Source organism: Prunus avium, chromosome 7, assembly GCF_965620075.1.
Source record: "Prunus avium chromosome 7, drPruAviu1.hap1.1, whole genome shotgun sequence".
NCBI classification, from domain to species: domain Eukaryota; kingdom Viridiplantae; phylum Streptophyta; class Magnoliopsida; order Rosales; family Rosaceae; genus Prunus; species Prunus avium.
In genome coordinates, this window is record NC_142290.1 from 28,119,258 (window position 1) to 28,234,438 (window position 115,181).

The 115,181-nt window shown below is 36.7% G+C and overlaps 10 protein-coding genes, 1 long non-coding RNA gene and 1 pseudogene across 18 annotated transcripts; 8 read left to right on the forward strand and 4 right to left on the reverse strand.

Moving 5' to 3' along the window:
* The first annotated feature begins 22,834 nt into the window (after positions 1-22,834).
* On the forward strand, positions 22,835-27,263 carry LOC110771298 (structural maintenance of chromosomes flexible hinge domain protein). 2 transcript variants are annotated; one of them, XM_021975578.2, is made up of 5 exons: positions 23,385-23,523; positions 23,649-24,205; positions 24,476-24,631; positions 24,769-25,452; positions 25,876-27,263. In XM_021975578.2, exons 2-5 carry the CDS (start codon positions 24,173-24,175, stop codon positions 26,995-26,997), a joined length of 1,995 nt encoding a protein of 664 aa, XP_021831270.1. In that variant the 5' UTR covers positions 23,385-23,523; positions 23,649-24,172; the 3' UTR covers positions 26,998-27,263. The 2 variants fall into 2 exon arrangements, with proteins under 2 accessions (XP_021831269.1, XP_021831270.1); XM_021975577.2 differs by lacking the exon at positions 23,649-24,205 and having other exon boundaries at positions 22,835-23,523.
* A 3,323-nt stretch (positions 27,264-30,586) lies between these two features.
* On the reverse strand, positions 30,587-31,768 carry LOC110771301 (Glutaredoxin family protein). Its single transcript, XM_021975582.2, has one exon. It carries the CDS (start codon positions 31,602-31,604, stop codon positions 30,762-30,764), a length of 843 nt encoding a protein of 280 aa, XP_021831274.1. The 5' UTR covers positions 31,605-31,768; the 3' UTR covers positions 30,587-30,761.
* Positions 31,769-33,255: 1,487 nt separating this feature from the next.
* On the reverse strand, positions 33,256-35,771 carry LOC110771299 (phosphatidylglycerol/phosphatidylinositol transfer protein). The gene is made up of 4 exons (XM_021975579.2): positions 35,545-35,771; positions 35,034-35,135; positions 34,718-34,878; positions 33,256-33,570 (listed from the first exon to the last, which is right to left on the reverse strand). Exons 1-4 carry the CDS (start codon positions 35,630-35,632, stop codon positions 33,454-33,456), a joined length of 468 nt encoding a protein of 155 aa, XP_021831271.1. The 5' UTR covers positions 35,633-35,771; the 3' UTR covers positions 33,256-33,453.
* A 1,195-nt stretch (positions 35,772-36,966) lies between these two features.
* On the forward strand, positions 36,967-38,823 carry LOC110771293 (ribosomal protein L6 family protein). 7 transcript variants are annotated; one of them, XM_088255936.1, is made up of 3 exons: positions 36,967-37,191; positions 37,268-37,374; positions 38,005-38,823. In XM_088255936.1, exon 3 carries the CDS (start codon positions 38,019-38,021, stop codon positions 38,325-38,327), a length of 309 nt encoding a protein of 102 aa, XP_088112062.1. In that variant the 5' UTR covers positions 36,967-37,191; positions 37,268-37,374; positions 38,005-38,018; the 3' UTR covers positions 38,328-38,823. The 7 variants fall into 7 exon arrangements, with proteins under 7 accessions (XP_088112062.1, XP_088112063.1, XP_088112061.1 ...); XM_088255937.1 differs by having other exon boundaries at positions 38,008-38,823; XM_088255935.1 differs by having other exon boundaries at positions 36,969-37,191; positions 37,979-38,823.
* Positions 38,824-40,877: 2,054 nt separating this feature from the next.
* Positions 40,878-43,305, forward strand: LOC110771300 (uncharacterized). The gene is made up of 2 exons (XM_021975581.2): positions 40,878-41,160; positions 41,247-43,305. Exon 2 carries the CDS (start codon positions 41,261-41,263, stop codon positions 43,082-43,084), a length of 1,824 nt encoding a protein of 607 aa, XP_021831273.1. The 5' UTR covers positions 40,878-41,160; positions 41,247-41,260; the 3' UTR covers positions 43,085-43,305.
* Positions 43,306-50,844: 7,539 nt separating this feature from the next.
* On the forward strand, positions 50,845-54,461 carry LOC110771303 (NAC domain-containing protein 82-like). Its single transcript, XM_088244842.1, is given in 6 exon segments — positions 50,845-50,989; positions 51,599-52,060; positions 52,187-52,461; positions 52,722-53,129; positions 53,999-54,208; positions 54,210-54,461. Coding segments are annotated over 5 exon segments (1,125 nt in total). The 5' UTR covers positions 50,845-50,989; positions 51,599-51,903; the 3' UTR covers positions 54,285-54,461.
* Positions 54,462-57,887: 3,426 nt separating this feature from the next.
* Positions 57,888-59,057, reverse strand: LOC110771295 (RING/U-box superfamily protein). Its single transcript, XM_021975574.2, has one exon. The coding sequence runs from the start codon at positions 58,658-58,660 to the stop codon at positions 58,157-58,159; it is 504 nt and encodes a 167-aa protein (XP_021831266.1). The 5' UTR covers positions 58,661-59,057; the 3' UTR covers positions 57,888-58,156.
* A 1,339-nt stretch (positions 59,058-60,396) lies between these two features.
* LOC110771302 (uncharacterized) lies at positions 60,397-61,797 on the forward strand. Its single transcript, XM_021975583.2, has 3 exons — positions 60,397-60,814; positions 61,098-61,202; positions 61,324-61,797. The coding sequence occupies exons 1-3, from the start codon at positions 60,494-60,496 to the stop codon at positions 61,633-61,635; spliced, it is 738 nt and encodes a 245-aa protein (XP_021831275.1). The 5' UTR covers positions 60,397-60,493; the 3' UTR covers positions 61,636-61,797.
* A 9,932-nt stretch (positions 61,798-71,729) lies between these two features.
* Positions 71,730-72,491, forward strand: LOC110771297 (agamous-like MADS-box protein AGL80; annotated as a pseudogene).
* Positions 72,492-74,610: 2,119 nt separating this feature from the next.
* Positions 74,611-75,360, forward strand: LOC110771296 (agamous-like MADS-box protein AGL80). The gene has a single exon (XM_021975575.2). The coding sequence runs from the start codon at positions 74,680-74,682 to the stop codon at positions 75,358-75,360; it is 681 nt and encodes a 226-aa protein (XP_021831267.1). The 5' UTR covers positions 74,611-74,679.
* Positions 75,361-86,939: 11,579 nt separating this feature from the next.
* Positions 86,940-88,665, reverse strand: LOC148293280 (uncharacterized). Its single transcript, XR_015837200.1, has 2 exons — positions 87,926-88,665; positions 86,940-87,401 (listed from the first exon to the last, which is right to left on the reverse strand). It is a non-coding gene; the product is annotated as an uncharacterized LOC148293280 (long non-coding RNA).
* An 8,014-nt stretch (positions 88,666-96,679) lies between these two features.
* On the forward strand, positions 96,680-97,747 carry LOC110774200 (uncharacterized). The gene has a single exon (XM_021978742.1). The coding sequence runs from the start codon at positions 96,680-96,682 to the stop codon at positions 97,745-97,747; it is 1,068 nt and encodes a 355-aa protein (XP_021834434.1).
* The last annotated feature ends 17,434 nt before the right edge of the window (positions 97,748-115,181 follow it).

A 115,181-nucleotide genomic window follows, 5' to 3' on the forward strand; every position in this document is an offset into this window, starting at 1 on the left:
CAGCAGCTATCTTTAGAATAAGCCTTCAAGGTACAATTGTTCCCATTCACCCTCTTCCTCTTCTACTATCACCCCGTGCTCTTCCTCTTCCATAATCACCCTATGTTCTTCCCCTTTCACCGTCACCCCATGCTCTTCTTTCTCTTCCATGATTGTTCGCCTTCCTACCCTTCCTCTTCCATCACCTCATAGGACCGCCTTATGGTCGAATCTCCAAATCTGTCTTGATAGTGTTTGGGCTTTGTATCTAATTGCTTTGCCTCTACCTCCTTTAAGCATGGGTACATCTGTGTCGCATTCACCTCCACCTCTTGATGACAGTCTGAGCCTGGTTCCGTCGGAGTTGTCTCCATCTGCTCCGTCTCCACCTTCACCTACTGATGATAGTTTGAGCCTAAGTCCGTCGGAAAATCCTTCACCTCCTCTGCCTCCACCTCCACCCTAGTCGAAAACCGAGTTAATTGGATAGAATTTGATGTTATAATGCATCGTTTGGTTCACAACCCTTTTTTCCCCTTTCTTACTTTTCGATTCTCATCTCCTCACCCACCCAGATTGAAACTCTCTCTCTCTCTCTCTCTTGAAGCTAGATGTCGAAGCGAGCCTTTGTGAGTCTGGCACTACTGCCTAAACCAACACCCTCAATGCCCCTGTTGCCACTCCTCAGATACTAAGTTCTCACACTATAACAATAAGAGTGTCGAACAACAACGGTACACATGCAAATCTTGCAACTGTAACTAGATAGTCGACGACAGAGTTCGCAACATCTCAGTCCACGGCAACTATCTCTAGAAGAAGCTCCCAAGGTGCGATTGTTCTTCTTCCCGCTCTTCCTCTTCCACCATCACCCTGTGTTCTTCCCCTTCCATCGTCACTGCGTCCTATTCTTAGTCTTCCACAGTTGTTCACCTTTCTGCTCTTCCTCTTCCACAACCTCCTAGAAACACCTTATGGTCGAACCTCCATTTCTGTCTCGATTGGTGTTTGGGCTTTGCCTCTACCTCCTATGAGTTTAGATATGTATGTGTGACCTTCACCTCCACCTCCTGAAGACAGTCTAAGCTCGGTTTCTTTGGTGTCGCTTTCACCTCCACCTCCTAATGACAGTCTAAACATGGTTCTGTCGGAGTCGCCTTCACTTGCTCCACCTCCACTTTCACCTACTGATGACAGTCTGAGACTAGGTCGGTCGGAGAATCATTCACCTCCTCTGCCTCCACCTCTACCCTGGTCAAACGATCATGTGAATGAGATAGAATATGACATTATAAGGCCCCGTTTGGTTCACGACCATTATTTCCCCTTTCTTACTTTTTGATTCACATCTCCTCACCCACTCATACTGAAACTCTCTCTCAAGAAGCCATATGCCAAAGTGAGCCTTTGTAGGTCTAGCACCACTACCCAAACCAACACCCCTAAGAGCAAGTCCAGCAACACAGGCTGGACTCGGGCTAGAGGATTTTAGGACCAAAAAGCGATTCCAGCAGCTCAGGCTAGCCCAGGCTGAAGGTGGGGCCAACGAAGACGGGCTAGCCCGAGGGTAGGTCGAGCCCGAGATCCAAAACGAGGGGGCTGACGTCAGCCCTGCGCTGCGCCAACGGCTCTGGGACACGTGGCGTCGTCTGAGCGCTCCGATCGTGATTCTCTCCTCTAATCCAACGGTAGCCAATATTTTTGCAATAAAAATGTGAAAAAAATCTAAATTTTTTATATAAAAAAAACTGGAATTTTTTTTATAAATACCTACCAATACTCTTCACTTTCAACACCAAATCCTCATAGATTTTCTTCTACTTATACTATTATTCACTTTTTACTCAACATTTTATTCACTTTCAAGTTTTATTTTTCTTTATCATCCTTATGGCTTCTTCTATTGATGGTGTTGGGGCATGGAGCACCATGGAAGATATTTTGTTATGTGAGTGTTGGGTTCAAATTTCTCATTGTCCCGTCTCGGGCAATGAGATGAAATTCTGTCATATGTGGAAAAAAAATTCATTCCAAATTTTAGAGGGTGAAAATCTTATCTGAAATTTGAAATTCATATGAATTTTATCTGAAATTTGAATTTCGAAATTTATCTGAAATTTGAAACCGAAAATTTTATCCGGTTATGAGATATGAATAGTATTGACACGTTGGAACCCAAAAATCTTATCCGAAAATATTGTCCAAATTAATTATTTAGGTAAAAAAAATTGTGAAAAAAACAAAAAAATGAATAGTGTTTGCCCTTTGCTATGGCAACTACTGGAAACCAACATTGCTTTTTGCAATGGCAGCCACTATTCACATGAATAGTAACTGCCATTGTTAGATAAAAAATGTAATATAGTGATTAAAAAATTCACCCAACATAATCTCACTCTTATTTACAAATAAGAGTTTTATTATGAATTGAGTATGACCCATTCAAGATAAAAAAATATCTTAATTATAATCTCTTTGAAAAGAAAACACCCTTTGATTCCAATGTGAATAATGAATGAAATAAATAATGACATTTGATTTGACGTTATGGCTGCATCCAGGGAACCCTAGACTGCCTACATACCCCCTGTTGTGAATCAAGCCTTTTGTAGTTCTCTGAAGAATTTGATTGAACTTTCAAGGAATGAATGACTCCTTGAAAGAATTTGCGGTGTGAGAAATATTTTGTGGAGTTTGAATGAATGTGATTGAACCAGGGATTCAATTTGATTTTGTAGTTGGAAAAGTATTTGGGGCGAATTTGATTAAAGTAAGCTAGAGATTCTATTTGGACTTGCAGTTGTATTTGGATTGAATTTCCAAATTGCCTACGTATCCTTGGCGGAATCAAACCGGACGTAGTGCAGAAGAATTTGATTGAACTTTCAAGGAATGAATGACCCCTTGAAAGAGTTTGTGGTTGAGAGATTTAAATTTGATCTCATTGAAATTTGTACAGGTAGATGACCCATGAGAAAATTTGGAATGGTTTTGTACCATATTTGTTTATTGTCAATGTCCAAAGAAAATTAACAGGCATTTTAATGAGCCTATTAATTTGCTCACATATGGTTTTGAGGATTTAAAAAAATTAATCCATTAACCACATAATTTATTTGGACACCCATCAAATATTTTGGACTTTTGAGAATTAATGGGTAATTTGTTTTGTTAACCCATTAATTTGTTTCTGGGCCTTGAAGTATCATTCACCTGCTCCGCCTCCACCTCCACGTTGGTCGAACAACCCAATGGATTTGATGAAATTTGATAATTTGTTCCATTATTTTGGGCTTCCGCCACCAACATGAATACGAAAGAGGCTCTTTTTTCATATGTAATTATCAGTTTCCTTTTTTCGGTTATGGGTATACTATGAGGAAAAGAAAGCAACGCTTCTAGTTATAATGACTTTCGCAATTTGCTTACCCGTCTCTCTGAAATTTATCATGGTATCAAAGTAGCGATTTTGGAATTGTTGACTCTAATTTCAAACTCTAGACGTAGTAATGGGGGAGGATGATTTCTTCGTCTTCCATTGAGGTAGCACTATCAACCCTGCTTCTCATTTCAACCGAACTTCGTAGAACGAGTTGCACAGATGGCTCAATTCTTGGAAATATAGAACCATACTCTAAACCCAAACCCAACCCTTATTTTTTGTTTACCCCACGGTAATCCCATCCCAGTTGTAGCTTGGGACAACACATCTTGCATACTCGCAGAAGATGTCAAAGCATTTACATGCTTCTTCTTCCCTCATCTGCACACCCTCATTCGAACCACTCAACCTTCAAAAAGCTTTTTCTTTCCCAAGCCTAACCCTGTGTTTCATTTTTTTCACTAATCGGAGGTGTAATTTGGCTTTCTTTTTCTCCTTCTCTAAGGTTTCCTCATAACACTTTAGACGTATTTGTTGTCGTTTGATTTCCACCATCAACACCTTGTACCTATGTTGTCCGATACCAGCAACATCTTCAATATCACATGAAAAATTTATGCATTTGGCAACTCCTTCAACAACATTTTCACCTTTATTCTTCCTCTGTGACAACGCCTCTGCATTTTTTTTGTGGTGGAGTTTTTATAAGTATGGGGGAAGACATCGTAAGTTTAAGGTTATTTGGATTAAATGGTTGCAATGGGAAGTAATGTAATAAACTTTGGTATTTATTCAACAGAAGTCTTTTCATTTTACCCCAACAAAATGAAACATATGACTTGGTCTTGTTGAAATGTAACTTTAGTTATCTTTATAACTATAATATTTGATTTTCTTTATTAGTGATGATTTGCATAATTAGTATTATGAATGGACTTGACTCCGCCTCCACTTGCCACAAGAAGACCAATAATTAGACGCCTACACTTTCATCCAGCTGTGTGAAGCGTTGTTTCAGTCATATCGATTGGGAAACGCCACAATATGATGACGCTTGGGAAACGCCACAATAATAAGTCTATACCCACTGCCTTCTTGGTCCAAAAAGACTCCTAAACCATTAAGGCCTTTTTGGTATCCTATCCAAATAGAGAACTCAAAAACTGTGATTTTTCTTTAAAACAAGGAGTTCTCTAATCCATTTTTTAAGATTCAAAAAATTGTTTGGTATGCAACTTGAAAATTGTTTTTGAATCTTTAAAACTTGAAAACTTGTTTGGTTGAATTCTTGAAAACATTTTTTTTTCTGCATTTTTTATAATTAAGATATTTTGATAGACTTTATCAAAATTATATGAAAACATACTATTTTAACATCCATATTTTAATACCATACATATATGATCGACAAGCTCAATTAGTCTTCAAGTCTTAAATAATACATATTAAATTCAAACATTCTAGACTAAATAAATTTTAGGACTAATGATTCTAAATATAATCCATCCACATTGCTCCGGCTATGTGATCTCTAGCATCACTCATTTCATTAGCATTGTCCTCATGCAAATGGATGTGTTCTTGATTCACTTTAGAGCTTTCTTCATCTACCACTCCGAAGCATCTTTTAATAACGTTACATAGTGATGAATGCCTATAGTTGAATAATTACATTGCCCCCCTTGGATGTTTGCCTCTCCCACTATAATCACTCAAGTGAATCATCCAAATGAAATGATGAATCACTTTCAGAACTTGAATGACTGTTGTCAACTTCATTTGAGTCCATCCTCTATAACTACAACAAATATAATAAGAAATAAGAGAAACATGGTAAACAAATATAAATTTAATCAAAGTTGTGATGAGAATTTTCAATCTTAGGCAGCATGACTTAATATGTGCATGATTGAAGTATCCCTTTGAACCAAAAACAAAGAAGAAAAGACGTCCTCTTGGTTTTTGTAATCTATTTTCAACTAGAGTATGTACTGTTTCCTACTTCTCTCTCAGTCACTTCATTGTCTTTTTTTTGTAATAAGAAACATAATTTCATTAAGAAGAGAATAGAACAATATAAAGGACAAGTTGTCCACTGGTCTAGCTATACTAGGTAAACAACCCAACAAAGATACATGGCACCAGACGAACAAAACTTGTAGTTGATAGCAGAATTCCAATAATACAATATAGCTTGAAAGGAACAATCCTTAAATTCTGAAGATACCAACGGCCAAAGGGAATCCCAAAAACGAAGCCTATCTCATAAAAGATCCACCTTCACATCTCTTGCTCCCCTCCAAAAGTTATATTCCTCTCCACCCACACCACCCAAAAGATTGTCATGACAGCACATCTCCCAAACACCATGCCAAGTATAAGAGCATAAGAAGTAAAAATCCTACTTTAGCACAAAGACCACAAACCCTTGATGCCCTTACAACTTCTATTTTTTCTTATGATTATTATTTTGTACCTTGTTTTTAACAATAACACCTCAAACTCAGAACTTCCTCAACAGAATGATTTGAATCATACTCAAAACAGAAATTAGTTGTTCAGTGTATTTTGGTCTTCTCATTTTTTTTAAAAGGCTTATACATCTAGCCGCATCCCTTGTTGCAAACAAGAATTATCAAATTCCAGCAATGTACTCAGAATCACAGGATATAAACCCCAATTCTTAAAGCTCCATCAACTCAAGTTCAGAGTTGCAAGAAGTACTCAACCACAATTGAAAATTAGTCCTACATATTGAAAGCTGAACTAAGCACTTAGGTTGGTACATATTGGAGAGAGATGGCTCCACATTACTCTTAACCAAATTTTCAACCACAAAACCTATGTTACCCCTAGATTTTGACACTAACTCCCACTTCACCAACTGCACTTATTTCCCTCTCCTTGGCCTTGCCATAAAAATTCTCATATGAGCTTCTCAACCTTTCATCTATTGGGACTACTTATCCTAATTAATCACAAATTCACAATAATAGATCTATGCCAGTCATAAAATTTGAGTTTCTGGAACAATAAGGTCACAAAACAGGAACAGGGGAATCAAAAGAAACCCTTTATCAAATTTAAACAAAAAATCATATTAACAATGAACAAAACACAGTTATCCAAAAAAATATCAAAAACCAAAAGACAAAATGAATAGAAAAAGCAAACTAACCTTTCATATTGGAAAAATCCCCAATTTCTAAGGTTTGAACTGATGAGAGAGAGGAGGAGAGAGGTAGAGAGTGAGAGGGGCGAAGAGAGAGATGGAGAGAGAGGGAGCAAGTGAGCTTCAAGCTTGAGCGAGGAACCACCAGCAGCAAGGGAGAAAAAAAATTCAAGAAAAACGCATTTATTTTGTTTTCAATAATAGGGGCCTTTTTGAGTTTGTTTTGGGTTTGGGTTTTTAAAAATGGGCCTACCAAACGAGTTTCTGAGCATTTTGACTTAAAATTTATTTTTGAGTTTATAAAATTGGACTCAAATCAAATACCAAACATGCCCTTAATTATTTCTCCAGAAAATATATGATCATGGTTGGGAAACGCCACAATATATAAGTCTACACTTCTACACCGTTAATTATTTCTCCACAAACCATTTTCTTACCCTCTTTTCCAACAATCCAGATGGACATCCCACTGTTGCTATGGTTTAAGGTGATGCTTTTGGTTGCAAGGCACTCATCTGAAGATCTGTAGAGCATGGCTGGGTCATAAAAAATCTGAAGCAATTTTAAAATCGAACTGGGCATGTAGTTTTTATTTGATTATATTTTTCACGATCATGACAAAATTTTGGTGGTTAGCGGGCAATCATCCCATAATTGAATTGAAGAGGACTTGCTAGTTGAGACTATATCGCATATGACTTCAATCAAAATTGGGAGAAACTCTATAACTAATTTTTTAGATAAATAATATCTGTCAAAGTTGGTTAAAACCTCATTAGCGAGTTCAATTGTCACGTCCTCATTTTTCCTGTAACCACCTAGTCCTTTATTTTTTATTTTTAGAACTAAAAAATGTGCAAAACGTAGAAGTATCAATCTCATAAGAATGGTTTAGATGATAATTAATCTGATACTCCATTATACTTTATGAATACAAGATTTTAAGTGAGTTGGGGGTTATAAATCAAGTTAGATGGCTCCAACTACCCTCTTTAGTCCCAAGTTGTCGAGATATATGTCGCCGGCAAAGACAAGTTGGGATACCTCACTAGCGAACTCCCACCACCTCTTCATACCAACCCAACTTTCAACCGCTAGCACACAGAGTAAGCAGTTGTGAAAATATAGCTAATCAATTCTTTGGAGCCTAGATTGGTTAGAAAATTTATTAGATTTCCAACAACAAAATCAATATGGGATGCGATTGCCACGACCTACTTTGATGGCATTGACACCTCTCAAGTGTTTGACCTTAAATGGCAAACTCAGCAGATGCGACAAGCTAGTGGCTCAATTGAAACCTACTATAATGATCTCCAAGGCTTATGGAGAGAAATCATCTTTCGTCTAACGAATATTATGGAGTATGAATATGATATCAAAAGGTACAACAACCTTATCCAGGAAGATTGTGTTAATATCTTCTTGGATGAGTTGGATGATCGACTTGACAAGACATGAAGTGATGTCCTTCGGATGACTCAATTTCCCACAATGGAGTAGGCATATGCCTATGTTCGACATGAAGATCTTCGACAAGCTGTGATGATGGGCACTCATGTGCCAACTGCAGTTGGTTTGGCGGCAAAGAGTACAAATCGACTGGCTAATCACCCCTCAACCACCAGACAACCTAGCCAGACACCGAATACTCATGATGTTGTTGTCCTTCTTCAAATCCAGTCCTATGCCTCGGTTACTAGCTCGCCAGCAAGCAAGACTACTTCACCTCCTAGACCGAAGGCTTCGATAGATAGTAACGGGTACACTTATTGTGGACACTCAAAGCACACTAGGGAAACTTGTTTTAAGTTACATGGTTACCTAGATTGGTGGAAGGGACTCAAAGCTCGAAAAGTTGCCAATGGATCCGGTCGTGTTGCTCTTGTTACCACAAACCCTCCATGTTTGGTTCCTCAGGTAGTGTCCACCAATACACTTGCACATGCTGATAAACCTCATACTCTAAGTGACTCAGGTAATTACGATTATATATTTCTTACTTCTTATATGAGTGAATCCACTAAATGGATTATTGATTCAGGCGCAACCGACCATATGACGTTTGATCCGAATGATTTTATGAGTACCACTTCCCCAAGACGAACAAATATTGCTAATGCAAATAACGTGACTTATCCTCTGACAGGGGCGGGCACTGTTGCCCTTTAACTGTCTCTCTCACTTTTGAATACCTTGCTTGTTCTGTCTTTGTTCAATAAGTTAATGTATGTTGGCCACACTACTAAGCAATTGAATTGTTGTGCACTAATTTATCATACTTTTTGTTTTCTTAGGATATTCTCATCAAGGAAATCATTAGACGTGGTATTAAAAGAAGGGAGTTTTACTATGTAGATGACTTTAGTATGGGATGGGCAAACAATGTGGAGCATCCCTCTGATGACAAGCATCGATAGATTTTTTTTGTGGCACAAACGTTTAGGGCATCTATCTTTTGGTTACATGAGACATTTGTTCTCCTATTTATTTTCTGATTTTAGTGATTCAGACTTTATGTGTGACACTTGCATCTTAGCCAAGAGTCACTAAGTTTCTTATCCTTTGAGTATCAATAAAAGTAATGTTCATTTTACTTTAATTCACTATGATGTTTGGGGTTTGTTGAGGCCCAAAAAATTCATAGTTGGGCCTGAATAAATTTCCGGCCCAATGCAGCGCCTTATTAAGAAAAGGCACGGGTTGGAACACATGAAAGCCCGTCACACGCAACCCACAGTCCACGTGTCATGCCAAGTAAATAATTTGTTATGCTAAGATAAGGTAATAAAATAAACTAGCTTTACAAGCCCACGCTAATTAAGCACCGTGTCCCTCTTTAAGGACGATAAAATTGAAGCATGCCAAGCGGAAAATTAGCGTGGGCTTGTATGACATGGTTCTCCATGATGAAGACTAAAAGTGACGTGTTTACTATGTTTAAGTTGTTCCACAAACATATTGAAACCCAATTCTCTGCTAAAATCCAGATCATTCGCTCTAACAATGGAAGCGAATGAGTCAACCTCGACTTTTAGACTTACTTCCAGACACATGGAATTATTCATGAGACGACTTGTCCTGAAACACCGCAATAGAATGGCATTGCCGAACAAAAAAATTGACATCTAATTGAAATAGCCCGGGCATTTTTTATTAGGGCTCGTGTTCCTCGCCACCATTGGGATAATGTCATCATCACATCCATGTATTTGCTCAACCGTATGTCATCTTGTGTCTTGGGGTTTCATACTACGGTACAGGTGTCTGCCCAACACAGGCCCATGCCCTCTATCTTGATGCTTACACCACGAGTCTTTGGATGTGTGGCTTATGTTCATCTTCAATAAAACCAACGAAGCAAACTTGATCTATGTGTACTTCAATGTGTGCTTATGGTGTATGCCACCCATCAGAAAGGTTATTGGTGTTATCATCCTCTTACTCGTCACACCTATCTCACTTTGGACGTCACCTTTTTGGAGTCCAAGATGTTCTTTCATGCCCAGGTATCCAATTCTCCACTTCAGGGGGAGTTACAGAGTGAAATGCAAAATTGGAACAACCTGGAAGAATGAGGAATTCATCTCTGCACAGAAGCGATCAATTGTCCTACCCTTGAGAATCGATCCCTGCGAAGCCTAGAACACGATGTTCCTTTTGGCCAAAAATGTTATATATGGAGATTGTGCAACTCAAACTGACCTGGAAAGGAAAAAAAAACCATTGTCAATTTTGTCTTCTGGCACATATGGAAAGAAAGGTGCACAGATATGATTGATCACTGTCAACCATCCTCAATGGATACTATACAAAGAGCTTCCGTTTCTGCTTTTGAGTTTATGGATTCCTTGACAGCGCACAACACTTGAAGTACCCATATGCCCCATAGTGAGGCCCATGCTCAGACTTGGTCTCCCCGTTGGTACCTTTTTGTAAAACTTAATGTGGACATGGCATGGGACACATACTCAAAAAAAGTTCGTATTGGTATTGTTATGAGAGATTACCATAGCACTTTATTGCATGAAAATCCCTCTACACGGAGGCGAAAGTCGACTTTGATGGCTGAATGTTTGGCATGTTATGATGGCTGCAAATTTGCCCTCGATAAGGGTGATTGGATGGTGGCCTTTGAATCTGAATGTTTAGGCGTTGTGAGAAGTATTAATGGTGATATTTCTAGAAGGCCCTGGGAAATTTACCTTGTGATGTGCAACATAAGGGACCTACTTGCGAATTTCCAGGCTCGTTCTTTGTCTTGGATTCGCCAAACTGCCAATCAAGCAGCTGATCACTTGGCGACTCTCGCTAAATCAAGATGTGCACGGAAGTTTGGGCTGCATAGCCCCCATCCTCCCTCACATTCATTTTGGACAAGGATGGTCTTACATGGCCCTCTAAGAAATAGTTAAGTTTTGTAGGGTGAAAGGTCGCTTGGCGTGTCTGTTAGGCTGAGAATGATGCGTCTTCCTCTCCCCTCCCAGGCCTTGAATCTGTTGTAGGAAGGTGTATTCAATTAAGATTTTAATGGATTATTTTGAAGCTTAAAAGTACAGCAGTATTCAATTAGGATTTTTAAGTAAACAATAAAAGTCTGGTGGTATTCAATTAGGATTTTTAAATAATCAATACAAGTCCGTGGTATTTAATTAGGACTTTTAAAAGATAAGAAAAAGTACTGTGGTATTCAAAAACTTACTGATTTTAATGTATTTCATTAAATGGTGTATTGTGTGAGACTTTTGAGTGTGTGATATATATACCAAATCACATAACAAATCACACCCTCCTATGCATGATTCGCATATATGCTCTTGTACTTTTTCTTCCCCATTATTTTTTCATGCCTTTTACTGTATATAAAAAAAATCATATAATTACAAATCCGGTTGAAATCCATTACATTAAAATCATGTAATTACAATATGTTAAAATCTTAATTGAATACACCCCCCTTAGTTTACTTTCGTTGTCCCTATATGGTTGGACTTCCTTGTATTTGTATTGCTATTGGGTGTGGCTTTTGTAGCCTTTTCCCATTTGAATGAAATTCCAGTTTCTGACCAAAAAAAGCTTTTACAAATGAGACTAAACAAAAATAACCACTGATAATCTCACATTTAATCAAAGAAACAACCAAAATATGGTCAAATTCCATTTTATCTCCGTAGATTCCTTCATTCCAATCCAACTAAGGAAAACCCCTAAAAATTCCCCAAAACTCAGCTCCAAAGATTTTTCCACACCCCAAATTTATAAATAAATAAATAAAATCCCTTTATCCATACATCATTTAGAGTCCCTTATGAGACCTCTATAACTACTACCAGTGGCGGACCTATTAAGTCGCAGCTACACATTCCCTCACCGGAAAATCCATAAGAGGTGTTGTATATTGCACCTCTGCTCAGCCTTGGAGTTGCAGCATAGTGTTCGAGGAAATGCCTAAGAGAACTTTGTGTTTATGGGCTCTACGCGCAGCATACGCTTCTTTATATATATATATATATATAAGCCTGGCCAAAACGACGTCGTTTTGGACCATGCTTTTTAAAACACGCATTGTCTTCTTTTTTATTATTATTATATATATTAAATCTTGGCCAAAACGATGTCGTTTCGGATAAGCTTTAAAAAATTAATAAATAAATAAAAAATCAGGAAACCTACTAACATTTCGTGGGCCTTTTAATCGGGCATCCATAATTCCTTAATTATATGGGATTGGGAGTTCTCTTTATTTAATTGGGCTTTAATAAGACTTACACAATTCCTTATTTAAGTGGGATTGTGAATTCTCTTTATAAATGACCAATTTAACTTCACCCAATTTTATCAAAGTGTGTTTACATCACAAGAATCCTGCATTTTTTTTTTCCTTCTTGAGTGTGCCAATCCAAAGTAGGTTTGATGCATATTTTTTTCTTCTTGAGCAAATGCCATTTTTTTTTTCTTTTTTTTTTCTTATTTATCTCGTCGACAAAAATTGTAGGTTAATTGTAATGTTATTTTTTTCAATTAATTATGAATAACATTAGTATTATTTAAATTATAAGGATTTTTAGTTATCTATCTTCTTCTTTTTTTGAGCTTTTAGCTTTTAAAAATTGCATCTGTGCTGAAAAATTCATGAGTCCGCCAATGACTACTACTATTATAGAGCAATAGCTCTTAAGCAAATTTGTATGTACATTATGTTGGGAAAAAAACTTGCGCCTCACTTTTTTCTTGATTAGTGGTTAGAAGAACTCATAAGAATGATCAAATGAGCCCTTAATGAATACAATTGAGTAATGATAGTTTTAATAACTAAATAAATGAAATTATAATGTGGGTGAAGAGATTGGTACATAAATTGATCATTTATGAGTTTATCAATTGAATTTCACTTGCGATGAATTTATAGCTCAAGTGATTAATAATATTTGTCTGTACACCTAAGGTCTTAGAATTGACTTCCCTCTCCTCCAATATTGCTCGTATAAAAAAGAAAAAATGAATATCCCTTGCTTCTTAATCTTTGTTTTTTTATGAATTTTCACTTAAGGGAGCCCAAAGACATACATTAAATGGGCTCTTGGAACCAGCTGTGCCCCTGCCTTAAGCCCAACTTCTGTTTCCAAATCTATGGGCCCAAAAAGCATTACCAACCAAGATGCCATCTTCATGGGTTCATATGTTCTGATGCTTATGAGTGGATTAGGCTCATAGGATCTCTAATAAATTAGGTCCTGATGAAGTATGCAAGCAATCACCTCTCAAAAACTCATTATCTTCTGATGCTTATGAAATTCCTCTGTTCAAACACCTCTTAAATATTTTTCACAACAATTATAATATCTGGGCTGCTATAAACTTAGGGTGTTTTTTCTTTATAAGAATCCGATTGATACTGCTTTGTAAGAACGATTTATGCTCAATTGCAACCTCAAACATTTTTAACTATTTGACCAAAAAATAAATAAACATTTTTAACTATGCTTTTCCAAACGTGTGCTGAAACTATCTTGGTTATCTGCAATCACTTTTAGTCATTCAAAAAACTAAAATCAAACATGTTCAAATGTCATATAATTAACGTTACTTTTATCACATTTAAGAACCACATCTTTTATCTATACAAGACTCATCTACGTGAGTCCTCCATCGCATCTCTACGAAACATGTGATCACTAATAATGCGACACACAGATCTTTTATTGCCCCCTATGAGATAGGAGTAGAAAGCTTGGCATCGCCATAATTCTTGTCTTGTCCATTCAAGAATCCAACAATGACCAACGCATTTGTGCTTGTACTTTGTCTGTGTCCATGTGTATAACAGGAAAAGGGGAAAATGTGCTTGCCAATAAGCCATGGCTACTTTAACTTTGTCGACAGTGGAGGGAAGGCTCTCAATTTTGGTGAGGCAAATGGTGCCATTTGGTTTATTAGTAGGTTGACAAGAAAGTAGAACAATATGTATTTCTGTCCTCCAATGCCCAAGGCAGGCACCATTTCTTCATTAGTCCTCCTGGGATTCCTTCGGGACAGTATTGCACATACAAGTGAGGTGAGAAACCTAAGTGGAAAACGTGGCCCTCAAAGCTCTCAAGACCTCTTTCACCCCACCACTAATGGCCTGTAATCATTCTTCATGGCTTACAATTTGAAGGTCAAATATCCCAACCCATCATCTCTGCTCCATCCAAAGTTAGGCTCGTGTTTCTCTTTTCTCTTTTCTCTTTTTCTTTTTTATACCTAAGAAGTCAAATCCTTAAATGATTATACGGAGCTAACTATATTATAACACGTGGACGATCAAATGAGGTTAACTATATTATATATATCTCTCTACGTATGTTAACTGAGTTGATAATGTTTTTACCATCATTAAAAATGATGAGCAAAATTGTTTTCGAAGCTTGTAATTTTTTTTAATAGGGTTTTGGCTTCGTTTGCATAAAGTTTAAATTTTTACTATCATGTTTGTAATATTATCAGCCCTACTTTGTCTGAGAAAGTTGAGTTATAAAGTTTGTTGTTCCCTTTATAATTGAACTAGACAAAGTATGAACAGTCTTATAAGTTTGCTCCTAAACGGGTGGAAAAGTCAGATAATTAATAATTTATTGGAGGTTAACGGCCAAATGAGAAGGTGATTAAATTAAGACTGTACCAGCTGCCTTGGATCCTAATCAACAATAATTAGTTTCATGTGGGATTAGGTATATGTTTATCTTTGACCATAATTGTCCAGATGGGGTGCCCACAACAATAACCCTCACATACAAATAAAGTGTATAAAATAATGGTTGAACCTTGAAATTATTTAGTTGTCACTGATATATATATCAATCATTTTGATCTAAATATTTTCACATTCCCTATAAAATATATATATAAGAATACCTAGGATTTCTAGAAGAAGATGTCATTAGTTTGACAATAAATAAAAAGGAATATCGAAAATTCGAGTGGCTGTACTAATGATGTATACAATATTTGAATTCTCGATGTAGATGCTACATAGTCAGTTCTCGTCCTTCGGAGAGTACAAATGTAATAGAGCATCCGTCGACAAAAGAAGCACCCTAAGATGATCAACCAAAATAATCATTCTATACGTATAAATTATAGAAAATTATGTAATAGTATAAGGGGGTATATAGGATACTCCCATAACCCATATTTTCGATTTATATGCAAAGAAAAAAATTCACTATCTCAATTAGGGCCTTTTTTTTTTTTTAATAACAAAATGACATTCTAACTACTCCATATACAAAAATAGAAGTCAAATAAGAATGCAATAGGACGGACACACTATTTTAACCAACTAACCTAATTCATACATAGCATTTTGCCAGTTTTCTACGGGCAGACATAAAATATTCATCTTGATTTTTTTTATTATTTACTTTTGTGGGTTTTCAATTGGTGTCCAGCATTGTATGCATCACTTGCTTTTGTTTCGAGGCTGCCCTTCAATTTTGTCTTCTTTATGTGGTCCGTGGGTTTTCGGGGTTTCACATCATGTTTTTATCTTAATTTGGTATTTGATTTTGGAAAAAGACATATGGTTCTGAGCTGCTTCTATCATAATCTCAGACACGGATTCCGTGACAATTAAAATTTTCTTTTTCAAAATTTTACAACCATATATAAAGTTTTTTCGTAGATAAAAACAAGCATTATGACTAGAAGTCCAGAGGCCTAGAACCAAGAAAGTTGTGGGAACTGTTGCGGTTTGTCCATACGTAATTGTGCAGTATAGATAGACAGCTGCTACTTTTTATTCTTTTTTCTTTTTATACAATGCTATATTTTAAATTAATCTAGTCTACAGTGACGGGAACTCGAACTCAGGTAGAGACAGATGCATTGCTCTCCCGACTAAACTAAATCATATTTTCAAATTTGTTTAGGCAGATTTTCCTACCAAACACAAGAGAAGCTTCACCTAGAACAAAATTGCATTGGTGTTCTAGCAAAAAACACTCATTCCTATAGCATTGAATTTCAAAAATCCAATTCTGACAAACAAACACTCTAACAGTAACACCCAACGGTACAAAATGTATATATTGAATATAAAAAAGGGCTTAATATTATCCAATTTAATATCATGGAATGGTAGCTGGCTAGGTTTGCTGTGACCTAAATATTTTTAGGACATCCCATATTTTATAAGAAATTTCGGTCTTACCACCACTTTTTGACTAAAAAAAAGTTGCAAAATATTCCACAGATTAGCTAACCCTTATTTATTTTATGTTCTTGGTGAATACACAGATTTGGCTATTTAATTGTTGAATGGAAGAACAAGACAAAGGGAACAATATGAAAGTGAATATGTGATGACAAAATACTTTTAAAAAAAATCCCAAATAAGATAGGCAAATAATCACTGCTATGGAGAATCACTTCTTTATGGGAGGTGCTTCTCCCCAAAATCACTTAAAATCATTTAAAGTGATTATATGGAGAAGCAAGTAGGAGATGTTTCTCCTCATAAGTGATTATGGTCCTTCCGGAATCACTCCCAAACGAACCCTTAAGAATCAATCAACAAAAAAATTCCAATACTGTTGAGGTTTGAAGAGATTGTGCCGTGGAGATTCTGAGTCATAGCCAGGTCTGCTTTTTTGGTGTGAGATGTTTTCCGTTTAAAGAATTGGTTGATTAGCTTTCACACCATTTAAATTTACACAAACGACGAGCTGCAAAGATTGGGGGTTGGTGCAATTGCAAATAAGGACGTTTGGCACCTTGGTCTACAAAACAAAATGCGCACACTTCATACCTGTAAGACTAAGGACTTTTGCAAGTTGCCCCTTCCAATGGTTACGTTATGATATTTTTTTTCTTCTTCTTTTGTATATTGTTCATATTGGTCGTTGCATCATTATCTTCTCATTTTGTGTTATTTAGATATGTTATGGTAACAAAATCCTTGGTGTCAATAAATATATATTTATTATATGGAGGTAACAATATAGATTTATTATTTGGGACGCCAACAATATAGAAATTTCAATATTTTCCTAATAATTACAGACGTTTAATACAAATTTAACATGAAATGCATAAGGAGTTTAGCAGCATGATCCGTCACTTCAGCCCGAAATGTGGCTCCGCCCCTGCTCCTTGCTCCCGGCCATCCAATAACCTAAAAAATTATTCAAAATAGATTGTAGTTTAACATCTTCCAATAACCTAGTCGCTTCACACCAAAAAAAAAAAAAAAAAAAAAAAGTCATCTTTCTTTGTCTCTATTTTGTTAAAGTTCTAACACATTTTCGACCAAAACAAAAAGTTAAAGAAGATTAAAATAATAGGTGAAATGTCGAGTCCTCGCGAAAATGGCCGCTTTCTCCTACAGTGCAAAGGTAGAGCAATCACTCTCCGGGCCAATAAGGGCCGTTCTTGTTTTACATGTGGCATCCTTCCATTCGTGAACAGGCTCTTCTTTTTCGTGTGTGATTGTGATTGGTGGCTCTCTCTGTAGGCCCACCATGCTCCTTTCTTTGATTGGTGGCTACTTATTCCACATGTCGCTTTCTGGCTTTCTGGGGCTCTTTTGTTGAAACAATTCTCTGTGCTTGTCTTATCATTAGGCTGTTGAACGTGTGTTAAAGAAAAAATAATTGCAATTATCTGTTCATTTGTTGCAAATTAATTTACTACAGAAACAATAAAAAGATTGGTTAATTTGGTCTCGAATCTCAGCCAATGAGCTTTCGAAATCAGATATATCCCAATCGGTGAGAGAATCACAAATAGCTTCGATTTTCAAAGGTCACGTACTCATATAATATGCACTTTTTTTTTCATTAAAATTTGCAAAGTCCTATTTCATAATAAAATAAATTATATCATCAATAGTATCTAGATGCATGAAATCGTTGAGCCTCAATGGTTTACTATGATTCAATCCAAGGCTAACCTTCTAGAATTGGTGGAAATTTTTATTGCTTAAAATTGGGTTTTCCTTGCCCACTGATATATTTCTTTTTCTAAGAAGGGTGTATTCAATTAAGATTTTAAAAGAGTTCAATGGAGTTATAAAGTTTATAGAGTTCAATATATTTCAATTGATTTTTATCAACTCTACATAGAGTTTGATTGAATTCCTAAATTGATTTCAATGGTGTTTGTTAGAGTTTTATCATAGATTTTAAAAGAGTTAATTAGAGTTCTAAATTTTTTTTTAGCACTTGAGCTATTGCTTCTATTGCCATCAACAATATCTTTATTGTTTCATAATAATGTTTCTCTAATTCTTCGTTGTCCATTTAGCACTGCGTCTACTTCTTCCATCTCCATTAATGATAAAAAAAAATCTGAATTGCACATATGATATTATAAACAACTAATATAAAGAAGAAAAAGGCAGAACAAAAAAAAAAGGGATGCTTGTAGATCGATAAAGAAGGCTATAGCATATATATATATATATGATGTAAAAAACAAATAAAAAATAACAGCAACGAAAATAAAAAATAAAACAAGAAGAAGGAAAAGTAGGAAAAATAATTGGGATGCTATTGTACATCGCTATATGATGTATAGCAACATCAACTATTCAAAGAGAAGAGATTGAAACTTTTTATTTGTAACATCAACAAAAACTATTGGGAAAAAGGAGAAACAAACGTTCAAAGACTATCGATATTGAAGGTATATGATATATGAGATGTACAATAACAGCAACTATTGGGAAGATGAGAGACCATACATATATGAAAGCGTAGTAGAAAAAGAGGAGATTTTTTTACTCCCACTTGACAAGCACACACATTCAAAGACTAGAAAGCGTGGAGCACTTTCAAAGTTTCTAGGGTTGACATAAGATTTGTTAGGGCCTTTTGTATTTATACTTACCACTTTAAATTCTAACGAAATCGGGCAACTCATTAATTCCTTTAAAATAAATGACTTTTTGAATACACCTAAACTTGGTTTGACTTCTAAAAAGTCATAATTGAATACACCTAGATTTCGATGTATTTTTTTAAAGTCAATTGAAAATTGAATTGAACACACCCAAACTTTTACAAACTCTTTTAAAATCTTAATTGAATATATCTAGATTTTTAAACTCTTTTAAACTCTTATTGAATACACGTTTCCTACTGTTTTAGACTATAATTTTGTCTTTTTGGGATGGTCCGATTGTAGGGGTGTGTAAGATTCAATTCAATTCAATCCAATTTTAATTGATTTTGATGATTTGGTGGATTGTATTGGATCCTTAATTTCCAAAACCGACATGATTGGATTGGATGGCGGATTTGCTTGTGAGGATTCAATCAAATCCAATCCAAGCCAATTTAGTTAGTTTCATGCTTTTTTGCTCATTAGGTAATTTTCATTAAGAAAGTTATAAACATTTAAAGTAATTTGATGGAGTTATGTTTAATATATTATAAAATAAAAATAATTTTCTCCCAACATTTCATTTATATTTTACAATTAGGTCTATTAAAATGTATGATTATATTAAACTTGACGATAAATGTTTCATATATTTCATTATTATCATTTTCCATTATGAAAACCAATCATCCAATCTAATCCACCCAATATTAATTGGATTGAATTAGATTGGATTTAAATCTCTAATGTGATCGGATTGGATTGGAAAAATCATAATCCAATATATATTGGAATCAAATGAGGATTGGTGAAATTGGATGTACACCCCTACCTGATTGCATGAAAAACAGCCATGGTTAAGTAAAACCTAGCAGCTAATTTGAAGAGAAAACATTATAGTATAATTGAAGACCTAAAAAAAAATTAAATTACATATTTGAAGGGTTAAAATAATGATAATTAAGCTCTGGCTAAATTCATAAATAATGACATGATGAAAGGAACACGAAACAGAGAGCATCAAAAGTCAGAATCCAGAAGCATGTGTGGTCAGTTGGTGTTTACTTTGCATTCTCATTGTTAAAGATATTTCAAGAGGCCACAAGTCTTACTTGATTTCATCAGCATTTTCTGAAGGACAAATATAAAGTTGGTGCATGTAGAGATTATAGGGTTGTGTTGCAATTCAACAACCTTTTTGTTTGTTTATAGTTTAATCTTTCTTTCTTAGTCATCTGAATTCTGAACCATGTTTTTTAAAATTATTTTGAGTGGTTAAATTAGTTAGTTGAGATCGTGTCATTATGCATTGATAATGTTTTTTTTTTGTTTTTTTATTTTATAGTCGTAGAAGCGATATTCTAAACTAGAAGAAATAGGGATTTCTCACACACATACGAAGTCCTTAATTAAAGAAACGTACAAACAACTCCCTCGTTTACTCGAGATAAACTTTAGATACGTACATCGGGGTCATCGAAACTTATGTTATGTTGAAGAATAACTGGTACACGAATTGAACGAAATTCTCTTTTACAAAAGTGTTTATTTTTTCTTAGATAGAAACTTTTCTCTTCATCTTAGCCATATGAAATGAGTATCCTTATACTTGTAGATTAATATTATTCAATTCTTGTGGTTGGCACCGAACTTATGCTGAGTGCTTAAATTGACCATCTACTGAAAAAGTTTAAAAACCTTTCATGTGAAGCTTAAATTTTGAATTGAGATCCAGCTTATAATGGTGGAGCCAATTTGTTACGTGTAACTACTTTTGGAGCCCACTTATTTTAATCTATGGTATAACTTGATCAATCATGATAGTCATCATCTCTAGCTAACATGAGGCAATGATTCCTTTCAACTTGCAATCAACAACCAAAATCAAATCCCAAGTCCAAAGGTTTTCTTTGTTTTTGTTTTAATACAAGTGATAGTTTCTCATACACACACAGCAACGATGTTATGAGGGTTCAAACATGAGGCCACTGGTCTGCTAGACCTGGTTGGCTTTATCTAAACCTTCAATATGAATTTTAAAATACAAAATTCATTTATTCATATATCCGAGGTCCTAAGTTCGATTTTCCCTCTTTCAACATCACTTGTACTATTACACCTAATATATGAACCCAAATTATAAAAAAACCTTATATGAAATGAATTTTAGAAACACACCCAAAGCCCATTTACAACATAACAAAAAGACTTTTAACTTTTAAATTACAAAACTGCTATTAATTTCTTAAAAAACTCCAACCCCAAAACCTCATAAAAAAACCTAAAACACTCAATAGGGCATCAAAGTAATTTAATAATCAAAATTAAATTCAATAGGTCAACTGTCATTTTTTGGGTTTGTTTATAGAAATTAAATGGTGTAGAGTTTTATCTATATTTTTAGTGCTAAGAATGGGTATATAACTAAATATCTCTATAAAAAAAAAGCACCAAACCGATTTCGGTTCACATGAAAAAAACCTACCTGTATCTCTAGGGATTCTTTCTGGCTTCAAAGGTCTTCGATCCCTACCCAACCCATGAAGCAAAAAATGCACATGCAATCGAGTGTGCATGTGACTCGTGATGCACATGGAGTCAAAAAGCTCCAACACCAATGAATTAAAACTCCTTCACTTGCTCTATAAGAAACAGTCAACAATATTGGGTTGGATTTAAAAAAAAAAAGAAAAAAAGAAAAAAGAAAAAAAAAAGGGGGTGGATTAATTTAGACGTTGACTAATCTACACATTGCTCACTAACCAAGCATGACATCATAAGCACATCAATTATCACCAGCAAAGAAATATTGAGCATGCCACCACCTAAAGTGATGTTCTTATAAGCACATGTTGGGTTCATGATTGTGGCAAAATCAAAATTGAGTGCTTTACTTTGCCTAAATAGATACTTGGGAATTGTTGTAATTAGTTTGAAGAATCAAATCTTTCTAGGGGAGAGGTTTTGATGTTAGAAAGAAGAATTGTTTTCCGATTCTCATTTTGCAGCATTTGGAAAAAGAATCTAGTGGACTTTGCATGTTGGATATAGAGTTCCAAATCCTCAAGCAAGAAACTCCTAAGTTTTTGGGTGTCAAATGGTTGCCTTTTCAACTTTGTTATGCTCCTAAAATCTAAAAAGAGTGATACAAACTAAGAAATGCTTGGATATATATGTTGGGTCAAGTCTTACATAGACATAGAGATGATAGATAGATCATAGAGCCACTCAAGGTTAAACCACTTGAAAAATGTAGATGTTATGGCTGGCAAAACTTTTGGATTGGATTGGAGTGTCTTATACTACACTCTAATTAGGATTTTAATTTGAATCATCTTTAATTAGACTTTTAATATGAATCATTGATCAAGTAATCAATGAAAAATACGACATTCAACATGAATGAAGATAAAACATTCCCTACTTACGTGACACTTGATATGCACACTTGATATCATTGTATTGGAAACACAATCATAATATAGATCAAAATTGATAATGTCACATTATAATTCAGACACCAATTAAGAATAAGTTGAATTAACATAAGTTAACATTTCGGGAAGGATAAGAACATCCTTAAGAAGAAAAGTGTTACCAAGTCAACTTAGAGACAAAGAGCATGCTAATGCTGCACAACATAAAAAGCTAACAACACTCAAACAACCCAAATGGCATTAACAAAGCAACCACAAAAAGACAGTAGATTTGGAAAGAAATTTCAGTGCAAGATTGAGCCCCAAGTCAAACTACGTCTTTTATACGGCATTATATGAAATACTTGTATTGGTACAGTGTATAGAGCTATATACCCTACAATATAGTATAAACTATTAACCGTAGGTGGATAATTTAACCCAAGTAAACAAAAACAAACCCCAACCCAACCCAACCCAACCCAACCCAACGTTTTCTTCTACACTACCATACAAACAAACACAAATTCCTCAATTCAACCCTTCCCTATACGCTCTCTCTCTAAAACCCACACACACTCTCTCTCTCTCTCTCTCTCTCTAAGAATTTCCACCCAAAATAACGGCATATTCTCTTCTCTTTCTCCCCATCTCTCTCTTTTGCTCCCGACTTTTCTTGGAAAATCCTTCAAACCAAACCCAAAAAACCCCTTCAAAATTATCAATTTTCCCGGGAACCAAACAGCACTTAGAGAAATTTTTGATTCAGATTAAGGGTTGTTTCACTTAATTTTTTTTTGAATTTTTTTCTTTTGTGGGTGTCTGGGGACTGATTCCAAAGAATGGTGGTGAAGATGATGAGGTGGCGTCCATGGCCTCCTCTGACCACGAAGAAGTACAAAGTGAGGCTTGTGGTGCGGAGGCTGGAGGGCTGGGATCTGGTGCGGGAGGCTGCAGGTGGAGCCGAGCCACTGGAGAAAGAGGACAAGTGGACGGCGGAGATTATGTGGAAGGGATCGAAGGTCAAGGTCGGGGCCTTGAGTTCTCTAAGGCGTGCCGTCGTCAAGAGGAACTTTACCAGAGAGGTTGAGGCTTCTTCCGAAAACGGCGTCATTCAGTGGGACGAGGAGTTTCACAGCGTTTGCTCTTTCTCGGCTTACAAGGACAATGTGTTTCACCCTTGGGAGATCGTCTTCACTGTCTTCAATGTAAGTTCCAACTTAGGTTCTCATATTTCTCCTTCGATCTCTTTTAGGTCCCAATCATGTGATAATGTTCTAAATAGTATGCAAAATTTAGTGGGTTCTTTACTCTTCTTCCTTCTTTCTTTCAGGAATTGATAATGAAATTTGGTATAAAGTTTTGATGGGATATGGAGGAATTTTGCTGTTTCTGTTCCTTTTTGGTTAAATTTCATATCCTTATGTGTGTTGTTTAAAATAATAATAATTATATGTTATTTAGAGAATTTATTCTGAAAATAGCTTGAAAGTAGAGACCTAATTTTTGAACTTAAAATTAGATACTTACTGTATGTGCCTGCAACTCCTAATTTCCCTTTCAAAGCTGTTGTTGTCATTTGACTTCGTCTCCAGAGGATTTCTTTTAAATTTCTTTAAAATAAAATCTTCTCCCTGTATAATCAAGGGTTGGGTTGGATTTAGTGGAGTATTATTTTTTTTTTTATGCGTTTAACAGGGTCAAATTTTGGCTGTTGGACTTTTTTGGAGGGTCATTGACTGGGGGCCTTTTCACACTGAGACTTAGAGACAGAGTTAACAATAGATTGGAGCGGTGTTGTTGAAAATCATATATTGATCGTCAAGGGGGTTTTTCAGCCCATAAGCTTTACAATCTATGAATAGTTGCTTTAATTACCCATTCCTCAAGGTCTTCGAATCACTGAAAGTTATTATCTGTCTTTGAATTCAACACCTCTATACTCAGAATTGCTTATTTTGTTATGGGTTTTATGCGATTTGGTGCTTGAAAGTAGATGTGTTTTGCAATACATATTTCCTTAGCATGAATGAAATATATGGAATTAGAGTGGTGTTCAAATTTCCGTTTCAATATCATTTAATATTTTCTCATAGTTCTTTTCGTTTTTTTTAAACTCTATACCATTTTCTAGAGAACTGAGGTGCAATTCTAATACAGGGTTTGAATCAAGGGCCCAAAAACAAGGCTCCTGTTGTTGGATCAGCATCAGTGAACCTTGCTGAATTTGTTTTGGAAGCTGAACAGAAGGAGCTTCAGTTAAACATCCCCCTCACATCATCTGGTGCTGCTGCTGAGCCATGCCCCTCACTTTGTGTACGTTCCTCCCCATTATTTTCAAGTTATTCTTCCATGTGTGCTATCCTTTCTTGGTAGAAATTAGCTTGATCCTGCTGTTTCTTAATTTGCTGAAGTTTTAGAATTTCTGATCTCAAGTTCTGATAAACTTTCAGATATCACTCAGCTTATTGGAACTGAGAACTGCTCAAGAAATCACAGAGCCTGTGCAAAGATCACTTGTGCCTGTTCCATCACCGCCTCAGTCAGCAGAGACTATCTCGACAGAAAAAGATGAGCTTTCTGCTCTTAAAGCTGGGCTTAGAAAAGTAAAGATTTTTACCGAGTATGTGTCTGCTAGAAAAGCAAAAAAGCCCTGTCGTGAGGAGGATGGCAGTGAGGGTAGGTGCTCTGCCAGGAGTGAGGATGGTGAGTATAACTATCCTTTTGACTCTGATTCACTTGATGATTTTGAGGAAGGTGAATCAGAAGAGGTCAAAGAGGATTCCACTGTTAGGAAGTCATTCAGTTATGGCACACTGGCTCATGCAAATTATGCTGGAGGATCAATTTACTCCAATATGAGAATCAATGGTGAAGGTGAGGATTGGGTTTACTACAGCAATCGTAAATCAGATGTGGGGTGCTCGCAGGCTGAGGATTCAACTGCATCAGTCTCTGAGCCGTCTGCAAGTTCAAAGCGAGGCTTACTATCATGGAGGAAGAGAAAGCTGAGCTTCATTCGCTCTCCTAAAGCCAAAGGAGAACCGTTGTTAAAGAAGGCCTATGGTGAAGAAGGTGGTGATGACATTGATTTTGATCGTCGGCAGCTTAGCTCCGATGAATCCCTATCTCTCGGGGTAAGAATTCATTACTAATTGTTCACTTTACCATGGTTTAAAAGATAAGATAGGTTGCATTGCCAAATTTTGACCATAACTGGTGGAAGCTTGCTTCCGAAATTTGTTTATCGACTCAGGTTTTGGTTTTTAATTTGAATCCTGGGTTATTGAAACTTCTGTCTTAAAAACCCTTGTGAAATTCTTGTGCCTAGATCTTAATTTGTCCTGGATATCAGAATTAATTAATGAAGTAGTTGAACTTAGACAGAACTTGGTCTTTCCTACCAACCTTGAATCTAAAGTTTTTGAACCTAACTAAAGTACGAGACATATGTTGCTTGGATGATTTTCATGATCTTATAAGCTTGTTTCCTTCCTAAATTTCTTTATAAATAAAGATTCTCAAGTCCTTATTACAAATAATGTCAAATTTTTTCACAGTGGAACAAGACGGAGGAGGATTCATCTGCTAATCGGTCGTCAGTGTCTGAATTTGGAGATGATAATTTTGCCATAGGTAGTTGGGAGAACAAGGAAGTGACAAACCGTGATGGACACATGAAGCTTCAAACTGAGATCTTTTTTGCTTCTATCGATCAGCGGAGTGAGCGAGCAGCAGGCGAGAGTGCATGCACAGCTCTTGTGGCAGTAATTGCCGATTGGTTTCAGAATAACCGAGAGCTCATGCCCATAAAGTCCCAGTTTGATAGTCTGATTCGAGAAGGCTCATTAGAATGGAGGAATCTTTGTGAAAATGAGACCTATAGGGAGCGATTTCCTGACAAGCACTTTGATCTTGAAACAGTCCTTCAAGCCAAAATACGTCCTCTTTCTGTAGTTTCGGGGAAATCCTTTATTGGGTTTTTCCATCCCGAGGTAGTGGAAGAGGGACGATTTGACTTTTTACATGGTGCAATGTCCTTTGATAACATTTGGGATGAGATTAGCCGTGCTGGATCAGAATGTGCTAGCAATGGTGAACCTCAAGTTTATATTGTCAGCTGGAATGACCATTTCTTCATCCTCAAGGTGGAAGCAGAAGCTTATTACATCATTGATACACTAGGGGAGAGGCTCTATGAGGGATGCAACCAGGCATATATCTTAAAGTTTGACCGCAGCACGATAATTTACAAAATGCAAAATATTGCAGAATCATCTGATGACAAAACATCCAGTGATCAGCCAATTGTGGCAGGAGCAGGTGAATCCAAGAACCAGCAGGCCCAGCAAGCTGAGCAAGTCAATGAAAAGGAGGAAGGATCTACAGTAGAGGCAGAGATAACCAAGCTGGAGGAGCAGAAGGAGGAAGAGGAGGTTGTGTGTCGAGGGAAGGAGTCATGCAAAGAATATATAAAGAGCTTTTTGGCTGCAATTCCAATAAGGGAATTGCAGGCAGATATCAAGAAAGGGCTAATGGCATCCACACCTCTTCATCACCGGTTACAGATTGAATTCCACTACACCCAGTTCTTAAAACTGTTGCCTACTACTCCGGTAGCAGAAGTGACGGCAAATGCTTCACAAAGTCCCGAACTTTCCACAACAGAGGTTGCTGCATAAGAGAACGTAAATTGTAGGAAGTGTGATTACTCTAACTGTATTGTTTTTTCCTTTGTTTTTTCCTGAGTGTTATTAATGGGAGCAGGGATTTAACCAATAGGAAAGTTGTCTTAAGCTTTTTGAGTGGCATGGGAGAGGTAAAGCTTGTATCCCTTTCTAATTTAGGCTGGAAATGAAAGTGTATGATTTAGGCTGGAAATGAAAGTGTATGATTTTAGGCTGGAAATGAAAGTGTGTTTCCACGGTTGGAGCTTTGTGTTTGTTAACCTAATTTTGTGGCATAGTCCTTAACTATGACCGTTAATTACATGACCCTGTACTTTCTCTTTCATCTGACTCAGCTCTGACTTCTTAACCAATGTCATCAAACTCTTTTTAACACATCTCAAAATTCCCTTTCTATGGCTTTTAACTTTTGCAGACTGGTGTAGTGAAAATCCAACTATTCTGTTCTGCAGCTACTTTGTGATTCCAATTTCCCATATTATTTCTGATAGCTTTATATCTACCTCTCACATTTGACAGATGGATTCCGGTTTTGTTAAAATATATTACATATAAAATTGATTTCAGATATTCCTTCTTCTCTTTTCGGTAAATCAGACATTCTATTCCCAAATTGGTGTATCACATTAGCTGTAAAGATGCATGGGGAAACTTTTTCCTGAGAGAAAAAGAAAAGAAACAAAAAGATGGATTATGCCTTTCAAGTTTGGTCTACGAGGACATGAAAAGATTCTTCAAAACATGCACGCTGTCTTGAAGGAAAAGTTGAAGCCTGGAAGTTTTCCACACCACTAGGGCACTACCTAAAAAACATAAACATTTAACTCTGCATGTGGCATGTGGTGTTTGTTGTGAGGGTTTTCTTTAGAATTTTAGCTCCTGTAGTGCACGTTCAGAATATACCAACCTCTAGGCTGTAGGTACAAGTTTCTGTCATGGTTTGGCTGAAATGCCATCTTATTTATTTTCTTTTTATCAACAGAAAGGGAATCCCAACATATGTTATCTAAATCTAACAACCGGACATAACTAGGAATAATAATAGTAAACTCATGTTTGAATATGTGATTCAAATTGACGGTGTGATAAAATTAAGGATTAGATAGCATACCTTAAGAACATTATTCTTTTTAAAAGGTTAAATGATTTTCTTCTATAACCAGTAGATCTGATTTTACAATTTTCTTTTCTTTGTGGCCCTAATTGATTTTCATAATCCTTATCTGGCCTAATCTCAAAATTGACTACCATAACGACCTTCACTATTTATTTCCAACTTCTTTTCAGGCACGATGTTCCTTTGCATATTTTTATCATTGTTAAATTTATTTATTTCGGTAATTACCTTATTATGGTAGTGATGGTTTAGGTTGAGTATTTTTTTTTTCATCTCATCAAATGGAATTTTTTTTTGCATAATGTAATGGAGGGTTACATCAATTCAAGCGGCTTTTGAGGGACTCAACAAAGCAAACAAATAGACCAAGACATTTGGCTTGTCAATGTAATTGTATTTGCAACACAAATCCAATCCAACAAAGCTTGAATGCAACAACTGAGAAAAAGTTAAAGAGCCATCAACATTATGGATAGGGTTGAATCATTTTTAAAATTTTCAATTCATTAAAGCAATTCTAGTCCGTACAGAAAAGCGAAAAAATAGGAGAAAAAAAAGAAGGATCTGCACATTAAAGTAGTAGATGTACAAAGCTTTTGATTTGTTTTTATCTAACCCAAAAAAAAAAAAATTAAATAAAAGAAAAAGAAAGCTTTCAGTTTACTTCCAGTCACTGTCTTGAGCCAGCCTTAAAAGTTAAAACGACTTGACGTTGCAGCCTCTAAATATTGTGATGGATTTATGGGCTTCTAAGTGATTGGTGTCAAAGGATTGGGCTCGGCTTGTTAAGATTTTACAAGAATTCTATAGTAAGGGTCTTATATATGGCCCTTACATGATGCCCAATCTTTTAATCGTTAAATCAAGCGTGATTCAAGAGATAGGACCTCACTTAAGGTCTATATATAAGGCCCTCACTATAGAATGACCCCTGCTTTATTAATTGGGTAGCTTCCAAGCCAACGGGTCTAGCCCAATGGAAATGACCTTGACTTGCAGGTCTCTCATGTTTGAACTTCTATGGCACTTTGACAGTGTGTGCGTGAAAAACCCCCTCCCCTAATATTGCTTGTATCAAAAAATTGGGTAGCTTCCGAACTTTCAAGTTTCAACAATCCGAAGCTAAACCATTTTCCAATCTACTAACTGGCACTTAGTTATCTCCACTTGATTAGAGCAGGTGTTTGGTTTTTGATTCAATGCATACGAATTTGGTACCGTATTTGATGTGAGTTCAATACTTACTTAAGGCAGAGTAGGTATCTAGTTTGATTCAATGCATACGAGTTCGGTACTGTATTTGATGCGAGTTTGATACGTACTTGCGGCTGAACCCATTATGAGGGGATTATCTCATTGTAAATACAACTTTGTAAACATAAATCATTTCCTATCTTCACCATGTCTTAACTATGCCCTAGCCCATGAAAGCATTGCCAAGAGTGTTATGTGGTAGACATTCGTTCAAACAACAGTTCACATAATCAATGATCCATATTTGATACCATAGTTTAACATCACTTATATATATCTATATATATATATATATATATATATATATATATATATATATTCTTTTTGTGGGTACGAATAGATGAATTCATAGAAGCTAATGGTAGCAAAGAGAGCAAATCCCAACCAAGAAAGTAAAGACAACATAATTACACCTAACAACAACCTACTTGAACAGCAAAACAAAGGGAAGGAAACGAAACAAGGGCCCAAAGCAACCAAGAGCAGCACCCCTTGTAACAAGACCAGCAACCAAAAGAAACCATGTCATCATCAGACAAGGGAATCTCCACTCAGCAGCCACAACAAGGTTAGAAGAAATAAACTTGAAAGCTACAGAGCAAAGCCTACTTCTCATCGGTGGAGATGATACACCGAAGAGAACATTCAAATATGCGATACTAGACTGTTTGACAAGAGAACATTTCGCTTAATTAGAATATCAAGCCAGTACAAATACTAGCCAACTAACACAGGTTATTTGTAATCTAACAGTAAACTTCATAATCTTGAGTCCCAAGATGCAGTGGTAGGCTGGACTTGCTCTTATATTTTCTCTTCTTGCCCATCAAAATACAAAAGAAATTAAAACAAGGGAAAGATGCCTTGGCACTTTTAACATAAAGTTGTTGGCGTGAATGCTTCATTATCATGAGCCCCACACCATCCTTTAGTACCTAAACTTTTCCATATCAATGAGTGACTTTTATCTAAATTTTAGGAAGAGCCATGTGCATGGTCTTCGATTGCCCATCATTTCAAAACTTTCATCTGACCACAAGAAGTTTCATTAATCTACTTGCAACCTGAGGAGAAAATTAGCATAAACAAAGTCCTCTCACTTGGCCAAAAACCTCAAGAACTCATTCCACTTGCAGTTCTTTCGGCTTTGAAATCGAAATAAAAACAGAACAGTCAGGATTATAAACATAACAATTTAACATGGTTGTGGGACCGCAACAATACTACTAAGTACTCTACTATATATGTCAGAGATTCTTACAGCTGAAATTCTACAACATCAGATTGTTAGTTCTTCATATTTCAGACAAGCTAATGCATCACAAATACTAAGCATTTTACAATCCGAAACGTTATAACATCGAAACAGGAAAGCTAGTTAAGTTTTTCAGCAGCAGATGGAGCACTTAACCAAACCATTTTCATTGCACTCGGGACATCTAATGTGCAGCTCATCATTCTCATCAAGATCACCGTCTTTGAAGACTCTGCGGCTGCCATTGCAGTTGAAGCACACCACAAAACGCATGTTGGCACAGCCGGTGCATGGGGAGTTAGACAGGTCTATTGGGATTCCTTTTAGGAGCTTCTTCAGCTTCCCTTGCTCATGAAGTCCTATTACTTCATCAACTCCTCCAATGTATCTTCCCTTGATGAAAAGCCTTGGAGGGATCACTCTACCACCAAATGTCCTCCACAACTCTTCCCTGAATCCCATGTGCATCGAAACGTCCCTCTCATGCACCGATACTTTGAAGCTTTCCAGCAAAAACCGGATAGCCTTGCATGCCTCAAATGTTTTTCTGATACCTGTCAAGCTTGTTGAGTAGAGAATGACAGAATTGCCTCCTCCTGGCGGACACTTCTCCTCAAAATCTAATAAAGATGGGTTTTCCTCTTCATCATCCTTTGCTTCATGAAAAATTTCATGCTCCATATCGATGCAAGACAAGACCATATCCCCCGAGCTATCATTGGAAGGCACTGTCTCTTTGGACTTCATGGAGGGTGGTATAACAATATTCTCCTTGTGGCCAACATTGAAATCCAATTCCATATCTTCATCTTTGAGCTCTTCTTCATCTTCGTGAACTCGCAGAGACAGTGTTTGATGGTTGTGATTGAAGAACTTTTCTGTGGGGTTCAGCTGAAAGAGCAGGCCATTTGTGAAAGTGCCAATTGTTGGGATGGACTTCAATTTCTTGAGAAATTTTCCTCTCACTCCTTTCATCTCTTTGCTTTGTTTAGTTCATGGAAGGGCATGTGATCACATTCAGATAAAGAGTGGGGGAGAAAGGAAGAGTGTATTTGAGTGAAAATGACTGGTCAGGAGATTGGAGGTCCAAAGGAGGATGACATTTTCTCTTTTGGCTTCCAGTGGCTCTCCAAAGTGAAAACTGAGAAAAGTTGGGTATTGGACGCTTTTTAGTGTTTAGGTGGGGGCTGTTTCTTAGAGCTAATTGACCCATCACCAAATACCATTCATGATTTAAGTGGTATGATTGTAATTAACTCCATCTCATAATTACAAGATCAAATGACTGAAATGTCCCCTTATGACCACTGAAATGCGGTGGTCATGCTTTATTTTTTTTTTTTTGGATACGTGCGATATCAGGAAATGAGAAATTGAACCTAAGACCTCAGGTGTATGAGTAAATGTTTCTAACCACTTGAGCCATAAATCCCTTACAATGTGGTTACGCTTTTCATATGTTAGAGGGACGAGTTAATTCCGGGGAGACAATGAGGTGTGATACAATCTCAAGTGAGCAAAAAGCAGAGCTTTTTCTTTTTTCCTCTTTCTATCAGCTGGGCTTTGGAACCCTCGATAACAACTAAAGCGACTGAAACTTTTTGTACCCGCAATCACCACCCAGCCATCACGGCCATCATGTTGCAAGATGAAGTCAAAACACAAAAGCTTCTACACTCGGCTCAAAACCCTCCAAAAATTGTGTTGTTATAGCAGCAAGCAGCAAGAATATCCTCAACCACAAGGTAGTTTGCTTGCATAAAGCATGCGTTAATTGTGGGTGCATCAAATCTTGGGCACTATGTCTTTCTATGCCGATTTTGTATGGGTAAGTTATAGCGTGGTGGTTCTATCATTTGATATCGGACAGGTAGTTGTTGGGGATGGGGTCTCTTGGGTTGGGATGCTACCTATATAAAGCATAATCCATAGAGTCCACGCGGTTGGCAATGATGGGCCACCGTGACTGGCGGCTTGCAATCCAGTTCTTTTTTCGGGATTGAAAGAAGAGTGAAGATCCGAACTTGAGACCTGAGACATCTATTAATGTTTGGCGGGAAAAAAATACCACCAACGGGATCATTGATTCATGGTCATCAACTATATTTCATGTAGTGTATGGAACAGTTTCTTCTACCCACAAATTATATATATATACTAAAACTGAATCCACCAAATCACCGTTCCTAAACTGTTCCTCAGGAATAGTGAAATGACGGTTTTTCCCTTCACTAAACCTTTTCTTCCGGTCCCTTTTTGCCCCTTCCCCTTGGGATCTCTTCCGCTGCCAGTGTTTCGTTCGCTCAGAGAAGGCCTCCATTTCCAATCAATTTCGAACCAGCCCAACCAGCTGGTTGAGGGGCAGCGATGGAAGTGCAGTCTATAAGGGGCAGCGATGGAGGTGTAGTCTATAATCAATTCATGAATGGAAGCACAAATTTCTGTTTGAAGTAAGGCTTAGGCACTCTGGCGCTACACTTGAATCGGTGTGAGCCAGCACTATGGGCTAAAGATTGCACGTGCCTTGCACCTGCTTGTTATATGATTTACCAATTTTATTGTTCTTTACGGTTTTTCCTGGCCGAGCCAAAAATTTCTCGTCATCCTAGGATCACACTTTATAGCATGAAATATAACAATATCTCATATTTAAATTCCTGTTCAATAACTTCCAATAGTCTCAACGAGTAGATGGAATGACAATAATTTACACATCACAACGTACCAGCAAATTTGAAGTATAAGTATGGACCTGGATAATTCTTCTTACATGCTATATAATGTAGTTTCGATAGATATACCAAAAGACCAACATTTGATGCACTTAACTATCAGCCACGGATGAATCAGATGATGCAAACCCGATGTCAAAATCAAAGGCAATGCATGTCAGTTCATGTTTGTTTCCGTCGTACAACCTCATTTTGAGAGAGTATGAACCCTGCATGTCCCAAACTTGGTCAGAATAGAAGACGTAGCAGAAGAACACGAATATAAACATCACAAAAGAAAACTGCTGATAAGAGGGAGGACATAATGACAGTGGCAATTATAATGGGGATAGGGTAATTCCAAAAGCAATTTGAGATCGAATAGGAAACTAATCAAACACAACACAGCAGCAATTTGAATAATGATGCTGAATGACGTTAATCCAAATGCAGATTATTAGAGTATTCAAAAGTTGAAGTTTTACCACGAGCTAAACAAGAGGGATGATCCTAGTAATTTTTTAATCATATGAATGTCTAATATATGGAGCTTGAGATTCAATAGAATTCAAATCTCAAATTTCATATGCAACATTCTATTAACAGATCTACGATAAGTAAGCGAAACCTGAAAAAAAAACTTTGGTTGAAAGAGAAACCTGAATTTAATATGTCCAAATACAGACTGAAAATAGCAAATAGCAGCAAAAGGCAAAGCACTTGGTTTCAGAAAAAGCATACTTCTTAGACAATTTAAGAAGATGACTATTACATGCTACTAATTACAGACTAACTGCAAGCAATGAGTTCACCTACAGCTCATAGAATTGGTGCAAGGAAATTTTGTTTGTTGAAGAATATACCAATAAGTCTTTTAGCTTGGCTATAAAGAAGTAGGTGCAATGCTGGACATGCAGAGAAAGAGGGGAAAAGATATTGTAATGCTAGAAGCCTAGAAGAAGAACAAGATTTTTTATCACAGCAGTGATGATCAATAACCTTGCTTGGTTTTATTTCCTCTTCGCACTACACAGAATACGCACGAAGAAGAAGATTGGAAAACAGCAACACTTTTCAAACACGCATTCAATAAAGTGATCCATTGTGCACCATGGTTATGGACAGTGAAATTGCACTAAAGTGATTACTTAGAATAATGCATTCGGCTGTCTTCATTCACTTTCTAATGTGGCTATCTAATAGTTAATATAAACTATTACATTGTATTCACAAAATGTGGGCGGGATCACCTTAAATTTGTATTGGATTATTTGGAAACTAAAAATTAAACTCAGTGCCTTATTCAAGTTTGTAGAGACAACTCACTAGAAACACTGAAAAACTTAAACCATACAAGTTTATTAGGGAAGGACTTACAGGTGGAGTATATCCAGGCAAATCTTGCGAGTGAGCAATCACGAAATCACCAGTTGACACAGGGCAAGATGTTTCTGAGCAAAGGTCATGAGTCTCACTGTGGATGTGCCAACCAAAGTATGAAACCTCAATCACCAATTTCCCTCCAGAGATTGATTCACCTGTTAGCAGAACATATAGAACTCCAGTCAAAACTAAACTCCCCAAGCTCTTCGAATGATATTGGATTATCCGAGTGGTTTTTGTGTTTATCTAAAATTACATGAAAAAAAAAAAAGAGTCACTCAAAAAGTTAAATGTTGGACTGAAGTAGAACCTGTAGTTGCAGAAATGCTGAAGCTGGCAGGCTTGCCTCTTGCCACAGGGTAAGGAATTATCTCGACTGCCTTGACCTTGACATCATAGTCAGCCTTCTTATCTGAACACATTCCAAAAACCCGCTTAAGTTTCATTGAACCAAAAGCAGTGCAACAAGCAACAAAGAAACCATTTGTTTGAATACATGCATACATCCGATACCAAAATTTCCTAAAGAGAAACAACATTCAGATATTTTTTTTCTTGTCTTGGAAAATAAATACTTCGAAAATTGCAAAATTCAACTGACTACGCAATATCAAAGATTTCTTCATGTTGTGTTTGTGTCAAAATAAACAGAGCCCAAATCGCATTTGACTTCAAACAATCAGTTGAAATAAGGTAAAAAGTGGAAAAGTAATGATTTTCTCGGAAATCAAACAGATAATTAAAAGCTTAATCTGCAAGCAAAGTATCATACTTTAATAAATTTTATGAAAGGAAAAGAGCCAAGGATTAGAGAGACGAACCGCAGTAGTTAACATCTTTGGCTTGGGTGAGAGGTAGAACGAGACATAGAGATACAAGGAGGGAAGCGATGAGCTTGAACTGAGCCATATCTTCACGGATTGCTTTCCTCGATTCAAATATAAACAATATTATCCGAAAAAAACCTGTGAGAAATTTAGGGTTTATAAAAACCAGAAGACAGAGAGGCAAAGAGAGAAAGACAGGTTTTTTGTTCTGTGAGAGAAAGGAAGGAAGGTAGATGAGAAGAAGAAGTCTGAAGATGAGCGACGACTTATCGGTTGGAGACAGAGGAACGGTAGGTGGAACGAAGTAAAGACTTTTCTTATTTATGGGTTTCTCCGCTGGCACCGACTTATTTAAAAATTTCCATAATTTACTTTACTAATTTACTATTGACGTAAGTAAACAATAAAACAAAACAAATTTACCTTTATATAATGAGGCCCGGCCCTGGGATGTTTGTGGATAGTGTGTGCCAGTCCCATTGTAGTACATGGCCTTCAAAATCGTAAGAGCGGCCCAATATAAAATAGTTTCATTCAAAGTTTATTTTGGAGTGATTTTGAACAGGCAACAATCACTTCTATGAATAATCACCTAATATGCTCTTTTGTGATTGCTTCTCTAGAAATTACTTATGCTCATAAACACTTCTAGCAAAAGCCTTTTTTTAGTAAGCACTTGGAAGTGCTTCCAGAACCCACAACCCTTCTTACCTCAACGTACCTTTGCACATAAAGCAAATCACCTCCAGGATTCGAATATGTCCACGACGTTCGAATTGTAGCCACACCAATAATTCGACGCCTCTTTCTCCATTCTAGGATTCGAACTTTCTTCTTGATCTTCTTCTTCGTAACGTTATGTGAAATTTTTTTGAATCGAATTGATGTTGGGTTAAAGGGGGCAACAACTTGGAGGCCTTGGAACGCATTCCAAAGATGAGCTAGTTTTCTCTTTTCAGAAATGCCCTTCACGCGAACTAGTTGGATTAAGCAGTCAACATATGTGGTGGGCTTCGCAGTTGCCACATCATCATTAAACGTCTGACTAGATGATCAATCCAACAAACGGTGTGAATTGGTTAGATTCTTAAACATTGGGTATCAAATTGATAAAATTGAAACCTCAAGACCCATTTCGATATTGCACCTAAACTTCGAGGAACTAAAATGTCACTTGTCTGATTATAAGATATGTAATTATCCATCGGTTCAGCAACTAAAATTGTTTCTAAAAAAATTAAAACTTAATTAAGCAAATAAATAGTGTACATAATTTACCCAAATCACGGTAAATTTAAACATCATAGCTGGTATTGACTATGAAACTATGATCTAGAAAATAATAAAAGTTTGTTCTTTGTTTTGGTATTTGACAATGTGCAATTTCAAGTCTTCAATCTTGCTGGCGAACTGTTAACAATGTAAAGATTTGAAAGTAACTGCTTATCAATTGGTCATTAGGCGAGCTGAAAGTATTGGGCTTTGAAATTAGGAAATGTAATTTTAAGGCCTTATTCGTTTTGAGACTTCCAATGAAATCTCTTTGGTCTCAAGCCGCCGCTTCCTCCATCTTCTGAACCCAAGCTAAACCCTAGTCTTCCGACGACGACGACAACGACAGCGGTGATCTATCTTAAAGTGGTAGGCCCCAGTCGCTTACTCTCACACTCAAACATGTATATGTAGGAATTTTAATGCTCACCAAGATTCATTTCAGATTTTGGTTTTCACCTTTCAATTTATTTTCACGCCACTATCGTTCTCTCCTCTCGCTACGCCTCCTCCCTCCTCACTCTCTCTCTCTCTCTCTCTGGTTTCCCATCGGTATGAAAACTTGTGAAATTTCTGTAGTTTTGATGTTATTTCTTTGTTTTTGACCGTTTTAATGCGTTGATGTTTCCGATTTTGGGGTTTTGGACTGTTTGAATTTGATTCATGTCATTCATCTTTCTGTTTTTTCATCTGGGTTTTTTTTCTGGGTATGTTTGATAGTCCTGTTTTATTGAAAATTCAATGGATGAAGGAAATTATTATGGAAATGAAAAAACCCTCTGACACACACGCAGTAATTTGGACTGTGTTGTGTTGTGAGACTGCTGCTGCCATCTTTCCCGCAACTTAGCCTTATGATAAAAACATATCCATTTCTCTCGTATTGTGAGCTTGGTATTCTCATGTTGATGTATGGTTATATGAAGTATGGTTTTGTTTCAAGTTGTTTCTCATTGCATTGGTGGTTGTAGTATTGTTTCCTTTATTCCTAAGTGTAGGCTACACATATCGAATAGTGTGGATGTAAAATGTTTATGAGTTATTTTTATTTTTATTTTTTTCATAACCTATATATAGTTGCTTTGGAGCAGAGGTTATGATAAATAGGCCTGAATTTGTGTGAGATCCATAAAATTGTTAATTCTTCTGTTTCCAGAATGCTTATTGGGTGGGTGTTTTCAGCAGCATTTACTTAAATGGAAGCCAAATTTTTTCGCTTTCTTAAGATTGTGGGTGTGGGCTACAAAGCCAGGGCTGAAGCTGAAGGACGCCTGTTGTTTCTGAAATTGGGTTACAGTCATGAGGTTGAGTTGACCGTTCCTCCTGCTGTTCGTGTTTTCTGCTTCAAGAACAATGTCGTTTGCTGCACTGGAATTGATAAAGATAGGGTGCACCAGTTTGCTGCTTCCGTGCGTAGTTGTAAGCCACCTGAAGTTTACAAAGGCAAGGGTATAATGTACGTTGATGAAGTTATAAAGAAGAAGCAAGGAAAGAAGTCTAAGTGATTGGATGTCTCAAAGCGTATCCATGGCTGGAAGTTGGTAATCTTTCTTTTTGCGTTCTGGTTGTAATCAGAAAATAACAGTAGTCTGGGGTTTTCTTTCAAACTATTGTCTTTTTAATATAGGTTTCTTAGTTGATCCCTTATCCTCATTTAGGTTTCGTAGTCTGTACTTTTGGGGCTTTCCTGAATGGACCATGGAGTTCAGGTTTCTCCTACTTCGAAACCATAGTGGAGATGAAGTTAACCTCAGAACACATTGAATTTTAGATGCTAAACTGAAGGATTAACTGATGATTATTCTTGGACAGGACTAGCCTATGATTTAAGAATCATGGCTTAAAAATTGCATGTCTATGCTGTAATTGTCGCTCAACTGGTAAGGAATGAAGTGGGTGAAGGTCTAAATTTTCTTATTTCTACTGAGGGGCAATAATAATTGTTGTAAGGTGTACATGTACACGTTCTGAAAATATTGAAGTTACAATTTCTGTTATAAATTTGCATCACATCTCTGATCATTTGTCGAACAGTGACTCATTGACTAAATATGAGTCCGTTGTGTACAAAGACACACCACATGTCCTTATTTAAATGGAAATTTGCTTGAAACTCTGGTGGTTCCATGTAGGTAGAATCAATACTTGGATAATTGTTTGAGTACTATTTTGTATATTTGGAAGTTGATGAATATAGACTTCGTATGAATCAAAAATATTTGAAAATTTGTTTTGGCCATTTTCGGTCCTATTATGTTTATTTGGGGTTTTATATCCTCATTTGTTCCTGGGAATTGGGTGATTTGCTTCTAAGATCGAAAACGATGTCGTTTTGGATTTTGGAGATGTGAGATGAAGATGGTTGATTAATTTTAATGGTATATGGAAGATGGTTTCACTCTCTCTCTTTCTTTTTTTCTTACTTGGAGTAGCTTGATGGTGCTAGAGGGAAGAAAGCTATTTCATGGTTATCATTTTTTCAACTGGAAAATAATTGGGACTACAGGAACTTTTTCCTTTTGATAAGAATCTATGTGGTTAATTATTCATTTCTTTTGTTATGTAAGTTGACTGATTCTTTTGTTGATTCTGCTGGTGTGGATATATCGGATGGTGATGCTTGATTTCCTTTTGATAGTTTGTATCTGGTTTTCAAACAAAATGGGTGATTTTGGATTCTGGGTATTTTGGTCTTTAAGTTTTCATTGAAAATGGTAATGGTGTTTCATGTGTTTTGGTTTTGGGTGATAGTCTGGTAGAGTTTGTATACTATGGTGAAAATTGAAGAATCTGAACAATAATTAGGTACGGGTTTGGCTCCGTTAACTAAAAAAAAGTTTAATCCACTAACATATCTAAGCAGTGACTGAGATTAGAATTTTTTTAACTAATTCTTAATACAAATCCTTATTTGGGAAGGTTCCATGAAGTATTTTGTATTACTTTTTGATGCTTGAGCATTTTGTTTGTGTTCAAATTCGAAGGATGACATCCAATTTATAAAACAATAAAAATTAAAGATTCAATGAATAAAAGTTCAGATTTTTTTTTAACTTCCCTGTTTGTGATCAATGAGCTATACACATGAGATGTTGTTTCTTATTTCATTACCCTTTTGAACCCCATTGTTTCTCATTGCCTAACCCTTTTCGTCCCCAATTTTTCTCAAGGGAAATTCTTGGTTCCGCACATGTAAGGACGCATTCCACTTTACAAGCAACTGACAATTTGACATGCGCACATAAGCTTTTATTGACGCGTCAATTGTGTATGTGTTAGATTGTGATTGTGATTTAAGGGTGAATCACTTTTACCAGTAAGCATTAAGGCTTCAGTTATAAACCCTTATAAGGAAATCCTTTTTTTGAGCAAGCTGGTTTTGATTTTGAACTTGGATTTTTTTTTTTCTTTTCAAAAATTGGATAAATTCAAGAAAATTAATAGCTAAAATTTCTTAACTCATTTAAATCACATGACCAGGGGTTTTGGGCAGAGGAGATCGAAGGCACAACTATGTTCAATTGGCCTTGCATAAGATCAAACCCAAACTGAACACTACATAGGATCCTGATTACATTGGACGAAAGCTAAACTGGTTCGATAAGTTCGACTATGCAAAAGCTTTAGGCTCTCTTTAAGGTTCTGCTTTCTAAAGCTTGTGCAAGACTATGACATGTCCTCCAAGAAAATAGGTTTCTCTTTTGATTTTCCATTGGACTAAATCTCAAGCAAGGTAAGATGCAAAATAAATAGACTTAACAGAGTAAACAGACAGAACCAAAGAAAACATCCCTTGTTAAATACACATATTCTTTTAAAAAAAAATATATACCTTTATCTTTTTTAAAGAAAAAGAAAAGGATAAACTCCTACTTGTGGTTGAGTTCAAGAATCTTTGTTGTCATAAGCAGCAATCAAAGCGACTTCTTTAAACTCCAATATTCTTTCTCTTTTGGGCTAGCGTGTGTGTGAGCTTCTTTGTAGAAGAACGACTTGAACAAAATTATTATAAAAATTCAAAATCCCATTACCTATAAAAGCAAGAAAGCATCAGGGATATTTTATTGAGAGAGTGAGCTTCCTTCCTTTCTGTCTGTCTCTCTTTCTTGTTGCTATAACAGCTACTTCTACATTTCTCTCTCTTCACATCCATTGATTTGCTTATCCGTGCAGAATTCTCAGTTCATCATTTCCTCTTTTCTTTTTTTTAAATTTATATTTTATACGAACAATACTGTGGAGGGTGGATTCTAACACATGATCTCGGTGACAAGGATAACTGCTGTTAACCACTTGAGCTACAAGTCTTTTGCAATTCCCAGTTCATCCTTAATTTAGGTAACGTACGGAAAACTCTACACGTACATATTTCATTTGTTTTTAATTTTGTGATTGGTTAATGAACGACCTGACCAATTTATTAGAGATAGAAAGTGAGATGGCTGAGCAGCAAATTCAACATTTCAGTCACAAGCATCCATTGATATTCAAGAAGGAGCAGAACGACAGTCGCTTGGTTTTTTGCTCAGCGTGCGAGGACCCAGTGCTTGGCTCAAGCTACACTTGCAACCAATGCAGCCCTGCCTTCATTCTCCATAAATCTTGTGCAGATGAACTAACTCCTGAGATACACAACCCGATCCACCCCAAACACCCACTTAGTCTCCTCCCACCCAAAGATGACAACTTCTGTAATGACTGTGACCAACCGTGCAGGGGCTTCATCTATGATTGTCTTGAATGTGATTTCGGAATAGACCTCAGATGCGCTTCAAAGTGGAAAAACTACTGTCATGACCACAAATTCACCGTCCTGAAGAACCGTACTATTAAATTCAATTGTGATGTCTGTGGCAAAGATGGCACCGTCGACTTATACCTCTGTGGCATCTGCCAGCTCATGGTGCATAAGGAATGCTCTTGGCTACCACGCCATATCCAAATAGGAGACCACAATCACAGACTCAAGCTCACCTGGCGCTTTGAAGCCATTTACTCCAAAAAGCAAAGTTTCTGCTCCCTTTGCTCTAGACCCATGGACCAAAGCCGCGCTGTTTATTATTGTCATGAATGTGGCATATATGTTGCCCACAATACATGCGCCATAAAAAATGCTCAAATCACTGACGCCACCAAGGAAACCACTCCCGACGACGACCCCCAACATAAGAACAACCAAACAAAATCAGAACCAGCTGCGCAGATCAGCCATTTTAGTCATCAACATCGCTTAACCCTCATCACTGATCATCATGAGGTAGATAAAGATAATGATCACCTTGATGATAGAATAAATACTTGTAATGGTTGCATGCGGCCCATCACTACTACAGATGCCTTTTATAGCTGTGCAGGACAAGAAGAGTCGTCATGTCATTTCTTTCTCCACTTAATTTGTGCCCAATTCGATCCAAAGAGGCATTTTTCACTTCACAGGCACGAGCTCACACTCCTTCCGAGGGCTCCTTCTATTGATGGCGTGTTTAGGTGTTACATTTGCAATACTTTTAGCCAAGGCTTCGGATACTACTGTGATAATAAGGACTGTGACGTCTACTTTATCAAGGAGGAAGGCTTCTACCTTGACCTTCACTGCAGTATTCTTTGGGAATATAATAAGTCTCTTAAACATGAGGCACATCCTCATCATGACCTCCACTTCAACATAAAACAGGGTAGAATTTATAATAAATGCAAGGGTTGTGGTGCTTCTTCTGAATGCATTGGTTGGTTCAGTTGTAATGTTTTTGCATGCAACTTCAACCTTTGTATTCCATGTATTAAATTACCTCCCACAGCCCGGCACAGATACGACGATCACCGTCTCAAGCTCACCTATAGTGTTACAGACATGCTAGCTGAACATTATTGTGATATATGCGAAGGACCACGAAATCCGAAACATTGGTTCTACTCCTGCTCAGATTGCGACTTTCATTGCCATCCTCATTGCATTCTAGGGAGGTATCCGCAAGTCAAGTTAGGGGGAGCTTATAAGCACGACACTCACCCACACCCTGTTACTCTTGTTGATAAGGAAAGGAGTGTCATTCCTTCTGATAAAAGGGAGCACATTCTTGATTGTCAAGAATGTGGGGAACCATGTGAAGGGTTGGTCTGGGAATGTTCCGAGTGTAATGCCAATATCCACCGAAAAGGTTACTGTATATCCACTAAAGAAGACAAAAGTGTCTCTCAGAGAGAGATGGCTGAGCAGCAAATTCTATATGACGAGCATTTATTGATGTTCAAGGAAGAGTAGAGGAAGGATGGTCCCTTGGTTTTTTGCTTAGCGTGTGAGGACCCAGTGCTTGGCCCAAGCTACACTTGCAAACAATGTCTATTTGAATCTATTTTATGTTTGTTTGGTGTGTACACTATCTCGGCCATCTCTCTGTCTTAAGTTTGACTCAGGTAAGAAGTACATGCATGTAACTAATGGTGGTCTCACATGAACGATTCTACACACTTGCAACACAAAAACCTCTGATCTCGTTTCTCATAATAATTATGGAAAATTGGTAAAAGAGGTATTGAGGACATTTTCGCTAACTCTTTAATAAAAGGGAGAAGGTGAATTTGACCCAAAAAAAAAGAAAAAAAAGGAACGCATGGGAGCTGCAAAAATGTCCTCTACGACCAAAAATCAAACGAAACGACTAAGTTTCTTGGAAACCGGTAGAGCTGGCAAACGGGTCGTTTTAGCGGGTTCCGGGTCGTTAACGGGTCAACCCGTTTTCTTAACGGGTTGACACGAACACGACCCGTTAAGTTAACGGGTGACAAATACTAGACCCAAACACGACCCGTTACAATTCGCGAATATCCGACACGACCCGTTAACCCGTTAAGAATAAACGAGAAAAAAAAAAAAAAAAAAAAAAAATCAAAGCACAGCTTCTCTACCCAGCTAGCCAACACCTTCTCTGTCCTTTTTCCCCCAAACCCCAACCCTAACCTTTCTTCCCTCTTTCCCTTTATATTTCAATCTTCTCACCCCAAAATAGTATATATCTCTCTCACAAATATATTAAAACCCAACAACAACAGAAACTGAGGAAAAAAGAAAATTCAATCTGTGGAACTCGACCCAGATACCTCCTCCTTATTCCCTGGCTGACTCTGGTGGCTGGGCTCGTTGGTGGACTCTAGTGGTTGGGCTGACGGAGTCTGTTGAGTGGAGAGAAGCAGAGAAGAAGAGAAGAAGAAAAAAAGGAGAGGAAGAGCTGGAGGAGTCTGTTGAGTGGAGAGAAGAAGAGAAGAAAAAAAGGAGAGGAAGAAGAAAAGGAAAAAAAGGAAAGAAGAAAAGGACACGGAAAGAGAAAGCTAAAGCGGAAAAGGTGAACAACTCACCCAAAAAAAAGAGGAAAAGGTGAAGAAGAAAAGAAAAGAAATTTTGCAAAATTACAAAATTAACCTCCCTAACGGGTGTAACGGGTTCACCCGTTTTTGACCCAACACGACCCGTTAGCTTAACGGGTGGCTAACGGGTTCACCCGTTTTCAACCCGACCCATTAAGCTCAACCCAAATACTGATAATTTCGTGCGAATTCGTGTCGTGTTAACGGGTCGTGTGCAATATTGCCAGGTCTAGAAACCGGTGTGGTGTTTGCCAAAGAGGTTCCATTGCCCAAGTTAGACTTTGAGAAATACAGGAATTCAAGTTATGTGGCTTCAACTCATGTAACTCAAATAGTTGAAGGCTTTTTGGATATATCATATATGTGTCTTGTCTTATTATAAACTGTCAATTATTATGAATATATAATCTATTTATGGTAAATTTCGAAATAACTAATGTTAGAAAAGAAATACATGCTAACAGGTTTCGCAAGTTAACTTCGAATGTCATTTGAGGCTATTAATTGGATTCAAACGACTCTAATGTTTTGTTAGGTGAAGTTAATGTCTCTAGTTTGATTCTACATGATTTCAAGTTAATTGGACTGATAAAGAAATTGTGATAATTTTTCAAGTGAACCTCGTTGATGGAAACATGTTTGGCAGATTTGTAGTTGATTTTGCGGACTATATTAATTATACTAGAAAAAAAATGTTAAACATGGATATCTTCTTGTATGCACAATCTTGATCACCACCTCTTCGCCTCAAGCCATCAGCATATCAACTAATGAATTCCAAGTCACTGGTGAATGCCAAAAGTATGGTTAGCAACTAGACAAAGACTAAACAAAAGCTTTGGGCTGCGACATGTCTCCTAAAATTTCAGTTATATATTGCATAAGAATATAGGGTCATTTACTCAAATGGTCCTCAAATTTATACTCGATTTACATTTTGGTCCTTAAACTAAATTATTCGTTCAAATGGTCCATCAACTCTATATTATTCGGTCCCTTGGTCCTACCGTTACATTCTATCAATATGAGGGCAAATTGATCATTTCGTACGTTATAAATAAAGGCTTATTATCACAAAACGTCCCTAAGGGTTACAAAACTATCAGATTGCATCCTTAATGTTTTTTTGTGTCATTTGTGGTCCTCAAGGTTAATATGTGTGATCACAAATGGTCTATGCCCTTAGGTTTCGTCAAAAACTGCGTTAGTTTGTTGACGTGGCATATATATATATATCACAAAACATCCTTGAGATTCACACATTTATCACAAATGGTCCCTGTGAAATTTTTTAATTTTTTAATTTAAAATTCATAAAATTTTGGTTTTCTTTTTTATATTATTTAAAAATATATATTGTATTTTAAATACATATGACACTATATTTTTGAAGATGTGGGCTCCACATATATGCCACATCAACAAACTAATGAAGTTTTTTTAAAATAATTTAAAAATGAAAAAAACCATTTATAGAAGGATTTTAACCTTGAGGACCATTTATGAACCCTAAACCCTTGGTTTTTTCATTTTTAAATTGTATGAATTTTAAATTATTTTTTAAAAACTCCATTAGTTTGTTGATGTGGCATATATGTGGAGCCCACATCTACAATAATATAGTGTCATGTGTATTTAAAATACAATATATATTTTAAAATAATTTAAAATTCATAAGATTTAAAAAAGAAAACCAAAATTTTATGAATTTTGAATTTAAAAAATTAAAAATATTTGCAGGGACCATTTGTTATAGGTGGGTGAACCTTAGGGATGTTTTGTGATATATATATATATATATATATATATATATATGTCACGTCAGCAAACTAATGGAGTTTTTGATGGAACCTAACGGCAGGGACCATTTGTGATCACACATACTAATCTTGAGGACCACGAATGACACAAAAAAACATTAAGGATGCAATATGATAGTTTCGTAAACCTTAGGGACATTTTGTGATATTAAGCCATAAATAAATAAAAAGCTCTCTCTCTCTCTCTCTCTCCCTCCCACCACCCTCAAGCTCGAATCCCCAAACCCATCCCACAACCAGCCTCCACCCCAGGCCCCATGAACCCAAAACTCCAGCTCCTCCCCACCCTCCACCCAAGCCAGCAACTGCAGAAAAAGAGAAAAAAAAAAAAAAAAAACTTCCATAGACCCCCCCTCCCAACGAACCCAGGACCTCAACTCAACAACCACCCATACCCTCTCCCCCTCCCCCTCGATTTCCCTTCGTTGTTGAGAGACAACCACCCACCACCTTCCTCCCTACCCAACAACCACCGTTCATCCACCAAAAAATATTCTCAAGATACCCAAAAATACAGCCACACCCAACCCACCCTCCCAGATTCCACCATAACAGAATCCCCACCCCACAAACCCCTCCCCCCTCTTCCCCCATTCTGTTTTCACCCACAAACCCTAAACTCATCATTGCAACCAACCTACAGATGCAAACAATGTTCGAAATTTTTTTTCTTTGTTTTCCAATTTGTTCGTTTTTGAATTTGGAGAGAGAGAGAGAGAGAGAGAGAGAGAGAGAGAGAGAGGGAGGGAGGGGGGGAAACAGAAGGGGGAGGGGTCTGTGAGGGAATGGGGGAGAAGAAATCGAAGGGAGGGGGCTCTGGGTTTGGGTCACATGATTTTTTTTCTTTTTTTTTTTCAATTGTTTTTCTAATTTTGTATTTATTTTAACCCTATTTTTATTTGTTAATAATGAAAAGACATATTTATCCTAAAATTTGGTTAAATCTAACATAAAATTAGACGGTGGGACCAATGGACCGAATAATATAGAGTTGATGGACCATTGAACGAATAATTTAGTTTAGGGACCAAAATGTAAATCGGGTACAAATTTGAGGATCATTTGAGTAAATAACCCTAGGAATATATTACTAAAAGAAATTGATGTCAAATCCCACAAACTCAACTCTGTATAACTGAGGTGTGTATCATCTCTAGCAAGGCTCGGATATAAGTTCCCGACATCCTCTGAGGCGTCGCTCATTTGCGCCATAGATTTTGGTGGCTATGAATGAAGAAAAAAAAAAAAAAAACCCATGAATTCTAAAACGGATTGGACGAAGAAACACAATCACAGAAAAGAAGGCTGTCAAAAGCGAAACTCATTATTTCACCCTGTATTCTGATCTGCAAGCTATATGGCACACAATGTGGCGCTTTTAACGTGTGCTATCATATGCCATTCAATTATACTAGCTGCAAACACTACACATACAAAAGCAAAAGGAAATGATACAACAGTGCTAAACTTTAGTATTTAACATGTTTGTAATCCAAGACACTGGTTTTGACTAGACTCCTACCCGAAGGGCATTTCATTGTTTGTCCTTCTAAGCACTTCAATAGCCACAATGTATACCCTTCTCGTGGGATAATAGCAGTGTTTCCGGTTGCACTAAACCGTCTAAAGGGTTCTTCACAATAACCACTGCATGGTATTTCAAAAGTTTGGTCGAAGTGACAAAATGCTTGTAAGTTCTTGATGTGATAGTCCAATCCAAGTAAGGAATAAGTTTGTTTCGTATAGATTGGAGGCACACTTATGTTCAATTTGGCTTGTGTAACATCAAACCAAAACTGCACATAACATAGGATCCTAAATACACTCGACACAACTGAACATAACATAAGATCCTGAATACACTCGACAAAAGTGAAATTGCTCAGATGCCAATTTGTTACCTAAGCTTCAGCTTTATTTGGATTACCAAAACAGGTGCACACATGATATCGTGTTTAGATCCCCTCTGCATGTGCAGAGTATTTGATCAACATCATCATTATTTCCAAGTGAATGTAGAGACCAATTTCATTCTGGCACCTAACCCAATCTATTCCTCATCAAATAGGAACCAAAAAGGGGATGCATATAGATTTCTGTTTTGAAAATGTTTGTTTTCTATATTTGTCAGAACATCAGGAGAATGACTATGAATCACGCTTCCCTATATATTTTAATCATTCAGCCATGTAAATGAAATCCATGACTCTAGCACTGGAAACTTTGAACTCACCTGGTTTTCCCTTGTTGAGTATTTGAGTCTCTCCTCAATTATCATCTGCTAGAACAGCCAACACCAAACACGTCTGTTCACATGTTCATAAGAAGTAATTAGTCTCTGATCTAATCCATTTGCTGTTAGAGAATTCAAGATTATACCATGGAAACCAACTACAAGGGCCATATCTTTAGCTCACATGTTCAAGTAATGCGCAACAAAATCCAGTGAACACTTGTAATCCATTGTGAAAGCCATTATCTCTATTCAAGACTTCAGGTCTATGGGTCTATTTCCAGGTATAAAAGCCTTCAGTTTCATTTTGTGAGCTGCCTGAATCGAAGCACCAGTGTACTCTGCTGGTGGAATTTGGATAATTTGAAAGCATATATACTCCTCCCTCCCCAAATCTATTTTCCTTTTCAGATTAGAGAAATGAAGAATGAAAAATGAAGGCAACCTCATCTAAGTTCAAGTAAAATGAAGGTTGTCAGAGAAATTTTTTGTAGGGCTAACGAAAATGTCTGTTGCTAGTAACAGAAGCAAATAGCATGGCACAAGCGAATATTTCAAAACCTCACAATCAAAATCATCCGTTCGCAAAGAAAGAAGTCAGAATTTATAGAAATCTAAAACATATAATGAAGGCAATTTAAGGAATGATAGGTGAACCAACGCAGCCTTTCTCCATGCTTCTGATTTATCCATTGATGGCAAAGAAGGTGTGCAACTATCACAACAGCAAAACTGAACTCATTTGCACTGAACACCAGCTTCAGCAGCTCAGTGAGCTATATATATATGAGATGTTGTTTCTTATGCCATTACCCTTTTCAATCTCATTGTTTCTCATCGCGTAACCCTTTTCGTCCCTAATTTTTCTCAAGGAAAAATCTTGGTTCCATACATGCAAGGACTCATTCCACTTTACAGACAACTAGGGGCGGCCCTGGGATGGTGCAAGTGGCGCCACTGCACAGGGCCCCTGATTTTTGAGGCCTCCGAATTTTTTTTATACTTTATATTATATAAATTAATATTATAAAAACTGTATATATACTAAAACGTGCAGCACATTGACACAAAAGTGTATTTGGTGGACTTTATTTCTAACGCATATCCCTTGGTACAAGGCCCAAGTTAAAAAAAATAAAGGGGAAAGATTTCATGCTTTCTTCTTTCTATTATTTTTTTGGTCAAATCCTTGTCATGACAAATTTTTAACTGACAATCTGACATGTGAACATAAAGCTTTTATTGACGAGATTATGATTGTGATTTAAAGGTGAATGACTTTTACCATTAAGCATTAAGGCTTCGGTTATAAGAGTATCTATAATCATGCTCTCTATTTTTTAGTTAAAATTTAGCTAAAAACACACAAAAGTTATTTTAGGAGCTCTCAATAAAATTTCAGCTTCAATTGTACTCTCTAGTTTAGGAAGTCGTAAATGCTAGAATTATATTTTAATTCAACATAAATGGTCCATCTATATAAAAAAATAATATAAAAAGGGCAATATTGATTAAAGGTTTAAAAATATTCATTAAATAAGGTAGCATTAAATTATAGGGAGCCACTAAGAGTTCATTCTCTCTCCTCAAATTTAGGAACTCCTTGAGGTCTCCCTATTTTAGGAGCTTGATAGGGAGCATGGTTGGAGGTGGGTTTTCTTACTTCCTCCCTAAATTTTACCTAAGGAGGTGATTTAGGGAGTCCATTGTGGATGCTCTAAAACCTTACAAGATTTTTTAAATATTTTTTTGAGCAAGCTGGTTTTGATTTTGAACTTGGAATTTTTGTTTCCTTTTCAAAAACTGGATAAATTCCAGAAAATTAATAGCTAATTGGTTGATTTCATAAAATTTCTCAACTCATTTAAATCACATGACTAGGGGTTTTGGGCAGAGGCCTACACATAGCCTATTTACAGCTGGGCCAGGCTCATATAAATTAATGAAGGAAACATTTTTGGGCACAAAATAAATAAAGAAAATATGGCTATGTTTGAAGAGATTTTCTATTTAAACTCCGTACTTCTCTTTGTTCATCTCAATACTTAAATCATTAAGTTGTAAGTTTTATTATTGTGTAAAAAGACAAAAAAGGTCATCCAACTTAATAATTAACCCTAGTACATCTATACACATATCCCACATACCCCACCACTCTTCATATCAAGTTTTAGAAAAATACAAACTTCTCTACATCCTATTGTTAGATTACTCTTCTCTTTTAAAGACATAGAAAATTGACGAGCCTACCTCTTTAAATATGCGTGGAAGTTGATGGAAAGGCTTGTTGATTATCAACTCAACAATACTCAAGTGTTGGAATTCCAGTTACAGTTCTTGAAAAGAGGTAAATTTGTTCTCTTTCTCTAGAAAGTATTAAATTTCGGGTTTAGAGTTCTATTTGTTTGTGTTTTTTTGCTGGGAATAAAGAGAATTGTGGGGTTTAAATAGAAAATCTCTTTTAATTCTTATTTTTTCAATTTGGGGTGTATTTAAGGGTAGTTTGGGAAGATAGTGGTATTTTTTTTAGAAATTGTGAAAATTTAAATTAAAAGATGGGGTGAACTAAGAGAAGTGTGGGGTTTAAATAGAAAATCAATCTTCCGTGATTTAAATACCCCTAAACCACTGAAGAACCAGAGTCGTCACCTGTAGATTATTCACTCCGCGCTTCGAGTCTTCCTCTCATACACGCCATCCTCGGTCGCCATTTCTCCCATTCAACCCATCATCCCATTTCTCCCATCTTCAGGTATAACTCTCTCTCTTGATGGTACGTTTCAGTTGCTCCCAGTCTTTTTTTTTTTGAAAAAAAAAATTATTTAGACATTTGATTGTTTTTCCTGGTTTCGTTTTTTATTTTAGAATCAAAGCGCTCTCTCTGTACTAGCTGTTACGTCGTACGTGTCTTAGTTTGTATTCAAGTTAGGGTTTTGCCCTCAGTTCAAGTTTCGTTATTTTCTTTGGCGGGCTAGCGTTCTGTGGGTTTTCAATGTGGTTTTCAGTTTTGTATTTTTCGGGTTCTATATGATTGTTTTTATGGGTTTTTTAGATGATTCTGATGACTTTATGATCTGGGTTTGACTTTAAAACAAAAAATATTTAATTTTAATTTTTAGAAATGGGCATCATTCATATATAATTTGTATGCAGGGATATTTAAAAAGTGATTACCAATTAGGGTTTTGAGGTTTCGCATATCAATTTTGATGGGGTTGGTTTGTCTTGAAAGCTTTTATATACGAAAAAAGTTGTTCTGATATGCTTTCTCTCCTGTGCTGTGTTGTTTAGTTTTCTGTTATTTTTCCTTCAGTTTTCTGCTGCTCATTCTGAGCGTGTGTCTAATAATGTTGGAGAACAGGGTCTTCATTGCACATCCAAATGTCTTTTGATCTCAACAACAAACATTCATCAATTATTGGACAATTTTATTTTATGAACCGAGGGAGGCTGTGGTGTTCGCGCAGAATCTTGTTCCGGCACTGGACTTGACCTAGTTATTTTTTGGGAGGGGCGTTGTTTATAATTTTGTTCTTTTTGTAACCTCTGCTTTACTTGCTGTTTACTTTTAAGAGACATTATTTTCTTCGCGTAGTGTGAGGAATTTCTACATTGGGGATTTAAGGCTATTGTTAGATAGTTGAGACTTTACATTTGGATTTTGTGATGAGGAAAGCACCGTTGCCTCCTGGTTTCCGGTTTTCTCCAACTGATGTAGAACTTGTACAATATTATTTGAAGAGGAAGGTAATGGGGAAAAGGCTGCATTTTAACTTCATTGCAGAGGTCGACATTCACAAGTATGCTCCTTGGGATCTTCCAGGTATTTGTCATTCTAATTTCTCTTCTTCGTTTTCATCACTGTCATTGACCTTTTCATTCTAATTAACCTTGGCTTTCCTTCTTTGTCTCATGTAGTTTTTGATTGTGTTGTGCTTTTTATTTTCAGAAAAATCTTGTTGGCAAGGTGATCTAAAATGGTACTTCTTTTGTCCGACATCAAGGAAGTATTCAACTGGGGCTAGAGTGAAACGTGCCAACGAATGCGGTTACTGGAAGGCCACGGGAAAGGATAGATCTGTTCTTTACAATGGTGAAGTTTCCGGGTGGATAAAAACATTGATCTTTCATACAGGTCGAGCTCCAAAAGGAGAAAGAACAGATTGGGTTATGCATGAGTATAGGCTTGAAGCTAAGAACCTGGCTGATAGTGATGTGCCCCAGGTAAATGACACTCTTCCTCTCACTATTTTGTATTCTTCTTTGGTTTTAATAAAATCAGTCCGACACTCTGAAACGATTTAGTATTGTACTCTCCTTTTGTAAAGCTTGTTATTCTTTAATGTTTCATATGATTAGAATTTTTTCATGCTGCTGAATTGGACTGATAATGTTAGTTTTCCTTACTTCATACAAATTGTTAGTAGCTTTTCATGGCTAGTGGGTTTATGCTGATTAAGTTTTTTAGCTTTTTGATGTTGCAGGACTCGTATGTGATCTGTATGATTTTCCAAAAAGATGGGCCAGGGCCGAGAAATGGTGCAGAATATGGTGCACCCTTTAAAGAGGAAGAATGGACTGATGATGAGGCTGAAATTTGTTCAGAAGCAGTCCCACATGCAAACATGCCTGAGCCAAACCTTGTGGTGCCGAGCAACTTTAATAGTTCCATCATCACTAGCACACACTCCCCGGAGGGTATACACATAGGTCCTTCATCTGAATCGTGCATATCAGATGCTTTACCACCTTCTTGCAATGTTCTCCAATTGGTTTCCAGTAATCATGTTACAATGGAGAAGCCTCATGTTTCCAATGATGATATCCTGTCAATGTTGAATTGCTTTACTGAAGGAAGCACTTCCTTAATGAAAGAAAATGACAAAAATGAGGTGTGTAATTTCTTCCTTCTCTTTTTACTATGTAGTATATATCATTCCTGATCATAGCAAAGGGGAAATGCATATAATCTAATTTATCATTTTCTTAGTGGTGGAATCGAGATAGATTTATGTTGTGACACTTTGCTCATGCCATAGCTTTCCAATGCATATGTGCTAATGCGTCACAATAGAGTTGGGTTAAATTTCGGTGAACATAAGTAATTTGTATTTTACTTTTGTCATTCATGTCATCCAGGTTGTTGAAAGAGACAAATTAGCCTTGGTTTTTTTTTTTTTCCTGATGAGGGTCTCTCTCTCTCTCTTTTGATCTCCTTCATCAACCTAATTGGTTCCTTATTCTTATTTCATACTGCTTTCACAGATGTTTGGTGCTTCTCTTACTGTTATTTTTTGTTTTTACTTTTCAATTGATGGAGGGTAAATTTTCCTACTCTTTATTCATGAAGAAATGATATGTTAGTATCCTCTGCTGATGAGGAGATCTCTCTCCCTGTTTTTTCATTAAGTAATGATCTTTTGCTGCCTAGATTTGCTATAATGATATTCTGTGGAAGCTGGGACTATGGACTCAGTGTTAATAATTATAGTGCAAATGTTATTTCTTGAAGCTAGAGTTTTAAACTAGATGGCGTAACTTGAGAAGTTGATGGTATTGAACTTTAATTTTGAAAATTTCATTTTATGCTGGATCCTTTTGGATGTTCTTATATGCACCTATAAGAACATTAGTACACATAAATTATGGAAGTAATAGAAATATATTACTTCCGTAAGTACCTTAGTACACATAAATTATCTTGCAAATGTTCTTTAAACTTCTAAGGTATGCTAATGTAAAATTTCTTCACCGTTTGCAGGAGCTTGGTAATGCCATTCCTTCTGGAAATGCTAGTGCTACACCTCATGTCAATAGTGATGATATTTATGAAGATTTAGGAGACTTGGGCAAGCTGGCTACAGTGAGTGAAGATGGTTATAATTTCTCCGCTGTGCATAATTCAATATGTGCTCCGGCTCAAATGCTGCTAGGTGACAATGGGCAATTCTTGGAGCTGGATGATCTTGGTAGATCCGTTGAATTGCCATGATTCCAACTATACCCAGCCTCTGTTCAGTCAGCCTTATACTCAGCCTCTGTTCTGAAATTATTATTGCTGGCTTTCAGAAGCTCACCTTACCAGACACATAACGTTGACATAATTGTTGCACATTCTTTTTCATTGTTTGAAACGGAACAGTTTAAAAATTGTGGTACCATATTGTATTACAATGTATTTGTCATTTTATGTCTATAATCTTTTACGAGGGTTTACGCTTAAACTAGGCTTGAGTTGTGTACTTGCGCAGTGATTTGTTTTTTGGGGTCGATATCGTTTGAGGTTGTGACTTGGCTTATGTCCACTGCATTTTTTTCTTTGTAATTTGGATGCATAGTAAGGAAAAACAGGAAAATAAGGTCAGGGTTAATTACAAGTAAACCTACAGCTACGAGGTTACAATCTCAATGGCAAAGCCAAAGCTGATGTCCAATCTCTCCCTCCGATGCTCACTGCGTTGGGCCAAAACTGATGCTCAAACGTAAATTTTCCATCGATGAGTGATTCTTCATAGAAGTGATTATTGACTTATCTAAAATCACTCCCAAGTGGTTTTAAAGTAATTTTATAGAGAAGAGGCTCTCCAAAAACGCGATTATTAAACACGAGCCTCCAGGTATCGTGGACTTGGACCACGATTCCACGATCCTGGACAATCATTCGCTCAACATTGGGCCCAGAACTCGATCTTGGACCTTGAGTCCCTAACGTTATCACTTACCCTAGGCTAGAAACTCGAGCGGACCCAACCTTGAGATTCAGATTCCAAGAGCGTTGAGTCCAAACCCAAATAATAGACTGATATTTCATTACTCGTTGATTTATTTTTGTTCTCCTTTTTCAGCCATTAGTTCCAGGAAAACATATTTTTCCAAAACAAAAATACAAAAAGCGAAAAATAAACAGAAGTGGAAATTTCATTTTTGTGTTTTGGGCTTTGCCCTGTACTTCGAACAATCGCAGGCAGTCGAAAGCGACGCTACTCTTGTCAGGGAGGGACCACAGAGCCTACGCTGGGCTCTCACAGTGGCCTCAGTAAGCTTGTCCAGGTAACCCCATATAGAGTAACTTGTACCTGGTATTGGTAGGCATGTTTTGTATTTGCAGGCATGCTTTATTGTTTTCTTGCTTCTAACTCGTTTAACCTGTTTGTGGGTATTGATGCTTATTTTCTTGGTTGGTTCCAAATATTGTCACTTCCAAGATCAGTGTTTTATTGCAATTTCGATCGCTTTCCGTAGCTATGAATTTTACAGTAAATAAATTGGTACCCAAAGAAAAAAAAAAGTAGTTGCATGCTCAATATATTTAGTGATTCATGGCTTCATAGTTCATGCTTGGATTTCTAAGGTTGAATTAAACATTTGAGCTAGAAACCCTTTTCGTGTAGTTGGTTGGCAGTGTTATACGATTTGCAAATTCAGATTTTTGTTGTTGTTGGGGTAGTAGAGGGTATGTTTTCGGTTTCCTTTCAGAAGAAAAAGATCCATGAGTCTGAAATTTGTAGATGGTAGCTGTGGTGGAACTTGGGATCTACTTTCAACTTTCAAATTGAGATTTGGAATGGTTAATGGCTAATTGTCCTAGCCACTAGTCAGTAGACAGTGAACATGAATGCGACATTATATTAGAATAGGAAGCAATGTTTCCAGTTGACCAGGGAACACAAAGGCACCCACACCATACAAAAATAAATCATGCATGATGGTGATGGAAGGTCTCTTACACTACAACATTGACAGACACGACAATACTATGTTGCTATCAATGTGCCAAAATTGGAATCCAAAGCACATGTATTCAGAAAAGGAAAGACGAGATTGTTCATGTGGATGATATGCATGATAATTGCACCTACAAATTTAATCATTAATCGGCAAAGGTAGCTGGTAAATGGAGCCCATGGACACAGACAAGTAGTCTCTAGGCATTTTCCTTTACTGAACCATGTGAATTGGATTCTAAGTTGTGCATTGATATAGGCCTAGATGCCCTTTACCTGCGGACTTTGAGTTTGAGGAGGTTTCAGATGTGCTCAAGATACATTCACCTATCTGGTTGCATAAGAAATGGAAACACAAGTAGGACGTGTAAATTATTCAGAGAGACAGAGAGGTAGGTAAAGTTTTGATATTCGTGAAATGATCAGCTAGAATAAACAATGAGGACACCGTATATGCGATTCTGCATGTGTTGAGGCCCATTTTTAGTTATTTGAAGAACTGGTAATGTCGTGGGTTATCATAACACTAGAATACGCCCTTCTTGTTCTTTGATGAAGTGGAATGGAGTTTATGTGGTAAGGGGTGGGAGCAAAGCCAGAATGGTGCATTCATACAGCATCTGCTGTGGTGCTATTATAAATGAATTAAGTTGGCAGAATCCGCTAGAATTTATTTATGGTAGGTATCTGTATTTGTAGTGCTTTATTATTATTATTTCAGAAGGAGGTGGGGGAGGTGTTTCAGATTTATTGCCCATGTATCAAGTTAAACCCTTGTTGAGGGAGGACCTAAACATTGCTATTGTTAGATAGATTTTTTAAAATTTTCTGCACTTATAAGGAATCAATGTAATATGATTTTCTTCTGCAAAATTAAGGGGTACTTCCAATTAATAGTTCAAAAAAATTTATGTGTAAATTGTTGGACTAATACAATTCCTCTTTTATTTCGCTTATAATTTGAATTACTCTCTTTTCTTGTTTGGTAAGTACATCACATGTAGAGGAACGCTTCTTTGATATTACTTCAGTTCGTTTTTCACGATCTGTTTTCCATCTTGTCTTATTGGTGCTTGAGAGGCTATTTGGAAGAGAGAGATGGGGGTGAAGGTGAGGGATTGTGGCAAGCTCTTCAATTTTTTGTAGAACTTATTAGAAGCTCTAAAGAAATATGGAGGAGCAAAAGGCATGTAATAAAGAGAACTTCTGCACCTTAAAGTGGCCGACGATGGTCTTGTTTCAATGAAGCTCTGGAGGTTGGTTTTCAGGATGGACAGAGAAATCAGGTATTCCCATTTCCATAAACAAGAGAAGGAAAGGAAATTGATGGGTTTCTTTATGTGGGATTTAATAATATAGGAATTTGTCTGTCCACTTAAATAGGTTTTGCAACAAGAGCATGCCTCTTTCATATTTTTCTGAATAGAGTTGCTTTAAGGCTCACCAGAAAGGTCTTTGCATCTTGGAGGATAAGGTTCTGTTGTCAGAAGGAATGTCACTGGCCCCATCAATTTCAGTAGTTGTACTATTAAAGGCTTTAACAAGGGTGACCTGCATTAGTAAATGACTTACCTAGTAGTTTCTTTTATGATATTCATTCAGGCTGGTAAGATTTAGGTACAGATGTGCTTAGATATTAAATTGAGTCATATTTGTACTTACTGGACCTTCCTAATCAGGTTTAATCCGCAAATGTTGAAATCTGTGGATGATTAAATAATAAACTGCCTTGTGTTCATCGATATTTCATCCCAAGTGGATTGCAGGATTCTTCAGTGGAGGTTTTTTTTTTATGTTTTATTTTTTATTTTTTAAAGCTTCTTTAAATTGTCATTGCCCCTTTGATTCATCTTCTTATATGTCTAGCCTAATAGTAATTGACACCTACTACTAGCTTAACCCTCTGCAATGTGTACCTTGCAGGCTTGCACATGTTTTAGAATTTTGTAGCAGTTTCTGTTCCTGCCACAGGAAACCATGCTTTTAAATAATGTATAAATCCCAAAATTATTATGAATTCTTACAACCAGATCTCAAGCTACATAAAAGAAAGAATTGAAGAAAGTTTCACTATGGAAGAGCTCCATCAACATTTGGGAGAACTTCGATGATATATGCTAATGACTTTTCTGTATACAAATAATGCAAAAACCCCCCAAAATCAAATCCATGCTCCCTCCACTCTATCCATTCCATCAGTCTCGCCTGCTTGCCAATGGAACCACCTCTGCCAGAGGAGTCGACAGAGGTGTTGGGATTGGAGATGTTCTGCAGACGGGACAGGTAGGATGCAGCCGCAGCCATGGATCAACACACTTGAGGTGGAAGAGGTGTTTACAATCCGGCAGTAGCCGGAGTGTATCGGTGCCCTTGTAATCAGCAAGACATATGGAGCAGCAGGAGGCAGTGGAGTCTGTCTTTTGGAGCTTGGCCTCGGAGTAAAGCATCTTCGGGTAGCTCTCAATGGTGCTGTCATCAAGTCCTATATCAACAACAAAGTTTTGCAGGTCAGGTGGATCAAGGGTGTTGTTCCTGTGTGTCGGCGGGGCAGGCGGCTGCTGAGTTCTGGTGCAGAAGTAGGAAGCAAGGGTGATGGTTGTGATGAGCAGGAGGATGCCAACTGACACACCAATGCCATAACCAAAGCCACCAATGTTGCTGGAACCAAGGAAGCCACCAGAGTCACTTGTGTTGTTCATGATCTCTCACCTCCTTGAGAAAGAAAAGCCAAGCAGGTGGGATTGTGATGGAAGAAGAAGTTGCATATGATAGAAGTCGTTTTGGTTTGGTCAGCCATGGCTCAATGACAAAAGGATTGGTTATTTGGGGAATTCAAGTTTTGTGAAGTCAACTGCTGGATGAGGTGGAGAGAGAGAGTATTGGTGGAGTTTTAATTAAGGGAAGATGCAGTTGGTCCTAAGTAAAGAGAGAGAGAGAGAGAGAAAGAGAGAGAGAGAGAGAGAGAGATAAACATGTGATTACATTATGGTTTTTCTGTACGTTTGGTTATGTGTTATGTGCCTGCAAGTTTTTGAAGGTCAACGTTTCTAGTTTTACTTTTTGTCTCTTATGGGAAACGTCTTTCTTTCAAGTAAGCATCTGTATTTCCTATATAATTAATTAAGTAATTTTTCAATTAATTATATCTCTTATCTCTATCAACTCACAACAAATCATCATCTGTATACATGATGTATTTAATTTTCTATCTGTATAGGCGTGTAACGCACGTTCCATGCATTGCAAGGTTAGTTGGTGTTTACTGCTAATATATTTTACGGCTGTTTTTATGTGGCCACAACAAGTTGATCATAAACAGCTATGTAGCCTCTATAGGTAACGCATTTTCTTCTGTCTCTGCCAAGATATGAATTGGAAGTTAGCACTTGTTTACTTGTTTTTATTGGTATGTGCCTTATCATTTAACAAAAACAAATTATTTGGGCTCATCATGCGTTGTGGTTGGCCCTCTTCAATGGATGCAACTGTTTGTTTTTTTTTAAATTTCATTTTTGGTACAAGATGCAATTGGTTCTTTATATATATGGGTGGTAGCCAAAAGCAGTGATTTCGAATCATTCCCCTACTTTTTTTTGGGTGCTTTTATTTGTACCTACTATGAATTATGAAATTGGATGTGGGTTCATTGAAAGGCAGGCCGAAGCTACCATATTAGTTTCACGAAAGATACTTAGAAGGAAAATTACAAAACCAAATACAAGTATGTGATATACGTGGGTTAGTACCTGTCGAAATAGGGAAATCCGAAAAATTACCCAAACTATGTCAAACCCGTCGAGAAAAAGAACAATCAATAAACAACTATAAGCATCTAAAGGAAGCAACCCATGAAGTTCTATAAACAACATTAAAAAGAAATGTACCGAGTCAAATGAGCTATAACTTTATGTTTAAAGAGAATGTGTCTTGGTCATATATTATACCAAACATAATTTCTCTAAAAAGCTATAGATTATTTGACAAATTTATAATTTCAAATACCTAAGACAAAAAACGCATAAAACAAGAAAATTAGATTCTTTTTTGGACATTGCTTGCCGTCTTTCTTGGAAGGAGACATTTTTCTTTCCTGCAAATTATAGATTTAACATATATAAAAAGATATTTCATTAAAAATACAAAAAATAAATTTATGTATACGTGTTAAAATGTGATTGTAAGTTCCTATTTACAAGAGAAGGACACAAATATTTTCCCTTTTTTTGTTGATTGAATATCCACTTAGCCTTTTATTTTGATCAAAAGCAATTGATGTATTGAACAAAAAAAAAAGCAATTGATGTTTCATGTTCATGTTCAAGGTGGGCCGTGGCAAAAAATTCTTTATTTTGGAGGCCCAATTTAGAAGTGTAATCTAATCCCAATCATCAAACAGATCCAACGGTTGCTATTCAATCTCAGTTTCCTCCTACCGCTGGATCTCAGGTCTCCAACTCCGCGTCCTCTGAAGCTCAACTCAACAAACAAGTCATCTTCTCTGTCTTCCAAAAATCCCAATCGCCGAATCAACCATGGCGGTTGTTGGCCCATGGACGACCACGAGCTTGATCATCGCGATAATGATGATGACCACGACGGTGCGTTTAATCGACGGCAGCAACAACAACCACGTGTACTCTCCGTGCGCGGACACGAAGGTGGAGAGGTCCGACGGGTTCACCTTCGGGATTGCCTTCGCATCCAGGGACTCCTTCTTCCGAAACGGCAGCGTTCAGCTGTCTCCCTGCGACTCCAGACTCTCTCTCTCCAACGGCAATTCCCAGATCTCCGTTTTCCGGCCCAAGGTTGACGAGATCTCTCTCCTCTCCGTCAACTCCTCCTCCTTTACTGCGGTTCGTTCTCTCTCCTCTTATTTCTTTCTCTTTTCTAATTTTTTTTTCTTCTCAATTGTTGGTTTTAGTAAGATGGAAATTGCAATTTTATATTTATTTTGCTTTAGAAGTTTGCAACATTAGACGAAATTGAAACTTGAACACCCTCCAAGTATCAAATTTAGATTGAAGTTTCAAACTTTACTTTAAAAAATTCTGGTTTTTTATTAGATGTGTTTGAGTTTTGGCATGTTTTGAATTCAATCCAATTGATTATATTTTTTGGGTTTTTGAATACTACCAGGATTCTTATGGGTATATGGTTGCATTTGCTGGAAGAAAATATGCTGCAAGGTCCATTCCTGCTTTTGTTGCCAATGCTACCTACACTGTCACCAGCTTTACCCTTGTAAGTAAATACACTGGAATTCGAATTGAGCTTGGAACTGGAATTCGAATTTTTTTTCTAGTCATTGTGATTCTTGGTTTAAGGCTATATGGTTGAAGTGAGTGAGATTTGTGTTATGCAGGTGCTTGAGTTCAACAAGGGGAGGCTGCAGAACCTGTATTGGAAAAGGGATGGGTGCTCCAAATGTTCAGGGAACACCGGCCTTGTTTGCCTCAACAATCAGGACTGTGCATTCAAGACCTCCAGCTGCAAAACCCATGGAGGCTCTGTGGACTGCAGCCTTGGGATCCAATTGGCATTTTCCGGCACAGACAAGCACCTTTCAGTTCTTAACTCATGGTATGAAGTGGAAAACCTCAGGCAGTACTCACTCTATGGTCTTTATTCAAATTTGAAGGGCTCTCTCACTAGCCAGTATGACAAGATTTTCTGATGTAGACTTTTGTGCTAAGAGTGTTGTAATTTTCTTACTACCCCAGTAGGTTTCATCTTTTACTTATTTGTGTTTCAGATTCAGACAAATATTTGTTGTAAATTTATTAACTTTGAGGATCATTTTGTGATTGCTGAAAAGAAATATATCAATGTTATTACATGTGTGTTCTGCCTGTTTGTGACACCCAACGTTGTAGTTGGCTGGTTTGGAAAGTGTATTAATGGTTCAATTTGCAAAATTGCTTCTTCCGAATTGGCGAAATTAGTATTAATCACTTGTTTTATGTACTAAACCATAAGATGCTTGATATTGCATACAATAAAATTCTAATATAAGAATATGTTATTGCACTCGAAGAAAAACACCACTTTGCTTGCTCTTCTTTGCTTGCCAAACAACTTAGTTAAGCACCACGCAGTTTAGGGTATGCCCAAAATCCAACTCAGTTGTTTTGTCAGTTAAGCACCTAGTAGTTTAGGGTATGACCAAAAACCAACTACTAGGGTATGCGTATGCCCAAAAACCAACTCAGTTGAATTACAAATATTTTAAAACAATAAGAATCAATTCATTCACTGATTTTAGTTTCTCCCAATATCCCAATTTTTGAAGTTGCAAATTTGTTGAAACATGCTTTTAGGTTTACGAAAAATTCCTTACTTATCTAATAGATATCTCATCGCTTTTTTATTGACACAAGATATCTCATCTTAAAACTGTGATACCTATGTATATATGGTTTTCACATGATTGGGACCACATATGTTCTGTATGAAAAAAATTGTGTTTGTACGAGATTAATGATCAATGAATCAATTATAAATGGAAAAATATATAATTGTGACATTAACCATAAAGATGGCAAACCTGTCCTGTCATAATGATCTTAGAGCATCTCCTAGTAATAGCAAATTAAAATTTGTTAACCTATTTGGCAATTTGAAAAGACTTATTTGCTATGTTAATAATTTATGCCCCAACAGACTCTTCAATTAAATTATTGCAATGTTATGGAAAATAATGAAAAATATGAAAACATGTAAAATATCTATGTATTTATTATTTGAAAAGAAAAAATATATATATTTTTAATATTTTCAAGGTAGATTTTGTTTTTTCGAAGCAAAATTAAATGTTTTGAAGAGCCAAGGTCAACTTACTAGTCTTGAAGAGAGAGAGAAGAGGTTGCAGCTTTGATGACTGAGTTTGACAAGGCTGTTGGAGAGAGTTTTGATGATGTGGCTCAACTATTTTAGCATTCCAAAGTTGTTGAAGAGACTGTTAGAGATGCTCTTATTTTCGATTGCGAGAGGCCTAAAGTATGGGCATGGAAGGATAGAATAACAACGAGCTAAGCACCCACCTTGATTTCTTTTTGTTGTATGGTTTTGTAAAGACTATCAGTTGTAAATAGAGGTGCAAGTGGAAATTCCTATTTAGATCCGAAAATTTCCGAATTTGGCAAGTCCAAATCAATTCCATCATCTGAAAGTTCCTAAATCCGAAAACTCCAAAAAACAAAAAAAGGATTAGAATTGGAATGTTTTTCAAGATTCTGAAACTTCCGAATTCCAAAATATATTGAGGGTTCAAACTTAGACTACACATAATGACTAGTTTTATATTGAATTTGATATGACTTAATGACCAAATAGACATAGACAATCTATTTCATAACGGATAACAACATATAAGTGATAGCATATAATAGTTTTTCGAGCTTTTCCGTATATTTTTCAATTTTGAGCCAATTTTAACCTTTCAAATCATTAGACATGTTTAGAATTTTCAATGAGTTTACGAAACTTTGCAAAAAAATTCCAAAATATGTAAGTTTCGAAATTTTCCAATAATTCCGAAAAATCCGAGTTTTCCGAATTGGAATGGATGTTAAAATTCCGAATTTCTTTGGAAAATAATTTGAAAAGAATTTTCATTTTGAATCTTTTTGGAATGGAATTGAAATCCCCTAATTCCTATTCGATCCGTTAGAAAATCAACCCTAGTTGTAAAAGACTTGTAGCTAAGATGATTAAGAACATTTACTCAAATCGCAACGGTTTGAGTTCGATATCCTTCCTTAAGAAGACAAATTGTAGACTTAAATGCAAAAATGGTCCTTGTGTTTTACAATATTGGCCAATTTAGTCCTTGTGTTTAGAACCGTTAGCCAATGTTGCCCATTCTGTTAATTTTCTGTTAGAATAATTAAAAACTATTGAAATATTAATATAAAAAAAATATTTTAATACAACATGTCATCCAATAGCCCGTCAAATTATGCCATTCAATAGTCCGTCAAATCATTAAAAAAAGAGATTTTCTATTTAAACCCCACACTTCTCTTAGTTCACCCCATGTTCTAAGTTCACCCCATCTTTTAATTTAAATTTTTACAATTTCTAAGAAAACCCCACTATCTTCTCAAACTACCCTTAAATACACCCCAAACTGAAAAAATAAGAAATAAAAGAGATTTTCTATTTAAACCCCACAATTTTCTTTGTTCCTAGAAAAAAAAACACAAACAAATAGAACCCCAAACCCGAAATTTAATACTTTCTAGAGAAAGAGAACAACTTTACCTCTCTCCAAGTAGAGGAGTTTGTCCTGATTTGATCCAATTTATACTTTATCTTTGTCCTGATCCAATTTAAATACGATGTAGAGGAGTTTGTATTTTTCTAAAACTTAATATAAAGAGTGGTGGGGTGTGTGTATAGATGTACTAGGGTTAATTATTAAGTTGGATGACCTTTTTTTGTCTTTTTACACAATAATAAAACTTACAATTTAATGATTTAAGTATTGAGGTGAACAAAGAGAAGTGCGGGGTTTAAATAGAAAATCTCTAAAAAAATATGTTGTTTTTTTAAAAAAATTAAGGCTTTTTATCACAAATGGTCCTTGACGTTTACGAAATTATCACCAATGGTCCTTGAGGTTTTTTTGTGACACTAATAGTCCTTAACGTTTGGACTTCTTATCTTCCACGTATGATGTGGAAGATAAGTGGAGCCCGCATGTCCAATCACATCATGACATATGGATTAAATAAATAAATATATTTTTTTGATGAAAATCCATTAAAAAACCATTTAGCCTCTCTCTCTCTCTCTCTCTACATGGGTCACCGAGAGAATAAGAAACTGTTCTCGGAGCTCGTCATGTGCTTCTTCTAGATGTCTGAACTGCCCCTTCTTCCATTTTAGCTGATCTTGAACCTTCTGATTGTCCTCCTCTAGTTTGAGTATCACATCATCTCTCTCTCTTAGTTCTTTGGGTGCATTAGCTTTCTTCTCTGCTTCAGAAAATTTCTTCTGTGAAACTGATAGACGGCCTTTAAGGCCTTCAATCTCTTCTCTATATGCACGGATTGTTTTCTCTTGATCCATTTTCTTCTCATTTGCTTCAATTTCTCTACAATTCATCCCAGGCTTTTCTTGGTCTTTGTCTATTTGAAGAGGATGATGAACTTAAGCTTGAACTTGGTCTTCGGGATTGAAAAACTTGAAGAATAGAGAGAGAGAGAGAGAGAGAGAGAGAGAGAGAGAGAGAGAGAGAGAGAGAGAGAGATTGAGGCTAAATGGTTTTTAATGGATTTTTATCCAAAAAAATATTTATTTATTTATTTAATCCAAATGTCACGATGTGATTGGACATGTGGGCTCCACTTATCTTCCACATCATACACTTAACATAATTTTTGACGGCAGGGACCATTTGTGATAAAAAGTCCAAACGTTAAGGACTATTAGTGTCACAAAAAAACCTCAAGGATCATTCGTGATAATTTCGTAAACGTCAAGGACCATTTGTGATAAAAAGCCAAAAATTAAAGAAAAAGAGAACAAAAACAACAAAGGAAAAAAAAAAAAAAATCCTAGCCGCAGACCCCCTCCCCCCTTATTTTTTTCCACCTCTGAACCCAGCCTGGCCCCGAGGCTTTCTTCTCCTCCCATTCCCCATGACCACCACCCTCCACTCCCAAACAAATCCCCCACCTCCCCCTTCTATTTTTTCCAACCCCCGACCCCAGCCCGCCCACTAGGGTTTTTTCAACCTTCCTCCCCTTCCGCGTCCTCTCTCTCTCTCTCTCTCTCTCTCTCTCTCGCAAATTGGATGAAATGTTGAGATTTAGACAGTAGGGGAATTGGCGATAAAAATTCGTTCGTGTACTTAATTTTCAACAGCCACCACCATCAGTCTCTCTTCCTCCCTAACAACAGCCCACCATGCCATGTCTGATCCCACCCACAATCACTCTATCTCTCCCTCAAGAACAGCCCCTATGCTACACCCCTTCACCGACCATCCCCTCGCCCCTTGACCCATCCCCAACCACACTCCCAGATCTCCACCCCCATCCCGCTCCCCCCACCTTTCCATCTCTACCCCTTTGGCCGTGTGCCCTCCTCTCATCGCCCCCTTTCCCACTTCTCCACTTGTTGGGCAGTTCCTCCCATCCCCGACAACCCACCATTTTTTCTCTTACGTTTTTTCTTTTCTCTAATGTTATGTTTTACTTTAATGAAATTTAATACCCTTAAGATTAATTCAACTTTTTTTTTATTAATTTCAAATAGGTTTATAGGTTTTCCAAAAAAAAAAAAAAAGTTTATCATGTTTATTTAACAGCAAATTTAACGGAAAGGGCTATATTAGCTAACTGTCCTAAACACAGGGACTAAATTGGCCAAATTGAAAACACAGGGACTAAATTGACCAACGTGGTAAAACACAAAGACCATTTCAACATTTAACCCAAAATTGTATATAGTTCATTAATTGAACATAAGTTTGCACAAGCCATAATTGAAACGACCGAAGACACCAAAATGCTAGATCTAAGACTGGAAATTAGCACATGAGTTTTTCTTTTTATTTCATCTTGTTTTACATATATATAGTATAGGTACTAAAGTTGCTGAAATGATTTTTACTATGTATTTTGTGTGATTCAAAACGACAAGAGGGTAAACGTTGAACTCATGCCCTCTGTGTTGTAAGATGCATGAAAAGTGATGAATTCAGAATATATATATATATACGTATGTATAGTATAGGTAGTGAAGTTGCTGAAATGCTTTTTACTATTTATTTTGTGTGATTTAACCTTCAGATCGATATTTACAAGATGAGAGACCCGCCCTTCCCATTTACGCCATCTCTTAATCACTTTCCTCCTTCTGCTATCAACAACAGTTTAAAAATCCTATCAGTTTGAGGCTTACACACGTGTCCAATCAATACGGCATCCACATTAGAAGATGAAGTTTTGCAATAGTGGTTAAAAGCTTTAGGTTTCTTCTGTTGTATGAAAACACCCCAAGACCTTATTGTTGATGGATTATGTAACCAACGCACACACACAAGGCACCTGAGCCACCTGAGAATAAAGCAAGCACACACCCAAAGCAAGCAAAGACACAGAGAACACAAGAATTTATAAAGGTCCATAAGTTCCCATAAGTTAACTAAGGTCCCATTGACTATGTCCCAAAAGTTTCCCCACAATTGACGGTCGAATTATCATCGATAGTACGATCAGAGGGCGATCAATAAACATAAACCTAGAATCGTCGATCAGGAAGATACAAATGTGCAATTCTAGATATGCAAGTCCTACACAATCCTAGAGGTACGGAGAACAACATACTCCAAAATGGGACCAATCTCACGATCCGATAGTTCCAGATCAAACGGTGCATAATAGGCGAAATTCCGATCGTCGATCAAACCGACGTGTTCATAACGATGTGAATAGAATGATAGATCCAAGTGGGCCTTCACTAGGTGGCCCACGCTCCGTGAGTATTGGCGCGTGACTTGAGTAGATTTCCAGTGATTGCAAAAATTTAAATCGGCGGTCTCTAACTATGCCAAAAGGTCAAGAAAGATGAGAAGAGAAAACTTTATACATGTGTCGACGGTCGGATATGGTTGGAAGTGGCTAGATTTGGAGGTTTTCCAACTAGAAAACCCTAGAATTTCTCCGTCATTGATTGGGCTTTTTCGACAAGTTAAGAGGTTGGGGAGTATTTTTGGTGAAGGAAGCACAGATGGTTGGTGTTGGGGTCTTTTTCAATCAGAAGGCTTGTTCGGGCTTGTTGATTGTTGGACTGCCATAGATTGGTGAATCAAGCCTTCGTTGCCTTTTTTTTCCGAGTTAGCGAGAACTAGGCTCAAAACATCTCAAAGGAGAACCAAGTCTCATGGGAGTACTCTATTGTTCTTCTAGCGACTATGTGTTTTGTGTTGACATGAAAATGGGTGAAGATGATTTGCTGATATTGAACAGAGATTGTATGAGATTGACATGAGAGCTTGGAGTGTGGGCACTAAAGACCCACAATTTTAGCAAATGAGAATGCTTGTGCTTGGCTTGGTGTTGGATATGCTTGAGTTTGAGTGTTGAGAATTTGTTGTTTGAAGCTATGGCTATGGTGATTTAAGAGTCTCAAGAGAAAGAGAATGGAAGGAAAAACTTGAGGCCTGAAGGCTATGGTGTTTATAACTTGGAAGAGTATGAGGAGGAGGAAAAAGCTTAGAGTTATGTTTGGTGAGGCTTTATAGGGAAGATGAAGGATTTTAAGGATGAGAAAGTAGGAGATATGGTTTTGATGGCTGTTGGGAGCTTGTAGTAGCCAAGAGAATGGGTCGATGGAGTTCCCATAAGTTAACTAAGGTCCCATTGACTATGTCCCAAAAGTTTCCCCACAATTGACGGTCGAATTATCATCGATAGTACGATCAGAGGGCGATCAATAAACATAAACCTAGAATCGTCGATCAGGAAGATACAAATGTGCAATTCTAGATATGCAAGTCCTACACAATCCTAGAGGTACGGAGAACAACATACTCCAAAATGGGACCAATCTCACGATCCGATAGTTCCAGATCAAACGGTGCATAATAGGCGAAATTCCGATCGTCGATCAAACCGACGTGTTCATAACGATGTGAATAGAATGATAGATCCAAGTGGGCCTTCACTAGGTGGCCCACGCTCCGTGAGTATTGGCGCGTGACTTGAGTAGATTTCCAGTGATTGCAAAAATTTAAATCGGCGGTCTCTAACTATGCCAAAAGGTCAAGAAAGATGAGAAGAGAAAACTTTATACATGTGTCGACGGTCGGATATGGTTGGAAGTGGCTAGATTTGGAGGTTTTCCAACTAGAAAACCCTAGAATTTCTCCGTCATTGATTGGGATTTTTCGACAAGTTAAGAGGTTGGGGAGTATTTTTGGTGAAGGAAGCACAGATGGTTGGTGTTGGGGTCTTTTTCAATCAGAAGGCTTGTTCGGGCTTGTTGATTGTTGGACTGCCATAGATTGGTGAATCAAGCCTTCGTTGCCTTTTTTTTCCGAGTTAGCGAGAACTAGGCTCAAAACATCTCAAAGGAGAACCAAGTCTCATGGGAGTACTCTATTGTTCTTCTAGCGACTATGTGTTTTGTGTTGACATGAAAATGGGTGAAGATGATTTGCTGATATTGAACAGAGATTGTATGAGATTGACATGAGAGCTTGGAGTGTGGGCACTAAAGACCCACAATTTTAGCAAATGAGAATGCTTGTGCTTGGCTTGGTGTTGGATATGCTTGAGTTTGAGTGTTGAGAATTTGTTGTTTGAAGCTATGGCTATGGTGATTTAAGAGTCTCAAGAGAAAGAGAATGGAAGGAAAAACTTGAGGCCTGAAGGCTATGGTGTTTATAACTTGGAAGAGTATGAGGAGGAGGAAAAAGCTTAGAGTTATGTTTGGTGAGGCTTTATAGGGAAGATGAAGGATTTTAAGGATGAGAAAGTAGGAGATATGGTTTTGATGGCTGTTGGGAGCTTGTAGTAGCCAAGAGAATGGGTCGATGGTTGATGGGATGCTTGCAGCAGCGAAAGGATGAAGGTTGATGACTGTTGGAATGCTTGCAACAGTCGAAGGAAGGTGGTTTGATGGTTATTGGGATGCTTGCAACAACTCATAGAAGTAGTTTCTCATGATTACTAAGAAGCTTGCAACAACCAAAAGAAGTTGGTTTTTGCCTAGGCAATACCTCCAATTTATAGAAGGTGAAGGCTCTATTTGGTTTTCAATAGGTAAAAAGAAGTGTTGGAACCAGCCTATTTCCAACATTTAAAAGGGAGCATTGGGACATTCTTATTTCTAGCAGGTAAAGCTAGGCATTGGAAAATGATTATTTCCTATGGGTAAAAGGAAGTGTCGGAATTGGCTTGTTTCCAGGGGTAATAAGGAGTGCTTGAAGAATATCTCATTTACTCACTCACATTGGAGAACTCAAAGTAATGGGCTTGGACTTTGGTGCTCCCAAGTAGTTAGCCCAAAGTCTTTATTATCCAAGAGCTTTCGTGGGCCTTGTGGACCTCCGTAACCTTCCACACCACAACCCCTTGTGCAAGCCCCATGAAACACATGACTTGGGTTCATGTGAGTTTGGTAGGTGATTGGCATAGGAAAAATGTGCTAGCATGGCATGGAGTTATTTGGCATGTGCTTGGAATGCTTGGGCATGAGTTATAGTGGCTTGGGCTTTTGTGTTTAGTGACATATATTAGATTTAAAGGAATAGGTTTTTGGCATGGCATGGATGCTACTAGAATTTGTATAAAAGCTTACATACATATTCATTTTGTTGAATTAATTCCCAAAAATATTATTGGAATTAATACATGACCAAGTTATCCCTTATTTCATACATCATATTGTGCTTTAAATGCCTTCGGGCTTCTCGTGACTTTTTGGACCTCAACAGTCGGAAACCGCCGATTGAAGCTCTACAATTCCGAATTATTCCGAGATTTTTTTGGGGTCAGATCTTGGGTGGATTGAGTAGAAGGGAAAGTGAGGAATCTGTTGTGGGTGGTGGCACTAGCTTGGGTGTCGGACAATGAAGAAATCAGCAGTGAAAGTGGCGGCACTGTGTACATTGATGAGAGAGAAAGGGAGAGGTCGTGAGGAAGAGAGAGAAGAGGAGAGAGAAATGGTTGGCGTGCCTTGTTAAAGAATTTGACTTTCCCAAAATTACGGTTGTGTCACTGCACTTCCGTTACGTTAACTCCCTTGTAAAACTCCAATTACGTGTCTATGAACTCGTGAGAACTAGTTCTACGTAATGGAGTGAAGAAAATTTTAAAAACCAGTCCCGAACAAAAAGTGAACCCTAAACCACTTAGAAACCCTAAAGTAAAACCGTCCTTTCACTTTTAAATTTCGAAATTAATAAAAATATCGGGACAAGATGTTACACATAGCACAGGTGACCGGTCGTTTCCGGCACAATGCTCCAGACCTGTCTCGACATAACTACAATCGATCGTCTGGCCATACCAACCGATCGCCGGCTGTATTCCACCGTCCATGCGATCTTTCTCTCGATAAGAATGCGACCGGTCGTTCCGGAACGCCAACCGATCGGCTGCTAGCTTCTCAAGTTTTTCAACCATTGCCAATTAGGTTTGGGTTGAAATACTCAAATTCTAATATTTTATCAAAGCAGGCTATCCATTATAATGCCTAATCGTCTCACGTGCTCCACACTACCCAATAAAAATTGTTTGAAAAATTGAAACATTGCAATAGTTCTTATGAATTGGATGCTCACATTCTAATACTACCTTGCATGAGGCTCGTCTCTTCCTATATTATCATACCTTATTAACTTTCACTTCCTATTTTTTTGATGATAAATGTTTTGTGAAACTATTGTGTTACTAGAATATCTTCATGTCGTGTTATTGATTCACGGACTATATATGAGTGGGGTGATGAGTTTGTACTCTTTAGTCACGAAGGTTTTATGTAATTTATAGATGACCTAACATTCCTTAAAAACACATACAATTTAAATTAGTAGTACATATAGAATTGCCTACATTAGCAAGATGCAAAATTTAATTTTCTTACCAAACAACATCCGAGAATCCCCAATTACAGATTTTTTTTACTCTCTATGAATGAAAAATTTTAATGACCAATATCGTCTGCATGCTGTCTCTCCTTGACTTACCACATTGAGTCTTAATCTTTCCTCTGCTTGAGCTATATATATAGCCCTGTGTGGGTATAGTTTAGAGCACCACATAATTCAATCCTGGAGAGATTAGGGAGTTGCTTTACCATGGCTAGGATGAAGGTGAAGCTTGCATGGATAGAGAACGATAACGCTAGGAAGACAAGGTTCCGAAAGAGGAAGGGAAGCTTGTTGAAGAAAGTTAGTGAAATAAGCACCTTATGTGATGTGGGCGCTTTCGCCATTGTCTATGCCCCAGACAGCGACGAGCCAGATGTGTGGCCTTCTCCCTCAGAGGTGAAAGAGCTAATTGCAAAGTTCCAGAGCATCCCAGAAGCAGAATGGTCCAGGAAGATGACGGATCACGAGACTTACCTGAAGGAGACAATTGCCAAGCTAGAACAGCAGCTAAGGAAGATCAAGAGGCAGAACTATGAGATGGAGATGAATGACATCATGCACGATATTTACAAAGGTATGCCAATGTATCTACTTGAAACTAGTAAAATAAGTGATCTGGCTTCTTTTTTCAGAGGAGAAAATGAAGGGGATCTCAAAAATTATGGAGCGTCTAGAGAAGGTGATCTGGCTTCCACCAGCCAATGTCTCTTCTCAGGCGGGTCATGATGATGAGAATGTTGCTGGAAGGAGCAGCAGCAATGCAGCGGGAAGAATAACTGGAGGCATGAGACTGATGGGTTTTGATAGAGCCCCTGGAGCCCAGGAGGGTCCTATATCATAAAGCCCCACCGGAGCTGTCTTTAAATTTGTGAACTTTGATAGAGCCCCTGGAGCCCAGGAGGGTCCCACATTTTGAAAAGATGCAGCATACATCAGGCTTTGTTTCATGTTTTTTTTCTTTTTCTAACAGCAACCAAATAAAAGGCTTTCTCTACTCCTTTTGTTTTTTGTTTTCTATTTTCTTCTATTTTCTTCTATTTTTGGTTTGATATTTCCTTCTCTCTTTTTTTTTCTTCTTTCTTTTTGCTTTCAATTGTTATAATTTACCTTTAGAATTACTACTTCAATTTTTCTATGTTCCTTCTAATTTTTTTTAAATTATAAATGGGGTAGAAATTTTGTTTTTTGATTTTTTAAAATTATAATTTACCTTTAGAATTACAACTCCAAATTTTGATTTTTTTTTTTTGGGTAGAAATGTTCATTAAAAAAAGCAAACATAACATAAACATACAATAAAACAAACTAAGTTAATAACAACAAAAATTAACACGTAAAACAAATTACATCATAAAAAAATTCATATAGAGCCTTGGATGTAGTCCCCGTGGGAAAGATACTTTTAGAGCCTAGAATATTCCAACAAATCTCTATCCACCACTTTTAGAGCCCTATTTAAAGACTATGATTGGGGATGAACTAACTCGCGTAACGAGAATTACACGTTTGTGTATTATGTGTTATGTATGATTTGATTTGATTTTTTTTATAAAATTCGGGTGAAAATTTTGGCCACATCACAAACTATGGAAACAGATATTACTAAGCTCATATTTGAAAAGGAACAGGTCATAATATATGTGTAATCTAGAACTCATATATTTGATTCAGCCAATAGTAGAAAAATAACAATTACCATGCTGTGTATATAAGTACGGCAATGGGGCCTGAGTGCGATGACTAATTAAACGGTGTAATACATTAGAAAGGGAAATATTTTGTCCACCCAAGAGGATATAGGGAGATTAACTTTCCAATCTATGACATTAGTTGGTTCAATATAATTGGAACAATTGGATAATCATTTAAAAAGCAACTCAATGGGAAATTATTTAGTCATTCGATTATTATTATTGAAAACCCCATCAGCATGAGGCTATTATATTAAATCTCAATAATATATATATTTTAAAATTTCAGAAATCAAAGTGCTTTATTACCAAATGATTTATGATATAGATGAAAATGATACCTTTCTAAGCCTCTTCTTGAAATTAATTAGAAAGAAAACATTGTCCCATCGATCACCTCCCTCTCTCATCAACTAATGGGAAGAATTTCTTCTTGTCCGAGAGTGAGCCAACCTTCTAAATGATCACTCCTTGTTTTTATGCACATATATATTTAGAATAAGGGATTAGGCGAGATTAGCTCTTCATTATTGGACATCGAATGCACAAACATCCACAATTCTCAAAGAAGGGACTAACACATTCCGGGAGCCCCCAGCCCATACCCTCGATCATGATTTTATTAATAAGGGTTGACTTGTTATTATCTTGCTTGATGTTCTCTTCATATATTTTCTTTTGTTTGTTTGTACTTCGGTTTTGTTTCATTTTTTAGCTTCTTAACCTTGTTTTTGTGTGGGGTTTTAATTTATGTAGGTTAAAGTTTCAAGCTTTTTGTTTAGAAATAAAAGAGTAATATATATTCACCAAAAAAAAAAAAAAAAGAGTAATATATTCAATCATACAAATTATTATATTTATGCCATGCAAAGTTGGAACGAGCTAGATTACGAGAAGCGACGTAGCGGTGTTATGGTCAAAAAGTTGTTCATTTTAGAAATTTATAGTAAGAGCCAAGGAAGGAATCGAAAATCTGGCCCCTCTCATCCCATACCTTATTAAGTTTCACTTCCTAATTTAACGATGAAAGGTTCGTATGGCTTTGTAGTTGATTGAACATTCCTTAAAGATACATGTCGCTTCCAAATTGTTCAAGACTTTCCATAAAAATGAATGATATAACCAATTCTCTCACATTTGCCAGATACGACATTAAATTCTCTTACCAAAAACCAATAGTCCGATAATATTCAAGTACAGCTTTTTTTTCACTCCCAATGCATGAATGACCTACAGCATCCTGCACCGACTTCTTTGATTTTTCCAATTTTGTCAAAGTCTAGATAAGGACATTTAGTCTTATCTCAGCTGTCCATGATATATATAAATCCCTAGGGGGCACATAATTTAGAACACGACAGAGTTTGAGCCTAGAGAAGTAGCAAATAGCTTAATTACCAACCAGAAAGCAACACCAACCATGAATAATAACAAGTTGAAAACTGCATGGATAGAGGATGATAAGTCCAGGAAGGCCTGCTATAGAAAGAGGAAGATATGCTTGCTGAAGAAATTAAATGAGCTTACCATTTTATGTGACGTGTCTGCCTTTGTCATCATCTATTGCCCCGAAAAGGACGAGCTGGTTGTGTGGCCTTCCCGCCCGGTGGTGCAAGAACTACTTGAAAAGTTCTTGAGGCTGCCACTAGCAGACCAATGCAGAAAGATGCTGGATCAAAAGGCTTACCTCAAGGAGAGGGCAGCCAAATTCCAGGAGCAAATAAAGAAGGCAAAGAAAAAGAACCATGAGATGAAGATGAAAGACATCTTGCACAAAATTCAAGAAGGTAAGCCACTGAGTGAATTTGAAACTAGCGACCTAATTGATTTCGTTTTGTTTTTGGAGGAGAAGATGCTAGAGATCCAGGAACGGGTTGAGCTTTTGGAGCGGCATGTTCCACAAGGTGCTGGTGACAAAGAGAAGGGGAAGGAGATTGAGAACAATGCTGCAAATATCGCTCGAAATGAGAATATTTTTGGAGGCATCTGCAGCAGCAATAATATGGGAAGAAATGAAAAGAGTGGCTTTAGACTGATGGGTGTTGATATTAAAGTGGGGCATCTACTACACGAGGGCAATAATGGAGGCACTCAGAATTGATAGGATTTGCCTCATGGGTTGTATGGAGGTGGCAACGTTGGTGATGTTGGGCTTCCTTATGAAAACCTAGAAAAATCGCTTCTTTCTTTGAACCACAGTTGATGTCCTTGATAGGATGAATAATAAAAAAACCAATCACAACAAGATCAAATTAGATCTAGGGAACACCTGCATTGCACTTCTCTACTAGTTCTTTGTTGTTTCCCATGTGGTTGTATTTGGTTGTGTTTCTTTAGTTTTTGTTCTTTGCCTAATCATGTATCCATTTCTCATCTATAAATGGAGTATTATAATATGTTTGCTTTTAATTCTATGTCATTGTCTTATTTGCTTTAGTTATAACCACATGCAGTTATTTACGCGGGCATCCTTTGAGGTTTTTCTTACTTTTAAAACTCTTTTATAGAAATTACAGTAACACCTCATGGTTATTCAGAATTCATAAATAACAAAAAAGGCCTGCTAAGTTACTTTAATAAAGGATTTAATTAAACCCATTAGAGACTTAATTGCTAAGCACATAATCTAAACCGCCTTGGAGTGGGTTCAAGGACACTTTTTTCCAAAGATATAACAAATAAATTTCAACAACTTTTTCATAGATTTCAACTTAGATTTCTAAGATATGTCATAAAGGTTCCAAGCCTTCTTTTGGGTATCCAAATTACAAGATTCATCCTTGTTGAGGAGAAAGGCTTCTATGAAACGAGGATAGCAATATTTTACTTATCTCTAGCCAATTACGCTATAATACGTGTGATAATACTTCCACGTGGAATAGCATTATTGGTCGGGGATAGAAAAATAGTGTTATCCCAGTTGCAACTAAGTTTTTCTCCTTATTGAGAGCTTTGCCAAGCAAGGCTTTGGTATCGGTTTTCATGAAGTGAAAACTATTAAGTGGAGGTGCAGGAGATTTCAATAGAATTGCGTCTTAGTCATTTTAATAAGCCGAAACTCGCTGATTACTAATTAATCGGAATTCAAACAATTTTGTTTTTAGTGATTCTCTTACATGTTCTTTAATTTTAATGTTTCTTAAGGAGGCTTTTTAGTTTCGGTTGTATTTATAATTCATACTGGGTTTTGATTCCTGTTAAAATTGCAGTTTTAAGACAAATTTCTACAAGTTGACTTTAGTTTAACTCAATTGCTTTTATCATTTATCCAAATGGATTTTAAAGATATTTGTATCATTCAATGGATAGAAAAGAACTTATATAGAACAAATTCTCCACTCAATTCATAATGGTCTGATTAAGAGTCAGGTTTCTTGGCATACAAGTTATTCAATTTTCATTTCATCTATTAGGCTTTTTGCAATGCTAATAATGACACGTTAACATTATTCAATCACTTCGTCTAATAGCATCTGCAATGGTTAGGATCAATGCAATATTATTGCATGAAATTGAACTAAAATAGTAAAATTTCACTTGTAATGGTGTGATTTAGTTCATTGCAATAGATGCAATTGTAATAGATTTGATGAACCCTCTATTGCAATTGCAATAGGCTAACCATGGGACCCACATGCTAATTAAAAATATAAAGAAATACATCAATTAATGCATTATGCCATTAAGAGCATCTATAATGGTTGTTCAATAGTTTTTTGAGTAGGTAGATTTCATTCCATTAGAAAATGGGAATAATGGGCATGTTATGTGTGGCCTCATTAAAACCTTTCCGGAGAAAACCACATGGGAAAAACCCCTGGGTAGGAAAGAGTACCACACATGTTGAAGAAGTACAAAATTATAAATAAATTACGTAGCATCAATGAACAAAACATCTGTAGGAAATGTGGTGGATCAGTAACCCATTCCGTTATTCCCTGGGAGTACAGAGCATAGCGAGTTGCAACCCCATTAGCATTCCTCTCCATGTACCTCAAATAGACACTCTCTTGTTTGGCCAAAAGTGTTTTACAATCCTCAATTAAGCATCCTAGGTAGGACAAATCAGCTTGGCCCTGTTATACTGAGTGTAACACACCTTGAGAATCCCATTCGATATGACACACCAGACTCGACCACTTGGCAGCATAGGCTAAGCCCTCTCTTAGTGCAATTAGCTTGGCATGCATGGAATTGGAGACCTCATGGAGCACAATCAACTTGCATGCAAGAAAAGCGCATGTATAGTTTCGAACCACCAAACCAACCCTACAAAAACCAGATTCAACATGAATAACTCCATTCACATTAATTTTAATAGCCACTACTACACAAAATAGACGACGGTGCATCTTAAAACCGTCGTTATGTTTTAAAAGACAACGGTGTTTTTAAAACCGTCATGATATATCATCTTATACACTACTAGCATTAGATTTATTTTTAAAAGATGCCGCTTGTCAATAACAAGCGTCGTCTTTTAAAACACACTGAACAAAAAAAAAAGGCCGCTTGATTTTTAAAAGACGACGCTTGTTAGTGACAAGCGTCGTCTTCTAAAAATCAAGTGGCCTTTTTTTTTGTAAAGACACGGTTTTTTTGAAAGAATTGTCATCTATTATATGTAAAGATGACGGTTTTTTTTTTTTAAAAAAAAGGTTGTCTATTATATGTAAAGATGACGGTTTTTTCAAAAAAAGGGTCGTCTATTATATGTAAAGACGACAGTTTTTTTTTAAAGAACTGTTGTTGTATAGATGACGGTTTGTGACAAAAAATCATCGTTGTTTATAGGTAAGGACGACGTTTTTGTTAAAACCGTCGTTAATTGTAGGCAAAATACGACGGTTTTTATTTACAAAAAAATGCCACTTGATTTTTAAAAGACGACGCTTGTCACTAACAAGCGTCGTCTTTTAAAACACGCTAAAAAAAGGCCGCTTAAGTGAATTCGCGCAAGACAAAATTTTAGATTTTCCCCCGTCTTTGAAAACCTTATCTCTCCCTCCTTGAAACCCTACTGAGCTCTCTAAAACACCATCATGAAACTCTCTACAAAATCATCAGAAAATCGATATCAATGAAGGAGTTGAGAGATTAAGGTCTTCGCAGATCCATAAGATGGAGAGGGAGGTTCTGTATTTGAGAATCAAAACTGGTTGGATGGTGAAGATCTCAATCTCCACGCTCTTTAACGATGATCTCCATCTCAGGCGGTCAACTCTCTCATCAACCTCAGTGGCTTGGTCCAATTAGCTTTCCAATTTTGTAGTTGCGATCTAGAAAGACTCGTCGAAATCTGTCGCACAAGCCACTTTAGGCCCATAGCTGTCGTCACCACTTCAGGCCCTCGCACTCTTGATAATTGTGAAGATCGAAACCCTAGCCTCCTACCTTTCGAAAGGTTTGATTTGAAAGTCACATAATCTCTCAATACCCTTCTATATCTTGCTAGTGAATTCTGGATTAGTCTCTTTGCGTTTCTGGTATGTTCTTTGTCTCCTTGAGATTATTTCGGCTGTAAATCGTGATGGTTGCATCAAGTTGTGAACCTTGTTAATTAGTTATGACCTTTTTCAGCCATATGTATTGCTCTTCTTCTCTGATGACGCTTTAAGGTAATAGCTTATCCAAGTATATTACTGTTGTGCTTCTTTTGAGAGATCATGCTCTAACTCTTCTTTTTTTATTTGCAGATTTATAACTTTTTCTTTTGCAGGTTTTCTATGGTCTTTTCTATGTGAGTCGTATGTCTTTTATTGTTGAAAATTTGTTACCTTCCCTTTTCACCATCATTTTATTTATATATTTTTCCATTTGCAGGTTCTCGATGGTCTTTTTTATGCTCATTTTACAAGTTTTCTATGGAAATATGGTCCAATGGTAAAATTTCTCTTCCACCTAATTTTATATGTTTATAATCTTAGCTTTTTTTCTCTCTCTGTCATTTTGATTTATTTACAGGGATGATGGAGGAGACTTCAGTTGTGCATCATTTGTATGTTTGGATGAGGAAGACTTGGATTAGGAGTACGTAGGTCTTGTTAGGAAAATATTGTACTACTTAATTACCATATGTATTGTTGGCACTAAATCTGAACAGATAGAGATGAGTGCAACTTACAATCGAGATGGACGATCGAGAGATCGATTGAATATTGGATGCCGATTCTTCCTGTCCTTGGATGCTGATCCTGAATAGAAAGAAGTCGAGACTCGCAAGGTCTATGGAACCGGTGTGGAACTAGCCTAAGACCCTCCGATGCCGAAGTAAGTTTGTTGTTTTAAGAGCTCTTGCTGTTGACCATATAGAAGTATAAAAGTCAAGCTGAAAAGTCTTACCCCTGTATTGTAGTGGAGGGGCCTATTTATAGAGGGCATTTAGTATGCTCTTAGTGCTCATTTTCGATGTGGGACTCGTGGGAGGGCCCTATGAGGTTGACACGAGTCCTTAGATATTTCAGGCGGGTGCTTCGAGGTTGATTCTGCAGAATCGGTAGGGGATACCGATTGTAGGCTGTGTTGGGCTTGTAATGATCTTTTGCTGCTTTGAGACAATATCATCAGTATCCTATGCCGATTGTCCGAGGCCTTGGGTACTTGGGCGAGTTTATAAGATCCACGTGTCGTTGTACGAGTAGAGGGTCAGATATGGTACAAACATGTATCAATTGAATATTTATATTTAATTGGTAGGAATTATGTTTGTTGTAGAATAAAGATTGGTTAACTATGTAATAACTATTGAATCTTCAAGCTTTATGAAAGAAACTATTTTTGAGTGTATATATTCATTAATAAAGCATTACGGTTGGTTTTCTAGTTAAAATCGTTGTATAGCATCATAGGAAATCAAAAGAACTAAAATGTAGTAGTTTGGAAACTTATTAGACGACGGTTTTTATAATAAATCATGGTCTTTACAGATAATTAACGACGGTTTTTATAAACCAACCGTTGTCTTTATAGAAAATTAACGACGGTTTTTATAAAATAACCTCTATTATATGTAAAGATGACGGTTTTTTTTTAAAAGGGTCGTCTATTATATGTAAAGATGACGGTTTTCATAAAAAACCGTCATCTTAACCTACAATACACCTCTGTAACTCCTTCAATGATTCAGTATAAAAGTTTGCCCATGCCGGATACAAAGACCAAGAAGAAGTAGCCATGGGGCATTGGAGGAGGACATGGGAGACAGTTTCGTTAGCCCCACAAATGGTGCAGCCTCCCAGTTGAGAGATGTCGCGACGATTCAAGTTATCCTTAGTGAGTAAAATATTTAATAAAGAGCACCAAATGAATATGCGGACCTTTGGTGGCACCCGGGCCCTCCAAATCTTCTTCCAAACATGTTCAAAAGCATTAATGGATCCTCTATTTGTAGGGGTATCGTCCCCGTCTTACTAGAGCAAAAACCTTCGAGCAACTTCATACCCGCTCCGTACTGTGTACTGACCACCTCTCTAAAAGTATCAAATTAAAGTGTCAGGTGGATGTATGAAACTTGGATTTTTTTGGATGCAGTTCACTTCCTCATCTGAGAACCAAGCTTACAAGAGTTCATCCCTCCATTGCAAAGTGACTGGGTTGATAAGAATGTTCACTCTTGCCTCCTCAAACCCTTAATCCTGTGGGGAGGAAACTTGAAAAAATTCATAATCAGGCAACCATCGGTCCCCCCATACATGTACATTGTGGCGATTCTTGATTCGCTACTGAGATCCCCATTCGATAATCACAAATGCTTTGCATAAGCTTTGCCAAACGTAGGAGGGGGAGTTTCCAATCTGTGCCCCCAATATAGAGCAGTTTTTAAAATAATGAGCTTTTTGGGTGTGAGCCACTAAAGAGTTTGTGTTTTGAATCAGGCGTCATAGCTGCTTGGCCAAGAGAGCCATATTAAAGGCATATAGATAACGAACACCAAGCCCACCCTCATGTTTTGGCAAGCATAATTTGTTCAAACTGAGTTAGTGTATTTTTCGTTGCCAATCTTGCTCACCCCAGTAGTAACAAGCCATCACTTGTTGAATTTCTTCACATAGGATTTAGGAATGAGGAATCAATTCTTCGTATAAATAGGCCCAACTTGTGACACCACTTTTAGGAGAATTTCTTTCCGTGCAAAGCTTAAACGTTTGGCCTTCCAACCTTGTATTTTCTTTCAAATGCGTTCCTTAAGAGAGTTAAAACATTGCCTTCTGGATCTGCCCACATAAGTAGGCAACCCCAAGTAAACGTCATGTTGGTCAACCCTCCTCACACCCAAAATTGCAACCAGGTTGTCCTGATTACTACATTCCATATTATTGCTGAAAGAAACACTACTCTTCTCCAAATTTATTTTCTGGCCTGACACGCCCTTTCATACTTTTGGAAAATAATGCTCAGTTGTTCACAGTCCTCTCGGTTTGCCCGTAGGAATAGAAAGCTATCGTCGGTTAAAAAAAGGTGGCTAACAAATGGTGTCTCCCGACACAGGTTCACTCCATGAAGTAAACCATGTCGTTCCGCCTGCAAAATAAGACACGAGAAAGCCTCAACACATAGTAAGATTAAATATGGTGAGAGGGGGTCACCTTGTCTCAATCCTCTTTGTGGAAGTACATAACCAACTGGATTGCCATTCAACATGAACGAATAAGATACTGTGATTGGGCACTCCATGATTAAGTGGACCCAGTGTGGTACAAAACCTATTCTTTCCATGAGAGCCTCCATAAAACTCTACTATACCAGATCATAGGCTTTACTCATGTCAATCTTGAGAGCCAAATACCGTTGTCGGCCTTTGGTCCTTTTATGCATCATATGTAGCAATTCAAAAGCCACAATTGAATTGTCGGAGATTGCACGTCCTAGAACAAAAACACTCTAGGTGTCATTGATCAAAGAAGGAAGGATTGCGCCTATCTTATAAAGGACATTACACAGGATGATGAGGCGTAATTGCATCATGTTTTTCGGTTCATGGACTTTCGGGATAAGGGTCACATGTGTGAAATTTATCTTCTTCAATAATTTTCCTGTTCTGAAAAAGTGCAAAACTACCTCCACCACATCCTTACCTATAATCTTTCAATATTTTTGATAGAGAAAAAGAGAGAAACCGTCTGGGCCTGGTGCCTTAGAGGGTGCATTTGAAAAAGCGTAATTTTAATTTCCTCTGGTGTAAACTCCGCTAAGAGAACCTTGTTCATCTCCTCTGTGACACGCCCCTTTACAGCGTCCAATAACTTTATATATTCGGAAGGCTCAGTGGAAGAAAACAATTGCTAGAAATAATTAACCACCGTCCACTTTAACCCTTGCTCCGTCGTCTGCCATCTCCCATGCTCATATTCGAGCACTGAGATATTGTTTCTTTTCCAATGGCTAGAAGCTTTATAATGGAAAATTTTAGAATTGTGGTCTCCCGCTTTCAACCAAGTGGCTCTTGAGCGTTGTCGCCAATACACTTCAATTTTTGCCATTAGAGAACCAACTGTGTCGTAAGCTCCTTTCTTATCTTCACCTTTTGCAGAGCTTCCAACAACTTGCCCAATTTCTCTTATGTAATTTTTATTTGGTTTTGGAGGTGGCCAAAATTACTTTTACTCCATCCCAGTAATTGGTGTCGAGTGCATTTGAGTTTTTCGGTAGTTGTAAATGGTGTAGAGCCCCGTTGCCACCCATCTCAGATAGTTTCTATGCAATTTTTATGTTCAGCCCACATCTCTTCAAAGCTGAATAATTTCTTACGTCACCCATTTAATTGTATCCTCCTACTAATTATTACTTTAAGGGGCATGTAATCAGACCTGGTAGGATTTAAATGTAAAACCTCTGTACCAAGAAAACGAGAGCAGTAATCTGTTGTAGCCAAGGCATGATCGAGTCGAATTCGAATTTCCACCGGATTATTTCTCCACCATGCATATTTTGGTCTCGTGTAACCCAAGTCTTTAAATCCACATGTATCAACAGCTTGTCTAAATCCTTGCATTTGTTCCTTTTTCCTCCTTTTACCACAAATATTTTCATCAGCCTTTACAATCTCATTGAAATCTCCACAACACAGCCAAGGCAAAGAGTTTGTTGGTCCCAATCTTGTCAATAAATCCTAGGATCGGTGACGCTCCTCAATAACTGGACACCCGTAAAAACCAATAAAACACCACCTACCTCGTACTCTAAGAATCTTCATCTCAGTATCAATATGGTTTGTACTAAGTGAGCCATGACTGTTCGGTTCATTTTTACACATGATTTTTCATGTTATTCACCCACTATTTTGAGTTAGTTCTTGACATTTTATAGCTTTTTACTTCTTTTTTGTGTTTTAATAGGTTTTACTTTGGTTTGTATGAAAATGAGCTAAAAGTGCATTATTTGATATAAATTCTGTTTTTGTTCATTTTCGTAGGTCAACTTCGTGGCCTTGGATCAGCATGTTCCGGTCCTTGGATGAGGTGATGATCTTCATAAGACTTGTTCCAATGGATGTTGACTACAACATATCCAAATTTGAGCTCCATTGGATAAGTATTGCCTATCCAACCAATCCAGCATGTTACCACAGCTCTGGAAATCCGAGTTGGCCAGTTTTCACCTCCACTTAGTGTGATCTTACTTCTACTTGTTACCATGCCTTTCGTAACAATATTTTACTTTAGTTAAGTGGAATTTTCTGAGAGTATATTTGTGAGGACAAAACTTCATCATGAGAGGAGACAAGAAAACAAAGGCAAAAGTGTGCCATGATGAAAAGGAGGAGAGAGAGGAGCATAGAGAGGAATCAATTGACTTTGGGGCAGCAGCTAGGCAACGGATCATTCATTCAGTTTTTATTACAATTTGGAGAGACTTTCTAAAAACTGGGAGCTAGAGAGCTAGAGGAGGAAGACAAAGTCATCCAAGCAAGAAGTGGAAGAGATTTTCCACCATTGAAGACCTTGAGCTTCCACCTTCACAAAAGCTGTAACTTCTTTCTAGTTTTATTTCGAATTTGTGTTTGAAATGATTATGAGGAACTAAACTCCATAGCTAGGGCTTAGGTTGAAGCCCTAAACATGAATACCTTATTGTTTTGATGCTTGAGTGTATGAATTTCTAGATATTGTTGATGAATTCCAATTCACCAAATTAATCTATCCTTGATGTATGTTCTTCTTTGATTGATCACCTTTGAAAGCATGCTTCTTGAGATTGTTGGGATTATGTGTATCCTCATGTTATCCTAAGCAATAAATGGATGAAGTAAGAATCATCCATGTGAATTGGTTTCTTGAATACCTAATGTAAACATCATGCTATTAGGATTCTTGTGATGTTCATATTCTCTTTGAACTTAATGGGTTCTCCTTGTAATTGAATCGAAGTACGAACCATACCTAGGTTCGGTTATGAGGAGGGCACAAGTATTGTAGCACGAACCATGCACTTTACGTATATTAGAGAGAATCAATGCGTCTTGAGCCACGACCCATGGTCTTGATTGCGAACATCTTCATCAACACGTTTAGAGTTCATCACTTGAGTATTCATGAACTTGGGTAGAATTGTTTAGGGTGGATTCCGAAACCCTAGTGTTTGTTACATTTTGATTTCACATCTTGATAATTCATCTCTTCCATTCTCATTTAAATTCGAAGTCCATTTACTTACATGCAATAGAAATAGATCACTTGAACCAAATCAAAACCCCCCCCAATGTGTGTGTGAGTTGCGTGTTTGACACGTTACGTGTCTTTGTTACTGAATTTTATTTCTTTCTGTAATTATTTTGGACTTTTGGTCCGCGTTGTGTTCTTCCATTTTCTGTGCTGAATCCAACCGTATAAAGAACGTGAATTTTGGACGTACGGTTGGAAAGTTATAGGCAAAACACTGGACAGAGGTCGAAACTGAAAAACAGAGAAAACGAATCTGCCCAAAAACGACCGGTCGCTTTTACCTGACGACCGGTCGCTTTTCAAGTCAAATTTTGAGTTTCGAATCTGCCCAAAAACGACCGGTCGCTTTTACCTGACGACCGGTCGCTTTAGCACTGTTCATAGGTGATAAATGGGTGATAAAAGGGTGATAGAAAATGCTGTTTGTGTTTTTGTTTAGTTTTCTTGTGTTGTTTCATTTCTTTTACACTTCTTTACTCATTTTTAGTTTCCATTTTGCATTTGTGCATTTGTGGTGTGTCAATTAAGTGTTCTTTACGTACTCAAATTAGAACTTATAGGAAGCCGACAAGTTCTTCGTGGGATCGACCCCGTACTTACATAATCTATACTTCAATAGATTCGTGCACTTGCGGGTATTTTTAATTGGTTGTTTGCACATTAATTTGTGTCCTCTTAGGAATGCAACAATGACTGCTAGCTCCTCCTTCCACATAAGACATAGGCCTCCAGATGCCCCATTACTGTCTACTACTATACTCTGTTGAAATCCCAATTTTATGCGAATGTTTTCCATAGTGCTTCGTGAGCAGCGTGTTTTATATAGAAACATAAGTTTGGGATCCTCATTATGAATAAGACATCGTAATGGTTCAATTATCCAAGGGTTCATAAGCCCTTCGCAGTTCCAGCCTGGTAGATTCATTGTGTCCAGCAGGGCTTATGCTCATTAGCCTCCACCACTTCTCAGTGCCATATAGAAGAACCAGAAGATAAGCATAGTGTCTCAAAAACCCTAATCCCCTACTGGCCTCGTTTGCCATGTTGGTTCACTTCTCCTTCTGGCCTCGGAACCTAATTTTGCATACTCCCTTGTTTCTTTATTATGTGTCAAGACTCAAGATTTTATCTTTGCTTCCCTCTTGGATTCCAGCGATATCTGCTAAATAATTGGCCCCAAACCAGAAGGGTCATCTTGGCCCACATCCTCCATTCGTGGCCCAAGTTCCTTTGTTACAAGTCCAAAGGAGTTGGAGCACGTGATAGACAGAGTAAAACCTTCCTGATGTAACTACCATATTGGTTTTAAGGCCCCAACAACTTTCCTCATTGAATTCTCCTCATATGGAATGATGGCCTTTGAATCTCATGATTCATCATCAACATTTACTTCAGGCGTTATATTCAGGTATAGGCTAGGGAATTGAGCCGCTTCAACAGCCTCCAATAATGGGATTTCCGCATCTAACATAATGACATCATTAACCGCACCCTTCTCCATAATTTGTGGCCGTAGCGGATCTCCTTGTCACCACGCTGCCATCTTGCAACAACTGTCGTCTCTTCCTCTTCCTCCTCCATCACTTCTGGAGTACGCACGGACCAAGGCTTAGAGGCTAAACCAAATTGGCATCCTGGCGGTCGACGATAATCTGGACCAAACACATCTTCTAGAAACCACTTGCCATATAGTTTGTCAAGATCCGTCAACCCCTCACCAACATAATTAGAGGACTCTTTTTCCATGTGATCCAATCTGTCGCATAGATAGCATGTATGCGGAAGTTTTTCATACCAAATATCCACTCTTACAACATCATCTCTACCGTCATCAAATATACTCATTTATTACATTTCCAATCACTTAAAAGTAAGAAAAACATGCCAAATTAAATTTTTTATTTATTTAAAAAGTACTATAAATGAAAACGTGAGCTTAAATTCTCCAAACCACAAACATAAAACAATCAATGACATGGACTCTTTGATTGAAAGCAACGAAAACCCAGATCCTGAATACTGAAACAATAGGGAACCGCATTAGACTAACTAAAATCCAAATCGCATTTTACAAAGCAAATACTAGAGCGGAGCACAAAATCTAGGGGAACAAAAACAAGTAGAAACATACAAAAGCAATAGATTTATTCTCAGACGACATAGATTCAGATCAACCTCCTCCAATAATGGGATTTTTGCATCTGACATAATGACATCACTAATCACACACCTCAATATAATTTGTGGCCGTTGCGGATCTCCTTGATTTTCGTCCACATCAGCCCTATCCTCCTCACCACGCCGCTGTCTTGCAACAGCCACCGTATCTTCCTCTTCCTCTTCCTCCTCCACCACTTTTAAAGCACGCATGGACCGTGGCTTAGAAGGCAAACCAAATTGGTGTCCTGGCAGTCGATGATAATTTGGGCCAAATAGAAACCACTTGCCATATGGTTTGTCAAGATCCGTCAACCCCCCTCACCTGCATATTTAGAGCATTCATTTTCCATGTGATCCAATCTACCGCATAGATAGCATGTATGCGGAAGTTTTTCATACTGAATATCCACTCTCACAACATCATCTCTACCATCACCAAACATACCCATTTATTATATTTCCAATCGCTTAATAGTAAGAAAGACAAGCCAAATTTTTTTAAATAAAAAAAAAAAGAAAAAAAAGAAATGTATCATAAATGAAGACGTAAGCTTAAATCCTCAAAACCACAAACATAACACAATTCAGGACATGGACTATTTGATTCAAAGCAACAAAAACCCATATCCTGAATACTGAAACCCTAGGGAACCGCATTAGACTAACTAAAACCCAAATCTCATTTCACAAAGCAAATACGAGAGCGAAGCACAAAATCTAAGGGAACAAAAACAAATAGAAACATACAAAAGCAATAGATCTATTCTCAGACAGCACAGATTCAGATCAACCGCCTCCAACAATGGGATTTCTGCATTTGACATTATGACATCACTAACTGCACACCTCTATAATTTGTGGCTATTGCGGATCTCCTTGATTTTCGTCCACGCCGCTGTCTTGCAATAGCCGTCGTCTTACAATAGCCGCCGTCTCTTCCTCTTCCTCTTCCTCTTCCTCCTCCACCACTTCTAGAGCATGCATAAACCATGGCTTAGAGGCCAAATCAAATCGATGTCCTGTCAGTCGAAGATAATCTAGGCTAAACAGAAACCACTTGCCATATGGTTTGTTAAGATCTGTCAACCCATCACCTGCATATTTAGAGCACTCACTTCCCATGTGATCCAATCTACCGCATAGATAGCATGTATGCGGAAGTTTTTCATACCGAATATCCACTCTCACAACATCATCTTTACCATCACCAAACATACCCATTTATTACATTTCCAATCACTTAAAAGTAAGAAAGACAAGCCCAAAAAGAAATTTAAAAAGAAAAAAAAATGTACCATAAATGAAGACGTAAGCTTAAATCCTCAAAACCACAAATATAACACAATCTAGGACATGAACTATTTGATTGAAAGCAACGAAATCCCAGATCCCGAATACTGAAACCCTAGGGAACCGCATTAGACTAACTAAAACCCAAATCGCATTTCACAGAACAAATACTAAAGCGGAGAACAAAATCTAGGGGACAAATAACAAGTAGAAACATACAAAAGCAACAGATTTATTCTCAGACAGCATAGATTAAGATCAGCCGCTTAATGGGATTTTCGAATCTAACATAATGATATCGTTAACCGCACACCTCTCCATCATTTGTGGCCGTTGCGGATCTCCTCGATTTTCATCCATGTCAGGCCTATCCTCCTCATCACGCCGCCGTCTTACAACGACTGTCGTTTCTTCCTTTTCCTTTTCCTCATCTTTCTTTTCCTCTTCCTCCTCATCCACCACTTATGGAGCATGCATGGACCATAGCTTAGAGTCCAAACCAAATTGGCGTCCTGGCAGTTGACAATATTCTGGGCCAAACACATCTTCCTGAAACCACTTTGCCATATGATTTGTCAAGATCCATCAACCCTTCACCTGCATATTTAGAGCACTCATTTTCCATGTGATCCAATCTGCCGCATAGGTAGCATGTATGCGGAAGTTTTTTGTACCGAATATCCACTTTCACAACATCATCTCTACCATCACCCAACCGGATAGGCAAGCATTGTCGTAGTGGTTTGGTCATCTCCAGCGCCACCCAGGCTCGTAAATAGCTTCCTACACATTCCTCCCCATCCCAGTTTACTTTGGTCAAAAGTGATGTAGTCCCCAAGCACCTCCCCAATCTGTCTCCCCATGGCTCGCTGTTCGGTTCATTTTTACACATGATTTTTCATGTTATTCACCCACTATTTTGAGTTAGTTCTTGATATTTTATAGCTTTTTACTTCCTTTTTGTGTTTTCTTAGATTTTACCTTGGTTGGAATGAAAATGAGCTAAAAGTGCATTATTGGTTATAAATTCTGTTTTTGTTCATTTTTGTAGGTCAACTTCTTGGCCTGGGATCAACATGCTCTGGTGCTCGGATGAGGTGAAGATCTTCATGAGACTTGTTCCAATGGATGTTAACTACAACATATCCAAATTTGAGCTCCATTGGACAAGTATTGCCTATCCAACCAATCCAGCATGTTACCACAGCTCTGGAAATCCGAATTTGGCCAGCTTTTACCTCATTTGTGTCATCTTGATTCTTCTTGTTACCATAACTCTTGGTAACAAGAATTTACCTTAGTAAATGAGATATTTTCTGAAGCAATTGGCATCTTTGTGAGGACAAAGCTTCATCATTTGAAAGGAGACAAAGGATGATGGGTGAAGACTTTGGCAATAGAATACTAAAAGTAAAAGCTAGAAAGGAGGAGAGAGGGAAGCAAAGGGAATTGCAATCTGAAGTGGGAGAGGTTTTGAACGTGAAAAAATGAATTCATTCTATCATTCTAGACATAGAGAGAAGATTTTGGAGAGCTGGGAGCTAGGAGAAAGCCAAGGTGCAGCCAAGCAAAGTGGAGAAGAAAGTTTCCACCATTGATGACCTTGAAGCTTTCATCATTTTCTCAAAATCTGTAAACTCTTTCTAATTTTATTTTGAGCTTGTATTTGGAATAAGTATGAGCAACTAAACTCCATAGCTAGGGCTTAGGTTGAAGCCCTAAACATGAAAACCTTATTGTTTTGATTCTTGAGTGTATGAATTTCTAGATATTGTTGATGATTTCCAATTCACCAAATTAATCTATCCTTGATGTGTGTTTTTCCTTGGTTGGCCATCTTTGAAAGCATGCTTCTTGAGATTGTTGGGATTATGTGTATCTTCATGTTATCCTAAGCAATAAATGGATGAAGTAAGAATCATCCATGTGAATTGGTTTCTTGAATACCTAATGTAAACACCATGCTATTAGGATTCTTGTGATGTTCATATTCTCTTTGAACTTAATGGGTTCTCCTTGTAATTGAATCGAAGTATGAACCATACCTAGGTTCGGTTATGGGGAGGGCACAAGTATTGTAGCACGAACCATGCACTTTACGTATATTAGAGAGAATCAATGCGTCTTGAGCCACGACCCATGGTCTTGATTGCGAACATTTTCATCAACACGTTTAGAGTTCATCACTTGAGTATTCATGAACTTTGGTAGAATTGTTTATGGTGGATTCCGAAACCCTAGTGTTTGTTACATTTTAATTCCACTCTTTGATAATTCATCTCTGCCACTCTCATTTAATTTCAAAGTCTATTTACTTTCATGCAATAGAAATAGGTCACTTCAAACAAATCAAACCCCCCCCCCCCCCCCCCAATGTGTGTGTGAGTTGCGTGTTTGACACGTTATGTGTGTTTGTTACTGAATTTTATTTGTTTCCATAATTGTTTTGGACTTTTGGTCCGCGCTGTGTTCTTCCATTTTCTGTGCTAAATCCAACCGTATAAAGAACGTGAATTTTGGACGTAAGGTTGGAAAGTTATAGGTCAAAAACTGGACAGAGGTCGAAACTGAAAAACAGAGAAAACGACTCTGTGCAAAAACGACCGGTCGCTTTTACCTGACGACCGGTCGCTCATCACGTCAAAATTTGAGTTTCGATTTTGCCCAAAAACGACCGGTCGCTTTTACCTCACGACCGGTCGGCAGACACTGTTCACGCACTATTTTAGCACTGTTCATAGGTGATAAAGTGGTGATAAAATGGTGATAGAAAATGCTGTTTGTGTTTTTCTTTAGTTTTCTTGTGTTGTTCCATTTCTTTTACACTTCTTTACTCATTTCTAGTTTCCATTTTGCATTTGTGCATTTGTGGTGTGTTAAATAAGTGTTCTTTACGTACTCAAATTAGAACTTATAGGAAGCCGACAAGTTCTTCGTGGGATCGACCCCGTACTTACATAATCTATACTTCAATAGATTCGTGCACTTGCGGGTATTTTTAATTGGTTGTTTGCACATTAATTTGTGTCCTTTTAGGAATGCAACACTCGTGTCATGAACGCAAGAGGAAGCCCTCATAGCTGGACCCAAAATTCCTACTTTATCAATGGAATTCTATATGGTTGAACCATGTCGTCTGCCTATGCTAACTAAAAGGAAGTGGTTGAAAGTCAATGTCGTCTACCTATGCCGATGTCGATGAGATTTATCTCCTAGCGTATTCTAGGTAGCCCTAAAACCCTAGACTTATAAACTCTTCTTTTCTTAACACTTTATTTTTTAATTTCAAAGGTTTTTTTCAATGGTGTAGAACGACCTTGTCAATGGTGAAAAGAAAAACCTCTACATTTGACAAAAAAGAAAAAGAAAAAAAGCTACAAATTGTGGTTTTCTTTTTTCGGTACAAATGAAGGCCAGAGGCCCAAATCAAACCTAGTTGTTCAATAGTGCAATGCAATAGAAAAAAATACATCAATTAATTTCAAAATATATATATTCAAAATTGGTATCTTTTTAAAGATCTCTTTGAGAATATTTCAATGGTATAATTTTTTGTGTTATTAAATTTATCCATTTTATTTTATTTGGATATGTAAAAGAAAAACATGCAAGAAGATATAATAACTATTGATCTGAAGCTACTGAATTGTACCATTGCAAGTAAAACTGTAGTTCAATTCATTAGATACTAAAATAGTTAAATTGAACTATTCAATTGAACTATTAAACAACCATTATGGATGCTATGGGATATCAATATAAGTTGAAAGAAAATGATTGTCCACCTTAAATGATATTGAGAAATTAGATTTCCATCTATAGTGTAGTTTTCCTAATGATCTAATCTACAATTACAGGAACTAAAAATAAACTTATTATCTCATCTCATATAGTGTAGTTTTACTGACTGTCTTAAGATTTGTACCAACATCAATGAAGTTAGTTTCTACAAAATTGATTAAATTCTCGAAACTAAAGATCATAATTTCAAAATTTATGGCCAATCTCATTGTGTTTAGTTCATGAATAAATTTCTCATCTACAATGAATGGTCAATCTCATCATGTTTGATTAATGAATTAATTTCTCGTACCTAAAGATCAACGTCAATGAAGTTATAGTTTCTACAAAACTGATTAAATTCTTGTAACTAAATATCATAATCACAAAATTGATGGCCAAACTCATCGAGTTTGATTCATGAATTAATTTCTCATCTATAATGAATTTATATATTGTATTTTAAATAGTTTGGATAAACCATGCAATGATATCAAGAAGGAATAGTTGAGGTTCCACTCCAAAGCCAATTGTTAATGGGGGAGTGACCTGACTCCTTATAAGCCCTCATAAGATTTCTTCATTTTCCACTGTGAGACATTTCTTCACGTCCTCACCTATCTAACACTAGTTCTCTGGTTAATTACTAATTAAGCACTGGAACTTAACTTAGTTGCTAAGCACTCACATAACTATTCTTCATTATAATTATATGTTGCATGAAAATATATACGTAAACTAGCTACCACTCATATTACACTTGAGCTTAGCAGTGATTTCCCTTTTTTGGTTATAGAAGTTGTTTATTTACCCCCAAAAAAAAAAATTCAAGTCATAATATTACACTTAGTGATTTCCCTCTTTTTGGTTATGCGCAATTTGTTTGAGAAAATTTCCGCACGGGGAATATTCGCGAGTTGGTTCCTCGATCTTTGATCTTCCTTCTCTCTCTTCTTCAATCCCTGCGAAATAAATGAGATTAAATAGACCACACCCGCGAGTGTTGGCCAAAGGCCCTCTGATGCCTAAGTTAGTTTGATTGGATCTTGATAAAGATACAACAATAGCTAAAATGGATGGAGTTTTCTCTCACGGAGAAAGAAGGGTGGCTGGAGCATTGTGTGGTGGCACTTAGTTGTGTGGGAGAGAGAAGAGAGAGAGTGGCAGCAAGAGAGAATTTTAGGGTTCAAAAAGAATTACCTTGAATGCCTTGTGTAGCCATGTATTTATAGGCTCTGTGCTAGGATTTTGGGAGAATAATCCTTTGGTTAGGATTTTTCTTACCCAAAAAGATGATAGCAATTACTCCAAGAGATTTGGTGGAAATTGGTTCCTTGATTTAGGGAGATATTCCTATTTTAAATCAAAGATAATTTCCCTAATTAAATAGGATTTAATTAGGGTAATTAGTTGACCTAAGGAATATTCATTTTCCACGTGTCATCTCCTTATTGGTTGGCGAAATATGTGTTCCCACAAATGCCCCACAGCTTCTTCATGGCGGCATGAAGAAGATGAGAAATATTTATCGGGCTTTCCAATTGCATCTGGGCTTTTTGCTTTGAGTTGGGCTCCTAATTGGAGTAGGCTTTTGACTTCTTTTTGGAGTTGGGCTCCTAATTGGAATATGTTTGTGATTCCTCCTTAACCTAAGATGCCCAACCTTTATAAATACAAGGCTTATCTTCACTCCTATTCATATTGCAAACTTGTTATCCTTTACTTTCTAGCTTATGAGAGAGATCTTGGAGGAGTGTACTACTTATCAAGGGGAGGAGTCGTCATGCATACCAAGGCATGTCACGCTAGGGTTTTTATTTTTCTTCAATTTTTTCTGCGATGAGAACCAACTGGCGTGGGCCCGGTTGGTTATCGTCGCGGCTCGGAGGCTGGAGCAACAGGAGTGACGGGATGGTGGATGCTGCCGTTGCTGGCGGTGGTGGCTATAGCCGCTACCCTCTTCCTTTTTTTTTTTTTTTTTTCCTGATGTCCTCGTCGCTAGCCTAGTTGCTGGAATGCGGCTTTTGCTACAGTTTGGCAACTCGACAGGGCTGCAATTCCTACCGCGGGCTCTAGTAGTCCTCGTCAAATGGCGGCTACTGCCACAGTGGTTACCGGTTGTTGTTAGAGGCTGTCCTTTTCTTTTTTTTTTGGAGCTAGGCTACGCTGTGACCTACTGGTTAGGTTGTGGCTCGGCTTGGGTCAAAGGCCTACAACGGTGGTTATGGCCGTGTTGCCTTCTCCTTGTTATTTTTTCTTGCGCCGCAAGCTAGGTTCCTCCTTTGCTTCTTAAATTGTGATTTTTTTACTTGTAATTTGACTTGCACTTTTTCTTCCCTTTTTGTAGCTATTTAGCAACCATGTCATTTGACGAGGGGAGCCGATCACCTAGTTCACAAGTGCCCTTGTACCTGTGGGGTAGTTCCAAGGTGTAGAAGAAAATATTTGTGGCTAATCTACATCATGCCACGACCGAGACTCAGGTTTAGAAGTAGTGGACCGCGTATGCTTCTGCCATATCCGATGATGTGCACTTCAGGCTAGCGGTGCCTTTAATTGATGATGTGCCTCACGTGGATCTGAATAATCTGGACGCCAAGATTATAACATTTTGTCCCTTCTACTACTCATTGGGCTTCACATTCTCGTTGTCGAAGTTCTTCAGGAAGGTGTTTTGTGCCATGAAGTATGCCCCAAGCTAATGTACTCTAAATGTCTACCGAGCAATCATCTGTTTTGATAATCTAAACCGCTTCTTCAAGCTGGATTTGACGGTGTGGGAGTTCTTTTACTTATTGGAGGTGAGGCGCTATGAGAAATACGCCTAGGTTCATGTATGCAATGCCAAGATGTTTGACAGTCTCAGCTAAGGAGATCATGTATGGCATGCCAATGTGCTAGAGGTCAGCGGAAGACGAGGTCAGCGACTGTTCACTTGTTCCCTTCACGTACTGTGATGGTATGTCACACTCTATTGACCTACTTCAATTTTATTTGAATTCTTTGATGTGTGACTAACTGACTACTGTCTTTTGCTTGCAGAGAATAATATCAGCAAGAAACTGGATCTCGAGCCAAACATGGCTAAAGTTTGTCGGGCCCTGAACATCCCCGCGAGGTTTCGCGAATGGCGTTGGCTGTCACTTTTGCTTCAAAAATGAGTAGTTTTTATTGTTGAGGCCATCCGGAACTCGTCTTCTGTTGCCCTATCTTCTGCTCAGCTCAATATGTTGGAGAAGAAGAATGTTGATTTGACCAACAAGCTCTCGGCCGAGCAGACCCACCATGAAACGAGGATGTCTGAAATGAAGCAGAGCATGTCCGTGCTGAAGAGTTTCCTTACTCAAAAAGATAATTTCCTTGATTTAGGGAGATATTCCTATCTTAAATCAAAGATAATTTCCTTAATTAGGGTAATTATTTGACTTAAGGAATTTTATTTTTCCACGTGTCGTCTCCTTATTAGCTGGCGAAATATTTATTCCCACACAATTCATATATTTACTATATAAAAAAACTACAACTCATATTAGTGATTTCCCTCTTTTGGTTACACATTTCATTTATTTACCCACAAAAAGAAAACTACAACTCACATTATATTGGGCATATGGGTGGTTCCCTCTTTTGGTTATACAATTCTTTTATTTTATTTTATTTTCCAAAAATTAAATTATTTACCAAAATGAAAAACATTCAGCTCATATTTGACTAAAAATAGGTCTAATAGGCAAAAAAAAAAAAAAAAAAAAAGCTTATATGAGATGACATGAATATAAAAGGAAATAATTGTCTACCTAATATATATACCGATTAATTGTCCATTTATAGTTGCATTTTCTTTTCCTTTTTTAGAAATAATTTTATCTGTATCATCATTTTACATGACTAAAATGGAAATACTTTACAATATAATTTCTGTATCATCATTATATTTTCCATCTTGGTTATTTTTTCCATTTTATATGACTAAAATGGAAATACTTTGCAAGTCTTACTGCTCGCCCAAGGCTGAGGCATGCACTTGTTTCACCCGATATGACTAAAATGGTAATACTAAGAAGGAAATAATCGTCCACCTAATAAGACGATAGAGAGATTAACTTTTAGTTGTAGATTTTTTTCGTTTCTAGTTAATCTTCTCATATGTAGTTGCACTTATTCGAAGTACTAAATGGTCATTTCATCCCTTTAAATTGACAAAATAAACTTACTATGTACTATTTTATGTAATATATGTTTTAAATGTGTTGAAGTATGTTTGACAAAAAAAAAATGTTGAAATTTTGGCTTATTTTGTGTCACATAGGTTAACTTTTGATAATTTTGGCTTTAAAATTCCGGCTTTTCTCGGTAATTATTTTTGTAATTAAAAATGTTAATTCTTTTAACGAAACACTATAATCTCAAAAAATTCAAATATTACAAAAGAATGTAACAATTTTAATGACCAAACTACCCCTGTATCTATGAGAACAAATGTCATACATGATATAAATACGCTTGAATGGGTGGAGTAAGTCATCAACCATGACAAGGAGAAAGGTGAAACTTGCATGGATTGTGAATGATGCTGCTAGGAAAGCCACCTTCAGAAAGAGGAGGGCAAACTTGTTGAAAAAACTGAGAGAGCTAACCATTTTATGTGATGTGAATGGCTTGATCATCGTTTATGGGCCCGATAGTGACGAGCCTGTTGTGTGGCCCGAACGCCCAGTGATTCAAGAACTACTGGCAAGGTTTCTCAGCATACCGGAATTCGAGCGGTGGAAGAAGATGACGAACCAAGAGACTTACCTCAAGGATAGTGCAGCCAAAATACAAGAACAAATAAGGAAGATTCAGAAGAAGAACAATGAGATGGAAATGAATTATATCATGCACCAGATTCTTCAAAATGGTAAGCCACTAGATGCATTTCACGCTAGAGAGCTAACTGATTTGGTTTTTTTTATGAAGGATAAGATGAAAGAGATCGAGAAACGGATTGAAACTAAAGAGATGGATCCTAATGTTCCACTATGTGCTCCTCCACATAATGATGAATGGAACGCTACAGAGTCTTTGTTTAATTATTTGCACAAGGAAAAGACGAAGCAAATGGAGAACATTATTGGAGCTAGCAGTAGTGTGAGGAGTGGTATGGGACTGCTCGAATATACCTATTTTGGTAGTTCTGTTAATCCTGCAAATGGGATAGGGTTTCCTAGCGTGAACTTTGAAGGAAATTACAGCTATGGTGGAAGTGATTTAGGGCTTCCCAAGCAAATTCATAACATTGCTGGTTCGAGTAGCAGTGTTAGGCATTATGGAACTGATTTGGGGATGCCTCATGTGAATTATGGAGGAAGTTCTACTGGTGGAAGTGAGATGAGGTATGACATGCTTCCACATTATTATGGGGATAATATTGTAGGCAATACTGGATGGGGTACCAGAGGAACCAATGCTGGATATGGTGATAGACTAGGGCATCTGCCCCAACAGCTGAGCATCGAAGGTGATAAGGGAAGTGGATTAGGGTTGCCTGCTGGATTGTTTGGAGGTAACAACGGTGGAAGTGATGCAGGGCTTCCCTATGATGTTAGCAAAACTTGAAAAAATCCATGCTCTTCTTGGATTGCAATTTACTTACTGTGAAACCAAGAAAAAAAAAACACACACACACACACAACATTAATGTACTCTCTGCAGTGATGTTTGATGTCATTTGGTTTGTTTTTTTTTCCATTTTTCCCCACATTTTTTTAATTAATGCATCAAGTTTTCATCTTTAATGAATTATTGTTATATTTTATAGTAATATTATGCAATTTACTAGTGTGTATTTCTTCTTTTAGCTTAGTCAAATGGAGTCTCGATACATGTTCCTTCACCAAAACTGAATCATAAAAAGTCGGGTAGGTAAACCTTACATACTAAATTCGACGGTTCAAGTAAATTTTATTAATAAACATAGAAATATACACATAATTAGGTGACGTAACAGAACCAACTACCTAATACTTATTTTATTTTTCTGTAAATTTTCGGGTAGTCAACAGCCTACTCATACACAGCTAGATCCGCCACTTATCTAGCCCCTATCTCTCATTTCTTGCTCTCAGTGAAACAAGTTGCCCATATCTCATCTATGTCTCGGTGGGTGATCTACAAATTTGGGTACTCGTTTGAAATGTTTGAAGGAAAAAAAATTTTGAAATAATAATTTGGAGGGTACCCATTATATACGTCCAGATCAAATTATAGACATTTAAATTTAGAACATGCGTGTCCATAGAGCATATAATGGGTGTCCGTAGAATCACTCGATCCAAACTAGAATAAAAGCCCAGACTCACTCAATATGAAGCTCAACTGAAAAAACAAACTGCAAAGGAACCAGCTCCCGTATGTTCCTAGCTGTCTTAGGCACTAATTCGAACCCAATGTATACTTGTTACCTCCAAGAACTATGGCTACAAAAGAAGTTCCTCCCCTATGAGAACTTTTTCAAAAGAAAACTCAAAAACTTCCGTCATGCCCCTTTTTACTTGTTAAGGAAATTTTACCATATTATGTGAATAAATTTGGTGATTCTAGTGTTGGTGAATAAATTTGGTTATAAAAAATGTGTTACCCGTATCACTTTTCTAATATATTCTATATATGTAGAGCTAGGGTCGTCCCTAAGATTTTAAAAATAGGTAGAATGACTTCAATGATGAGACTCGAACACGAGCCCTTCTATTAACGAATATGCGCTATAAAGCCAACTCCGCCACACACACTTTTGTAATAATATGCAACACGCTATATATACCATTTCTATAATATTAATATATATAACATAAAGAATTTTTTTTTTCAGGGGCCCTATGTAGTGGCACCACTTGCACCACCCCAAGGTCACCCCTGTGCAGAGAATAAGGAACACGTCAAAAAAGTGATACGGATAACATTTTTTTTTTCCTTTCTATTCCATAGCAACGGAGAGAGAAGAAGTTCTTAATTCCCTTCCCAATATATAGTGGATTGAAGTTTTCTCTACATGAAGTAGTTCTTCCTTCTTGATTTGAGGTTTTTTTTAACGTAAAAATCTCTTGTTTGTTCCATTCACTCTTTCGGCTCGTACGTTCCCAATTCAAAACCAACCCGTCTTAAACCCATAAGATTTGCCAAAGTAGCAAGACAATCATTGAGCACCAAAGTTTTTGATGTCAAAATTCCTGACACCAACTTCCTGATAATGATAATATCCACCTTAATGTTATCACTAATTAACGAGAATAACAATACCATTATGTTTATTATAATAACATACAAAAATCAGGAACTTCCCCACTTGCAAATTGGTCCTTCCATTCACCAAAAAAGAATCTCAACCCTCAAATTATTTAAAGTTGGAGAAGATTCTTTGAATGATTTTTTTACCTTTAATTAACTATCATGCAGGAGATGTGTAATCACCACTACTTGGGAAAGACAAAGCTTAAGAAACGCTAATCCACTTGCTTAGTGCCAATCCCATTTCGTCCACCCTATAATACTTTTCACTAATTATTGTTATTTAACTAAAAGTGAGGAAAAGCATCCGTTTTTGCCTAATTAATTTGATTTAGTAACTGAGGAATGCTATTCACAATCGCTCAAAAGCGATTGTCAAAGGACTTGCTATACACGTGTACACGTTCTCATGCCTTCCCAAAAAAAAATGATTTTTTCTCTTTCTTCTCTCGGTGGCCTCCCTCTCTCTCTCCCTTTCTGTTTTTAATTAGTTTTTCTCTCTCTCTCTCCCTCTTTTTTCTCTCCGCCTGTCTCCATCTCTTTTTCCATCGCTCTCCCTCTTCTTCTCTCTGTTGCCTCCCTCCTCCTGCTTCTTCTATTCTCTCTCTCCCTCTCTTCTTCTCTCCGCCTGTCTCCATCTCCCTTCTGTTTTTTTTTTCCATCGCTCTCCCTCTCTTCTCTCCTCCTCCTGCTTCTTCTACTTCTTATTTTCTTTTTCCCCTCCGTCTTCTTCTCTGTGTCTGTCTCCATCGATGGGTTGTAAAAACCCAAACTTTTTGTAACACAAAAACAAAAACCCCAAGCTTTAAAAACCCAAACTTCTTCCTCTCTGTCTGTCTTCCCCCAAATCACAGTTCTCTCCCTCAGATTTCTTAACTTTCTTCTCCTTTTTTGTGTTCATTTGATGGGTAATGATTAAATCAACAGGAGAGAAACGCAGCAATTGTGGGAATCAGAAACACAAAAACTCAAGGAGAGAAACACAGAAATTTGCAGCGTCATAGAGAAAAGGAGAGAAACACAGAAATTTTTTTGGAGAAACGAAGGGAAAAAACAAGACTAATAGGAAGGAGAGAGAAAAGGAAGACAATAATTTTTTTGTGTTTAGTTGTTGTCTGGGCTTAGCCCCCGTTTGTTAAGAAGTAGAAGAAGCAGGAGGAGGGAGGCAACAGAGAGAAGAAGAGGGAGAGCGATGGAAAAAGAGATGGAGACAGGCGGAGAGAAAAAAGAGGGAGAGAGAGAGAGAAAAACTAATTAAAAACAGAAAGGGAGAGAGAGAGGGAGGCAACCGAGAGAAGAAAGAGAAAAAATCATTTTTTTTTGGGAAGGCATGAGAACGTGTACACGTGTATAGCAAGTCCTTTGACAATCGCTTTTGAGCGATTGTGAATAGCATTCCTCTTAGTAACTTTGACACCTTGGCAGCTTGACCCTAGTAAGTAAGTCATCTAGGTGAAGTGAATTTGCATACTAAATATTCCAAATAATTGAATCGAATGTGTCTTTTACCAAAACTCCCCCACAAAAAGGTTTTTTTTAAATAAAAATTGCATGTTGTTTATCACTATCACTAGGCTATAGTTATGATTTTATGTACTTTCTAGCCAAGGACGAAGCATGCCATTCAACTATTTTATACCATATACCATTACATAGTGAAGTCATCATTCATTTTAATATATTTTAGTCAAGAAAACCGTAAATCAATTCATCTAAATTAATGTTGATCCTTTGGTGACTCGGCTTGGACTGAATTGGAGTTGAGTCCAAATTTGTTCTTATATGGGACTAATACAAGATATGATATGTTGGGATGTTGTTAAATTTAATAAGTTAAGTCTCAGTATTTATAAGTTCATCAAACAGCGGTCAAGACATTTATGTCCAATTTAATTAAAATAGTCCACTCCAATCCGAATCACCAGGCGTGACCTTAATATAAGTTTGAATAGTTCTCTTATCGCTTTCCATTTTAGTTGGCATCCCTTCTATCACTATCATTTTCAAAACACTAAATTACCTCACGTTCGACGTCTTCATAATTGAAGCTAATAGTTTTTGTTAGGGTTATTATGAATTCCAATTCACGCTTGTACTAACAAAAGCATAAATAATGGAAAGAAACGTGTTATACGTGTCCACTCGAGCCTATTGTGGATGCAAGAAAGCAAACCCTTTAGACGTGCACAAACAAATAAAGCTATCTCTCTCTCTTTATCTCCCCACATGCAACCAAATGAGGCCAGGCCCTGGTGGTGTTTGCTAGGGTTAGGATTAAAAGAAGCTCAAAAGCTTGGCACAGGATGATGTGGATTGCAAATCTAACAGGCACAACACAAACATCAGTCCACCTTTTGCAGGTGTCGTCGCACGATACTTCCACTTGGACGGTTTGTGGTAAGCCAGCATGGCACCCTTTTCTGGTGCTGCATATATGTATGTATATATATAATGGCCACGCCTCACACGTCACACCCCATATATGAGTCTTGAGTGGTGGAGCTAGATGTTTCCCAATTCAACATCAACAGTGGGAGAAAGAACGGAACATAACAGAAAAGGAGAGAGAGAGAGAGAGAGAGAGAGAGAGAGAGAGAGAAGTTGCAAAGGGTTTGTTCATTAAGAGTAAAATAATTGTTTGAGTGAGGAGCTTGTCGGATAATTTGGTTTTTCCCAAAGAGGAGGTGGCCCTAGCTAGTATGCTATTAACAACCTTTAACTACGTACGAACCATTTGCCCAACAAGATTCTTGAATAATTGAGGAGAGAAGATAAGCTATAAGACTAGAGAGCCAGCCAGCTATAGCTTCTCTGAGAAACTTGAAAAAGTATGGTCATGGAAGAAAAGACAATATCTAATGAGATTTGCCTGTTTGGTTGACAATAATAAATTAGGTTGAAGTTTTATAGGTATAGATTCTTCTTGAGAAAGAAAGAACATAGATAGCTTTTACTCTAAGAGAAAACCGAAGATTTTTCTGAAAATAGAATCTTATTAAGTACTATTTCTATCTTTTTTTATTTCGATACTGATATCGCGCTTGTGTTCAAAACAATGTCGTTTAAGGCTTTCGGACTAAGAAAGAGAGGACTTGATCCTCTGTATTTCCTACTTAACCAAGATAATGTATAAATTCTAAATCCTAGCTCTCTTTAAACATGAGAATGTGAAGATGAAAACCGTACTTTTCTCTCCCAAATCAAGATTAGTACTTTTCTCTCCTTACAACTTTGAGATCAGCAACTGTACGACACCTTACAGTATTTAACAGCCAATGTCATGCCAAACTCAAACAATAATTGATATATAATAATTGATATGTCGTTGAGCCATCAGTGCACTACTAAACAAATTGATATGTCGTTGAGCTATTAATAATAAATCATCGAAATGTGTATTTCTTATAATTTAAAGTTATCCCCTTGGCCCTATCTCGCTATAAATAATTACGCATCAGAATTTGATTTCAAGTTTCTTATCAATTACAAGCACAGAAACACTTTATCAACCCACAAATACAAACTACTCTCATTAACTTTAAAAGCTGCCGTTATAAAAGTTTTGCTTAAATCTTAAACATCAATGATTACCAAGTTAATTACAACTTTAACCATGTGTATTATATATATATGCATTTTAAACTCAACGTTTTAATATGGTCCCTGCACATAGATGCTAATAAAACTAAAAAGAAAATTTCATGTATATATATATAACTTTTTCCGATGACGTAGGGGCCATTTAGGCTCTATCTTCTGAGAAAAACTTAGTTGCAACGGGGATAACACTATTTTGTTATCCCCGACCAATAATACTATGTCACGTGTTGTCATGCGTGTCAGAACGCTATTGATCGAAAATAGCAAAATAGTGATATCTTCGTTTTATAGAGGTCTTTCTCCTAATTTTTCTCAATCTGTTGATTGATAATAACCGGCCTTGAATAGGCGTAGCTATTATTTGATACGTCAGTATGAAATATTGAACTGATAGGTTGTTCTTGTCCCCTGCCCTACCAACCATCCTCTCCAAAGACTCCGACTTGCTCACTCATTGTCACAATTGAACTAAAATACGATGAATTCTAGAACCAAAACAAATAAATTTTGATGTTTAAAATGAGTGTTGGAACAAAACTTCTTGGTTTTCCAGGTTTGGAATGTGTGGTCAGGACAATGGAGCTTGTCTCATCCTTCAAATCATGGGTTTAATCCAAATGTTGACCTACTCACGTGGGGACAAAAGTAAAAAGTAAAGCAAAAGTTTAAGGAAAAGTTAAATAATATATGGTGGGGACCTAATTAGGACATTCTCGGCCACCAGGGTTCTCATTCTCTCTCTCTCATGTGTTTACCTAATTAATTAAAGGCTTATTTATTGAAATGCCTCCTATAATTTTTTTTTTTGGTTACAATGCCTCCTATAATTTTTAAATAATCTCAATTTGCCCCTTGACGTTTAAAATGACTCTATCTCTCTAATGAACTTTCATTTTGTGACCAAAATTGCCCCATTCCGTTAGTTTTTAGATAAAAACCATTAATCAGCTGAAGTGACATTGATATTTTGGTAAATTTAACTATTAAATATAAAAATTGTTTGAAATTATTTTAAATAGGTAAAAAATAAACATGCAAATGTATCCTCTTTTTTCTCGAGATTTTCTATTTAAACCCCGCACTTCTCTTTGTTCACCCCAATACTTAAATCATTAAGCTGTAAATTTTATTATTATATAAAAAGACAAAAAAAGTTATCCAACTTAATGCTTAACCCCAGTATATACACACACTCCACCACTCTTCATATAAAGTTTTTAAAAAAATAAAAACTCTTCTACATCCTATTGCCAGATTACTCCTCTTTAAAGACGTAAACCGTTGAGGAGCCTACCTCTTTAAAAAAATTTATTTGGTCTAGGATATCTTTCCATTGACAGTAAACGACATACTGTTTCCCCCCAACTATTCAGTTTAGATATATGCTTTTTTATATAGTTTGTAATAGGAAGATAGTGGGTTGTTTTAATAGAAAAACTCTTTTATTTATTTATTTTCCAACTTGGGGTGTATTTAAGGGTAGTTTGGGAAGATAGTGGGGTTTTCTTAGAAATTGTGAAAATTTAAATTGGAAGTTTGGGTGAACTTAGAACATGGGGTGAACAAAGAGAAGTGTGGGATTTAAATAGAAAATCTCTTCTTTTTTTCTCCCTCAATCGCCACCCTCCACCACCTTCTCCCTAATTTCAACCAGCCCCATCGCCCAAACAACCCACACCCAGCCAAAACCCACCATACCCCACCTTCTCCTCTCTCTCTCTCTCTCTCTCCAACCCCCTCTCCCCAATTGTCAAAAGGCTCAAAACCCACACAAAAAATACCAAATTGACTTTAGATTTTGCATATGTGGACGTCTATATCTCCCTCAGTGGCTGCCAAAGAAAGAGTGAGAATTGGGAGGAGAGAGACAAAGGGAGAATGGTTGGTTAAGGTTTGACGATGTCGAAGAGAGAATGAGGAGAGGGCAGTGAAGACAGAGGGTGGAGGGCAAGTTGGGTATGTGGTTGCCACAGAGAGAGAGAGAGAGAGAGAGAGAGGAAGGGTTTCTGGGTTTTTTTAATACCTTTGTTTTGACAGAAGAATGAGAGGGGGAAGGTGGTTGCTAGGGTTGGTTGGGTGGTGGGGCTTGTTGAGATGAGGGAGAAGGTGGTGGGGGTTGATGATTGAGGGAGAAAAAAAAAAGATATATTTTTATCTTTATTTTTTACCTATTTAAAATAATTTCAAGCATTTTTTATATTTTGAAGTTTTTAATTTTTAATAGTTAAATTTATCAAAATACTCACGCCACGTCAGCTAATTTAATGGATTTTATCTTAAAACTAACGGAATGGGGCAAACTTAGTCACGGAATGGAAGTTTATGGGGGAAATTGTGTCATTTGAAACTTCAGGGGCTATTTAGAAACCACAAGGGGCATTTTAATAAATAAGGATTTTACTAGGATTAATCTTGTACCAAAATCCTTGATTAAATAGTAATTTACCTGCAAGAACAGGCATGATTCTGACCAAAAAGAAAAAAGAACAGGCATGATCGGGTTTTACTAGGATTAATCCTGTACCAAAATCAATTATACATTTGAAAAAATAAGTTATTTAGTTATTAAAAAAATGAAGTTCTTTTCCTAACAGTGCCTAGGATTCCTTTGAGTGCTGCTAAACGAACCCTAAAATTAACTGAGTACACCCTATGATCTAAGTACACCCTAATATTTTAATTAAAATGTAAAATTAACTAAGTGCACCCTATAGAACTACCAAAAATACCCATGTTACACCCTAATACTTGTAGCATTATTTTATAGTTGATTTTCAGCTTGATTTTTTTAATAGTGTTTATAAATCTTTGACTTTTCATATGATTTTCAGCACCCTTCTAAAAATTGTCCGGTAGATGTGTCACCGAAATACAATTTCTTTCTTCTTTATTTTTAATAAATCTTTTACAATATTTTATTTGTTGTCCAAATCATAATATTATGTTGGTAACTTTGTATGTATTAGACAATTTTTTCAGGAACAGTTGCTGAAAATATTGGGTACGGGCCATTCGTTTCAGGAACATAATAGATTGAAACATGTTACTCACATCAAGAAACATCAAGAAGCTCTCCAATCAATATGCAGAGAAATAGTTCTGAGAAGAAAGAAGGAAGGCTTCATCTGCTCCAAGCCATTCGTTCTCGCGGATCACAAAGATGGGCACCAAGTAATCTCTTGATTAGGGTTGAATATGGTTAGTAGGGTGTACTTATTAAAATTATATTTGTTTCACAATTCCATATATCATTTTTGGTCATTTTATATTAGGGTAAATCAGTAATTCAATATATACTTTTATAGTAGGGTGTACTCAGTTAATTTTATGGTTCGTTTAATAGCAGTCTTTCCTTTTGATTATTTACAGATTTGTGCTCTAATTTTAAATGCAAGTCCATAATGTTTAAGTACAACGGTAAAGCCAGGGGAAAAAGATAAGGTTAAAAAATAGTGATTAGTCCCAGAACTAACCAAAAAAAAAAAGGACTAAATTGAGAATCGGGCACAAATTCAGAGACCATTACTCTTAAATATCCTTTAAACAAAGTTCTTCTTCGGTGTCTACAGTTTTGGTCTCTACAAAAAATGAAATAAAAATTAATTCAAGGCCAGACCCTGAGGGGAGCCAGATGAAGCAATCGCTGGGGTCCTCAAATTTCAAAATTTTACTTTAAAAAAAAAGACTCAATTCGGCCCAACTCTATATTGTTTTGGACAACATAGGACTCTCAATACATTATATATACATTACTTTTCTCCGTTGCGTTCAGTAAGAAAAGTAAGGACATTTTATTTCTAGGCTATATTTCAATGGTGGAAATCATTTAGTTTTTAGATTCCCATTCAAGGATTATTCATGCAAAAAATTGGATAAATCAAAATTTGTTTAGTCACGTAATTGTCCGCATTTTTGTTTCAATTTTATCTATAAATGGCCGAACTGTTTCCGGTCTAGATTTTTTTTTGCAGGGATAACCCCTGAAAATTTCATGAAATAAAGACAATTCCAATTGTTGAACTACATTATAGAAAACCTTAAGATCCCAAGGATGTGCCCATCTTATTAGTTTGCTTCGGGTTTCCAAAATCTGTGTTAACAACTTAACATAATTATGTTAACACATCAAATGTAGTAAAATGTTAATCATATTAAATGTAAACTTAACATCTTTTATTAGTTTTTGTACTTTCGATATGATTATGTTAAATTTCAGAGAGACGGACTAGCGGTCTACTACTAGCAACACATTATATGTTGTATTTTATTTAATCAAGTTTTCTGATGTGGGACTTATATTACCATCACATAGTGGGCCACACGTGAAGCTAAGTCTACAACGGAGTCAAATATTCAAGCCCCCCCTTTGATACCTTGTTAAATTTCAAAGAGACAAGTCATCAGCCCACTGCTGACAATACCGATATTGTCCCCGACTTAACCACCTAGAAATCCCACATATTGGGATTTTATCATAAAATTCATCGGTGATATTAGTAGTGGAACCATTTATTATAAGTCGTATTTTTTTTAATCAAGTTTTCGTTGTGAGACTTATATTCTTCAACATGTTTTACTACATTTGATTATGAAAGTGCCAAAAACTATTATTTCGGAAGCTTCATGGATTGTATATGTAATTTAATTTTCTTGTTTAATCAGATACTTGTTTTTTAATTTCATTTTGCTTTCTTTAATTGAAAATTAGGGAACCAAATTTTGGACACAACTCAATATGTACCTGCAAAGTTTAGATTGGGTGCTATTGTGTTCACGTTGAAACCAAGTTGAACACAACACAAATAGCTCATATTTAGGGTTCATCTTTTTTTTTTCTTATATATATATATATATATACAAGCGACAGTCTAAACTATAAGAAAAAAGAGAATTTCTTACACACACTACCAAGATACTGACAAATCGAAAATTGATATGTTTTGACACGATTAATTAATTTAGAAATAGTTTATAATTTTTTTCTTTATTATTATTTCAATTGGAAGTATACCGACTGCCAGAAATATTACTGGTATAATACAGTGGCGGAGCCAGCTAAGGCCCACAAGGGTCAGCTGACCCTCCTCCAATTTATGCAACAAATGCATTTGTTATGTGATATATTTGATTTTCTTGGGTTTCTTTTATAGATGACCCTTCAAACTTTCTAACTCTAGTTAATTGTTATTATTTACTTCTATAATTTTTCCTATATTTATCTTTACTCTATTTTTCCTTTTTAACTTCAATCTTTCTATTCTTTCATTTATTGAGTTCTCTTATAGTTTTTGTTATTGAATCGGCCATCAGTCAAGTAAATCTCTCAATACTAGCTATTCAGTTCTCTTTTGAGCAATGTATTATGATTTGATTCATGTTAAATTATTTCTTTGTAATTTATTGTGCGATGCGGGTTATGATTTTGGTAGATAACAATTAAATTATACAATAAAAAAAATATTCTGTTAATATTCACGATTTTCTTAGGCTAATAATGTTGACCCTCCTTAAGAGAATTCCTAGCTACGCCACTGGTATAATAGTTATTCCTTATCCTAGGCCGTACAAGTACACTTATGGAACGAGAAACTATAATCACTACTACAAAAAACACTTTGCGCGATGAAATAATTTTGTTGCGCAAAGTACAATTTCGTCGCGCAAACTTTGCGCGACGAAATTTTGGTCGTGCAAGTTTTGTAGCGCAAACATCGTAAAGAAAGGTTTTGCGCGACGAAATTTTTTTTTTGTCTCGCAAAGATACTTTGCGCGACGAACGATAACAACTTTGCGCGACGAATACTAACGTCGCTCAAAGATACTTTGCGCGACGAATTATAACTACTTTGCGCGACGAATAATATTATTTTGCGCGACGAAAGTTAATGTCGCGCAAATCTTTGCGCGACGAATCCTAATGTCACGCAAATCTTTGCGCGACGAAATATTCAGTTTTTTTAAATTTTTGTTTTTTTAAAAAAATTTTAAAATTTTAAATTAAAATAAACTAGTTTAATAGTTTGCACGACGAAATATTTTGTCACCCAAGGTTTTTGACATTTTTTTTTATTATTTCTCTTATATCAATTTCATTATATTAATTTTTCAAATTTTTACTTTTTAAATTTAATTTAATTGTATGATTTTATTTTTTTTTAATTACTTTAATTTAAATTGAAATATTCAAAATAAAATTACATATGAAAAATAGTGGTCAAATTATCCAATATATATAATATTCAAAATGTACACATAAATTAACAAAGTACAATAATAAAATCTACAAGCCTATTGTGGTGATAGTGGCGGAGGATATGTTTCGATAGCGTCCAAATCCTCAACTTTAGCCATCAAAGTCTCGACGATTCCCCACAAAAAAAAAACAAATATTGTCAAATAACAACAAAATAACAAAAAATTAGAATAAACTCAAAACTAACTCCAAAAACACATATTAATGAAAAAAAAATTAAAGTTTGGAGAGAATATACCTTTTGGCAAGATTTTGAGTGAGTGAGAATGAGAGGGAGAAGTGAGTGTGAGAGAATAGAGAAGATAGTTAGAGAGAGATGAAAGAGTGAGTGAGAGTGAGAGATGATGAAAAGAGAGATAAGAGAGTGAGTGAGAGTGATAGATAGTGAAGAGAGAGATGAGAGATTAAGTGAGAGGAGTGAGTGTGAGAGAAAGGGTAGGATTTGGGGAGAAGGAAAGAGAGAGGAGAGGTAAGAGTAGAAGACATTGAGAAAATGGTGGAGGTGTTATTTTGGTTTTAAAAAACGTATCACTTTGCGCGACGAAACAATATATTGGTCGCGCAAAGTCTCGAAAATTTTTTTTAAAAAAAATTCCAATTTTTGGTGCGCGACGAAATTTTGGTCGCTCAAAGTTTTGCGCGACCACAATATTCCCGCTTCCCATTTTTGGTACCCGCCCAAATTTTTCGGGTATACTTTGCGCGACGAACTATATATTGGTCCCGCAAAGTCGTAATTTTTTTTTTTAATTCCCATTTTTGGTACCCGCCAAATTTTTAGAGTATACTTTGCGCGACGAACTACTATATATTGGTCGCGCAAAGTTGGAAAAAAAAAAATTTTTAATTCGCATTTTTGGTACCCGCCCAAATTTTTCGGGTATACTTTGCGCGACGAACGACTATATATTGGTCCCGCAAAACTTTGCGCGACGAACATTATATTGGTCCCGCAAAACTTTGCGCGACGAACGACTATATATTTGTCCCACAAAACTTTGCGCGACGAACTATATATTCGTCCCGCAAAGTCGTAATTTTTTTTTTTAAAATTCCCATTTTTGGTACCCGCCGAAATTTTTAGAGTATACTTTGCGCGACGAATTATTATATTGGTCGCGCAAAGTCTTAAAAAAATTTAAAGCTACTAATAAATATATATACTATTCAATTTCTTAAGTGTTATACGTACAAAATAAACAATTTTAAAGCTACTCAATGATCCAACCGTCAAACTTGTTTGTTTATAATTCGAGATCATATACGCCAAAATTCAGAAAAAATAAACATTAAGAGATCAAGTAATGGGACAAAACATTTCGACGGTTATAAAAGAAAAATCAAGATTTAACGGTTATTTCAACTCTGATTTTGATGATTTTTTACAGCTACACTCCTTGACCCTATATGAATACAATGACTGCATTCGATCATCAATTGAAAATATTTACACTAGTGGATACCACAAAATCTTATGTTATATTTAATGAAAGTATAAATAAACTCTTAATTGTTAGTGAATATATTGTTTTGATGGCATACACATTCTACGAAACTAGTTTCAACGATCCAACCATCAAACTTGTTTGTTTACACATCGAGATCATATACGCCAAAAATCAGGGATTTTTTTTTTTTAGAGATCAAGTAATGGGACAAAACATTTTGACGGTTATAAACGAAAAATCAAGATTTAACGGTTATTTCAACTCTGATTTTGATGATTTTTTTACAGCTACACTCCTTGACCCTATATGAATACAATGACTGCATTCGATCGTCAATTTAAAATATTTACACTAGTGGATACCACAAAATCTTATGTTATATTTAATAAAAGTATAAATAAACTCTTAATTGTTAGTGAATATATTGTTTTGATGGCATATGCATTCTACGAAACTAGTTTCAATGATCCAACCGTCAAACTTGTTTGTTTACACTTCGAGATCATATACGCCAAAAATCGGAAAAAATAAACATTCAGAGATTAAGTAATATGACAAAACTTTTCGACGGTTATAAATGAAAAATCACGATTTAACGGTTATTTCAACTCTGATTTTGATGATTTTTTACAGCTACACTCCTTGACCCTATATGAATACAATGACTCCATTTGATCGTCAATTTAAAATATTTACACTAGTCGATACCACAAAATCTTATGTTGTATTTAATGAAAGTATAAATAAACTCTTAATTGTTAGTGAATATATTGTTTTGATGGCATACGCATTCTACGAAACTAGTTTCAAAGATCCAACCATCAAACTTGTTTGTTTATACTTCGAGATCATATACGCCAAAAATCGGAAAAATAAACATTCAGAGATCAAGTAATAGGACAAAACTTTTCGACGGTTATAAACGAAAAATCACGATTTAACGGTTATTTCAATTTCGATTTTGATGATTTTTTACAGCTACACTCCTTGACCCTATATGAATACAATGAACCAATTTGATCGTCAATTTAAAATATAATACATTTAAAATATTATATTTTTCTAACAAAATAATTTTTTTTATTTTTTTATTTTTATTTTTGTAAAGACTTTGCGAGACGAAGTTTAGAAATTCGTCGCGCAAAGTCATGTAAAGATTTTTATAAAAAAAATTATTTTATTTATTTTTGTAAAGACTTTGCGAGACGAAACACACTTCGTCGCGCAAGATTTTGTGCACCGAGTTTTATTTTTTCGTCGCGCAAAGTCATGAAAGATTTTTACAAATAATTTTTTATTTTCTTTATTTTTGTAAAGACTTTACGAGACGAACCACACTTCGTCGCGCAAGACTTTGTGCACCGAATTTTATTGTTTCGTCGCGCAAAGTCATCCAAAGATTTTTAAAAATAATTTTTTATTTTGTTTATTTTTGTAAAGACTTTACGAGATGAACCACACTTCGTCGCGCAAAGTTACTTTGTGCGACGATTTGTGTTTCGTTGCGCAAAATTTAGTCGCGTAAGACTTTGAGCGACGAAGTTAATTTTCGTCGCGCAAAGTCACTTTGAGCGACGAATTGTGTTTCGTCGCGCAAAATTTGGTCGCGCAAGGGTTTTTTTTTACTAGTGAATCTCGAACTTACAACAACCAGCAAAAGCTGTTGGACTGCTTGCCGGCAGCAGCATGCATATATAAATTCATTTTGCTTTCTTTAATTGAAAATTAGGGAACCAAATTTTGGACACAACGCAATATGTACCTGCAAAGTTTAGATTGGGTGCTATTGTATTCACGTTGAAATCAAGTTGAACAAAACACAAACTCATATTTAGGGTTCATCTTTTTTTTTTTTTTATATATATATACAAGCGACAGTCTAAACTATAAGAAAAAAGAAAATTTATTACACACACTACCAAGATACTAACAAATCGAAAATTGATATGTTTTGACACGATTAATTAATTTAGAAATAGTTTGTAATTTTTTTCTTTATTATTATTTCAATTGGAGTATACCGACTGCTAGAAATATTATTGGTATAATACTTATTCCTTATCCTAAGCCGTACAAGTACACTTATGGAACGAGAAACTATGATCTCGAACTTACAACAATCAGCAAAAGCTGTTGGACTGCTTGCCGGCAGCAGCATGCATATATAAATTCTGCAAACTAATTTGCTGATATTAGGATCACATTACAATGTGCCTAATGAGAAACAGCTTGAAGTTTTGATCAGTCTTTTGACTAAATAATTAAATATATAAACAAATACCTAGCTAGCGCATGACAATTAAGTATATCCTTTGTTAATGTTCACAAGAAGAACTGAAAAGCTACCAAGACAAGGACTGTGCAGAAATCTTCAAACATTTCTTGTGGTCCAAACCATATTTTTTTTTATACTTTTGAATTTTTAATATTAATTTCGACCTTTGATTGCTTTGCTAGAGTAAAAAAGAAGGGTTTTGTTAATCATTCACGTTTATGGTTCTGCACATTATTAATTAAACAAAATTAGATTGAAATTCTGAAAGGGGCACTCAACACTGAAAATGATGATGTCACATGATGGAAGAATGAGCTTTTGCCTCTAAGCAAAACACGGGGCACCTCCTAATTAACCCTAATCTGTTCTTATCTAACATTCGCCACATGGCCGGCCTAAAACACAGTTTAAAAAGAGTTTAATTAAATTTAATTAAGTTGTGTTAGGGCAGCAGGCACTTGTGTAGAGTCTCTATCCATCCACTTTATTCTAACATTTTAGGGGACATGGTCGGCTTCCTATTGAGCCCAAACTCAAAGCCTGGAGGCATAAACTCGTGTAATGACTCAATGTTGTTTACTTGTCTAATCATTATTGCCCTCTAAAAGGGAATAAGGGATTCTATTGCAGTCAACCATCCCAAGTATATGTTTCTTTTTTTGGGGGTGTTTAGTCAGCAGAAAAAATATAAATAAATAAAATCTACAACACTTTTTTTTTTCTTTGGTCATTTTCCATGTGCAATGCATGCATCCATCTCAATTTACAATATGCAAATAGCATGCCTCTAGCTGTGTACTTTTTTAAATGTGTACTTTCTTTTGGTACTTTTCTATTCATTTGGAATTGAGCATGATTGCCCAATGCAATTGACTTGTCTCCTACTCCAAACCACTTTATAGAAGAAAAATAAAAGACTAGTAGATCGTTCATATTTCATTTTCAAAATATAAAACTCAAGGGAATCGAACTTAGGGGCTCAAGTTCTTGGGTAAATGTTCTTAATGAGTTGAGCTAAGTACGAGTGATATTAGGAAATTACAAATAAACAAATGAAAAGATAAGAAGGGGTATTTGAATGATCATGTACGTATATATATGTAAGTAGGTTAAAGTAGCACTCATGGGGGAGAAAATTTGAGTGAACTCCATAATAATGTTTTGGACATGTTCAACGACAATCAATATATATCCATTAGTTATTCAAGAGAATGATAATACATGCTGTGACTTGGACTAGTATTTGTATACACGTTTTCAAATACTTTGTTTCTGTTGTTGAAAGTTTAAAACACAAATTATAAGTAACTAGCATCTCGGCATGCATTAAGTTTCATTATTATTTATTTATTGTGTATATTTTTTTGTTACAGTCCATGAATTTAATTTAATTGATCATCACTGTAGTTGGAGTAGGAGGGTGACACGAGGGAGTGAGTGAATAAATAGAGAGTTTAAAATTTGAAGTTAACTTTTAGACACTAAATAGGGTTAAGCAGCATGTACAAGGGTTGCATGATAGTGACATTCACGAGTCACGACCCTCAGTGTGCTTGTTACGTAACATACAAACCTTAATCTTATAGAAAATGAAACAGATGAGTAACGTGATGTGTCATACATCGATTTGGCAACAATGACACTTGTGACTGTAAATAGCAATTTCGAAATACTGTGAGCGATCGAGCGTTATCACATGTCATTATATCTGATATGTTATGTTGGAAAATTTTCGATTAAGACTACATATTGATTTTCGAGCAAAAGCAACATAACTTATGCATGCACACACACAAATACATTTATGTGGTGATGGTTTCTTACATTGTCCATATTGAACATACATTCAAGTAACTTTATTAACGTGTCAAATAGTCTCACATGCTATCATGTCTAAATGTGTGATATGTTGATTCATGATATAGTGTTAAAGTATCTAGCAAGAGAATTACCACATGTATTTTGATTAATATATTCTTGTACACATGATAGTGTTATCTCGTCATGTATATGCATATTATGTTATCAAACTGCTAATTTAGAAACTTGGAATTAAGGTTTAGGGTTGAAATTGAAACAATAATCTACATTTACAGTGGTGTATTATAAGGCTAGTTAAGATTGAACATTGCCATATAAGTACATACAGGAGCGTTCAAACCCTAACTGATTAGTAAGTTAATAAGGTAC

Bases quoted from the DNA above. Each gene is read 5' to 3' on its own strand.
- LOC110771295 (XM_021975574.2), bottom strand. From the start codon at position 58,660: ATGAACAACACAAGTGACTCTGGTGGCTTCCTTGGTTCCAGCAACATT.
- LOC110771293 (XM_088255936.1), top strand. From the start codon at position 38,019: ATGGAAGCCAAATTTTTTCGCTTTCTTAAGATTGTGGGTGTGGGCTAC.
- LOC110771301 (XM_021975582.2), bottom strand. From the start codon at position 31,604: ATGAAAGGAGTGAGAGGAAAATTTCTCAAGAAATTGAAGTCCATCCCA.
- LOC110771298 (XM_021975577.2), top strand. From the start codon at position 23,158: ATGGTGGTGAAGATGATGAGGTGGCGTCCATGGCCTCCTCTGACCACG. The intron at 24,632-24,768 runs GTACGTTCCTCC...ATAAACTTTCAG, and splicing joins AGCCATGCCCCTCACTTTGT to ATATCACTCAGCTTATTGGA. The intron at 25,453-25,875 runs GTAAGAATTCAT...ATTTTTTCACAG, and splicing joins ATGAATCCCTATCTCTCGGG to TGGAACAAGACGGAGGAGGA.
- LOC110774200 (XM_021978742.1), top strand. From the start codon at position 96,680: ATGACAAGGAGAAAGGTGAAACTTGCATGGATTGTGAATGATGCTGCT.
- LOC110771299 (XM_021975579.2), bottom strand. From the start codon at position 35,632: ATGGCTCAGTTCAAGCTCATCGCTTCCCTCCTTGTATCTCTATGTCTC. The intron at 34,879-35,033 runs GTTCTACTTCAG...TTCTGCTAACAG, and splicing joins CAGCATTTCTGCAACTACAG to GTGAATCAATCTCTGGAGGG. The intron at 33,571-34,717 runs GTAAGTCCTTCC...TGGGACATGCAG, and splicing joins TGCCTGGATATACTCCACCT to GGTTCATACTCTCTCAAAAT.
- LOC110771302 (XM_021975583.2), top strand. From the start codon at position 60,494: ATGGCGGTTGTTGGCCCATGGACGACCACGAGCTTGATCATCGCGATA. The intron at 60,815-61,097 runs GTTCGTTCTCTC...GAATACTACCAG, and splicing joins ACTCCTCCTCCTTTACTGCG to GATTCTTATGGGTATATGGT. The intron at 61,203-61,323 runs GTAAGTAAATAC...TGTGTTATGCAG, and splicing joins CTGTCACCAGCTTTACCCTT to GTGCTTGAGTTCAACAAGGG.
- LOC110771300 (XM_021975581.2), top strand. From the start codon at position 41,261: ATGGCTGAGCAGCAAATTCAACATTTCAGTCACAAGCATCCATTGATA.
- LOC110771296 (XM_021975575.2), top strand. From the start codon at position 74,680: ATGAATAATAACAAGTTGAAAACTGCATGGATAGAGGATGATAAGTCC.